The following is a 111,233-nucleotide window of genomic DNA, read 5'->3' on the forward strand; positions in this document are numbered from 1 at the left end:
AACATTCATCAAACCCTGAAAATAAAATCAAATAACTTTGAGAACTGTTAACTTCCGAACTAACATTGTTTCACGTCGTGTTGAAATCGGCTCATTTACATTAGTTTAGGTTTTGATTTTGTATTATTTTTGGGTTCGGGTTGAAATCGACTAGGGATCATAGTTTGGGTTGGAAAAACCCGCCAGCAAATAGTTGAGGTTGAAAAAGGCCGTTTTCCCTATTGATATTCATCTGGTAAGAATTTTAACATGTTTAATTTATGGGCCTATTAACTCTTAATGGGCACCACTACTCGATACGATGTCGTTTTAAATGTGTCTTAATCCTTTCTTAGGTTAATTTCATTTGTATATATATAGCTTCACAAACTCTCTAAACTGTTTTCTGGTACTTGCGCCGCTGTATCTTAGAAACAAAGTATAAACATCTTTGATTACATTAGATGAGAATCTATGAGACTAAGATCGTATCGAATAAAATGCCTCTCTCTTGGAGTGAATCGGATGATCGGCCCGTGGAAAGCATATCGTCTCTTCCCCTCGAATTACGTTATTATTCATCGAAAAGGTATGTGCCAGTATTAGAACATTTACAATTTCTATTTATTTATCTAGTTGATGTTTTAATTGGATATCCTCCGGTTGACTATTTTTCTCATGTTCAATTAATTGTGTTTTAATTGTCATCTTTTGTTTTGTGTTTGTAATTGGATCCATGAAATTTATAGATAGCTAAAAAAAACCCGATAAACTAAATATGGTCAAAATATTCGGGATCCGAATTTGTTGTGCCGAGAAATAGGATATAGGTCCTAGATGGATATGGTGATTAAAGAAAGCGCAAGTACGCTCAAACTCCATTCATATGTATTTATTGATTTTAATGTTTCTGGATATGTTTCATATATAACTTAAAATTTTATATAATAAAAATAATAATATTAATAATTTCGGTTTCAATTATTTATGAAATTGATTTTGTTATCGAATGTCTTCGAAAAGACTATGAAATAGATTATTCATAACAATATTTAATAAAATCTTATTAATTATTATAAGATATTATTCTCTTTATTCATTAGAGATTGACTTCTTAATTATTTAATATATAGTTTTTAAAATATTGTTTTTGTTTGGTTATTATTTATCATAATGTTTTATTTTATTATATTTTCCAGTAATTTTACTGTTCATTCCACAAAACTTTATGTTCCATTCGTCATTGTTCATTTTTTTTTTAAAAAATAGTTATCAGTAGAAGACTTGGACATAAACATTTTTATTTAAATATTCCTTATAGGATAAGGAATGTATCAAAACAAATTACTCCTAAATGTTAAAACAATTGAGGAATAAATTTACTTTGTTAGTCACACTTTTCTCTCAAATTAGAACATTTAAGAGATTAATGAAAGTTGACTTGGAAATATCGTTTTGGAATTGGTGCAATTGTTATTACGCTGATACCACACGAATTCAACTTCTCATTTAATGCATGTTGTTGGCAAAATAAAATAAAATACAACAATTAAGTTTGTAAATATCCATAAAATCTAAAGTCCAAGTCTTCTTAAAATGAAAACCAAAAATGAGTCTTCATACCAAGAAAAAAAGAAGGTTTTAGAGTCTTACGTAGATGGAACAAATAGCCATGAACGCAATAGAGTTGACGATTAGGTTTCAGTTAATGGAAATAAAAGTTTACAATCCAAAAAATTATATCATAATCGAATTTCAATTTAGTTTTTAGGTGAAATAATTTTTTTTTATCTCAATGTAATTACAATGAACATAAGCAAACAAAAAACAGTAGGACGAACAGTTGGCTCGAACATTGCAAATGTGAAAGCGGATAAATTGGCTCGAACAGTTCGTACGTACGCAACCGCATCTTATCACCTATGTAAACAATATTCCTCCACATTGGCACATCTGAGTCAATCTAATATAGCTGTTGACAAAAAAAAAAAAGAACATAAGCAAACAAAACACACTAGGACGAGCGAATCTAGATTCATGAAGCAACCAAGAAAGACTGGTAAAACTTCCCAAAAAGATTCAACTAACAAAGCATCCAAGCGAGACAAGTTAGAAAATGGAGGCAACGGTTCCACCATGGAATAGCTATGGATGGCCAGTGTATAAAAGTAAAGAAAGTAATTGTACTTGTAGAGTTCGAGTAGATATGGCCACTTTGTGAATTGTGGATATATATCCCGATGAGAAAATTATGGAGCTTAGTCATTTCCAGTGGATCATCATACACGACACCAAACTCAACATCAACGTTTACCAATACTAGGTGTTATAAAGCTTTTAGGTTAGTAATCACTAATACTCACATAGTCATATACTCAAGACTTGGAGCATCAATTTCAATATCAGATCATCGCACTCGAGACGCTGAGAATCTAGATGCTTTTCAGTGATTGAGAACGAATACGTAAGACATCGAGATAATCATTGGATGCGTAATCACGGTTAAATCCTCAAGAACCGGAAAGCTTGATATGAGAGTCTCCAAAACGGAATGGCCATCAAGCTTAATTAACCCCCTCTAAATACATAGTCTTGACACAAGGTGAAGAAACTGTTTTGAATCTAGATGATCAAAGACGAAACAGTAGAGAGTCAAATCCACCAGTGTTGCACATGAATAAAGCGAGAGAGGCATTCTAACTAAGGCTCCACCGACTTAACAAAATGCTAGTGCATACCGAATCTTTGGTGGAGAGTTCAGAGAGGATCCGACATCACAAATGACACAGTAAATCGCATAACCTATCTTTCCCAGAGAATTTCGTTTTGATACGATCCTTATGCTTAAAAAGGTGTTTAGAGAGGTTCTAACCATGGGAGAACCGCTTAACCCATCTTAACCGTGTCATTTGTTATGTCGGATCCTCTTTGAACTCTCTACCAAGGATTTGGTTCACACTAGCGTTTTGTCGAGTCTTTGGAGCCTTAGTTAGGATGCTTCTCTCGCTCTATTCATGAGCAACTTTGGTGGATTTCACTGTCTACTGTGTTGTCTTTGTTCATCAAGAATCATAATTAGTTTCTTTACCTTATTTCAAGACTATATATATAGAGCGGATCAAGTTTGATGGCGATTCTGTTTGGGAGACTCTCTAATCGAGCTGTCGATTCTTAAGGATTTAACCGTGATCACTCATCCGGATGATTATCTCAAAGTTATAAGAGTTTTTTCTCAATCACTGGAAAGCTTCACACTAGAGTCTCAGCGTCTCGAGAGTGACAATCCCGGTGTTGAAATCGATGCTTTGAATCTTGAGTATATGAGTATAAATGATTACTAACCTAAACGCTTAGTAATACATAGTATTGGTCCCTCTGCAGAGGTAATCGTTGATGTTGTGTTTGATGTCTAGTATGATGATCCATTTGAGATAACTTAGATCCGTAATTTTCTCATCAGTATATCCACATATCACGAAGTGGCCATCTGTTCTTGAACTCTAGAGGTACACATGATTGATTGATCCATTAACAATAAGTGTATACAATTTTGTATATGGCGTTTACTTCCCTTTATTGATATACAGAGGTCATCGATGGCTATTCCAAGGTGGAACCCTTGCCTCCATTTACTAACTTGTATCACTTGGATGCTTCATTAGTCGAATCTTCTTGAGAAGTCTTACCAGCCTTTCATGGTTCCTGCATGAATCTACTTTCGCTCGTCTTGGTGCGTTTAATTTGCGTATGTTTTATGTAATTAGATTGAGATTCATATCCCAAGAAAACTTTTTAAATTTGTATTATGTTACTAGGAACTTGACAACCTTCCATAGATAGAAGAAATTAAACTTTCACTAGTGCCTTAATGTATTCCTCTATCGACTCTCTTCAGCTGAAGACACCAAACACCAACAAAAATGAAACTAGCACATATTTTTGGAAGAATTGTACAGCCTTGACGAAACTGCTTTTAAGTGGGAGGTAACATCATAAACAAAATCAAAAAGATTCCAAAGATATGCTAAAACCAACTTACAAGGTTGTCTCTCATGAATCCAGTTGACCTACCCAGTGCCGGTCCGAAGTTTACTAAGGCCCTACGCAAGAATTTTTTTTTCCCCCTTTTTAAAATGCTATTTTAAATTCTTACATAATAGTATAATACCAACTGTTTTTTCTTCAACTCAAACGAAAGATATAGACGTTCAAAAATATAAGAAAAACATAAAGCATCAAAACCAAGCAAAACAGAAGTTCAAAAACCAAGAAACCCTAACTCAGTATCGCAAACTGTCAGTAAGATCAAAGTTTTTGCTTTACCTTGTTTAATAACTAAATATAAATCAAAATTGTAAAAAGAAATGTTAAACTTAATGGGCTATAAAAATTTTGGGCCCTGGGCCCTAAGCCATGGTTTATGTTGCTTATGTCACGGGCCGGCCCTGAACCTACCAATAAATCTATAGAATACCAAACTGTATATTAACCTTAAACTTTAAATCTTTCGTTCACAAGATGAGAGAAGTGTTCTTGAGTCAAAAGAGCAGTTTCTCACCTCCTTGATCCAGTGAACAAAAATACTCCAACATCATCATCATGTGATGCAACAAACAAATTCATAACAACATAATCGCTATCTTTTTTCATTAGATGTTAGAGGTACAAGGCTAAAATATATGATCAATAATGTTGATGAGATCATCAATTCTGAAAAAAGTTTTAAGGTCGTTACTTTAGGTCCTAAAAGACCTTCCAAATAATTTTTTTCCCCAAATCTTTTGTTCACTTTCATTTTCGTCTCTCTTTTTGTTACATATTAAAGACGTCAAGTCTATTTTCTTTTCTCATTTTAGTACCTGAGTTAAAAAAAAATTGGTTTTCCATCATATGATGCAGAAAAGTAAGGCATGTAGACATGATCATCTGATGATATAGATATATGACGTTGATCGGGTCAGTAAACTTTTGAACGATTTATTTCATATGATCCTCATGAAACTACGTACTGTTCAGTGATGAAGCCGTGAGGACTGAGGACAAGCGTTCTCTTAAAACAAATGGGTGGATTTTTGGAGGCAGAGGCCCTATGAGAACCCTTGTCCTTGCAGCTTCTTTAGTGGACATGTTTGAAAGGATCACATGCAATCGATCGTTCAAATGTTTCCTCACACGATCAACGTTATATACTATCAAGATGATCTTGATGATGATTATGATCACATGACTTTGCCTTTTGCATCATACGACGAGAGACCATTTTTTTAACTTAAGAGACTAAAGCGACAAAAAGAAGAATAGACTTGACGTTCGTAAGATCATCTCCAATAGGGAACTCTCACCATAAGATTCTCTCAATTTGTTTAATATAAATTTTTTGAAAAAATGAGATGAAAACTTTTGTTTTTTTTTAAAATTTTTCATAGTCCAATGGTAGATTTTCTAGTGGGGTTTTTTTAGGAAAAAAAATTATTGAAAATTTTATTTCACAAAACTTAATAATTATTGTAATTCATAAAAATATCAAACATACATGTACTTAGCATATAATTAAAAATATTAAACAAAAAGTTCAATGGTTGGGTCAGGCATATACTTAGCATATAATTATAACAATGCTACAAAAATCTAATGGATGATGACAAAATAAAATGGTTTAGCCTAAAGGGTAATGTGCTTATTTTAAATGATCTTCTAAGTTGTGGTAATTTTATAAGCACAAGGATCGAAACCCGCACTACGTCGCATGATACTTTTTTGATCTTTTTTGTTCTTGTGGATTAGTGAAAAATACAGCTTATATTATACATTGTGGGTTGTATTATTATTATACTACAAGCAAAAAACTTCAAAAGGGTGTAATCTTTTTGGAGTTGGATGTTGTTCTTCATTTCTTGGCCATCAATTTCTTTGGGAGCTTATCAAGTGGTGTTGATTTAAGTAAAAATAGCCTCGTAGCTAGCTCTCGCAATGTCCCCCGGCATTTCAGACTGAGTGACTGAAGCTCTGTCTTCAATCTCTCCATCCCCAAAACCTGAAACCAAACCACCGATGGATTCAATATAGGTTTAGTAGTGTAATTGGTGAAATACATGAACTATATTATATGACACACCGCTAAGTTGGTTTTTAACTTACGTATAAAAATTCTATACGTACCTCCATATCTGTTGCTGAATTGAAGTTATCAAAGTTAAGCAGTTCAGCAGGTTTGCAACACACTGCATCAACAAAGACCGTTTCTTTCGTAGTTCTTCCTTTCTTTACGACAAAATCATTGCCTTGATTCTTAACAGTTGCAGATGTGATTAACGTTTCACAAGCTAATCGACCAGATTTCTTCCATGCGTCTCCACTTGATTTCTCCAAATTTTTAGGTTGATTCATTGCATCAGCAACATCAATAGGTTAATCATCCATCTTCTCTTCATTAATCCCTTGAACATCAATGATCTTTCCCTTAACCACGTCTAGTCTTTGGTGCACTACAAAGTCGTTCTCTTCCTCTGAACCACTATTGCATGAACATTTACCAGAAGAATCACCATCATGGGATCCATCCGCAACAGAGCTTGACCATTCATTAGTATCCTTATCTCAAACAACTTGGCCATCATTATTTATAACAACAAATTTCTTATCATCATCATCATCGCTGCTATCATCACTATCACTATCTTCAACAACTCTCTTCCCTTTCCTGAAAAAATAAACACATCATCAATAAGCAAAACAAAGATATGTAAGAAGTAAGAACCCAACCAACAAAATTACATCACCAAATATGGGATTACTGAACCTACATACCCACCCACCATTAGCATCACAATTTCAGAAAAAATAACTTAATCATGGAAAGATAAAAGAGATTCCATACCATCTCTTGAGTCGCTTCTTCTTTTCAGAGTCTGCACCCATCTTCCCTTTTCTCTTCCTATTTTTGAAAGATTATTTCAAAGCCAAATCCACCGACATAATACACTTATGAGATTCTTCCTTATACTTGTTGACATATACTTCTGCGTAGCTCCATTTCCAACACCTTGTTTCACTTTTTATTAGCTTGCTTCTCAGAAATTCAAGAGCCAATTTATCAAGTTTCCTCTCTTTTTCAAATTTGAAGTCATGAACCCTAAATTGGTGAATTTTTTTTTTTTTTTTTTTTTTTTTTTTTTTTTTTAAATTCGTGAAACTTAGCTTCAGCTCAATAACAAAAATACCGTAAGATGTTAATTTTTCTATAAGTCCTAATATCAATAAATCTGAAGTCATGAACACTAATTCAGGTGATTCGTTACTTCTCGGTCTCGTTAATCTTAACGACTGCGTCATCAGTGACAGTTTCTAAGTAGCAGAAAAGATTAAACTCGTGAGGGCGAATACCAGAGATCATGTCGTCGGCACTAATCTCATCAATCAAGATAGGTGTTGAAGAAAGTGTCGAAAAAAGCAACCTTTGTTTCAAGCTTTGGCTTCCCTTCATCTTCCCCGTCTTCCCCATTTTTTTTTTTCGTCACCCTCGATTTTTTTCTTTCTCAATTTTCGATTTTAAGAAGAAAATAATAAGCCCAGCATTTTAATGTAATCTGGATAATTAATAAGCCCATTTTTTTCGTTTTTAATGATGTGTCACATCCAAGAAAGCTAAAAAAGCTGATGTGTCAGATCATGAGAGAAACCTAGTGTTTATTCCTAACCGTGTACCTTTTGAAACGAGCATTTGAGCTTAATTTATTAGAGTTGATTTTCTAATGTATTAGGCCCATATTTGTGAACTGAAAGGCCCAATCGAGAAAACTAGCAAAATGAATTTTTTTTTCATTGTAATAGATCCTCCAATCACATTGTGACACATGTATGCCTCTCTCAATTTTTCAAAACTCTCTTTAGAGAGTCGATTCTCTGTTGTATTGTCAGTTTTGATTTTTTTTTTTTGGCAATTAAACATGAGAACCCATCAAATTTTTGAAGAGAACCTCTCTTTGGAGATGCTCTAACATGTAATATTGGAAAAAGAGATAGAGAGAGAAAGAAAGAGATGAGAGTGAAAATATACAAAAGATTAGAGGAAAAAAATAAAGATTTTGTTTGGAGAAAAAACCCGAAAAACCCGCCATTTATTTTTTTGGCCGTTTAATACTTGTAGTTTTAAAATTGGAATGAAAATACCTCGTTTAATTGTTGTTGTCTTTTAAATTTTTTGTTTTTTAAAATTTGATAGATTCGTACTTCCGTGTTAACGGCTGTTAACGATGGTAAAAAATGCATTTAAATCATCAGTTTACCATTTTCGTTGGTTTAAAGCATGAACTGTGGAGCTGGTGATTTAAATCCTTATTTTATGTAGATCTGATGATTTAAATCCTCAATTTTATGTTGACTTTCAATTTAATCACGAATTCTCGTTGACTAAGCCAATTAGGCCACATTGTTAACTGGCTAAACGGAGCAATCGAACGAAGAGAAATATAGAAACCATGTTGGTGTAAAAGAAAAATTATGTGATGGCTTCAAAGTGCCAGTTATGCGATGACATTGTCTTATTAATCCGTTTAGCCAGTTGGCGATGTGACTCAATTGACTTTGTTAATGAGAATTCATGATTAAAATGAAAATCAACATAAAATTAAGGATCTAAATCACCATGTCTAGAATTCATGATTTAAACCAACGAAAATGGTAAAATGGTGATTTAAATGACATTTTTCCCATATTTTTTTATACATTTATTAATGTGGTTCGGTGGTGAGAGGTGTGTTTCTCTACCCAGAGAACTACGGGTTCAATGCCCACATTTGTAGCTTTTTTATTTTATTTTTTCTCCTTGTTGTTACTCCGCCGGCAAATCCACCGGAACCACCACCATACTGTGTTAAGCTAAAACATGGAGTGGACACCAAAAAGACACACAAGAAGACAAGTCCAACCATCACTAATGAAAGCCAATACTATCTCAACAATTTTGGAACCAAAATCTGAACAGATTTCTTCTTCTGCAACAACGAAGAAATCAAAAAGAAGAGAATGGGAAAATCCGCCACTAAGCTTTGCGATTCATGCTCGGAATCACGAAATTGAAGTTAATCCAAGCGAAATCAGAAGCTAATCTAGGATCTGAAGACATCGATAAGCAAAATCCTCCTCTTCCTCATCGGAATCGTTAACCGGATCTGAGTAACGGCAATTGCCAAAAAAAAAAAAAAAAATTTAAACGCCTAAAAATGGAGGTAAGATTCGAACTCTGGCCTAAGGGGGTATACAACCCACATTTAACTACTAGACTAAGATAATATATTCATGTAATTTTGAAAAGAGATTGTATTTATATACGTTAACGAGGAAGAACGAATCTACCAAAATTTTAAAAACAAAAAATTCAAAAGACAACAATAATTAAACGAGATATTTTCATTCAAATTTTAAAACTACATGTATTAAATGGCCAAAAAAATAGATAACAGTTTTTTTGGTTTTTTTCCCTTTTGTTAGGACCTAAAATTAAGACTTTTTAGTCTTATTTTGATAAATGTTATTTATTTTTCTGATCGTACCATTTTCAATGTCTGCCTCTCACATGCCTCTCACCATTTTCAAGGTCTGCCTCTCACTGTTGTGTCATTCTATAGGAAAAATAACATATATCTTCCTATATATTGACGATATCAATGTTTATATGCAACATTTTGTCTGATCTAATATCATCTCCTTACTTATATTCCCAAAATAGAAAATAAGGAGACAAGGTCTCAACAGGCTGATGGATTAAAGTTTTTATGCAACAACCTAGAAGCGGATGAGCTAGGTGTATGCATCAGAATCATTCAAGTCATTTACGCTCATTAGTTTTATTGCACATCAGTTATACACCTAAGCATCCAAATATGATATGGAAGGCGAAGGAGATAATGGAAATAGAGAGATAATGGCGAAAAATGCATCCGAAGGTGTAAGCACCATTGTCCATTGATGAAGCTGTTAGAAGCAAAGGCTCCTTGTTCTCACAAAGAACACAACAAGTGTTTACTTGTTATTCTGAGACACACAATCGAAAAGAACAAAAGAGAGTAACAGAGAACTGAATTTTATTGAATCACAAACTTATATGTTTACATCATAGTTACGATGTTTAAATAGATAAACAACAGACACAATAAGAGTTGCATCTCTTCTACTTGTGACTTTTGGACAATAGGACATAACTTTTTTACCAAAAAAAAAATAAATAAATAAAAAATAAAAAATAAAAAATAGGACATAACTTAACATACACGACTCTAACACATACACCCTTTGACTTAACATATATTACTTGTATAATTAAATATACTAGGATATGACCCGCGGTACACCGCGGGTTAATTATTTGATTTGTTTTATCCTTTTATAAATTGATGAATTTGTTGTATATAGTATTTTTTGTTGTACACCACGAGTCATATGCGTTGTAACTAAGAAATAAAATTTTTAAGTTGTATTTGTTTTGTTTAGTGTTTAAAATTGTATAATTGTATTTTGATTTGTTAATCCTAGGATTTCACATGTAGTATATTATTCTGTATTAATGTCGATCCAAATCTCTTCGCTATTGCGTCTATCAAGTGCAATCATCGCACACCAAATCATCCTATTCTCATAGCCACGAACACCACCAGAAGCCACAAACTTGTCCCAAAAAAGTGCCATTTTTCCTCCATAATCCGCCAACCTAACATTGGCATGACGAGCAAACTTAGGCAACTTTTTCGTACCATTTAAATTTCTCCAAGATCTTGCCTTAGTGTCATACCATTTGATCTCTTCTCCGTAATAATAATAGTAAAGCACGTTCTCTATCACACAAGAAGAAGACCATATCAAACCCAATTCCATCTCCGATTCTAAGCTATTCCATGTATCATCCTTGGGGTTGTAAGCCACACCCTTATCCCCAATAATGTATAGCTTTCCATCAACCACTACGTTATGAGTTTCATCATGACATCTATATAACGTCAATCTCTTGTATATCCCTGCACGGCTCAACACAGGCTCCCAAGTTTTTGTTTTTAGATCGAAAACCTCCATCCAGTTTGATGGATTGTAGTGTTTATAACAGCCTCCTGTTACGTATATCTTTTCATCAAGGAAATTGGCTGATGGGTAATCCCGCTCCACATGCATGCTTGGAGCTTTGAGCCATGTGTGAGACCAGCAATCTAGGATTGAAGCATTTGATGAGGGCGAATCGTAGATGGATCCTCCAATGTTGTAGATATTAGAACCAACCGCCACGAGACCTGAACCGTGCGCAGGAGGAGAATGGTGAATTGGGATTGTTGCCAAAACATACCCGCTTGACTTCTTCTTCTTCTTCTTCTTAGTGTCACTGGTTAGGATTTGATTTGGTCTCCGACACAGCATGAACCAGCGAGGGATTCGGTCAGTACGAGAGAACCGTAAGCATACATAGAGAAAATTATCGCTACGACCTAATAGTGACCGGGTTTGGTAAAGCTCCGGTGAAGTAAGGAGCGAGCGGAAGCGCTTGGAGACTAAGGAGAGAGTTGGATAATACAATCTCGAGACACGGGCTAAGATACTCACTATCAAATCTTCTGGAAGTGAAAGATTCAAGGTTGGTGGTTCTATTGGCAGTTTATTCTTCTTCTGTGGTGGCTCTTCATCGTTCATGGCTCAAACTTTAGGGTTTTGAATTGAATTTGCTTGCACCTTACTTCACGAAAGTTGTATAAATATGGATTTGGACTACATATTGATGGGCCTAATCAAATGACCTGGCCCAGTAAGTCCACATATTGTTTTATGTTTATTTGCATTATTTTGACACAAAATCAAATACTCTCCCGTTTCAGTTTAGTTGTCATTTTAGGATTTAAATTTTGTTTCATAATAGTTGTCGTTTTAGGTTTTCAATGCAAATATTTAGTGAAAATTCCAGTTTTATCCCTACTGTTTTAATGTTTTGGCCAATGAAATTTTTTATAAAATATATTAGTAAAAAGTAAAACAGAAAATTTAATGCTTTTCTTAATTTGTGTGAAAAAACTTTAAACGACAACTAAAACGAAACGGAGGAAGTACGTTTTTTCTTTGTTTATATCACGGAATCCAGTGGTTACTATTGTATAAGGCATTACTGAGATGGATCCATGATTTGTTTGACGAGGATAAACTATTCCCTAAATACAAGGGAAACGGCAAAAATTGTTAGTGTCCGTCTGGCATATTGATATTGCTATCTCTCACGTCTTGTACTTGCCATCTCTGTGAACTGTAACAAAGACCTCTCGATATCAGCCTTTCCGATACCTAAAATGGACAGCCATATTTTTCTTACAATAAAAAATGAAAAATATATTATTTTTAATTAACAATGAATACTAATTGCAGGCATATCATAAAGAAATATGAAAACATATAATAATGAATAATAACTATATATATATGTTTTTACACGAAAAATCGTTACATTGGAAAATAATAGGAACACTGATAACAAACTCTAGACAAATGGAAAAATATGAAAAATCGCCAAATCTTTCCCATTTGTTTGAACCAGATTCAGTCAAATACACTAATCCATCACTAACAATGACTTTTTTCCGTGAATAGTCAAAAGTCTAAACTTATATAAAACACATTTATACATTTTGAGAAAAATCACATTTATAATATTCTCATATTTATAAAATATTAAAAATACAATAAATTTTCTCTTTTAATAATATAAAAATTTAATAAAATTCTAAGAAACAAAAAATATAAAAGTAATAAGTTATAAATATTCATTTAAACTTGAAGTATAAAAAAAATCAAGTTGCCTTAATAATAGGTTATATACTCATGTAATTTATTTTATATTTTAGAAATTGGGAAACAGAATATCCTCATTCTATGAATATTATATATTATATAAATATATAAAATTGATGTAGAAAAAAGCTTAATATTATTTCATTTTTAACAAAATGGTCAACAAAAGCATTTAATACTATAATTGTTTTTGGAAAACAAGAACCATGTGCATAGTATTGATATTCATCTAGTAAGAATTTTAAGATATTTAATTTATGGGCCTATTAACTCTTAATGGGCACCACTACTCCATACGATGTCGTTTTAAATGTGTCTTAATCCTTTCTTAGGTTAATTTCATTTGTATATATATAGGTTCACAAACTCTCTAAACTGTTTTCTTGTACTTGTGCCGCCGTATCGTAGAAAACAAATTATACAAATCTTTGATTATATTAGATGAGAATTTATGAGACTAATATCGTATCGAATAAAATACCTCTCTCTGGAGCTAATCGGATGATCGGCCCGTGGAAAGCATATCGTCTCTTCCCCTCGAATTACGTTATTATTCATCAAAAGGTATGTGCCGATATTAGAACATTTACATTTCTATTCATTTGTGTAGTTGATGTTTTAATTGGATATCCTCCGGTTGACTATTTTTCTCATGTTCAATTAATTTGTTAATTTTAATTGTCATCTTTTGTTTTGTATCTGTAATTGGATCCATGAAATTTATAGATAGCTAAAAAGAACCCGATAAACTAATTATGGTCAAATTATTCAGGATCTGAATTTGTTGTGTCGAGAAATAGAATATAGGTCCTAGATTTGGATATGGTGGTTAAAGAAAGCGCAAGTACGCTCAAACTCCATTCATATATGTATTTCTTGATTTTAATGTTTGATTATATGTTTCTGGATATGTTTCATATATAACTTGAAATTCTATGTAAAGTAGTAGTAATAATAATAATAATAATAATAATAATAATAATAATAATAATAATAATAATAATAATAATAATAATAATAATAATTTCGGTTTCAATTATTTATCAAAATGATTTTGTTATCGAATGTCTTCGAAAAGTCTATGAAATAAATTCTTCATATCAATATTTAAAAAATCTTATTAATTATTGTAAGATATCATTCACTTTATTCCTTATAGATTGACTTGTTAATTATTTCATATATATTTTTAAAATTTATTTCTGTTTGGTTATTATTTATCGTAATGGTATATTTTACTATATTTTCCAGCAATTTTACTGTTCATTCCACAAAACTTTATGTTCCATTCCTCAATGTTCATGTTGTTCATTTCTTTTTTTTGTTTTTTTTAGTAGTTATCGGTAGAAGAAGCTTGGACATAAATATTCTGGTTTTAATATTCCTTAGGGGGCTTTTGCAAAAATACCCCTTTTTCAATGCAATTTTCTCCCAAATTAGATCATTTAAGAGATTAATGAAAGTTGACTTGGAATTGTTGTTTTGGAAGTTGTGCAATTGTTATTACGCTGATACCACACGAGTTCAACTTCTCATATAATGCAAAATAAAAATGAGTCTTCATACCAAGAAAAAAAAAAGATTTTAGAGTCTTTACGTAGATGGAACAAATAGCCATGATATAAATCACGTGAACGCAATATAGTTGATGATTAGGTTTCGTTTAACGGAAATAAAAGTTTAGAATCCAATAAATTATATCATAGTCGAATTTCAATATAGTTTTTAAGTGAAATAAATTTTTTAAACTATATAACATCCATATAAAACTAGGAAATATATAGCCATATATGTCAACAAACAAACAAACAAAAAACGAGAAAAGTCTTACTTTTGAAAAGTTTTTTGGGATTTAAATCTCAATGTAAGTACAATTAACATAAGCAAATAAAACACACTAGAAAGAGCAAATCTAGATTCATGCATCAACCAAGAAAGGCTGGTAATACTTCCCACGAAGATTCAACTAACAAAGCATCCAAGCGAGACAAGTTAGAAAATGGAGGCAACAGGTTCCACCATGGAATGGATGACCTGTGTATAGAACTAAAGAAAGTAATTGTACCTCTATAGTTCCAACAGATATGGTCACTTTTTCAAACACAACATCAACGTTTACCTCTGTAGATGAACCACTACTATGTATTATAAAGCTTTTAGGTTGGTAATCATTAATACTTATATATGCAAGACTGGGAGCATCAATTTCAACAACCTGATCATCACACTCGCTGAGAATCTAGTATGATGCTTTTCAGTGATTGAGAACGAACACGTAGGACTTTGAGATAATCATTCAGATGCGTAATCATAATTAAATCGTCAAGAACCGGACAGCTTGATATGAGAGTCTCCAAACCGGAATCGCCACCAAACTGAACCCCCGCTAAATACATGGTATTGACACAAGGTAAAGAAACCAATTTTGATTCTGGATGATCAAAGACAACAAATAGAGAGTCAAATCCACCAAAATCGCACAAGAATAGAGCGAGAGAGGCATCCTAACTAAGGCTCTAACGTTTATTCGTGTCGTTGGAGCCTTAGTTATGATGCCTCTCTTTCTCTATACATGTTCAACTTTGGTGGATTTGACTCTCTAATGTGTTGTCTTTGATCATCCAGAATCAAAATCAGTTTCTGTACTTTGTTTCAAGACTTTGTATTTAGAGGAGGTAAAGTTTGATGGCGATTCCGTTTTGGAGACTCTCTAATCAAGTTTTCCAGTTCTTGAGGATTTAACCGTGATCACTCATCCGAAAATTATCTCAAAGTTTTGCGATTTCGTTCACAACCACTGGAAAGCTTCACACTAGAGTCTCAGCGTCCCGAGTGTGACGATCCCGATGTTGAAATCGATGCTCCGAGTCTTGAGTATATGTGTATCAGTGATTACCAACCTTTAAGCCTTGTAATACTTAGTATTGGTCCCTTTGCAGAGGTAAACGTTGATGTTATGTTTGATGTCGAATATGATGATCCATTGGAGATAACTAATATCCATAATTTTACCATTAGGATATCCATATTTTACTAAGTGACAATATCTGCTCGAACTCTAGAGGTACACATGAATGATTGATTCATTAACAATAAGGTTATACAAGTTTGTAGATGGTGCTTACTTCCCTTTATTGCTATACTTATGTCATCTATGGCTATTCCAAGGTGGAACCGTTGCCTCCATGTTCTAACTTGTATAGCTTGGATGCTTCATTAGTCGAATCGTCTTGGGACGTTTTACCAGCCTTTCATGGTTGCAGCTGCATGAATCTACATTTGCTCGTCCTGGTGCGTTTCATTTGTCTATGTTTTTGTAATTACATTGAGATTCGTATCCCAAGAATAAATTTCAAATTTGTTCTATGTTACTAGGAACTTGACCACCTTCCAGAGATAGATGGGATTAAACTTTCACTAGTGCCTCAATGTATCTTATCCTCTATGGACTTTCTTTGAAACTCTCTTTAGTTACATTTTTGATCTATCATGGCTTCTTCTCCTCTTCTTCTTATTCTTCTCAGAGTTGGAGATACAACGTCTTCCCGAACTTCCATGGGCTAGATGTCCATGTAACATTTCTAAGTCATTTACAAAAACAGTTTTAACACAATGGAAGTTATCCCTAATACGCCCTTCGAGATGATGGTTTTCTAGCTCTTGATCTCGTATATCTGGCAAGGATCGACATACCAAATTGGGTTGGGCCGATTGTGTATCGGGCTGTGGATCGGGCTCTGATATCATATCAAAATATAGGCTTCCAAATCAAAACCAATTGACAATTAATGAGTGGATTAACCATATCTCTTATATACTGTCAGGATCCTTGTCCAACTTGTGATATGGCATATCGATATCCCTAATAAAAACAACAAGTGTAAGTTACTTGTTTCTTTAAGTAGTCGGAGAAACTTATTGCTATCTCTCACCTCTTGTACTTCCCCTGCGCATTTACTAGCCATCTCTGTGAACTGTACAAGGACCTCTTAATAAGTGTAAAAGGTCTTAAAATGAAAACAAGAAAGAAACACTTTTCTCTTTGACGTTTTCTCCTCTCATAACGCGTTAAATAATACACTGCCTTGTTATTAATACATAGAGCTTTAACTATCTGATTGTAACTGTCTTTGAAATTCTCTTTAATTACACATTCGATCTCTCATGGCTTCCTCTTCTTCTTCTTCCTCTCGGAGTTGGAGATACAACGTCTTCCCTAGCTTCCACGGGCCAGACGTCCGTGTAACATTTCTAAGTCATTTACAAAAACAGTTTCAACACAATGGGATCATAACTTTCAATGATGAAGGGATCGAGAGAAGCCAAACCATTAGTTCTGAACTCACACGGGCGATAAGAGAATCGAGAATCTCGATCGTGGTGCTCTCGGAGAACTATGCTTCTTCAAGTTGGTGTTTGAACGAGCTGTTGGAAATTTCGAAGTGTCAAGAATCTGCGGGACAAATAGTGATGACCGTTTTCTACAAAGTGGATCCAAGTGATGTGAGGAAACAGATGGGAGAGTTTGGGAAGGCTTTCAAGAAAACTTGCCAAGGTAAAACAGAGGCTAAGATACATAGATGGACCCAATCTTTGACCCATGTCGCCAACATAGCCGGAGAACACTCCCTGAATTGGTTAGTTCTTTAAAAAATTACAAGTAAGATTTTATTAGGTGGTCATTAGTATCTTGTTTAAGGATGAGTTGTTCAAGCCGATGATTCATTACAATGAAAAAAGGTTTTAATCTCTTAGATTTTTTTTTTCTTGTAGGGACAATGAAGCAAACATGATTGAGAAGATTGCTAGAGATGTGTCAGACAAACTAAATGCTACATTGTCTAAGGATTTTGATGGTATGGTAGGACTTGAAGCTCATTTGCGGAAAATTCAATATTTGTTACAATCAGAAACTGATGAAGCTATGACCTTAGGAATCTCTGGTCCTGGGGGCATTGGTAAAACTACCATTGCGAGAGCTTTATATAACCAAATTTCTCGCAATTTTCCGCTTAGATATTTCATGGAAAATGTTAAGGGAAGTTATAGGAATATTGATTGTGATGAGCATGGTTCAAAGCTGCGTTTACAAGAACAACTTCTTTCGCAGATTTTGAACCACAACGGAGTGAAGATATGTAACTTAGATGTTATATATGAAAGGTTACGCTGCCAAAAGGTTCTCATCATTCTTGATGATGTGGATAGCCTTGAGCAATTAGATGCTTTGGCTAAGGATATCTATCGTTTTGGTCATGGAAGTAGGATTATTGTAACTACGAAAGATCAAGAGCTTTTGCAACGGTATGGCATCAACAATACATACCATGTGGGATTTCCATCTAATGAAGAAGCTCTTGAGATCTTTTGTAGATATGCTTTTAGGAGAAGCTCTCCACTTTATGGTTTTGAAAAGCTTGCAATAAGAGTAACAGAGCTTTGCAGTAATCTTCCATTAGGACTCCGTGTTGTGGGTTCATCTTTACGCGGGAAATGTGAGGATGAATGGAAAGTTATAATGAATAGGCTAGAAACTAGTCTTGATGGAGATCTCGAGAGAGTGTTAAGAGTCGGATACGATAGTTTACATGAGAAAGATCAAGCTCTGTTTCTTCACATCGCAATCTTCTTCAACTACAAAGACGAAGATTATGTAAAAGCCATACTCGGTGAGGATAATTTGGATGTCGAACATGGGTTGAGAAACCTAGTCAATAGATCTCTCATAGACATCTCTACCAATGGAGATATAGTAATGCACAAATTACTACAACAAATGGGTAGACAAGCCATTCATAGACAAGAACCTTGGAAACGCCAAATCTTAATTGATGCTCATGAGATTTGTGATGTCCTTGAATATGATACAGTGAGTTCTTTAACACTTTCTTTTTCTCGTATTGTTATAATCTTTCTTCTGGTATCGTGCTAACAGTTTCTTCTGTTTGGAATTTGGTTTAGGGTACTAGAACCGTGGCTGGCATATCATTTGATGCATCCAATATCAGCAAAGTGTTTGTAAGCGAAGGAGCTTTCAAGAGAATGCGTAACCTTCAATTCCTCAGTGTAAGCGATGAAAATGACAGAATTTGCATACCAGAGGACTTGCAGTTCCCACCTCGTCTAAAGTTACTACATTGGGAGGCATACCCGAGAAAGAGTCTTCCTATTAGATTTTATCTGGAAAATCTCGTTGAACTCGATATGCAGAATAGCCAACTCGAGAAGCTCTGGAAAGGACCCCAGGTTTGTTTTTCAATTGGTTTAGTTTGAATTGATGATTCTGTACTTTCTCTTCATGTTTTGATGGTCTTTACTCTGTTATTTGGTTTTACATTCAGCTGCTTACAAATCTCAAGAAGATGGATTTGTCGATGTCCCGTCATTTGAAAGAACTCCCAGATCTTTCCAATGCCACAAATCTCAAGAGATTGAATTTAGATGATTGCGAGAGTTTGGTAGAGATTCCCTCCTCTTTTTCAAATCTTCACAAACTAAAAGTGTTGAGCATGTTTGCCTGCACGAAGTTAGAAGTCATTCCAACTCGCATGAACTTGGCATCTCTTGAATCAGTCAATATGACGGCATGCCAAAGATTGAAAAACTTTCCAGACATCTCTAGGAACATCTTACAACTCTCTATCTCACTCACAGCGGTAGAACAAGTGCCTGCATCAATTAGGCTTTGGTCTCGTCTTCGTGTTCTCAACATAATCATAACCAGTAATGGAAAGCTAAAGGCATTAACACATGTTCCCCAAAGTGTAAGGCATCTAATCCTAAGCTACACTGGTGTTGAGAGGATTCCATATTGCAAGAAAAGTCTCCATCGATTACAACTTTATCTAAACGGCAGCAGAAAACTCGCAGATTCGCTTAGAAACGATTGTGAACCAATGGAGCAACTTATTTGTCCTTACGACACTCCATATACACAACTCAATTACACAAACTGCTTCAAACTGGACAGTAAAGTGCAACGAGCAATCATAACACAATCGTTTGTTCAGGGATGGGCTTGCTTACCCGGGAGAGAAGTGCCTGAAGAGTTCGAGCACCGAGCCAGAGGAAATTCCTTGACCATACGTCTGATGGGTGACATGCCTCTCACCATTCTCAAGGTTTGCGTCGTGATTTCCCCTAACCAGAAGACCAGAGAATTCGAACAACTATTGTGTCGTCGTATGGGCAAAGGAAATGCATACCTTCCCATTGACGAGATCAGTGTCTACACAATCCCCAGAATCCAAAGAAAACATTTGTTTCTGTTTCACTCCTACTTGTTTGAAGAAGAACGATTCTGCGAAGTAACGAGCAGAGAGCTAGTGTTCGAATTCAGTAGCGAACTCGAGATTGTTGAATGCGGTACCCAGATCTGGAAGGATGAATCCGAAATAAACAACAATTGTGGATACCAAACTGCAAATGGTAAACCAGGATTCAGTGAGGAAGAAGATGGCGGCAATAACCAGCAGGATACATATGAATTCAGCAAAGCTTCTGAAGAAGACGAAGTTGACAGTACTGTGGACAGAGAATGTGAATCTGAATCCGTCGAAGCATACGAAGAGATGAATCCGGCAAAACGCGCAAAGAGATAAACCTGGCAAAGCATAAGAAACCATAGACCACTTTTTATTAGATGTTGATAATCCCTAGAGATTATTACTGAAACATATATATCGTTTCTCGAACATAGCTATGTGCCTGAAAAAAACTCAAGATTTCAGTACTCTCGTCAGTTTTTTTTCTTGTCTTGCCTAAGCTGAATGTTGTACCATTTCTTCTTCTTCACTCCATCTTCTTCCCTAACTGCGACTTCTCCTTCTTCTCTAGGTTCCATTAAAAGACTGCTCTTCTTCTTGCTCTTTCCCTTGCTCCAGCTTCTGTTCTTGCTTGAACCTTGCTTCGATGGTGGGAAGATTGTGTACGCCGCACATATCTCATTCCTCCTCTTAAGAAGCTCATCAATCTGCAAACAAAACAAATCTTAATTACTTGTTTCTTATGTAATCAAGAAAACAGGAGACAACGGGGTGATATTGTAAGCTATCTCTCACCTCTTGCACTTCCCCTGTGCATTTACTAGCCATCTCTGTGAATTGTGCAAAGACCTCGTGATATTCAGATTCAAACTTCAATAGCTCGGATCTTTTTGAGACTATCTGCGCTTCAGTGGACCGAAGACTCTCTTTCTCATTAGCAAATGGAGCAGATGAGAATATTTCTAGAGTGTAGCTCACACTTTTGAAAAAATTATCACCTAGAGTAATATGACACCAAGTGAGGCTACTTTACTTCTAATAGAGTTGACTACCAATTCCTTGAAACTGTAAGTGAATAAAACAAACATTACCATAAACAGCAAAGACATGAGAACCAGCTTTAAGTTCAGTGATCTCAAACGGTTGGAATGTATCAAGCCTTTTGAAAAATCCGGTTTCTGGATCCCTTGAGAGAGCCCTCTGTGAACAGAAGAGTGAAAACTGAGTACATGGTGATCGAAAGAAGAAAATCAAGGTGTTTAACTTGAGAGGGTAGAGAAGAAAATTAACTGAATTAACCCTGTGATCGAAACGATAAACAGGGAAGCCGAAGAAATACAACCCTGCAGTCGAGAGCTTTCCTGTTTTCCTGCTGTCTTCCTTTTGCAGAATGAAAGAAAATAAAACAAAATTTAGAAACCAAAAGAAACTTAAGAGCCATGAAAGTTCAACTAGATGCATAATTTTGACGTTACAGGTTAATGAGAAGAGCAAATTATAAAAACAAATTCTGATCAAACCACACACTGCGATTCCGGAGATGTGACAATAAATTAGTTACTCAACAAACTAAGAGTATAAAACTTCATACCTGTAGGGCCAAGCTCAGTCCTCCATTCTCTACTTGTTCAAAGTAAAGCAACTGGAAAGCAAAAGGAGTATCAGAGGTAAAATACAGAATACGAAAAACAACTATGAGATTCTTGAGCACGAAAGGCAAGAGTTTGAGCAAACGAACCTTGAATTTGTTTTTTGCAGATGACTGCACCTTACATATCAATCCAGCCTGGGCTTCTTCCTCTGTTAACGTTACAGAATAAAAGTGAGCCGATTGCTTTTCAACCTGTTAGAAAAGAAAATATGTTACAGGTGACAAATCCACATTAGTGCAAAGAAAGCAAATGCTAGCCTACTAAAACTCTCATTCTCATACCTTCCTGGACACGACTTGCCCAACCATGAGAGGCAAAGTAGTAACCGTACCATTCAACGCCTCCCCCAATAAATTTGCAGAGACGGTTGTCTTAATCTGCACACCAAGCTTACTGTGGTGGACAAAATTGTCAAGTTCTTAGTTATCTATCTCCCAAACAAAAGTAAGAAACTTGATAACATTCTCTTTCAAAGCCAAGGGGATTTATGAGAAAAGAAAAAACAGAGAATAGAACAAGTCTACAAAACTCACTTGAACAGCGCGGCAAATATAGTATTAACAGCTCCTAAGCTCGAAAGATCAAGCTCAAGATCTTCATTTTCCGGACCCACAGCCTACATCCCATGTAAAATCAATACAATTTAGATGATTTTGGACAAAGGGTCATCTAAAGAAGAATTCGAAACTATAGCCTTAGGTGATTTAAGGTTATCTAAGAAACTGCAAAAGTGGAGAATTCTTGTTCCAACTCTAATAAAACCAGTAGCAAAATTCAGGACTTGTATGAATCTCACCTCAGAGCCAGTAGTATCATATAGACGCCGATTCTCAGGATCAGACAAGACCTCATAGGCAAATGTAACTTCCTTAAACATATCCGCTGCAACGGGATCGTTTGGATTCTTATCAGGATGGTACCTAAATAAACAAACTTTAAGTACAGGTAACAAGTTGTATCCACCAAGTAATCAACTTTAACACAGAGACAACACTTGCACAAAACCTAAACCTCTTAAATCACTTCTAAACCTAAATTGCATCCCAAAAACATGTTAATCACGCAAAGTTTTTCAAGACCTGAGAGCCATTCTTCGATAAGCACTTTTGATCTCTTGATCAGTCGAATTGCTAGGGATGCCAAGGACTTCATAAGGGTTTCGTCGTCGGAGCTCATCTTCTTCTCCGGCGTCTTTATTCTCCGATCTCGATGAATGTGTGGCCATTTTTCAATATCAGAGTTTGAAAATCGTTGTCCAGTTAAATTCCCAAAGCCGATGATATAGTAAAATCTGGGGATCTTCGCGAGAGAATTAGCAAGTGGGGAGAATAATGATTCATGCCTCGTGAATTGTGGATTGTTGTTACACCAAAACCCTAGGAGGAGAGACAAAGAGAGAAGAAGCTCCATGGGGAAAACCCCACAAGCACTGATCTGGAGAAGACAAGAGAGAAGAGACGAGACATTAATTCGTTTATTTTTGCTAATTTCTTTTTATTATCTAATTTAAATTTTTAGTCACTGTTAGTTAGTTAACTAGAAACGGCCAAAAACAGATCAGAAAAATGCCCCATAAAGAATACTGTAAATGGCACGTGCCTCACATGTGAGGTGCCAACTATCTATCGGGGTCGGGGATGACTGTAGCTATTCCAACAATGTGTGTGAGGGGTCTAACCTGGGAAAATGGTGAATTTCAATCCTAATAAATTTCAAAGTACGTTTTTATACTTCAATAAAATTATAGTGCATTTTTCAACCTCAACACTAAAATAATTTAAATATATTATTCAAACTATTAGATTTAAGCGTAAAATTACATTTACTTAAAGAAAATTAGTCAACTGTTTGTTTTCGCGCAGTTAGACGATACGATGGCGACAAAGTATCATTTTATCTTAATCAAATTATGTCGTTTTGGTCATTGAGTTCATAAACTCAACCGAAAGACGCCATTCTGGTCATTTGAATCCGTAAACTCAACAAAACAATGATGTTTAGTTAAGACAAAATAACATTGGTAAAGATAAAATGACACTTCGTTGTCACCGAATTAAGTTTATAGACTCAAATGACCAAACAAATGTTACACTTCGACACTATCATATCGTCTAAGTGAGCGAAAACAAACAGTTGACTAAGTTTGTTTTAAGTCAATGTAGTATTTTGCTCAAATATAATAGTCTGACTAGTTTATTTGAATTATTTTAGTGTTGAGGTTGAAAAAGACATTGTGACTTTGTTGAGGTATAGAAACGCACTATGCAATTTGTTCGGGTTGAAATTCACCATTTTCCCATCTTCCCTGAGTAATAATGATCCAGTATTTTTTTTTCCCAAAAGTCAAAAAACACAGTCTGACCTTGACCAATGGTGCAATTTAATTGTGCAATGAAGTTGTTGAATTGTTTGAAAAGTATATGTAGATTTAATTTAGTTCGAATATATTCAACATCTATTGAATTAAAAGAAAATGGTAACACTAACTAAATATTCAGCCGAATTCAACCAGATTCAGCAATTCCGCAGTCACCATTTGCATATAAAACTAAATTCAGCTAGATTTAACAGTTTTTTCAACACCAACAGATACGTAGATATGTTTATTTCTAGTTAATTTGGATAACAAAGAGTACACTATTCGAATTAAAATATTTTGGACATCAAAAATTACACATCAAATTTATATTTTAAAATAAGTCAGATTATAGAGATACAATATATGAATGATTCATACACAAAAATATTACTACCAGAATAGACAAGAGACGATTCATGTTCAGATAACTGTAGAAAATTTTAATAACTTAAATCAAATTTTAAAATTTTGCAAAAACAACTCATAACTATGCTAAAATATTTTAGTAATTTTATTAATCATCCTGATCATATTATTGATTAACCTACTAGAGAACAATAAAAAAAACAAGTAGATAATCTATATTATATTATCATGTTATTTTTTGAAATGAATTTTTCAATAACGCTTTGACACATCTTTTCGTTAATTATTTACATATTTTTAATAGTTCAAAATTAAATACGGAAGAATAACTCAATTTTGCTATACAAACATATTATTATATTAGTGTTAATTTTAGATTATTATCTATTTTATTTAGATATTTTTAATTATTCTATCAATATTTATAATTTTTTTACGATACTTTTCAGTAAAAGTCTTAATTATTTTAACAGATTTTACCTAATATCACAAAAAGAATTCACGTAGATTCAGCGGTTACTATTTGAAGATGTAAAAATTCAGCAAGATTCAACTGAAAATCACTAAAAATTCATCCAGATTCAACAATTCAGCCGGATTCAGTCAGAATATGGTAATTCTTGATCAGAATATGTAAACCGCGATCCGAACGGAGTATATCCATCTAGGCCTGGGCGAAAAAACCGTACCCGAGTACCCGAACCGAAACCGACCCGAAAAAACCGGTTCGGGGCGGGTACGGGTATTATCTATTTACCCTATTGGGTCTTGTATTGTCGTACCCGTGGGTATAGGGTAAAACCCGATCCGAACCCGATACCCGAACGGGTACCCGATTACCCGAAATTACTTATATTTATACATATAAAAACTTTATATATATGTAATATTTGAGCTAAATACATTTATATCCAAATATCCGAGAGTAATTACCAAAAATTAAATGCACTTATATTTATATATTTAAGACTAAATATATTTATACGCGAGATGCTTGTAAATTTTTTAAATATTTGAACAAAATTCCGGTTATTCGGATAAATTTTTGGGTGAAACTCGGATATTTGAGTAAAATTGCGGATAAAATTCGGATATTAGAGTGAAATTTCGGGTAAAATTCGGGTATTTGGTAAAATTTTGGGTATTTGGGTATAAAATATCCGAACCCGATGGGTGCCCGATTTTTTCGGGTATTTAGCGGTTCTAAAAATCTAAACCCGAACCGACCCGAACCCGATTAGACCCGAACCGAAACCGAACCGATATTTTAGATTTACCCTATTGGGTCCTAAACTCCTCTACCCGAAAGACCCGTACCCGATCGGGTTTTACCCGAACCCGACCCGCATACCCAAATGCCCACCCCTATATCCATCCCCAAACATAACCCGATTAATCTCTAGTTATAAAAAAATTAGAAAGAGATTAAGTCTGTTTGGCAACACCCTCTATAGTAATGGCAAATGTGGAACTTTTTTTATAAACCATATGTTAAAATCCCGTTTGTGCTGCCGCTTTAATATAAATTATATAATAGATTATTTCCTTTGATAAACATATCCTAAAGGCTATTATTGGAGAAAAATTATGAATTATAGATAGTTTACTACATAGAACTCTCCTTGGCCCATTCGTTGAATAATGGTTAATTAATGCTTTTACACCGTCTGGGGTTTGAGTCCCAGACTCTGCGATTTACAATGCTATTGATTCAAGCCGCTTTAAGTTAATTTCTCAATGTGCATCAGCTCAAAAAGCATGGAAGACATTGGAGAATATGTTTGAGGGCACTACAATCGTTAAGAAAACGAAACTGGATATGTTAGCTTCACAATTTGAGAATCTAAGGATGGAAGAAGAAGAAACTGTTGCTGATTTCAGTGCCAAGTTATGTGACATATCTAATGAGTCGTTTGCTCTTGGAAAGCTTTACAAGGACAAAAAGCTGGTGAAAAAGTTGAAGAGATCATTACCTGCAAAATTTGAGTCAAAAATTTCTGCAGATGAAGAAGCTCATAATCTAAATGAGATGGCTTTTGATGAGTTTGTTGGGATTCTTCAAGCTTTTGAGTTAAGTAAAGCATATGAAGCTAAAGGAAAGATGAAGAAGGTAGATGAAGTGAAGAAGGAAATTGACATTGGAGTTGCTCTTAAGGGATTATCAACTGAAGATTCAATGGCTATGTTGTCAAGAAAGTTTACTAAATATCTGAAGCGAAAGAGAAAAGAGAAGAAGGATAGAATTGATGAAGAGTTGAGAAGTTCATCAAAGAATGTGTAGTGTTTTGAATGCAAAGGTTATGGACATGTTCGTTCGGAATGCGCCAATCTACAAAAGCATAAGAAGAAGGCCATGAATGTTGTGACTAGTGATTCTGAAACTAATTCAGATGATGAAGAAGAACTGAAGAATTTTGTGGCTTTTACTAATTTTCTGCCAGAAACTGCAACATAGACTGCATCAGCGTCTGCAACAGAGTCTGCATCAGCATCTGCAACAAAGTCTGCATCAGCGTTTGCAACAGGATCTGCATCAGCGTTTGCAGCAGGATCTGCATCAGTGTCTGCAACAGGACCTGCAATTAAAAGTGAAAACGATGAATGTGATAGTGATGCAGAGAGTGTTGATGATGAAGAATTTGCTGAGAATTACAGCCTTATATGAGCATTGGCTTAAAATGGTTGAGGAGAATTCAGTGTTAACTAAGAGCATCTCCAACCCACCTCTATATTTGCCTTTAAACTCTATTTTAGAGGCAAATTTGCTCCAACCCACCTCTATTCTCACCTCTAAAATAGAGATATCTATTTTTTTCTATATATATAGAGGTGAGAATAGAGAATCTCTATTTTTTCCTCTATAAATAGAGTTAAACTTTTTAGAGGAAAAAATAGAGGAACACATTGAAGTAAAAATAAAGAAAACTTACCTCTATTATAGAGATAGATCTAAAAATAGGAAAATACATTGGAGATGGTCTAAGGAGAAACTCAAGTTAGAGGCTAAAGTCATTGAAGCACAGAAATATACTGCAGAAAAAGAAGAAGAAGCATCACAAGCTAAAGTACAACTTGAAGAAACTCAAAAGAATTTGAGGATGCTTAATAATGGCACAAAGAAGTTGGATCATATTCTGAATATAGGCAAGACGAATAAGTGTGGCCTTGGATTTAAAAGAAATCTTTCAAAATCGGATCCAGTGTTTGTTTATGGTGGTAAAATCACGTATGCTTCAGGAACTGACACAAAAACTACAGCATGGACTGCAATAAATGCAAAGACAGTATCTGATACGAGAACTGATACAGAGTCTGATTCAGGAAAAGTTAAAGAACTGCAGAGTGTACCTCGACGAGTTTTTCGACCTGTTTGCCATCATTGTGGTGTTGTTGGGCATATTAGGCCAAGGTGTTTCAGATTGTTGAGGGAGAAAAATCGAATGGAGAATGCTTATGATATGAGATTTCATGGTCCTACATGTTATCATTGTGGAGTTCAAGGGCATATTAAGAGGAATTGTTTCAGATTCATTCCAGAATCCAGTCATGTAGGCTTGAGGCGCCGGAAGATTTGGGTTAGGAAAGATGATTTCTATGGAGGTTGTGTACTAGGCTATCAACCTTGTATTCCAAAGCGGAGAGAATTTTCTAAGTAGTTTTGACCATGTTGTGACTCATTCAGGGGGAGAATGATGATGTGTTTCGTGATAGTGTTTTGGAGTTAGAACTGTTGAGTTCACAAACATTGTCAAAAAGGGGGAGAATGAAGATGTAGCTGCTGTATGATGAAGTTGTTGAAGGAGTCAAGAAGTAATACAAGATTTTGTCTGATGGAGTTGCTGAATTATTCAAGAAGTAATTCAAGATACGACTGTTTTTGTGTGAGTGTCGGTTTCTAGAAGGTTTGAGAAGATATGTTTGGAGCGTGTTTAGAGGATGAATCACAAAGAAAAAAGGACTGAAAGAGATTTGGATGACTTGATGAAAGTGGAGTTTGATGAGAAAAATGAAAAGTATAACAGGAAATTTACTTTTTCTTATGCAAATTAGAAATCTTCTCCTATGGTGACTAAGAAATTGTTTTGGCTATATAAGAAGGAGCTGAGGACATCTTGGAGAAGCAAGAGAGCTGAGACATAAAGAAGAAATCTTTGAGAGCTTTCTGTGAGATTGTGTGCAACTTAGTTTTGTGGGTTTGTGCTTGTGTGATCAAGTGGTTTGTTTTGAAGCTAGGCTCAAGGGGAGTTTAGCTCAGGTATAGGTTATCCTGATTAAATCTAGACTCAAGGAGAGTTTAGTTAAAGGTAGAGATTATCCTTAAGATTTCACGTTATAGAAGGGAGCGGTAAATCAAGAGGGTTGGGCTTCTTTTACGAGTTTGCGAATTGATTGTAATTTGCTTTCTTGTTCTAGTAAAATCGAATCTGGACTTGGTCACGGGAGTAGGAAAAACCGAACCTCGTTAACAAATTTCTTGTCTCTTTTACTTTCTACAATTTATCTTACCTCATCCGCACTTACAAACTGCACTTACCTTTCTTTTCGATATGTGAGCTGGTGGGCTACTTGTTGCCGTATCTTCATCTGCGTTGTGGTTCCTATGCTTCAAGCTTTTGCTTACTAGTTTGTATGGGGTATATATGTGGCTTTGGGGAGAGGGAAAACGGAAGTGTTCCACGAATATTGTGGGACTTGGAATAGTTTTTATTCTTTTGCCCATCCAAATTTGAAGACATCAAGAAATGAGATGGTTCAGATTGTATTAAGGGTTCTTAATCTGTTTTTGGCTTCCTCTAACTATTCTCTGTATTTGTTTCAAGGCGTCAGCGGGAAGCGGAACTGAAGCTAATAGAGGAAGAAACTACGAAACAGGTGGAAGAAGCTATTACAAAAAAGGTTGATGAAAGCTTATAGACTGTGGAAGTCAAGATAGAAATTCAAAGACGGTTGGAGGAAGGACGGAAGAGACTTCATGAAGAAGTTTTAGAAACAGAGATGATAGGACAGAGGTAATACTACACTATTAGAAACAGATGTGTCGAACATAGAACAAAAAACAGAGAACAAAAAACTGTTTAGCTGAATGACTTTCAGACTTTTGTGATAACTTTTATTTCTCTGATATTTTTTTATTTGTCTCTGATAATTTTCTTAGAATGAGACTATATGCTTATATAGAAAAGAAATGTAACTGCACCCATTAAACCCATGGACTCATTATGTCCTACATTAAATATAAAATTAAAACCCCCAAATTGATTATAAAACCAAAACAGACAAATGTTCTATTTATAGAGAAACATTTGTTCTTTTATATTTGTTTTTGGGTCAAAAAATTGGGCTAAAATGGAGTCAAAATCGATTAACTTTGGTCAAAATTTTGGGTAAGTCAAATCGGATTAAATATTATCGGATAACTGATCGGTTCAATTGGAGGCGAAGTTTTAAGAACAAATCCGAAAGTACGTGTAGTTTTATTGAGATTTAAGTTTTTTTGGTGTTTTTTTCAGAGGCAAAAAATTTGGGTTGAAAAGCTGAGATTGCAACTAGTATAGGGCTGAAAAATCAGGCAACCCTAAAATAAAATGGTACTTATTCGAATTACTTATGGTGGGCTTTGAATATGGTTGAGCAAAATTTCTATACCTTGCCAAAAAATTTGAACCCGAACCAAAAATTTCCAAACTCGAACCCAAGCTAAACTAGAAGATAACCGGAATAGTATAATTATTTCTATACTGAATTATCTGATTCCGACCGAACCCAAATTATGTAAAATCGAACAAATATAACCAAAATTCATTAAAGACCTAATATTTCATATAAAATATTTAAATAACTTAAAAATCTAAAAAAACTGAAACCCTGAAAAAAAAATTGGAACCATTTTATATTTTGATCCCGAATGGGACCTATTTTCTGGAATCTAAAAAGTTCAAACCAAAACCAAACTCCGATGTTTACCCCTAGCTGTCAATATAAGTAAACCAAACAGCACAACTTAAATGCACATAACATGTTGTTTAATTTAAAATAAGCTCAAATCCCAAAATTCTTAATTGAGTGTACCACCAATGTCATAAACAGCTAAAAGGCATTTGAATTATTTGATTCGTTTTCTTCAATGTCATAAACATGTTGCAACCCAAATGACGCCTTTTCTCTATGGCGATTCTCTTGGTGATTGGAGAATCCTCTATCGTTGTCTCTCTTCTCCTTTCCGGAGCAATTTTCGACATATTCAATGTATTTGTTTTCGGTTTTCTCAACTTGTTTTAAGTAACCGTCTCTCAGAACCGCCATGAATGAAAACCTATATATCTGTCGGACTCCTCCGATTCCTCTGTGTTTTACTCCTGTTAACAATTTCAAACAAGTATTAACCAAAAATGAGCGATTACTTCCGCAAGTCGATCCAAAGTGTGGACCTCGGAATTAACGAGGCTCATGTTTCGTTGCCAACAGAATTATGTGCGAGAGCGGTGACTGAAAACCGCTACTTTCTGATGGTTACTACTAACAATCCCCAGAAGCGAAATTCTCAGAGTCATGATTGGTCAAATGCTTCGTGTGTGGGGTTCTGCTAATTCATGTGTGGGACGGATCCTGGGACACAGTTGTGTTCAATTTGTGTTTCAAAGTGAAGAGGCACTCAATTTGGTGTTGTGTTTCAAAGTGAAAGCCATCAGATCATATTTCATAGATTTGCAAGTATGTTCCACTTTCTTCTTCATGTTGTACTCTTGGAAGATGTCAACGATACCCATGTACACAACCACATCATATATTTCAAAGAGCTTGACAATTCCTGGTTCCTGAAAACACTAAAAAAGTATCAAAAACTATATGTTTTCCGCAAAAAGACTCGATAAAACATACTCCCTCCGTTTCAAAATATAAGTCGTTTTAGCTAAAAGCACGCCGATTAAGAAGACTTTAACACTGCTAAACCTAATGTGTCTACTATAAATAGCCAATGTATAAGAGAGTGAAAAGAAATAAAAGAACAAAGATGTCTTCATTTCTAGCGTATTTCAAATGCGATGTTTCTCTCATGTGTTTTGCAACTGTTTCAAGTTTCAACATAGCTGGTGCCGAGTCCAAATATACCAAGCATGCTCAAGATAGAATCAAATTGATTATGTTATACCATATCTTTTCCCAAGGATGTAATATAAACCATGCTTGGATGGGCATTTCTCCTTGTCTCCTTACTACAAACCTCGGGCAATATATAGGAATTATAGTAAGTTAAACCTTCCTATCAGTGGTATTTAATACAGCAACTTTACCTTACTCTTGCTGGTCAACTCTTTGGCAAACTGAATTTATGTGTTCTTCACATAGTTGATGTGAGGAGTTGAATTGGTTACTTGAAACTAGCCGATTTCTTTGCACCTTTTCAAATGTTAGTTAGTTATGTAGCTTAATCAATGTCACATTTGAATATCTCACGCCTTACATGGAGGTTTTCTTTTCCTATAGTTCTTCTATATTGTGATAGTTCCGGAGACTACGTGGCAAGATTCAAAGGAGCTATCGAAGAGAATATGCATTAGTTGTTGCGTACATGCGAAAGAAGATGAGAAGAATTCGTCATAGATGAGAATAAACAGTAGCTGCCTAGCTAGGCCAGTAAGCTTTAGTTGCTCAGGTCCAAACTTAATTAAAAGGCGCACCTACAGCAGATGTTTGACCTTTGAGCTAGGGTCACTAGAGTGAGAAAGTGGTCAGCAAGTCCTGATCTCGACCTTCCTGTTTAAAATGTGTTTTGCTTATTCTGTAAGAGAGAATAAGTTTCACACCGTTCTCTCATTTTAATGTTGGAATCAGATGCTGAATGCGAAAAATAGAAGACGACTACAGCAGATATTTAGCTAGAAACTATGGATCACCGGACTGAAGAACCAAAGCACTTGCGGAACAACCAAATTTGGAAGCCAATGAAGTGAATGCCAGGTTATGAAGATAAAACAAATGGTACCATATATTTTATATGATTCGTAGACTGTCAATTATAGCGAAGTCAATATCGATTATCAAACCCGGTCTTTAGATTAGGAATAACTTGTCACACACAGTGTGTTTGCAATGGGCTCTGCACCAGCTAATTCACTTTTGACTGCAGAAATCTCTCCTTGGCATTTCTCCGTTAACTATAACGACACCTTCAAAGGGAACAAAGTGTCTTTCAAGACTTGGATCAGAAGTACATTCTCTTGACAATAAGAGAACCAAGGTTCCTCACAGAAATCTCCCGCTTCAGTCATGTGTCCTAGAGTTAGTTGTACGAGAGTAGTTGTTTTATGTTTAAATAATTTATTTGGCTAAGTGAGATTACTAAATATTTTTATTTGGCTAAATGAGATCGCTAATTTTAAAAACTAAAGAACGTAAACACAATTAAAATATGCATCCCATGTCAAAATAACGCAGGAGACAAAGAAACAGAGCATATCGTCCAAACATAATTCCATCAATATTCAATAACCACAAACTTTTACAAACAACAGTACGATCTAAAAACATAAAATATGATGCAATTTATCAGGAAGTCAAAGTAACGGCACAAACGCCTGGAAATCTAGTTATATCCCTCGGACTTATCTAGCAAACCTAGATGCAAAATTATTGATATTATGGTGCAAATAAATTCAGAGACTATCAGTTACCCCCCTGTGACTTATTCAGAGATGCATATTATGATGCAAATAAACCTGGATGCAAATTATTGATATTCTCAAGCAGCTAATCAGAAACTAGGAGGAGGAGGGACGGGAACGGTGGTTCCAGCCTCAATCTGACCACGACCAATCAAGCGCCAATGCCTGTCGACACGGCGGCTTAGAGCCACCTTCTCTCCTATGTTGGTGCAGACAGGCACCGTCAGTTGCACTTTCATCATATCTTTCTTCACTCCTAGAACCTTAGCTCCCGCCGACATCGACCCGATGTTCACCATCAGTATCTCTCCCTTGCTTAGCTTTGCCACTTTCATCTGCTTCTCTTTTTCCTTTGTCCTCACCCCAATAAGACGGGTCAGAAGCTGGAAACTCACCTCAAGCTCAACATAGACATCAGGGAGAGAACCCATTTCACCAAGCACTTGACCAACCAACCTATCAGCACGCGTGAGCGTAGGGTCCATCGTTGTCCCAACTCCGATCAGACCTCCCGGCACAGCAAACTGAAGCTCGTTCTGTTCTGCGTACAATGAAGTGATACGGGAGTAAATGGGAGAGCACCTTGGGTTTCCAAGCTCATCTTTGCTAACGATACCAGGTCGGATCTCAATCAATTGGTTTACTTTCAAAACACCCTGCAAAGAAAGCAAAGATCAAATTGGACCATGCAATACAAACAAAGGGATGGCAATTATATACTAAATTGTTTAAGCAGAAGCTACCCAAGCATGATAAAAGTCGTTTAGTTTGTTTTCCTAATGTTTTGCCCATTGATAACAATTCAATGGAGGACTGCAGAAATGAAACTACACAAAATTCCAGCGAGATGGCAAGATAATTTGAACACAGTCCAAGGTAAATGAAGAGAAGAGGATCAATACCCGGAAGATACTTCCACCTGCCACTCCACCTTAAATATCAGCAACCTCATAGCCAGGTTTATTGACATCAAAAGAACGAATGATTATCATCTTTGGCGGTGACACAAAATCCCTTTTAGGGATTGGAATCTTCTTGACAATGTACTCGCACACAGCATCAATGTTGTATTTCAGTTGTGCTGAGACAGGAACTATAGGGGCACCCTCGGCATTTGTGTTCTGTAACAGGTTTGTAGCTTAACCAACTGATGAAGAAAATATGCAACAAGAGATCTTTTAGAGATGGGAAAATTCAAACCGTTATAAATCTCTGAATTGCTGTGTGCTGTTCGATGGCGGCTTTTTCTTGAATGAGATCAATCTTGTTCTGAAGGATTATAATATGCTTAAGGTGCATCATATCGACGGAAGCAAGATGTTCAGCTGTCTGTGGTTGAGGACAGACCTCATTCGCAGCAATTAAAAGTAGAGCACCATCCATGATGGCGGCCCCATTGAGCATTGTGGCCATGAGAATATCATGTCCCTGTTGAGAAAACAGAAAACACCTCAATGGTTATAGGAGAAGTAAGAGTTTCTATTTTTTTTTTGAAATATGCATCTGAGAAGTGTAAAACTCATCATACCGGGCAATCCACAAAGGAGACATGCCTCAGTAGCTTCATCTTGCAGTTCTCAAATCCAGGGACATCGCAATTTGGGTTGTCTTCTTTCCCACTCCCATAAGACCTAGAAAATAACAGATAAGTTGCTAGCTAACCTCATACACATCAAAAGAAGATTAAAAGCAATCGAGAACAGAACTCACTTGTAGCACATTGGTCTAGGGCACTTGTTATCCTCACATTGGTAAATCTTGGCATTTGCATATCCAAGTTTAATGGTAATGTTACGCTCCAATTCATTCTTAAAACGGACAGTCTGCAGAAACAATTGATATGAAGTTAGAAGAACCTCTAGTGACAGTTCATTAGAAAAAGACTCAATAGTCCACTACCTGCACACCAGAAATAGCTTTCACAACCGTAGACTTTCCGTGTGCAACATGTCCAATGGTTCCTGAGATATAGACCACAGTTAACATTTTAGCTTCGGTGCACTCTCAGCTTATATAGACCCAGAGCCTCGACTGAAACATAAATAAAGCAAAAATTACCTATGTTTATGGTTGCCTGGCGAGATATGACCTCGGGAGACAGAGGATGTAGCTCATTTACATCAAGCTTACTTAGATCTTGTTCAGCTAAACCCTTGTTCCGCCCCATTATGACAAAAAGGAACCGCCTTTATCCTGCTAAAAGCAGAATCAATCAAAATTTCAGAATCGTCGCCACCGGTAAGCTAAAGACGATTCTAAGGTGCCCCGAAACCTTAGGGCTTCTACACAGCAATAGTACTGAAAATCCAACTGATTTACTTTGAGATCGACAAACCTGATGGATGGTTGGAGGCTTGAAGCGGATTGGCGAAAATAATCAAGTTCGCTTGGAGGAGATGTCGAAGAAATATAAGTCGGCGTTGAAGGTCTTTTATACGGTCAAAGTTAGGGTTTTTTTACTATTTCTTTTTTCCTTTTCCAAACCTTCCTCCATTTATTTATTGAAACTAGGTGAGTGTGGGTTTTTTTTATCTTCTTCTTATTTTTTAATACTTTGTCTATTTCTTCTACCCCTAGTATTAGGCCTGGAAGAAATATCCGGAATCCGCAGATATCTGTTATCCGATCTGTAAAACAGGATATTTGGGTGATTCGGATCCAGATCTGGATAATGCAAAAATTTTGAAACGGATAATGGATATCCGAAGTTATAGTAAACGGGCTTTAAAAAGCTTAATGCCCATATATGTGGAATAAATTGTGATTATTCCATTCCATATCCCTATCATAATCTACTGGTTTCACATAATCCTAGGATCAATACGTAAAATTCCATTCATTCCAACTGTGAAATTGATATCTAGGTTCAATAAGTAAAGTGTAGATCACAATAACCACTTAAAGTGAGAAGTGAACGATAAGCCAGAAAAGTATTTGATGTTGATCTTTCTCTGACGACTATGGACTGCTGCCTGCTGGCATATGTATTATCTCGATCGAACATGTTGTCTTATGTTGTTCTAAGATAATAATTATTTTTATACTATATGTGAATTATTGAGCATCACGTTGGATTTGTAACAAAGTTTTTGTTGAATATGAGTTTGTGGCTATCGTATTGCAACAATGTCACAACTCCGATCCGTATTATATAAAATCATTTTTTGGTAGAATGAGAATGTATCAGCTAAAAACTGATAATTGATTGATATCGAGATTATTTCTGAAGATAAAAGACGAAGTTGAGTCTGATAAAAGAAATAGTGATCTCTTAATTCTATATCACAATCCAAAGTAATTAATATATGTATCGTTGATTGTAAGACTTTAACGGCTATTAAATTGTAAATGCACTGTGATACCGCATGTTCTAAAATGTCGGATCACAGAAATTAGGGCTGTAAACGGAGCGGATATCCGGTTTTTTTAAAATATCCGTATCCGCATTATTCGCCAATTTAGTATCCGTATCCGGATCCGGAATTCCGGATATCCGGTATCCGGATATTCGTTGAAAATCCGGATATCCGCGGATATCTGCGAATATCCGGAAATAGTGTTTTTTTTTTTTTTGGACAAACCGGAAATAGTATTTTAAAATCCTAAATTCATTAATATCATACATAAAAAGCTTTAAAAAATCACAAAATAGCTAGAAGTTGATTATACATACAAAACATTAACAAAGAATTTATTAAAGTAGCAAAAAATTTAAAAGATTTAAGTGATGTTCTTAAAAAAAAAAAGATATTAATCAACTTCTTAAATCCTTCTTAAAAATTTCTTTTTATTTTTTGTCATATGATTTATTTATTAACATTAAGAAAAAAAAATTAAAAAGTTGGCTTCCAAACTTTTTTGGGCTTTAACATTTGAAAATGGACTCATAAGGCATTTAAAGTTTTTTTTTTTTTTTTTGCCGGATATCCGTTATCCGGCCCAAATTTTTGGATTATCCGTATCCGGAATATCCGTCATTTTACTATCCGTATCCGTATCCGTTTTGCCGGATATCCGTTTTTTCGGATCAAAAACCGGATACGGATACGGATATCCGCGGATAGCGGATATAAATCTCAGGCTTAACAGAAATTGATAAATCATAAGAATCAAAGTAATGGTGATTTGTTTCAGCTATCTAAATATATATGCATCAGAGTAATTAAAAAACATGATAAAACACTTATTAGATGATTGTTATGGACCCATTTATATGTTACAACATACAATTGGTTCGAACAAATTATTGCTCTTGATAAGTAATTTGAGAGACAAGGCACCTAAAACACTTATTAGATGATTGTTATGGACCCATTTATATGTTACAACATACAATTGGTTCGAACAAATTATTGCTCTTGATAAGTGATTTGAGAGACAAGGCACCTAACGTTGTTTTTTTGTTTTTTTTGTTTCCTACAGCCTTTGTAGCGCAACTTAACTTTTTCAAAAAAAAAACAAAAAAAACTTAACTTTTTCATATGACCCAATCCAAAAAATACCCACGGGTGACCTAGGTGTGCTTTTTGGAGTATATATACACATGCACATACTATGGGCAAATTTTTTTGCTCCTCTTATGTAATAAATTTTACCTATTACAGTCTATATCATAATCTACTGGTTTCAGAGCCGACCAAGAACACAAGGAAAGCTTGTGCTTGCGGCCTTAAAATCGGTTTATAATTAATCGACCTCAGAATTAAAGTTTTCTCTTGTAGTCTAGTGGTAATGACCAGTCTCTCTTGCTTGGAAGGTTATGGGGGTTCAAGTCCCACAATCCCCAAAATTTCCTATTCTTACTTTTATTTTTACTTTTACTAGGCTTTTATATTTGTTTTTGCTTTTAGCCTTTAAATTCTCGGAGACTGCTCTGACATTAAATTTCTTTACTTTGTACAATTGTTATCTTTAAAATTTTTCGCTTTTTTTGTGCAAACATATAATTGTTTTCATTTATTCAACCCAAAATGGGAAAACACAAGGTGCAAAGGCTTCCAAACTAATGGTTGGGAACAATAAGAGTAAGGAGAAAAAGCTTACAACATAGATAAGATAGATAAGGTAAGAAATAAGATTCAAGGATAGACCCATAGAAATTCAGAGACAAGAGCGAGATAGCAACATGGCACATGCGAGATAGCAACATGGCACATGCGAGATTATGGTGTGTCAAAAACAATTGCGCCAACAGTTCGTAAAATTCACGTTTGTAACTAAGTATTATTTCTTAACGTCACAATTTAGGATAATTACTACTACAAAATAATTATTGAACATCACGTTTGTAACTAGATTGATTCATAACAAAGTTTGTGATTTTTTCCTATGGGATGAGGCTATCGTATTGCAACAGTATCACATGTACTCCGTCAATTTCTCTATTGTGACGAAATTCTCTTTATTGTGATGAATTGTTTTTCAATTTTTTTTTTTTTTAGTTTCTATATATGGTAAAGCTTTATCTTTGCGTATTTTGTTGAATTTCTATTTGAAAGTCATGCATTTGGTTAATCACTCTTTTTCTTTTCTGGTTTTTGCAAAGTTTTCTAATTACTGATAACTCAAAATTATTTTAGGAAGATGGCTTAGTGACTATAGTAGGGTTTTTGTTTTGGTAAAATGAGAAGTTTCCATCAGCTACAAATTGATTATTGATTGAAGTCAAAATTCTTTTCGAAGATATAGAAGACGAGGTTTAGTCACAATACCCAATCCGAGAGATCCTATAACCATTAGAAAATAGAAATGATGATCTCGTAATTATATATCACAATGATAAGAAAAATCAAATAGAACATTTTTTTTTTTTTTTAAATAGAACATATTTAAATATGCATAGAAACAAAAAAAAACCCCCCACTGTTATTATCTGATTTTTATGGACCCATTTACATGTTACAAGGTACAATATATTAAAGCTAATTATTGATTTGAGAGACAAGGCACCTAACGGTGTATTTTGTTTTTTCCCGGTACAGCCATTTTGTCCAAAATGTCCAAACTAAACTTTTTCAGATGATATATAAAAAGTAAAAACAAATAATATATCCCAATCCAAAGAACACCCACGAATGATTTTTATGGTTTTTTGGAGTTTATGTATTGTACAATTTCCATATTTTGAGGGGCATAAAAATCCTACCTCAAGAAGATACATATGCATGGTCGCATGGATATAAACTTAGCAAACGTTGCCCACAAAGCAACACTAAAAAATTAAGTCAAACAACACTATATATTTAGGGCTTCATTGACTCACATCCTCAATGTAATACGCTATTAACTCGAGCCCAAAAGAAAGATATACACCGTAGATGTTATGTTTTTACATATAAACATATATATATATGAATCATTTATGCAACGATTGTTAAAAAGAAAGTTTTGAACTCGCTCCTCAAATCTCATTATACGCATTCGTAAGTTCATACCCCATATGTATAAAACAAAATTCGTATATATAACACATATGTAACGTAGGTAGAGTAAATAGTTGTGATTCTTTTGACAATTTACTTCTCTTTTTATAATTATTTTCAATCTTTGTACCAATCAGTAATCATCATGTCTCTTCTTCTTTTTTATCAGCCATGATTTCCTCGCTCTCTCTCATCATCATCAGCACCACCAAACTTCCACCAAACAAGTCTCATCAAAAACTACAATAAAAAGTTAAGAGGGATTTTGAGACATAGGAAACACACGATGAAGATCTTGGCCTTGCAAGGTATAAGAAGAAACAAACAACTGTTCCTATTCAAGAAAGTAAGAGGAAAAAAACAAAGCAAGCATATCCCTAAATGGTTTATCGATCTCATGCATGAAGTGGGAATTTGATGTGTTTTGTGGGGGAACGAAAAAGGTTACATCGAGAAGTATTATTTTCGATCTGAATCTGAATCTCATCTCATCTCTTCTTGGGGAATGGAAGCATTACGGTCCGATCTTCATCTCTCTTAATTATGAATTTTTGTTTCTAAGAAAGGTTTCTTTCTTTGCAAGATTGATAAATATATCGTATGATTGAAAATTTCGATTTGCATGACTATATGAATTGGTTGTGTTAGTTTTTATAGTTAAGATCTGGTTATTTTGTATAATAAATAATGTTATGTTTGCGACTGAATTAAGTTTCCATTTTCTTACTTCATTAATTTCAGCTTCGACTATATGTTGTTTCCGCATTCATATGTCAATTATATTATTGTGCAGTACTAATATTGATCTATATATATACACATGTGTTAGTATACTTTAATATATATCTATCCTATAAATCCCTTGTTACACATAGTTGGTCATCTCAATCTTCAAATTTTGTAGGATATGCTAGTATCCTTGAGCGAAAATAAACCATTGTTCGTGAGAATATAGTTCAGTTTACTTTCTCGAATAGAACAGTATCCATAGAAGCTATTCGATTATCAGGGGCGGCCCAAGGTAAAATGATGCCTAAAGCAAAAAAAAAATTTGGCCCATCATTAAAAATGTTCGAACTCGGCAGCTATGTAGAGAGAGTAAAGGTGAAAACCACTCTACAACAATAAATATCTGTAAAATGATGCCCCTAAATTGTTTTATAGACATCTGCTGGCTTTAGCCTTGGGCCGACCCTGCCGATTATCATAAAGAGAGTTAGTGTTCATAATTTTTTTCCTCCATGGATTCATAATTTTAAAAGTAATCTTTTAGATGGAAATTTTCTTTTACTAATTAATTACAAAAAATGCAAAATATAATTTAAAAAACTATTGCCTCAAAATAGATTATTGTTGGTTGGAACTTGGCAAGCAATTTTAAGTAATTCTAATTTTGATATATAATATATTAAATGATAATCAAACGATATTTAAGATTTCTTAACATGAGAGTTCCTCGAAAACATATATATAATGTCTCTCAAGAAAAATAGTGAGAAAGACAAAAGCCCTACCTTTGGATGCAATTCCTGAAAACCCCATAGCAGTAAAACCAATCCGATATTAAAAACATTGTAACAAACTCTGAGAGTTTTGCATTTTAGTGTGACAATGAATGTTTGTATATCTTGTTGTTCTTAGTGTATCAAATAAAGGTAAAAATGCCATGCCTACATTTTTCTCATTGATCGCTATTAGTTGCAAGAATTGTAGAAGCAGTCATTGTAACATGCTCAGATGCCAAAACATGGTTGCACCGAGAAGTTCTCTTATGGCAAAGAGTTGGTTCATGAGAAAAAAATTTGGTTTTTGCTTTGTGCTATTGAAATTGTAACTACACCAACATGTACAAAACTTTATTGTCACTACAATGCTAACCATAATGGTTTGTTTGCTAAATAGACACCTATTGAAAAGAAATTAAAAGAATAGATATTTAAAAAAAATATTTTGAGAGATAAACACGTTTTGCTTTTTGTGAGATATAGTAGTGTGTAATAAACTAAAAGACAAAATAACATCAAATACAAAATTAACCTTGTGTAATAAAGATATATTTGTGTGAGTCCTTTTCTTTTAAAATTTTTTTTATTCTTCTAAAAGAGTGAACTATTTTTGTCTATGTACATGATGGTGTACATTATTAAATTGAACATGATGGTGGACAAGTGTGATGTATACCAATAAATTGAAGTGATGGTTTATATATTCTCTCGTAGTGTACATCAAGGTTTGTACATGTAGTATATCAATCTCGTATGATTTGAACATCGTTTTGTACACTAACGCTCGTACACCTCGTCATTTCGTACATTGATGTCTGTACACTATCTCATATACCATCAAGTACATCGACGAAAATAGTTCTCTCTTTTATAGACGTGGTGTACAATATGTGTGAAAGTAGACGGTACACGATGTGGTGGTTTTATGTACTACTATCAATATCATGTACACCACTTTTTACTTATTTCCGTACACCATCGTATTTTGTAGTTGTACACCGCTATAGATTATCGTTTGTACACCACTTTGTACACGGTCATCTCTGGTATACCACTTCTTACATCAATATCATACATTACCTTTTACATTATTGTCGTAAACTATCGTATGTATACCACTTTTAACATTATCACGTACAACATCAAGATGAGATTAAATAAAATAAAACGTTATATAACTACGAAATATAACAAATTTAGACTTTTTAGATGCATATTAAAAAATTAATGATTAATATGTCATTGTGATTAAAAAATTTCATAAATTTTTTTAACAAATCAAACTAAAATGGTTTAAGTGGAAAAAAAAAAGAGAGAATATATGTATAAAATAACAAAAAGGTAACTATGTCATTACTCAAAGCCTCTCTAATAGAACTCTCTATTAGAGGAAGAGAGAGAAAAGTGTTTACTTTGCCAATTATTTGTAAAAGGTGTTTATTCTTCAAATTAATGTTCTTAAAGTGTCTACTTTTCCAATTTTCTCAAACCATAAGGCCAATGACTCATGGTTCAGGTGTCGCCATTAGGGCGTGTTCTTTTATGTGTCGCGCGATCGACGTTAGCGACAACAAAATTCATTGTTTTTCTGAACTTTTATCTCCTTTAGTGTCACCGTCATAAGAAGTCGAGAGTACAACGACTAAAAATATCAAAGAAAGTTGGTGTCGTCGTTGCCGCTGGAAAAGCAGCGACACCTGTCTTCTCTTTATTGGCCTTTTCAGCGACTGATATCGTGAGATCTAGAATTTGGTGGTGTTAATTCCTCATTTTCTTTGTAAATTACAGTCGCTGACTACTAATCGCATGACACGCAAAAGAACACGCCCCATGATGACGCATGGGTATGCATTAGGGAAGAGATTTTCTTCATTCAGGAATATGAAAATGGTCAACTAGTTGTAGTTTAAAGGAGCCATGAGAATTGTTTGTCCTAGGCCTGGGCACTCGGTTTAAACGGTTTAATTGGTTTTCCGGTTTTTTCGGTTTTCTAAAATTCTGCCGAATTGACCCGAATAAAAGTTCGGTTCGGTTCGATTCGGAACTCGGTTTTTTTCGGTTCGGTTATACGATTTAAAATCAATTCCGAAATAAACCGAAGTTTTTTTTTATTCGGTTAATTCGAACCGAATTAGACCAAAATAAATATAATGGGCTCAATTAACACCTTAACAATTACAAATCAATTAAAAAAATGGGCCAAACCTAATAACAAACTCAAACCCATAAAAATTTAAGGTGTTTGACAAAGACCAAAATTGCTTAACCACAACGACGATGACCGACGACCGTTCCTAGCTTGCTCGCCGCGTGAACTGTCGTAACAAATGGACTTAGCTTGACGTTGGCAGCGAGATGAAATGTGAAAGATGATTAAGTATTGAAGGTTGCTAGAAAAGAGTTAGTAAAGTCGATCTGTTAAAATAAGAGTAGAGACAAAATAAAGATAAAAGAACCCAAAGATCTGTGAGATTAAGAGGAGAGAAAAAAAAAAGAGAGATGTGAAGCAAAAGCAGCAAAAGGAAAAGGGAAAATGTTTGCGAGATACACGAAAGAGACGTCATTACATAGTCACACATGCAGACTTTAAAAATGTTTTGTTAGCTACACGAAGTATTGACATTACATACGGACATCCCTGAACTAACATAAGTCATGTTGCAAACACCATAACCATCCAATTCTAGTGATTTGGTTGCCGGAATCCGGCATTGACCGGCGTTGACCGATGTTGACCGGCGTTGACCAAAAATAATTTCAAAAAAATAATTTTTTTTTAATTTTTTTTATATTATTACATAATTTTACTTAAAAATATAACAAAATATACCAAAGTTAAATATAACAAAATAGACCACAAAAAAAATACAACAAAATTTTGGTATATATTTTTGTAATATCACTAAATATACCACAAAATAGTCCATAAAATTTATTTTGTCTTATATTTATTTATAAAATTTTGGTAATATAACAAAATACACTTTTTTTTTTTGAAAATCATTTTTTGTGGTATTCAACATCGAACAACCGAGAAGGAAAAAATATTATTTTATGGTAAAAAAATGATTGTCAAAAAGAAAATGTATATTTTGCTATATTACCAAAATTTTATCAACAAAATATACATTTTTCAATTACATATTATATATTTATATATGGTATATACTTTCAATTACATATTATATATTTATATCAAAGATAGATTTTGTTTTTTAAAAGAAAACAGACCATTGAATTTATAAAAAAATTAATTGCTAAAAAGAAAAGGTATATTTTGTTATATGACCAAAATTTTATAAGAAAATATAGCACAAATTTTTTTTGTGTTTTATTTTGTTAATAAACTTTTGGTAATATAACAAAATATACATTTTTCTTTTGTCAATCATTTTTTTTACCAAAATATAATATTTTTCTTCTCGGTTGTTCGTCGTTGAATACCACAAAAAATAAATTCCAAAAGAAAAATGTATATTTTGTTAATAAAATTTTGGTAATATAGCAAAATATACATTTTCTTTTTGACAATCATTTTTTTACCATAAAATATTTTTTTTTCCTTCTCGGTTGTTCGATGTTGAATACCACAAAAAATGATTTTCAAAAAAAAAGAAGTGAATTTTGTTATATTACCAAAATTTTATAAATAAATATAAGACAAAATAAAATTTCTGGACTATTTTGTGGTATATTTAGTTATATTACAAAAATATATACCAAAATTTTGTTGTATTTTTTTTGTGGTATATTTTGTTATATTTAACTTTGGTATATTTTGTTATATTTTTTAGTAAAATTATGTAATAATTGTTTTAATTTTTTTATCAAAAAAAATTAAAAAAAAAATTATTTTTTTGAAAATATTTTTGGTCAACGCCGGTCAATGCCGGATTTCGGCAACCAAATCACTAGAATTAGATGGTTATGATGTTTGCAACATAACTTATGTTAGTTCAGGGATGTCCGTATGTAATGTCAATACTTCGTGTAGCTAACGAAACATTTTTAAAGTCTGCATGTGTGACTATGTGATGACGTCTCTTTCGTGTAGCCGACAAACATTTCCCAAAGGAAAATCACAATGTTTCGCTACAATATCAAAAAGAGGAAGAAAGATAGGCGGCTGGGAGAAGCTGAATGGATGAAAAAGATTGTTGTAGGGTTTTTTTTTTGTTTTATGAAATAATCGTGGGTTTTACTTTTACCTAATTTTGGGCCATTTGCTACATATAAAAATAGGCCTCCAATTATTCTAGGCCTGTTAAAATCGATGCCCACAATTTCATATTTAAAAGTCACGAGCTTTTCACGTGTTTATCTTCTTCTTCCTTCTAATACTAAAATTAATTTTTTCCACATCTTCTACGGCCGCCGCTGCAAACCTGCAACTCACTAAAAACTTGAGAAAAATTCGAGTATAGGTGATGCTTAGAAGAAAACCGAATAACCGTTCGGTTATGGCTTGCCGAACCGAACCGAAGTGATAAACGAATTTCCAAAATACTAGGATCGGACCTGCGGTCCACCGCGGGAGAATATTGGTTTATATACATTGCGTTTAATATTGTGTGTGTTTTTAGTAGAACGAATCGTGTAGTATACTTATAAATATTCATAATAACGAATTATAGAGAAAATGTAAAATTGTTTATAAATATACCCATCGTATTAATTATGATTTACAAAATAGAATTTTGTGTTTTAAAATTCTAAAATTAGACGATTCATGGGAATTAGAGCAGTCAAAATAGGTCAAAAACCGCGGGTCGAACCCACATCATCTCACTATGGGGAAGATTTGGGAAAATATATTAAACCCGCAAATAAGCGGGCCACATGGATTAATTCGCAGTGGGTCATAGGTTTAATCGGTTTTCATCCGCGGATTGGCGGATCAGCCCGCATATTAGTATTTATCAGTGTTCTAAAAAGCGGTCTAGGCGGTCGCCTAGGCCCCGACTAGGCTCTAGGCTCTCCAGCGACACCTAGATAACCGCCTTGACCGCCTAAAATTACATACATCTTGTTTAATATATACTTTTTAATTTTAATTAGAGTTTTATTTATATATATAGTTATAAATATTCTTATATTATTTAATATATATATAAATAAATATTTTATCTAGTTTTTGTTTATAATTTCATAATTTTAGTTTTATATAGATATTTTATATAACTTTTATATATAATATCATATTTATAATGTTTTATGTTATAAACGTCTAAACCGCCTAAAAAATCGCCTAGGCTCCGATTAAGCGTTCTAGGCGCTAGGCACTGGGTCACCGCCCGCTTAGCGTCTAGCGCTTTCTTGAACACTGGTATTTATTGATAAAATTATAATTTATTCAACATGTGGTAATTTAAACAAACTTTTAATAGTATTTTTATTTATTTTAGTAGTATTTTAAATTTTGGTTACTTTAAAATTATTTAAACAAAATCCATGGACAATCCCGCAAATTCGCATACATTCGTGGGACGGTTTGTATTTCATATATGCTATCCGCGGGTCGTGCGGACCGACTAACACAAGTCAAAATATTTTTTGTCTATCGCAAAACGGACTTAACGGGATGAATCAACTCGCTTTGACAGTTCTAATTGGAATATTATTTAGTCATACAACAAAATGAAGTTTGGACATAGTAATAATAGAATATGTATCTTATTTGTTAGATGAGAGATTGAAAGATGAAGTATAATGATTAAAAATTAATTATTATTTTTCATGATTCACAAAATTTAATAAATACTTATCATCTTGTTGAATAATTCTAAAATCATATTCAAAAAATCTTTATAAATTGAAAATTAAACTTCTTTGGTAAGCTATAGGTATGAAAATATCATAAATTCATAATTTCGATTTAATCTAATTAAATTAAAATTAGTTACATGAATTTCATATGTATTTAATTTACAGGACAAAAATAAAAATATATATTTAATTTACACAACCAAAATAAAAATATCAATTTAATTTATAAAACAGATGGGTTAATTTACACGACCAAAATAAAAATATCAATTTAATTTATCAAAAACGTTGATTGTTATGGAATTAGTCCCAAAAATATATGAACAAATTTATTATACGTAATTAATGTATATTATTGTTCGGAATATGCTTTTATTATTAGTTACCATAAGTACAATCAGATTTTATTTGATTTCCATAAATATGTGATTTTATTTCGATTTTTCATTATTAATTCGAATTTATATTCCAAAAAAAATTCAAAGATCCGATTTCAGAATTTCGGGTCAATTTTCTGATTTTAACCTGACCCATTTTCATTTGTACTTCTCTTTTAATAGTATAGAGATTTTTCCCGATCGATTCGCTGTCCCTCTCAAACTCAGCGCCGAAAACCGAAAAACTCGGTTCTTTCGGTTCGGTTTTCTCGGTTATTACCGAATGCCCAGGCCTAGTTTGTCCACTATAAACTATATAAACTATATAGAACCGAAGAAAATAAATTTCATAAAGTGAGGTTCCAAATTCCAGAGAATGCTAATACCTTATTACAGTATTTCAGGGAATAAAAGTATAATAAAATCTTTACTTTTAGAAATGACATAATCGATGACCCCAAAATAAAGGGAATAAAGGTATAATATAACCTGCATAACATCTAAACACAAATCAACCATAGACACGTGGCAATCGATGATAGGATAAACACCAACCCACTCCACCGACGAACGCTATCACCAGCGCCACCGGTGGATTCATTCTCCCGGCTAGGCTTCGAAACACCACCGTCTCCGTTCGGATTTCCTCCGTACAAATGCTGAATCCCTTCAATATCATCCTTCGCTAACTCCACTTTCCGATCTCCACCAGATATCGCCGGAAACATAATCGCATCTTCCACCGACGAGTGACCTAACCCTAAAAGATGTCCGATCTCATGTACCGCCACCGATTCAAGATCCACCACCGACGTCACCGGTAAAACCCGACGGCTAATTTCACCGTCAGAGATCAACCAATCCTCATCACCGTCTAAATGTAACATCCCCGTTGGAGGAGACGAAGCGTGCGCTAATGTTCCCATAGCTCCATCAAACGGCTCTCCATCACCATGTTCACCGGAGAAGAATCCGATCACTATATCAGCTCCGAGGAGAGACTCAGAGCGCGTGAAATTCAACGGAGTCACCTCCGCCCAACGCGTGAAGGCGCGTGCAAACACGCGTTTAACCTCGTCGGTTAGATTATTCTGCGGCACATACGCGTAAGTCAGATCGCGTTTCCGTTTCGGCCACCGTGGCTTCCCGGGGAAAAACGAGTACCGCTCCGTCGCACGAAGCTTTTTTCCACCGTTCATCTCCGAAACTCCGTCGATCATATCCGGATTCCCGCATCTCGGTTTAACGATTTGCCGGAGAGTCGACGAATCGAGTTTTCCGGTGACTTTGAGATTGAAATTTTTCTGGTAAGTATTGATCGCCGATTGAAGTACGTCATCAAAATCGTCTGTGCAATTATTGGTACCGGTGATATAACCGAAACGGCGAAAGTATTGTTTGAGTTTTGAGAGACCGTTGATATTTTCTCCGATGTGACAACCGGCGAGTTTGGAGAATGTTTCCCATGCGTTTTGTGTTGCGTTTAGGAATTGTAACGGTGGAATTGAAGAGACGTTGGAGTAGAATTTGGCTGAGATTGGATTCACTGTGAAGAAGAAGAAGAAGAAGAAGAAGAAGCTTAAAGTCGTTAGATGGAGAAGAAATCTCATTTTTTTATATATTTTTGGGAAGAAAAAAATGGGACAAGTTACAGAAAAAATGAAGATGAAGAGTTGAAACGACGTCGGTGTATGTTATGAAGCTAAAAGGTTAGCTCACTTGGTACCATTTTCCACACGGTGTTAATGCTCCCTACGTGACATGCTTTTGAAAAAAAAAATAATAATAGAAAAAGCCGAACTTATATTAATTCATTAATTAATGATTTAAATATTATAATTTTGAAATTATGCACAAATTACAGAACATAACATTCTTTCAAAGTTTTCCAAAAAAAAAAAATATTGTTAACAATTTAAGTACCAAACTTATAAAAAATAATTCAAATTTCTATTTTGTTAATTCAAACTTCGGTTTTGTTTTATAAATTAAACTCAAAATTGAACCAAACCATACCTAGATCAATTGCTGTCAAGAATCATGTTTGTTCCATTGTAAGCTTTTATTTTTCTTTTTTGTATTCTAATTTGACTTATTTTGAATTATATTCTATGATTCCATATATGTATGATTTTACAGTATCCAAATATTAATGTAATTTTACTAAATGGATTTTGAGTTTTGATTGGGGATTTTGGGATCAAATGAAAACGGAATTTGTTTTAATGTCGTTATAACATTTCCAATTTATCTCTGTTTATATTAAATTTTGAAAATCTTTATTTTTTATTCGAGAATAAATTCGGATTGGAAAAAGACTCTAAACTAGAATTACTCTTTGAATGAGAAAATGGAAAAATGGATTGAAGATGTTCTTAGTGAAGATCTAATTACTCTTTAGAAAGTTTTTAATTTAAATTATTAATAAATAGTATGAGTATTATATTTGGCGAATATTTAAAGTTCAATATATTCTTTTCTTTTCCCGTAAAAAAATATAGCACTATGGTCGAATATGGTCGAATATAGCACTATGTAATTTTTTAATTTTCGAAAGTAATATTAATATAGTATTAGCATTAGCGTTATAGCATCACTCATGTGGCTACTGACTATAGGTTTGGGCCACCGAGAAACCATTACACATCCGTTGACTTTTTGGCTCTTCTGTTGAACCAATGTCTTTCACTTCAGTCCCCACGCTCGCCATCAGATCCGGACCATCCGGTCATCACTCGATGCCGGTTCTTGGTTTTGGAACAGCCGCTTCTCCGATACCGGAACCAACGATGCTGAAAGAGACGGTGATTGAGGCCATCAAGCTCGGTTATCGCCATTTCGACACGTCGCCGAGGTACCAAACGGAAGAGCCAATCGGTGAAGCTTTGGCGGAGGCGGTTTCTCTTGGCTTAGTTCGATCTCGATCTGAATTCTTTGTCACTACCAAGCTTTGGTGTGCTGATGCTCATGGTGGTCTCGTCGTACCGGCGATCAAACGGAGTTTGAAGTAAGATAAAATAAAATTGTCACATAAAAAAATTACAAACTGATTTTTAGGAATATTTTAGATTATATTCATCAGTGATATTCTAAAAATTACTCCACTTTTCAAAACACTTTATACGTAAGATTATATAGTGGATCCGCATTTCTTAATCTTTAACTCAAATTATTATGGTACTATGAACACCTTATTTTCAAAGCGGGTCGGGTCTTATATAAGATCTCGAATATTTTGGTTCAAGCCTATGTATATCAATGAACTGTTTCAAGCTCTAAGAGTAGGTGTCAATAATGTTTCATGATTGAATATTATTATTGGAGTAACATAACTTAATGTAAATCATCTATGTAACAAATATGGTTTTGCAGAAACCTTAAACTGGACTATCTTGATCTTTATCTAATTCATTGGCCGGTTAGCTCGAAACCTGGTAAATACAAGTTTCCCATTGATGAAGATGATTTTTTGCCAATGGATTTCGAAGTAGTGTGGTCTGAAATGGAGGAGTGCCAAAGACTCGGGCTTGCAAAGTGTATAGGAGTAAGCAACTTTTCTTGTAAGAAGCTTCAACACATCCTCTCTCTCGCGAAAATCCCGCCTAGCGTCAATCAGGTAAAAACTGTTTTTTTTACTCTTTGATTTATTTTTTAGCAAACAGTTGAATTGAACACAACAATTCACCTTTTATTTTTATTTGTTTATGGATGAATATCAACAAGGTCGAGATGAGTCCAATATGGCAACAACGAAAACTAAGGGAGCTTTGTAGTTCGAACGACATTGTTGTCACAGCTTATTCGGTGTTGGGATCTAGAGGGGCTTTTTGGGGAACTCCCAAAATTATGGAATCTGACGTTCTCAAAGAAATAGCAGAAGCAAAGGAAAAAACTGTGGCCCAGGTACCAAACAAGAAAAATACAAAACTTTTTGTGATACTTATATTTCTCTTGTTATAAAATATATGATTATTTATCACACAAACCTATCTGTTAAAGAACTAAAAATTATGGAGATAAATATGTATATAAATGTTATATGATTTTGGAAACTAAGATAGAGATAGGAAGTAGAGTTTAGAGAGAGTTTAGAGAGTAGATTTGTTTCTCTTATTACTTCTTCAATTTTTTTCTCCCAATACAACATATAATGATGCATTAGTGGGATAGCTAATGATGGCTAATATTAGGGGGTGGCTAATGGGATAATTATTTATATCACAAGGTAAAAAGGATTCAACAAAGATGAGTTGGTAGGTTTGTGTGATGAATAATCATATATTTTATAACACTCCCCTTTGAGTATTCATCACCATAGATGTATGACATACTGTCTCGTTTAAAACATTTTCATGGAAAAATCCATTGGGATAAAATCCATGACAAGGAAAAAAGAGTACAGTAACACATACTCTCCCTGGAAAAGACAGATATAATTTTTTCCTCAAAGATCTCGTAAATGTCGCATTCCAATACTCTGAATATGCTTTTTTGAATGATGTGGTAGGAAGCGCCTTTGTAAAGAGATTTGCTGCATTGTCACTTGAGTAGATGTACTGAATATCAATTTCTTTGTTCTTCTCGAGTTCTTGAGTATATGAGAAGAATCTTGGAGGAATATGTTTTGTTCTGTCGCTTTTGATATAACCTTCTTTTGTCTGGGCAACTCATGCAGCGTTATCTTCATACAAGATTGTTGGTTCTTTGCTGGTGATTATTCCAGTGGTTTCTTGAATGTGTTGAGTCATGGATCTGAGCCATACACACTCTCTACATGCTTCATGTAGTGCAATGATCTCTGCATGATTTGAGGAAGTGCGACTAAAGTCTATTTTTGTGAACGCCATGATATTGCAGTTCCTCCAAATGTGAAAACATATCCAGTTTGGGATCTAGCTTTATGAGGATCCGATAAATATCCTGCATCTGCAAAACCAACTAGACCACACGCAGAGTTTCTAGAATAATATAAACCCAAATCAATTGTACTAGGCCTGGGCAAAATACCCGGAACCGAATACCCGAACCGAAAAACCCGAACAATACCCGAACCGAACCCGAACCCGATTTTTAAAAATACCCGAATGGGTCCTAACCTCCTACCCGTAAAAAACCCGAACCGAACCCGAACCGAATCCAATACCCGAATGTACCCGAATACAAATATACACCTAAAAATATTAGTTATATTTATATTTATAATACCCGAAATACCTAAAATTATAATCATAAATCCGAATATATTAGGTATTTTAGATATTTTTGGTTATATTTGGGTACAGAGTAACCAATGTATTTTCGAAAAATCGGGTATTTCGGTTAGATTTGGGTATATATGAGTTAAAAACCCGAACCCGACCCGAACCCAAAAATATTTCGGGTATTTTTGATTATTTTCGGGTATTTTACTTTTTTTTTATTAAAATACCCGAACCGACCCGAACCCAAACCGAACCCGAACCGAATTTTTAGAATACCCGAATGGGTCTTGACCCCCTACCCGAATAGACCCGATACCCGAAAAAAAAGAACCGAACCCGAATGCCCAGGCCTAAATTGTACCTTAAAGATAGCGGAATATGTGTTTTATCCCATTCCAATGTCTTCGAGTAGGGGATGAGCTGTATCTTGCAAGCAAATTAGTAGCAAAAGCAATATCTGGTCTAGTACACTTTGCAAGACACATAAGTCCACCGATAGCACTCATATAAGGTACTTCGGGGCCAAGAACTTCCTCATTATCTTCACAAGGTCTGAATGGATCATTATCAACATTCAAGTTCTATTAACCATTGGAGTACTCAAAGGATTTTCTTTATCCATATTAAAGTGTTTTAAAACCCTTTTGGTATAATTTGATTGATGCACAAATATTCCATCTTTAAGATGCTCTATTTGAAGACCGAGACAAAACTTAGTCTTTCCAAGGTCTTTCATTTCAAATTCTTCTTTCATATGAGTTCTTGCATCATCAATTTCCTTTTGAGTCCCAATTATATTAAGGTCATCAACATATACAGCAATGATCACAAATCCCGATGGAGATTTCTTGATAAAGACGCAAGGGCAAATTTTATCATTTACATACCCCTTTTTCAACAAATATTCGCTTAGGCGATTATACCACATGCGTCCGGATTGTTTTAATCCGTAAAGTGATCGCTGTAATTTGATTGCACATATATCCTTAGACATTGAGTCAAGGGCCTCGGGAATTTTAAATCCTTCAGGGATTTTCATGTAAATGTCATTATCAAGTGATCCATATAAATATGCTGTCACTAGATCCATAAGGTACATTTCCAAACTTTTAGATGCCGATAGGCTCATTAAGTACCTGCATGTAATTGCATTCATGACCGGAGAGTATGTTTCCTCATAATCAACTCCAGGTCTTTGAGAAAATCCTTGTGCAACAAGGCGGGCTTTATATCGTGTAATCTCATCTTTCTCATTTCTTTTCCGCACGAAAACCCATTTACACCCGACAAGTTTTATATTTTCAGATGTAGTGACAATAGGTCCAAAAAAGTTTCTTTTATTGAGAGAGAGCAATTCTACTTTCATAGCACTTTTCCATTTTTCCCAATCCGGTCTTTTCTGACATTCTGATACGGACCTTGGATCTGGATCATCATATTCATAATCGATCTCTTTAGATACAGAAAAAGAGAATATTCCATTATCATCATCGATTTCATTTCTATCCCATATTTTTCTATCTTGGGCATAATTGATAGAAATCTCATATTTTTCTGTATCGTCCTGAGGAATTTTCTCTTGACTTAGTTCTTCTTGAACTTTTTCATTCTTCTCTTCCATTTTCTTTTTCTTTCGGGGATTTTTATCTTTAGAGCCCATTGGCCTCCCGCGTTTCAATTGAACATTGGATTCATTAGCTTTGCTCCCATCGAACTCCTTTCTGGGAATTTCAATTCTTGATGGTGCATTTGCAGCGGGGATATATGATTTTGTCACCTTTTTGGTATCTGTGAACGCATCTGGTAATTGATTTGCCATATTTTGTAAATGTACAATTTTCTGCACTTCCAGTTCACGTTGTTTTGTGGGGGGGATCAAGAGATATCAAAGATGGTGTAGACCATGTAATATCTTTAGCAATTTGCTTAATTGCTCCCCCTAATGCTGGAAATTCACTTTCATTAAAATGACAATCGGCAAAACGTGCCATAAACATATCACCAGTTTGTGGTTCAAGATATCGAATTATACTTGGTGACGTATAACCAACGTATATTCCCAATCTCCGTTGTGGCCCCATTTTTGTTCTTTGCGGTGGGGCTATAGGAACATAAACCGCACATCCAAAAACTCAGAGATGAGATACATTTGGTTCCTGACCAGATGTTAAATTGTAAAGGGGAATGTTTATCATATGCGCTCGGTCTTATCTGGATTAATGACGCAGCATGCAATATAGCATGACCCCATACAGAAATTGGAAGGTTTGTTCTCAGTATTAACGGTCTTGCAATGAGTTGCAGCCGTTTAATCAAAGACTCAGCCATGCCATTTTGTGTATGAACATGAGGGACCGGATGCTCATTGACATACAATAGTCATTAAAAGCCTTTGAAGTGAATTCACCAGCATTATCAAGTCTAACTTTCTTTATGGCATGATCAGGGAATTGTGCTTTCAACCTGATCATTTGGGTAATAAATTTTGCGAAAGCCGTATTTCGTGTTGTCAATAGACATACATGTGACCATTCATACCTTGTGAAGATAATGAGGAAGTTTTTGGTCCCGAAGTACCTTATATGAGTGCTATCGGTGGACTTATGTATCTTGCAAATTGTAGTAGACCAGATATTGATTTTGCTACTAATTTGCTTGCAAGATACAGCTCATCCCCTACTCGAAGACATTGGAATGGGATAAAACACATATTCCGCTATCTTCAAGGTACAATTGATTTGGGTTTATATTATTCTAGAAACTCTGCGTATGGTCTAGTTGGTTTTGCAGATGCATGATATTTATCGGATCCTCATAAAGCTAGATCCCAAACTGGATATGTTTTCACATTTGGAGGAACTGCAATATCATGGTGTTCACAAAAATAGACTTTAGTCAGCACTTCCTCAAATCATGCAGAGATCATTGCACTACATGAAGCATGTAGAGAGTGTGTATGGCTCAGATCCATGACTCAACACATTCAAGAAACCACTGGAATAAACAAAAGCAAAGAACCAATAATCTTGTATGAAGATAACGTTGCATGCATTGCCCAAACAAAAGAAGGTTATATCAAAAGCGACAGAACAAAACATATTCCTCCAAGATTCTTCTCATATACTCAAGAACTCGAGAAGAATAAAGAAATTGATATTCAATACATCCACTCAAGTGACAATGCAGCAGATCTCTTTACAAAGGCGCTTCCTACCACATCATTCAAAAAACATATTCAGAGTATTGGAATGCGTCATTTACGAGATCTTTGAGGAAAAAATTATATCTGTCTTTTCCAGGGGGAGTATGTGTTACTGTACTATTTTTTCCTTGTCATGGTTTTTATCCCAATGGGTTTTTCTATGAGAAAGTTTTTAACGAGGCAGTACGTCATACATCTATGGTGATGAATACTCAAGGGGGAGTGTTATAAAATATATGATTATTCATCACACAAACCTACCCACTCATCTTTGTTGAATCCTTTTTACCTAGTGTTATAAATAATTATCCCATTAGCCACCCCCTAATATTAGTCATCCTTAGCTATTCCACTAATGCATCATTATGTGTATATATATAGATGCTATTGTATGTTGTATTGGGTGAAAATATTGAAGAAGTAATAAGAGAAACAAATCTACTCTCTAAACACTCTCTAAACTCTACTTCCTATCTCTCTCTTAGTTTCCAAAATCATATAACATTTATATACATATTTATCTCCATAATTTTTAGTTCTTTAACATCTCTTTTTTTTTTTGCTGGATGATATTTTAACAAGCTTAACTTAATTTTACCAATGAATTATTTATTTTACGGTTCATTTGTTTACAAACAGTCGAATTACATAATCGATTTTTATATCAAAACAGTTGAATTATTTACTTTTTTTCTATGATATTGAGCATAAATTTATTTATATTATTGACTTTATATATATATATATATATATATATATATATATATATATATATATATTGTTTATGGTTAGAGGTAGTGCTTCTATTAAAAGAGGTTATATGCAATTTAAATATTAAAAAAATTCAAAAAAAGTATAACTTTACAGAAGTCTTTTTTTTTTTTTTAATCAGAGTTGGCTTGTCATTTCTAAATAGAACTAGTTTTCAGGTTGTGAATTTTTTTTGGTGTTGTTTACCAATTTCACACAATCTTTGAGTTAGCCACACAAATTACCCATAATTTCAAAGTGGTGCGTTTATGACCATCGGTAATCAGTCATTATCTTGGTAACATGAATCCCCACAGACAAATTTGAGATGTATTACATTAGCAAAATCCATGGAGTTCAATATTAAAACTTGACAATTTCGGTTTGGGGATTAGAAGGATTTAAAGCTCATACTTTGGAGTTGTAATTACAGGTGAGCATGAGATGGGCTTATGAACAAGGAGTGAACATGGTGGTAAAGAGCTTTACCAAAGAGAGATTGGAAGAGAATCTGAACATATTTGATTGGTCTTTGACAGAAGAGGAGACACAGAGAATCTCGACAGAGATTCCACAGTTCAGGAACCTCGGCGGAGAGGTTTATATCTCCAAGAAAGGTCCCATAAAATCCGTCGCCGAAATGTGGGATGGCGAGATCTGATCACTTCTCGTGAAAATAGCATAGTGAAATTGCACAATCATCATTTGTCATATTGATTTACTTGTCACTCTCTTATAATGAATAATGAATAAGTAAGATCTCCAACATAAACGATTTATCATTTAGACACAACGTAATCAATCAAAAAGAATGTTGGGGCAGTTGCCAAATTAGTCTTGGTTATTTAAATTGTTATAAACTAGCATTTTCCAATTATCTATAAACAAAATACCCTCTACTGGTTGTTGTCGCTTGTGCTTTTCTTGTCATGTTTTCTGTTGTAATCGTAATTCTTTTAATTTTGGTCTTCCTGCCTTTCTCGTTTCCTCTATAATCGATGTCTCAAATCGAGATTAGTTTAAATACTTAACATTGATACCAACAAAAAAATAACCATTGAAACTATCGACTTTTTTTAGACGTTTCTTGAAAGTTTCCCACATGGCGTTCAGGAACTGTAACAGTAGTACGGAGTTGTATTTGAACTTGGCTAAGATTGGATTCACGACAAGAGGAGGCTCACAATACTTATTGAGAAATCCTAAATTTGAAACGGGGGAAATCTAAGCGAATTCGCTCCTTATTAATCAATTTGAAATTATAATCACAATACACATATGGCCTGTTCGTTTTCTTGTCGCGCGAGGAACCACCAAAATATTTAACAGCGGGAGCGGGAAGAAATTTCAACGTCATGCTTTCAACAATCTTGTGTTCCAACTTCCAAGGAACATGTTGCTCTATTGTCCATAGCAACAACGTTCCGAACAAAGCCATAAAACACTAATAGTCTGTTGATGCACGAATCACACAAGTACGAATAGAGTTTCTCTAGGGAAGTAAAAAGAATCTCCTAAATAATGTGAGCCGAGAGTGCAAATGGCTATAGACGAGCTACAAAGAATGATCTTGCACAAAGGAAAAAGAGGACGTTTGCGTGACGAGTTGAGTGAAGAATGTCGAGCTGAAAGAGTTGACGAACTGACAAGAGGTTGGCCTCAGGTCTTTCCGTCGGCTTCGTTGAGGTCGCGGGCGCTCTCCTTGATTCCCTGACGATCTCCGTGTGTATTTGTCGTGTCAGCGCGAGTTTCCGATGGATGTGACAGGACTGATCGTTCTGTATTTATAACCGGTGGGGTAGGGCATACTTTGATGTTAGTTACCTATTTTACCCTTCATCCTGATGATGTGGCAGAGCTCGTCTGGCGGCGAGATTTTTTTGGACTTTATGGGCTCGGTCGAAGGCTTTAGGCATAGCAGGCTTTAAGATTGGGCTTGGGCTTCTATACTTGAATTGGGCTTTTCCTTCGAGAGCCAATTCTTCCCTCAACATAGTCCAATACCGTTGGATAAATTCAGAGCCACTGGTGACTTGGACCCAATACCGAAATTAGACCAATGATTGGAGGTGCGTTTTACCTCTTGTAGCAAGGTTATGGGTCACACGTGACATCACTGACATGCTCCTTTTATTTTCGTTTTGTTTTTTTGATGGCCACTCGTGATATCTTTTTTTTCTTTGCTTTTTTTTGGTGGCCATGGTGGCTAGTGGCTACTAAGTAGTGAGTAAACTTTTTGAGCCAATGAGAGCGAGTTTTTCGTAGCAAACTTTTTTTTTTGACTTTTTGGCGCTTCTTTTCACCAATGTCAGCTTTTACACCATTGAAAGTGTATAGGTGAGAGATAATTTCCAATAAAACAGAATAAAAATTAAAAAAAGGAGGATAGAGGACAGAAACGTTTCTCATTTGAAAAATTGTGAGACACCCATTTTTACAATTGTATTCTTCTGATTGGTTTAAATAAACAATTATATAATAAAATATTTAAATAATAAAAAATTAATATTATTTTATTTGTTAGACACTCAACAGAATTTTTGACCGATGGAGATGCTCTTATGTTCTCAATCGGATCTGCCCATCACTTGATGCCGGTTCTAGCTCTAGGAACGGCTGCGTCTCCTCCGCCGGAACCGATAGTGTTGAGAAAAACGGTGTTGGAGGCCATCAAGCTCGGTTATCGTCACTTCGACACGTCTCCGAGGTACCAGACAGAGGAGCCGCTCGGCGAAGCTCTGGCGGAAGCAGTTTCTCTAGGCTTAGTCCAATCTCGATCGGAACTCTTTGTCACTTCTAAGCTATGTTGTGTTGATGTTCATGTTGTACGCCGTATGCCTACTTTTTTTGAAACCCACCTTTTCTAATAAGTTTTTTAGAATAAATTAGAAAAAGTGAATGGTGGCCTTGTTGTACCGGCGATTCAACAGAGTTTGGAGTAAGATTTTAAGTTCCGTTTTATTTAGAAATGATATCACATTAGATTTATGGATTACATGAAAGATATATATATATATATATATATATATATATATACATTTTTGATTCTAGATGATTAAACTCGAATATGTACCTAGGGGTGTGCATGGAATGGATATTCTAAAATTTCATAATATTCGAATTTGGATCCGTTGATAACCTTTGGTATCCAAACTGACGGAAATTTATTATAGGAACTAAAACATTATTGTAAAATAAAGAACAAATTAAAACATTAAATATATAAAACAAATAAAATAACAAATATCATCTAAATTTTAAATTTTATATTCATGAAGATTCCAGGATATTCAAAAATAAACCAAATGTTAGCTGCATATACATGGGCATTTACATATGAATTATACAGTGTATATTATTTTGTAAAAAAATAATGTTATGATGAAATTGATGTAAGAGAAATTTGAAATGGATACGAGATAAATAAATAATTATAAGTAAGAAAGAAAGAAAGATGTCGTCACATCGTATATATGAATGCTTGGGCCGTATTTTAGAACAATGCTTAATTTTAATCATCATTTTCATATCATGTATTGTAGAACTCTTAAACTGGACTATCTCGATCTCTACCTAATTCATTGGCCGGTTAGCTCGAAACCTGGTAAATACAAGTTTCCTATTGAAGAAGATGATTTTTTGCCAATGGATTATGAAGCAGTATGGTCTGAGATGGAAGAGTGTCAGAGACTCGGAGTTGCAAAGTGTATAGGAGTAAGCAACTTCTCGTGCAAGAAGCTCCAACACATCCTCTCTGCCAAAATCCCACCTAGTGTCAATCAAGTAAATCTACTTTCTCTCTTGTTTAACTTATCAATTATAAGTTCAACGTTTTTTTGCTAGGATAAATTGGATACGTGAAATAATTTGATATATTTGTTTGTGGATAATATGAAAAAGGTGGAATAAGTCCAGTCTGGCAACAGAGAAAACTGAGGGAACTTTGTAAGTCTAAAGGCATTGTTGTGACAGCTTATTCGGTGTTGGGATCTAGAGGAGCTTTTTGGGGAACTCACAAAATCATGGAGTCTGATGTTCTCAAAGAAATTGCTGTGGCAAAGGGAAAAACAGTAGCACAGGTACTTTCCAAAGACAATTTAAAAATTATTGATGAAAATATTTTTAACTTTTTGTTAACATTTACGAGAAAACAGGTGATCTATTATTCAAGTTGTTTGGAGAATATAGATCACCCGTTTATATTGTACATTCACCTACTTACCTAAACGGGTGATCTATCGTAAATGTTGTATTATTTTTAATAATTTTATGTACATATTATGCATTAGGTGAATCCGTAGAGTCCAAATGTTAGAGTGAGTACATTTTGAGGATAGGAAGTATTTGAAGCTCATTTGTAGAGTTGTAAATGACAATTGACAGATGAGTATGAGATGGGCTTATGAGCAAGGAGTGAGCATGGTGGTGAAGAGCTTTAAGAAAGAGAGGCCGGAAGAGAATCTGAAGATATTTGATTGGTCTTTGACAGAGGAGGAGAAACAGAGAATTTCGACGGAGATTTCTCAGAGCAGGATCGTTGACGGAGAGGTTTATATCTCAGAGAACGGTTCTATAAAATCTGTCACCGAGATGTGGGACGGTGAGATATGATATAACTTCATGTGAATTAAGGGGCAGTTGTAAAATAATGTCTTGATTATTTAGTTTGTAAAGTAGCATTTCCAATTAATAACCATCATAAATGTTTTCTTTTGTCCCTAATTTTGTGAATATGCAATTCTTTTCAGTTTGTAAAGTACCATTTCCATTTAAGTTATGTGTTTTAAATGTTTTTTTTTTTTTTTCTCCTCTTTCTGGACTGTTTGTTCAAAAGATATTTCAGCTTCTTTCAAAGAATAGTAAATGTGAGAATCAAAAAGACTAATTTTTGTTGTAAGTGTTGTGGTTTTGTTCATCATCATTTAGCTTTTATGATGATCTAAAAGTTTGTATTTATAGGTAGAGAGAGAACCTAGCTAGTTCTGCACTAGTGTTTTCTTAAAAGATTAATTTCAACCGTCCATCAAAATATAAATAAAAAAAATCAAAATCAATTTCTGAACATAGTAAATGTGTCCAAGAAAAAAAAAAAAAAAAAAAACCATAGTAAATGTGAGAATCGAAAAGAAGGATTTTCACATTAATCAGTAACATACCCCTAGTTATGTGTTTAGTTGGTAATCCAAGTATATCCATTTAATTGTTACCTATCACAACAGTAGGAAGAAGCAAAAGCGGTACGTCTATTTAATTCTTAAAAGACACCTATAAAAAGATTTGACATATAGAGAGAGTAACAAAGAAAGTAGAGAGGAAGAAGCATTTCCTACTCTCTTTTCACTATGGCTAAAGACGGTGGCTTTTCTTGTCTACGAAGATCAGAGATGATCGGTATAGGAATCGGAGAACTTGAATCTCCACCGTTAGATTCTGATCAGGTCCACGTTCTCGCCGTTGATGACAGCCTCCTTGATAGAATCGTCATCGAAAGATTGCTTCGAATCACATCCTGCAAAGGTTTGTTTACTAAGTAATTCTTCCTCTCTCTTCTTAGCAGAAAAAAATTTCAAAAAAAAAAAAAAAACTCATTCTACGGCGGTGATTCTATGCAGTCACGGCGGTTGATAGCGGATGGCGTGCTCTCGAATTCTTAGGATTGGACGACAAGAAAGCCGCCGTCGAATTCGATGTAATCTCTAAAAATTCTGTTTTACAAACAGTTAAGACCATTTTAGAGATTCTAGATTTTGATTATGATTTTGATCTTGATTTTTGCCAGAGATTGAAGGTTGATTTGATCATCACTGATTATTGTATGCCTGGAATGACTGGATACGAACTTTTGAAGAAGATTAAGGTTCTTCATTTTCCCGCCATAAAAAAAATCTGTTAAATTTTTTTTTTTTCAATTCTTGATCTTTTTCTGAAACAGGAATCGACAAGTTTTAAGGAAGTTCCTGTTGTAATTATGTCGTCGGAGAATGTAATCACTCGTATCGACAGGTCAAATCTCTCGCCGGATTTTTTTTCAGATTTCGGTGATCAGAAATTAATCAATAAATCTGTTGTAGATGTCTCGAAGAAGGTGCGGAGGATTTTTTACTAAAACCGGTGAAGCTCGCCGACGTGAAACGTCTGAGGAATTACTTGACTAAAGACGTTAAAGTTGCCGCCGACGGAAACAAACGGAAGCTCACTACTCCTCCTCCGCCGCCGCTCTCATCCACATCCTCGATGGAATCTTTGGACTCAACGGTGGAATCGTCTCTATCTTTGGTTGTTGACGATGATTCGTTGATAATGTCGCCGGAATCTTCAACGTCGCCGGTGAACTCGCCGATGAAACGGTTGGACAGTTAGATTAGGATGATCTCCGTTACCTTTTTACTTTGAAGCAGTGTTCTAAAAAGCGGTCTAGGCGGTCGCCTAGGCCCCGACTAGGCACTAGGTTCTCATGCGACGCCTAGATAACCGCCTTGACCGCCTAAAATTACATAGAACTTGTTTAATGTATTTTTTCAATTTCAATTAGAGTTTTATTTATATATATAGTTATAAATATTCATATATTGTTTAATATAAATATAAATAAATGTTTTATTTAGTTTTTGTTTATAATTTCATAATTTTTAGTTTTATATAAATATTTTATATAACTTTTATATATAATATCATATTTATAATGTTTTATGTTATAAACGTCTAAACCGCCTAAAAAATCGCGTAGGCTCCGATTAGGCGTTCTAGACGCTAGGCACTGGGTCACCGCCTTAGCGCCTAGCGCTTTCTTAAACACTGCTTTGAAGGTTTTAACGACTGCAACGTTGACTTGACGCCGTCAGTTTATAGATCTCTCTCTTTTATTTCGTTGCACGTGCGGGATCATTTACCCACGAAGGAACATTTTTAAAAACCAATTATTGTATTTAATTTTACACATATTTCGATGGTTTCAAAATTAAGTAATTTGCTGCTCCCTCCGTTTTCGAATAGTTGTCGTTTTAACTATATGCACATAAATTAAAAAATTATTAATGTTATTAGTTTTTCAATATAAAAATATCATTAATTATCTATCTAATCATAATTTAACCAATAGTAAATCAAGTTGCATAATAAAAATAAGTATAAAAAATAAAAAAGTAATAAATTTTGCATCGAAAACGGAGGGAGTATTTCTTTAATCAGATAATACTAATAAATAATATTGTGTGACTATTACCTCTGTTTCTAGGTGTATTCATATTCGTCTGCTAATCACTTAATTTTGAGATTATGCCAGCGATTAGCGTTTATTTGATAGTATCCAATAATGTACGCCTTGCGGATACTTTTCTTTAATCTAGTTTTTTCATAGCAATCAACCAAATCTTGTATTATTATGAGTTTTTTTTTTTAAATGTACTCTCAAATATTCTGCATGGCTTTTATAAATATTTTCAACTACATCTACTATACTATTTTTTTTTTTAACAATGTAACTGTCTATTAGTGAAGACTACACAAAATAGTATAAATCATTCGCAAACTACACGTACTATTGAAACTTGGCTTGTAACATTTACACCTTTAATTAAAAACTAACAATTTATGTTGAACATGTTGGCTATTTATATGTGGTCTTCTTAATTATTGAATAGGTAGTGGCTAATTGGTGACTACGAACACATATTTCACATGCAAGTCGCTAAACCATGGCCATGTGGTAAAAAAAAAGTCCATATATATGAAAACGATGTATGAAGCATATGTACGTGTATATGTGCAAGTAAAAGAGGATGAAGAAAACATATAATCATGGTGATATGTTATTTTATTTTGTGTATTGATTATTTCTTGGTGAGAAATTTCCTTTATTTGTTTTTTAGTTAGGTTTGTGGAGAAAAGAAGTGTTGTCCAAATACATAAAATTATGAGGATTCATATCTAAACCGAGGTTTACTAAAATCATTTAGTATACATTTTAGCTCCTAATCACACATACTTATATCTTTGATTCACACCACGAACACAATATCAATATCTACTTATAAAGATGAAGTATAGTATTTTGAACTCTCTTTAATTAGAATGAAGAATCAAATCGAATAATATAATAACGCACGGCATTATTTTATTAGCTAGCAAGACCCTCCTTACATTGCCCATTGGAACTTGGAAGGAGGCACTGAATACTGAAGAAAATTGAGAGGCAAATGCAATGAATCAAAATCAAATAATCATTGTAGACAACAGAATCAGCTCAAAGATACTCCCCACGTTTGGGGGTTCTAAACATGTGATTATTCAACTTTTATCTTCTTCCCATTTTGATTTCTGTTTTTGTCCCCTTAAGGCGGTACGGCCAATTATTCTTCTACAATTCCTTAATTGGTTTTCTATGCAGACCATGCGAAAAGAACAGTGAATCACATTTCGTAACAACTTGTAAAAGTTCTTTAAACAAGATTTATGCAAAGCTTCTCTTTATTATTTAGAATGTCGCAAATGATGCTTTTAATACAAAATTTCCCAACTTTTTGGATTCTTACTTTTCTTGTTTTGGATTTTGAGTTTTGACTGAAAAGACAGAAAAATGTGGTATGTTCCACTTGCGTTTGAAATCTCCATTCAACTTTTTCTTTGTTCAACTTCAATTTGTGCTTTCTAGATTTTTTTTTTTTTTAGTTTTTCTTATTGCACATGGCATATGATAGTGATTTGTTTGAACGTACATAAACGAAAACAAAACAAATAACAAGGCCTGTTTAGTCAATCTAAGTGTGATTTCACTTTTCATTTTATCTAAATCAAAATTTTGGTTATAAATGTTTATAATAAACCATAACATATAGTCTAACGGTTTGTATAAGTATTGTCGATGTATCACCATCAAAGCTCAAAAAAACCAATGCATGTTCTGAAAATTACTGCAGTCACTCTTAGTTTCGATATTTTATGATTGTATCCATATTTTAATTTATAGCTATATAATTCTGTTAGTATATATTGTTATGTATGTAAGAAGAATATCTACAAGGTATTTATAAGATATATTTAAAAGATAGAATAAAGGTTCTTCCTTTTTTATGTGGTATTGAATTGCCATTGCAGGTCTGCATTTTTTTTTATCTTCAGAATGCTTTTAAAGACTATGTTCATTGGTTTCATCAAGTTTGGAAAAAAATGAGTACAAAAAAACTATATTTCCCTTCAAAACTGTACACACTAAGCACATGGATAGATACATTGACAAGTGTATCAAAGTTTTCTTCTAAGAAAGATGTCTTCAAGGTAGCCAGCAGCTCCGTCTCAGTAATGGAGCCTTTGGCAAATTGTTTTTAAGAATCTTTTTGAAATTAACAGTAGATCCATGATATTTGCCTAAACTGCCATGGGGTAGAGACTTGTGCAGTAGTCAGGAATGCACTAAAGTCTCATGAGTACAAGAAATTGAAGGAATTATTCTTGTGTACGATTATTGACTATGAACCGCAAAGGAACTATTTTTTAAGCCATTTCGTACATCATCTACTCCAAAGAAGTATACAGTCCAACAACGAAGAATTATGGTTTGTATTCGCTAACCAGCCTCTGCGATTCTCTCTGATAAAGTTTAGCATAACAACGAGACTTCCCTTGTTATAGCATACCAGATTTTAGACTAAAAACACAGAAAATGGTATATGCTCCACTTGCGTTTGATAGATCAAACATCTATTCTCATTAAACTTTTTGTTTTTTTTCTTTATTTCTGTTTTTTAAGATATATTTGTAAAGTTATGATTGCGCCAAGGGCCGGCCCAAACCTAAAGCCCATCAAACATGTGCTTTAGGCAGCAAAACATATTTTAAGTTTTAGGAGCATCAATTATAAAAAAATTCTAGTGGTACAGTCGTATTTGTCTCTTCATAAGCTCGAATGTAGCGAGTTTGAATCCGGATCTATGCAAATTTTAGAATTTTTTGTTTTTTTTTTTAGTAAAACGGGCATCAAATTTTAGTAGGTGTTTAGCATCACAAAATGTTGGGTCGGCTGTACATATCATGATAGAGTAAGTGATTTGTTTGAGTGTACACAAAAGAAATAACAAGATATGCTTAGTCATGTTATTTCACTTTTCATTATTTCTAAATCAAAATTTTGGCTGTAAATCTTTATAATAAACCATAACATATAATCTAACAGTTTGTACATGTTATTTACATTAAAAATGCTCTCTAATAAATGGTTTACCTATCTGGCAATGAATTTAGTGTTCCGGGGTTTAAAAATTTTAATCAGTATGAAATGCAATTGAAGAAATGTCACCGAAAGAGTCGAAAAAGTTGTAATATCTACAAGTGATGATAATTGATAAAGGACGAGGAAACCATGAGTTAATATAAACGTTTATCATTGGTTTTGGGAGACAGTAGGCGGCCTAGCAGTTGCGGTTGTCTCTGAGAAAGCTCTACTACCCAAATGAAACATCTTTCAATCTTGCATAAGAAAAATCAAAGATAAACAGCATTTTAAACAATGACAGCAATGGACCTTTTGTAGAAAGTAGAAACACACATACACTTATCGTTTGCTCGGCCCATCAAGGCACAATATTTGTAAGGTGTCAAATTTTGTGGGTCTAGTAGACATATTGACTTTTGTCTAGGCCCACTAATTCACAACATACTTCTCAAATCTCGAGCTGAGTGGTGGATACTTGTTTCTTTGTGTGTCAAAAACTTAAATATTAACTTTTTTTGTGTTATTTCTTCAATTTTTCTTGAGGTAAAAGAAGAGATTCAGACAACACAAGTTTTCAAGAAAATATTACTAGAGGTGCATTAGATGAATTATCATATCTCGTATGAATCTTAGAATAATGTTTTGAGTATAAGAAACCGATATTATAAAGTGTAAATTGTGAAGTACACTTGGGACGAAACTAATATTATATGATGTAGTTTCAGGATTGAAAAAAAAAAAGTTGTGAAGTACAAATTATCAAAGTTCTTTTGATGGTGCTATGTCCACGTATCGTCGCTTCGTATTTCACTTTTTTCTACAGACGAAAATCACACCCAAAAGAATGATATTCATTTCATGTTTTCTTTGTTAAATTAGCACTAGCATATTATAGATTTAATGGACTTTATACAAATTTGTATATTTTATATAATTTAATGAGGACTGATGAGGCTGATGATGAAAAGACTACACCTATCTAGTTGGTCGACGAACAAGTTTATTTTATTTTTACATTATTATGTCGTTTATCAAATTATACATAACATCCATTAAAGTTGTTCATATGCATGGATATTATTTACAGAAATGTACATGTGTATACATACATACACACATCAATTTGAACATATAGTATTACATTACTTGTCACATAGTATGTGACATTTCACATGTATTGATAATTTGATATGAAGCTACTGTAGCACAACTAATCCATAAATTTTACCATTTTCTTACACGTGAGCGTCTTAATCAACTAAGAGCATGATTATTGGTAGTATCTTAGAAATACCTCTTAACAATATTTGAGTAATATATTTGTAAAAGTGATTGTTAAGAGATAGTATTTTTTAGTTAAGATTTTTGTGTGATTAATGGTAGACTCTTAGAATTTTTAGGAAGAAAATGATTTGTGTTACAACAAAAAGTTGAAGTGAAAAGAAATTGAAGATGATACTTGTTTATGGAGTAAAGTATGGTTCAATGACTTGGATTTTTTGGTTGTGAGTTTGTAAGAAAAAATAGACTTAAGACAAGAGATAATTCATCGTATATAAACTTTGTGATATTTATAGGCAATGTTCTGAAATAATACCTGACAATTTTATACATGTTTAATAAAAAAAATCTCAGGAATTCTAAATTATAAGAAGAGAGCTTGATAATATGTGAGAGCATGCTTTACATGAAGGATGAGCAAGAAGGCCAAGATTCTGCGAGTGCTTCCATGAACTCCACTGCTTCTTTAAACCGACATTCATGTTGAAGAACATGACACAACTACAACAAATAAGTAAGTGTTCAATGGAACTTGAGAATAAATGATGCAAATGCTCAATGTCATGTAAAATTGTTTGAGAAACTCACACAGTGATGTGCCCAGGCGTCTTCTTTGTTTATCTCATAGCCTTTTTTGGAAGCTACTGCAGCTTCTTCCATTCGACCAAGTTCTAACAATGAGAACGCAAGTATATTCAGACCAAAGCAGATTCTAGGCAATGATTTTGCCCAAATTAGGAATCCCCTTGTTCACTTCTAACTAGTCAAACCCATCATCAACCAAAACATGAAAGACTCAAACATGAAAGTGCACTAGCTTAAAACCACAAGAATTCGTCAATGGAATATACATTAGAACTTCTAATCAACTAGAGAAACACCACATGAATTTCAACGTCTCCACTGCTCCTAATTCCGACCAGATTACGTCCACCAAAACACTAAATCCAAAATCAAGACTTTCTACATCTGAAAGCTTCATTGCCTAATTGTTCCAGTGAAGCATCAATCACCACAAAATAGATTACTGTTTTTGTTCTTCCCTAGTAATAAGAGCAGTTTCACATAATACAAAAAACCTAAAACCAAAACCAAACCTCTTTACATATAAATTCATCATTCCCCAATTGTTCAAATCAACCATGAATCTAGCATCTCATAAACCCTAAGATTAGATTATTTTGGGTTCTTCTCTTTGATTTCAAAAAGACAAATGAATCGGAACAGAATTATTATTAATATACCTCATGATAATCAATGGTTCCAGCCGAATCAATGATGAAATTGGAATCGAGACCTCTCTTCTTCATGATATTCCGCCGGAGGTCATAAACATCGGAGACTCCTCCGATTGCTTCTGATTTGAGACAAATCGCCTTCGGTTTCGTTATGGTAGAGAAACGCGTGAGAGAGAGAGGAGGAAGAGAGAAAAATATGGGGCAAAAAGAGAGAGGAGGAAGCCACGTATGCGTCTCTTAGCATGTTATTTGGCTCTTAACTAAGGAACGATTCTTAAGATTTTAGTCAATTAATGATTTAATTTTATTAACAATTATTGCTAAGAATACACTAAGAGACTTGCGATAATCATGCTCTATGCTATCTGAGAGACAAGTACATTTAATATTTTACTAACAACATTCCAAAACTGGCTATATTCTTAAACATAATTATCAAAATTTTGATGTCATCCATTAAATACACCCTTTAAAATAATTAAAGATCATCGCATCAGTGTCAAATACTCTCTCTGTTTTGTTTTAGTTGTCGTTTAAGGTTTTCTCACACAAATTAAGAAAAATATTAAATTTTATATTTTACTCTTTAATAATATATTTTATAAAAAAATTCATTGGCCGAAACATTAAAACAGTAGGGATAAAACTAGAATTTTCACCAAACATCTGCATCGAAAACTTAAAACGATAACTATTATGAAACAAAATTTTAACTCTAAAACGACAAGTAAAACGAAACAGAAAGAATACTAAAGATTTCGAAATCTTTTACAGAAAAAGGCATCGAGAAGTCTTCTTCGACTTTTATAACAGATGAAGATGGGACCAAATGGTTTTTAATAACTCTACTTCTCAACTACCGATAAGCAACAAGGATTCACAAAAGTCAAACATTCCAACATTACATTTACACTTCAACTTCTATATATCTTCCAGATTATTTTCGGTTTCTTCTAGAATATTTACACTTTTTTTAATACCTAGAGATTCTAGGCCAAAGCACATAAACTTTCCAGAACCAAAACTACATCATGTAATAATAGTTTTGTCCCAAACGTCACTCGAACCGACAACCTCTAAGTTTCGTCTAGGATCTTTACCAGTTGAGCTAACGACACTTGGTCTAACTACTATACCAAATTAATATTTTTTTAATAGAATCCGAATATCCACATTACTAAAACTAATACAATTCTCATTTATTCTCATTTGCATAAAATTACAAAAAGGTCACAGGTTGGTTAGCAGGATTGGGCGTTCGGATATCGATTAGGGTTTGATTCGGGTTTATATATCTAAGACTCATTCATATATTTTATATGTTTGGGTCGGGTTTGGGTTCTATTTGACTTCGAATATCCAAAATATTTAAAATATTAGCTAGATTTGAAATTCTTTTGTTAAATTTTGATAAACATAACTAAAAATCCTGATATTTTGGTCATTTTGAGTATTTTAATTATTTTGATTTTAAATTAGTTAACATTTTCAAATTTATAGTTATATTTCAGGTTCAGTTAAAACTAGCTAAAAATATCTCCAACTATTCAAAATTATTCGAGTTACTCCAAAACCCCGATAAAAAAAAAAAACTCAAACTATTTAAAAGTATCTAAATTAACCGAAATGTCAGCAATAGAACTATCCAAACTATATAAAATACTTAAAATTTAATGAAATACATAAAACTAGGTAAAAAGAATTAATAGGTTAGTTAGGTTCGAGTTTTTTCGGATATCCGTTCAGATCAATTTTTTTCGGATACCCAAATTTCTGGTCTCTAAAACCCGTTCGGATATTTTGAGCTAAGTTTGGTTCGGATCTTTGGATCCAAATATTTTGCCCAACCCTAAATAGTTAGAACACTATAAAAAAAATATATTGCCACGTTTAAAAGATGTATGGATTTTTTAACAGAAAAAATGTATGAATGTATAACTTACTTTTAACATAAATCATTACTTGATTTTGCCTTCACATTAACGAAAAAGACATAAAAGTCAACGCGTAGCCGAAGATTTGGATCAAAGAAGTCAAACATGAAGACATCTTCCATTCCAAATTCGGACACTACCCCCCAAAATTCACGACCTGGTCAACGCGTCTACAAATGACAAAAATGCCCTTGCCTAGACCCGTGAAAAAACCGAGTAAATGGAGGTTGTTTTCGTAACATTAGCCACGCTTTTGACATTGGACCATATCTCACGTAAAAAAAAGCTTAATTTTTATTTTGTTGCTTTACCAAAAAAAAATCATAAAAATCAAATCATTAATGGTTGTCATGTTCATCAAAAATCATTCCCAACACATTTCTTCATTATCAAAAAATACATCAGAACCTTCTGATTTCGCCGCGTGAATCTTATCTCCGTCAACGCCGATAAAGTCTCCGGTAAAGAAACCACCGCGATGTCTTTTCTTTTCCGTAAGAACGGAAGTAGTTCACGGAGGAAGATCAAAGAAAAACTTCGTGGTCGGCACTCAGATCGCGGTGGAAAAAGAGAAGAAGATGAGAGAGTCTACGGCGGCTCCGGCTCCGATTCGTTACCACCACCACCGTCTCCTTGGGGTTTTCTCTTCCCGGATGATTTTGTTCGAATTGACGGAAATCTCAAAGCTGTTATTGTAGATGATGAAGGATTAGATGTAATTTACTGGAAAAAGCTTCTAGAGTTGGAAAATAGCGGGAAAATTAGAAAAAACCCTAAACCTAGAAGAAGAGGAGATAAATCCGGTGACGGATTTAGAAGAACTGGAGTAGATCAAGACGACGACGACGATGATGATGAATCTATCGAAGAGACGTTTTCGTTTCATACGAAAAAATCTCAATCTCCTTCAGGTGGTGAAATTAGAGATCAGAGTAATAATGGTGGTGGAGGTGGAGGTGGAGGTGGAGGAGGAGGAAGATATTATACTTCTTCTTCTGCTTCACCGTCACGACCTTCTTCTTCTTCTACATCTGCTGCTTCGCCGTCACGAACTTCTTATGCTACAAGCGCTGGTAGTGATTATGGTGGTGTTGGGAAACAATCTCAATCTAAATTTCAAGCTCCTGGCGGCGGTTCATTTCCTTCTTCTCCGTCGCAGATCCATAGTGGTGGCGGCCGTTCTCCGCCACATCCGCTTCCTCCGGGGCAATTCACGGGGGTAAATGCGTCATTGTCTACATCGACACCGCTTCCTCCGGGTCAATACACGGCGGTAAATGCGTCATTGTCTGCATCGACACCGCTTCCTCCGGGTCAATTCACGGCGGTAACAGCGTCATTGTCTGCATCGACACCGCTTCCTCCGGGTCAATTCACGGCGGTAAATGCGTCATTGTCTACATCAACACCGTCTGTTCAGCTTCCTCCGGGTCAATACATGGCGGTAAATGCGCCATTGTCTACATCAACACCGTCTGTTCCGCTTCCTCCGGGCCAATACATGGCGGTAAATGCGCCATTGTCTACATTGACACCGGGTCAATTCACCACAGCAAATGCTCCACCGCCACCGCCTGTTCCAGCAAACCAAACTTCACCACCACCACCGCCTCCGGCGTCTGCTGGGGCACCACCTCCACCTCCACCGCCTAAAAAAGGACCTGCTGCGCCACCACCACCTCCTCCACCGGGTAAGAAAGGAGCTGGACCGCCACCACCGCCTCCAATGTCGAAGAAGGGCCCACCTAAACCGCCTGGTAATACTAAAGGTCCGACAAAGTCAGGTGAGACTTCATTGGCCGTAGGCAAAGCTGAGGATCCGACGCAGCCAAAGCTCAAGCCGCTACATTGGGATAAGATGAACCCTGATGCGAGTCGTTCTATGGTGTGGCACCGGATTGATGGTGGCTCCTTCAAGTAAGTATATGGTTACATTTCACTAAAGTCTATATAATGTGGGATGTGATATTCTTAAGTAATGGATGATTTTGAGTTCTTATGCGTTTTATATTTGTTTCTTGTATAGCTTTGATGGTGATCTCATGGAGGCTCTGTTTGGATACGTTGCTCGAAAACCAAGTGAATCAAACAGTGTACCGCAGAATCCGAATGTCTCAAACAGTGTTCCGCAGAATCAGACTTATATCCTCGATCCTCGGAAATCCCAGAACAAAGCAATTGTGCTTAAATCTTTGGGGATGAATAAGGAGGAGATCATTGACTTGTTAACAGAAGGTCATGATGCTGAGTCTGATACCCTTGAGAAGCTTGCAGGAATAGCTCCAACGCCAGAAGAACAGACAGAAATCATAGATTTCGATGGTGAACCGACGACATTGGCTTATGCAGACTCTCTACTGTTTCACATCTTACGAGCAGTTCCTTCTGCGTTTAACCGGTTCAACGTCATGCTCTTCAAGATTAACTACGGCTCTGAGGTTGTTCAACAAAAGGGATCTTTACAAACACTTGAATCCGCGTGCAACGAGCTCCGTGCTCGCGGGCTATTCATGAAGCTGCTAGAAGCAATCTTGAAAGCAGGTAATAGAATGAACGCTGGAACCGCGAGGGGAAATGCTCAGGCTTTCAATCTGACAGCTCTAAGAAAATTGTCTGATGTGAAGAGTGTTGATGGGAAAACTACTTTACTTCATTTTGTTGTTGAAGAAGTTGTAAGGTCTGAGGGAAAGCGAGCTGCGATGAATAAGAACATGATGTCTAATGATAATGCTAGTGCCGAGAATGCAAATGTATCTAGAGAAGAACAAGAGATTGAATTTATTAAGCAGGGTTTACCCATTATAGGTGGCCTAAGTTCAGAGTTCACTAATGTGAAGAAAGCAGCTGGAATCGATTACGACTCGTTTGTAGCCACGACCTTGGCTTTAGGCACCCGAGTGAAAGAAACGAAACGCCTTTTAGACCAAAGCAAAGGGAAGGAAGATGGTTGTTTGACAAAGCTGAGATCTTTCTTTGAATCTGCAGAGGAAGAACTGAAAGTTATTACCGAGGAACAGCTCAGGATAATGGAGTTAGTGAAGAAAACCACAAATTATTACCAAGCTGGAACCTTAAAAGAGAGGAACCTATTTCAGCTTTTTGTTATAATCCGTGATTTCTTAGGGATGGTTGATAATGCCTGTAGTGAGATCGCAAGGAATCAACGGAAACAACAACAACAACAACGACCTGCAACAACAGTAGCAGCTGGAGCATCAAGTTCAACAGCAGAAACTCCGAGCGTTGCTGCTGCACCGCAAAGGAATGCGGTTAGATTTCCAATTCTACCTCCAAATTTCATGTCAGAGAGTTCAAGGTACAGTTCATCAAGTGACTCAGACTCAGAATCTTGATATAACCAAAAAAAGAAGAAGATCATTTACTTTTGTTATTATGTATATAGAATGATAGGTGAGCTTGTTGGTAAAAAAATTCTTTAGGTTCTTTTAATTTTTACTTGTTTTGTTGATTTTGTTTTGGGTTCATGGATTAGTTAATCCAAAGTTGAATTCTATTTTTTTTTTTTTTTGGAAAGACGAAGAATACAAACAGAAAAAAAACCCATTAACATTGATTGGTCTTTTTTTGTAATTCAATTTGTTATATTTGGAGTGCAGCAAAAATGACATCAACTCTCAATTGCTTGAATATTAAACACGAGACTCTATTAAAAGCAAATGTAGACACAACGACAAAAGCTTAACAATAATAACATGTTTCTCCTTATGTATATAAAGAAAGATACAGAGAGATTAAAACTCAGAAGAGGAGAGACAGAGAGAGTAATAGTATACAATAAGATCTTTATTCATAGCTTCCTATCATCAGCCAACTGTCTCATGACACGTGGCAGTTTAACGAACAAGCGATTCATGATCATGGAAGCGAAGCTTTGACTTCTTTTCTGTCAGGTCCAAATGACTGCCAACAGAAAACAAAAGGGTCAATAGGGAAGATTAACTATAGTTTAAGAGGCATGTTGCAAAATGCAAATGGCAGAATTTGTAATTAGTAAATACCTCGGTGCCATATCCTTTCACATACACATTGGTAAAAAGCTCAGAAGGCTCTGGCATTGGGCAATCCTGAAACAGTACAGAGACTTGCGAATAAGGGTCTCGAGTTTTATGCTTAGAAAGTAGCTATGTAACTGTTGTTTTACCTTAGCTTTGGCAATGGCGTCATCTACTTCTTTTCTAATTTCCTTCTCCATATCCTTAAGCTCTTTCTCGGTTGCTAGGTCATGAGATAGTACCAACTTTTTTATTCTCTCAATTGGATCCCGTTCCTGAGTCATATAGAGTAGCACATAAATGTTTTGAGATTCACAATAACCGAGTTCTCAACCAAGAAATAGTTTGTTCAGGTAAAGAGACTAACGAACCTGCCTCACACCAGATATCTCATCTCGTGTACGGTATGTGCTCCCAGGATCAGACATGGAGTGACCGTGGTACCTGTATGTGTCCATCTCAAGAATCTGTATAGAAGAAATGATGTTTCAATGGTTCTGTAATTTCTATGATAGGAAAAGAAGAAACACCAGGAAATAAATTGGAAACCAAAGCTACTTCTTTGATATACATTGATAGAGTGTAATTTGTACTGCATATAAAAAGTTAAAAACAGCACAGAAAGAACCAGCCGCCCACCCCATCAATATTCAGCTGCTGGAATGCAATGTCCAAGAAGAGGAACTGAAGGAAAGTAAATATCAACTAAAAAATGCAACAAGAAAGAAAAACACTTCGAGTCCGACAGGATCGCTAGATACTATTCATAGCAAATTCTCAAATGCGCCGAGTCATGACCAAAGGGGAAAAAAAAATAACATATGATAATACTAAAATACAAACTTACTATTGGTCCCTTCTCCAACGCATGCTGCTTAGCAAATTTGCAAGCTTGTTTGACAGCAAATGCATCCATACCATCTACCTGTTTATCCATACAAACCACCAACCGGTCAAACTCGAAAGAAACTTGATAACTTAATGCAGGTTACAAGAAACCCAATCAGAACAAGGTAAATGATGCTCCATGGCTCTATCAACAATACAGGACTCATGACATCATTATCCATAAGACATTCACATTCCATCTCTAAACTGAAAGAGTTATAAATAAAAGCTGTGTAGTAGCACTTTACTTATACTTGCATTCTACCTGTTACTATATGGAAACTAAGAAACTTCTATCATTCATGAAATGACACTAATCCATCTAGCCAATCAAAACTTCCCTTTCTCATTTTAACAAGCCTCACGCATCAATCCTAGTTACAAATAAGATTCAAAAGCTGACCTTGAGTCCAGGAACATAATCACCACGCTTGTAGTAAGATGAACTCTTAGAGGCTCTCCATTCAGCAGTTCCCATTCCATCTACACAAATCAAATCCAATCGGATACTCCTACCACATGAGAAACCTAAAAACAAAGAAAGAATAAGCAAAAAATGCTTACAGTGATTGTTCTCGCAGACCAAAATAGCAGGTAAATCCCAAAGAGCAGATATATTCAAAGCTTCAAACAACTGTCCTTGATTTGCAGCACCATCACCATACAAAGCAAACGTCACAGCCTCTTCCTTATTATACTTCTGAGCAAAAGCAATACCACAACCTAATGGAACCTGAGCACCAACAATCCCATGACCACCATAAAACGACGATTCCTTCTTATAGAAATGCATAGATCCACCTTTCCCTTTAGAACAACCAGCTTGTCTTCCCATAAGCTCTGAGAAAATCTCATAAAGCGAACCACCACGACCTAAGAAAATACAGTGATCACGATAAGCAGTAATGATCGCGTCTTTCTTTGTAATCGCAGCTTCCATGCCTATAGCTACAGCTTCTTGGCCGTCGTAGAGATGGCAAAACCCTCGGATTAGCTTCGCTTTGTAAAGCGAATCCGCTGCGATTTCCATACGTCGCATCAACGCCATGGTTCGGAAGAAATCGAGAAGCTCTTGACTCGATGATTCGACGGAGCGTGACGGTGGATCACATAAGTGAGCTGTGAAAGGAAGCGAAGTCTCGATTGTGATCGGAGTTGTGTCCGTTGAGAGCAATCGGCTGAAGGCGGCGGAGAAGGGACGAGTGATGATGTTGGATCGTGATGTGAGGCGTGATAAAGCCATCCTCCACCGTTGATTTTTCCGGCGAATCTGTTGAAAACTTCGCGAAGGAACTGAGAGGACAATTTCAGTGAAGAAGCGAGAGCGATCCGAATATTATAGACTCTGAAAGGATAAGAAGGTTTTCCCGTACACATCCTCACGTGGGTCACGTGACACCTGTGATAAAATTTATTAAAAGCTAAATACAAAATCAATCTATATTCATTTCTCTTAAAATGTGATTATAAGATAGAGAAAATTAACATCTATGCCAGGTTTGGTCCAATTCTTTTTTTTTTTCTACCACATTGCAGGCTCATTTATCACTTATACCACAATTGTCGTGTGTAATGATCATTTTGCCATTTATTTTGTGTGCTCAAATTTCGGAGACAAAATTTATTGTTTGAGCACACAAAAAGAAGTTTACATACAATTGTCCCCGAAGTTTGAATCCTCCAAAATTTCATCTTATTTTGGCATGTTAGCTAGTTTTTGTCTCTCGATTTTAATTCATTGTTATTCGATTTTAGTTCTCCTAAATTCTAATTGCGGTCTTTTCATTTTGTTTAATTATTGTCCCCGAATAGGTTTATTGTCCCCCAGATATTTGTCCCTAAATGTTACATTTTATCTGCCACATCAGCTGAGGGCAAAACCGTCTTTTTATACCACAATACCACATATGTGGCATGAATGGAAAAAAATTATCAAATGTGGTAGAAATGGAAAGGCTTTGGTCAAATAGAGTTGACCAAATATAAATAATCAAATGGATAAACCAAAATAAATAAACAAACATGTGATTAAAGAGATTATTAAAATAGAAAGAAATATTCAACAATTGTTCAATGAATGAACTAAAAATATCCGATTTTAGCATCACCCTTATATATATATAAAATATTATCTAACATTACACAGCAAAACTGGCGGCTCCAGATGCAGTTTAGAAGATAGAAACTATGGTTGCTGCTATGTGAATCTCTGGCCAAAAATGATGCAAGAATCTTTGTCAAAGACAGTTTGTCTCTCTAGTCTCTCTACTACTACTGATTCTTGCATATCTCAGCAAAGAACTTCACACCTGCACAATATATCGTGAATTAGATGATTTGCAATATTGATCACCACATGCAAATAAAGGCTAATCTGCAAGAGGGTTACTTACGACGTTCTTGCATTAAGGCAAAGCAACAAGTCTGCGGTTAAGACTCTTGTGAAAGCGCGATATTCTTTCCTTTCTCGAGAGTTCAATACTATCAGAAGTTTTAACATTTTCAGGCCCAGTTGGATTCAGTATTGCTTTCTTCTGCTTTCTTCTATATAAAATATCTGTTGTGTTTGGTTCATACTGGACCTAATGACAGTTGTAAATTCTCATCAATCGTATACACATGAAAAGAAAAAATATTATCAGTGCAAGAGATTCTCAAGCAAGTATTTACCTTGAAAGAACTGCAATCTATCTTACATTCGACCTCATTAATAATTTTTAGTCCTTCCATTGCACGCGACGTCCCTGAAGATTCATCACCCGGACCGCTTAATTTCGCCTTGTTCCTGTAAAGAGTATGCTAAGATGATTACTAACTGTGCTTGCAAAACTGAAGACAATAAATATTTATGCGCTTATCATTGCTTTATTCACCTCTTCAGAAATAGTCCGGGTTTCTCTTCATCACTGACAAACGAGAGAAAGTCATTCTGTAGATAATTAGCAAAACCTGGTTCCACTGTTACAGCTGTAACTTCAGGCTTATCATTCCCTCTGTTCATAAGTTGAATCGAGAGACGGGTTTGGGCAGATGACTGCATAGAAATTTGCAAGGATAGATTAGTAGGTGAGAACATATACACAGGTGTCCAAACATATCAAAAGAAACATACATATTCAATTCTGTATATGTTCTGATCATGGAGAAGGGCTCGAGCATTCTCATGGTACACCATATCAAAGAATCTTCCAGGTTTTCTATAGTTCTCGTATGCATATAGTTGCAGAAGCTTGGTGTCTGTCTCATCCGCTGCCACTGCATGAAGCTGAAGCATGTCCAAGCCACTTCAATGATTAGTGCAGAACAAAGCAGAGTCAAGACAATAACAAAATAAAAACGAAGCTTACATGCTTAACAAACTTTTGAACTAGCTTGTCCAATGTGAAGAGAACATATGATTGTGCTCCAATAATAGCTCGGCATTCATCTTCAAACTTTGTATTGTCGCTAGAGCCATCAAGTAAATTATAAAGGGCATCCATGAACCTATGCTTCCAAATATTAGTTAGGAAAAAAACTGTTTTCAATTAAAAAGTAGTAATAATGCTTAGAAGATAAACCACCTGGTATAAGAATCAGTAGATGTGCTATCTGGAGCTTTCGATTTCCTCTCTGAATGTATCTTTGCTAATTGTATTCTCTCGTACAAGATCTGGAAAATCAGCAGAATTAACAGTTTGAACCGAGACAATTGACATTTGAGGAACAAGAGAAGGTTGTGTTTCGTAGCCCTTACTTGATGAAGCCTAAAAAGCATATAAAATGAGTCATTCCCATAGAAAACTCGAGAATCATTCCGGGAGTCACATTCACTTGCTTGCAGTGTCCCAGGCACATGCTTTGCAAGGGGCTTTACACGTTGCAGATCCCGTTCTGAAAATGTGACAAAAGATCCATCTCCACCCGCGTTAGAGTTAACCATCCCTCCAGCCTCGTTTTCACTCTCAGCCACACTATCACGCCGGTCACAGTTCATAGCTCCTTTATGCTCTTCATCGGAAGAAACTTGGCCACCAAACTTGCTTGTTGAGACAATAATTTTAGAGGCATTTTCTTCCCCTTCTGATAACTTTTGAGTAATTTTATTTTCATCATCTTCAGGTTTGATATTGCTTCTTGCTCCAGCTTCAGTACCATATGCACCCTCTTTGTATTCTCGATCTTTATTACTTATTTCATTGTCTGGCAGTTTCTGTACAGGCTCGAGCCCATTCTCTTTATAAACCTCAATATTTTCGTGCTCGAAAATTTCAGTGGGAGATAATTCACCCTCTTCACGCTCGACCTTATGCTCTCCCATTGATACATCACTAACCTTACTACAATTCTCTACACCCTTCATTATCATATCATTTCTGGGTGACACCAGTTTGGAAGGCTGGCTATCCTGCAGAACCTAAAAAAAAAAAGGGAAATATCTTAACCACCAGTTCGAATTTATGAGAACCTTTGACTACATTTACTCAATGAAAAGTGAATACGGCCTCAGGTCAAGGACAAAGGTAATATAAGGAAGAAACAACACGATTACCTCATTAGTTATAGTTGCACCATCATGCAGTTTATCTTGCTGAATGCTTTCTAGTGTATTGAGTGGGATATCTTGCGGAAAAGAGCTTCCTTGTAATATTGGGTTTTCTTTGTTAGGCGATTTTGGAGGTGTTAACGGTTTAAGGTTTAAGGCCAAAGAACCGTCACATGTGTTTTCCTTCACTGCCTCACATGCATCATGGTGCGCTTGGTTGTCTTCGATATTTGCAACATCCTTCATTGTCTCATTAGTTTGAGACCTAGAAGGAACACCAAGCATTGGTTCCAAAAAAGTTACCCACAGCTCCATGACTTTATCCGCCTGTTCAGTAGCATATATTTCTTCACAATAATACTTGATTAGTTGATATAGGTCAGTATGAACTTGTGTATCAGTATAACTAAACTCCATATCTGGGGTGAAAGCGGGTTTATTTCCAACAGCAACGGCACGAATAAGGTCTTCTTTATGCTTCCTCTCGCTGATATCTTTAATTTCCGCCACTAAACCTGCATTTTGGACATAACAACCAACTTTAGTCGATGCAAACTTGCACTTAAACGATACAAGATATTCTCTTCGTTTCAACATTTTTTTCTTCTAACAATCATGACGCCTTTATACTAAGAACTTTCCGTATAGAGAAAGAAATTGCTAATATGGAATATCCAAAAAATCTTCTATTTTAGATTCAAGTGCAGCCAAATGAAATAAATGGGCTATAAACATCCAAACCAAAAAGAACTTTTAGTCTTGAAATAAAACATACCTTTTGTGCTCAAATTCTTGGAGTCCTGCTGCTTGAAATAGAAACTACGATGATCGAGTGATTTTTGATGATTCTTAGCATATACTTCAGCCCATACTTTCCTGAAATCAGAGCGACACCTAGCCCATTCTTTTTGTTTTTGCTTCAAGCGTGTTAGTATCACCGGTAAGGCAGTATGAGAACTCTTCTTCAAAAAATCCACGACATCAAGCCCATAATCCCCGTATAACCGCTCAATGCATCTTAGGTTCAGCACTATTAAATAGTCACAAATAAATTCATTAGCCCAAGTAAAAGATTAATAAACATACATATCAACATATATCACATCCAGATTTTACAGATAACTGCTTGCCTGATAAGTGTTCTCTAATACAAATTGGTGTCTCTATAGAGATTGTGTTGTTATTTATCTTTTCCAGAAGAATTTCCACACGCTTAATGGTTGCACTCACAGACTCAAGTAACATGTCCAACTCAAACCTGAAACCATATAAGTTAGTTGATAGATCAGATGGAAGTACAATTTTTATGGAAGACTGAACCTAGTAGAAAACAATCATGAACTCACCAATGTTATCGAAAGACGACTCATAATCTAAATATAGAAAGAAATACAGGAACCTAATGTATAGTATATACGTCTTACCTATCATCCTCACATCGAAACAAGCTTTCTTCATACTGGTTTTTGCGCATGTGTTTGAATGAGTAATCCTCACTCCCCGATGTCACAGATACCCAATGATCATTAAGTACCTTTTCACCAAGTGAATTTCTGTAGCTTGGAATATGAATGGGATACTACGCAGGAGAAAGATAACGATGTGATCATAGAGCACAAAATCGACGCTATATTGAAGTATTGTAGATAATATCATTAAGGTTCAAGAAGGGCTCACATCATCTGGCAGGCGACGATAACTTGGTGTACATTGTGCGCAGCCAGCAAGATCCAATTCATTTATTGCCTTGGCCATATGGTTGGTAGACAGCAGATTTTTTGAATCCCCGTTATTTTCATAATTTTGAATCCCCTCGGTGTCCTCTACCTTAGGATATCCTGGCCATTGACCATGATTAGCAAGGGATTCTGCAAATATTAACATAGTTGGACCTTAGCACCAGGTAACTACTGACCAATCCATAAACAGAGACAAGATTGACAATGACCACAGTATAGAAGATGGCAATATATCAGATATATACTAATTTCCCTTTTATATCAAAACCACTGAAAATAAATAATGCTACATGTGATTCAAATACTCACTTCCCAGAGAATTACCAGCAGAGTAGGCCACAAGGTTCTCATCACCATCTTCTCGTTGATCAGAGAGTTCAGTATACTCATCATGCTTACTCCGTTTTATTTTCTGTGGCATGAAAGAGTCCATATAAACATCTCACCCAAACTTTGAACCATCAAGTTCTTAAACATATATTTTCTGTAAACTGTCTTAAATCCTATATTTATCTTGCTTTTAATTTATCACTCTTACAACAATAAGGGAAAGGGTGTTATTACTTTCCATACCAAGCATGCATGGCCACAATGAAGGCTTTCTACCACGCACGGACATCAATTAGGAACATCATAAACTACGTTGTGAAATCTTTTAGAAAGAATGAATTAAGACAAACCTTCTCATAATGCTTTGGATGCATGGCATGAAATGGTGAATTTCTATCATGCGGTACTGTATTCCTTCTGAAAAGAGGGTTATTAACAGAAACTGATCCTCGAAAATCAGGTAAGAAATGAAAAAACTCTCCGAGCAGATCTTCATGGTCCTGGAACAACAGAGTAACCTGTAGAATAGATGATCATCAGAAAAAAAAATCACAAGAAAATCTGGCTATATAAAAGAAAAGTGAGGCAAAATCGTAGGCAAATAACCACTATGCCCATTTACTACAATATACCTCTTGATAGACCTCGTTGATGGACTTGGTTTGCTTTCTATACATGTTCAAGATGTCTAGGAATTTTTTATATGCACGTTCATCACCTCCAAATCGCGCCTAGAGGAATAAATCTCGAGTAATGTTAACTGGTTATATCACGACTAAATTTGATTTATTATATCAGATACATACCTTAATCTTATTGACAAATTCGATAGCTACTTGGAAATCCACTGGCTTCTTAGGTTTCTCATCCTCGGGCTGAAGGGTAATTTTGTACCCCTTCGGTAAGAAGGTATTAAAACCCAAAAGCAAGTCGTCATAGCCCTTGAACAAATCTTTGATTCTTGTTATGACGCCATTAGTGTCAACTCTACAACCAACATGAGACGCAAAGAAATTAGAACATTTCCATCTATGAGAAGGCACACACTAAATGGAAGAGAGAAGAAGGCATTTTACCTCTGAGCTTTGAAGTCCTTCATGACTCCAAGGAAAGTCTCATATTTTTCTTTATTGTCGTGAAACATATCCTTCACAGCTTTGAGATATGTCAAAGCAGCATCTGTTGTTAGCGCTCCCGTAGTTCCTCCTCCACCAATCGTTAAAGGCCTTCCATTTCTGCATTACACAGCCATACATTTAAAAGCATCTACGTCGAAAAATCAAATTCATTTTCCACTTCGAAGCTACAATAATTTTTCATAAGCCTATAGGGGTAACTAACACAAGAACAATCATAGACCTCAAAGAGAAAACTCAACTCAACCTAGAAAAGAAGAATAATTTCGTTAAAAGCCTACCATTTCTGCATTACACAAACATATCTCTAAACGCATCTACGTCGAAAAATCAAATTCATATTCCCCTTCAAAACTGCGGTAACTTTGATTATCCTACAAGCAATAAGAATATCTATCAACCTACACAATTATGAGTTCCGTACAAAACAACATAGTCAAAAAGAAATCAAAACAACAGAGAGAAAGAGAGAGCTTACGTTTCTCCTCGAGAGGAAACAGTAGGTCCTCGTATCTGTCCGTCAACGTAAACCTCATCTCTAACCCTCTTCATCTCTTTGTAATATCAATTACAAAACACAAAAGCTTCACCAAACTCAAGTACCTTGAAAAACAATCCAAGTTTAAATTCACAAATTCAAAATGTCCCCCTCTCTTCACAACAAACACATAACATATCTATTGCCAAAAATCGAAACAACAACCAAAAGAGAAACAAAAATCAAAAACGAGTTTTTGATTCTATATTCAAACCTTATATAGACCGGATCACATTCATGAAAGCAAAAAAACCAAACTTCTTCTCTCCTTCCGAAGAAGAAGATAAAACCAATAGAGAAGCAACAGAGAAGGAAGAGTGGATCACCGCTGTGAGTTTGCCGGAGAAAAAAAAGATACGAATCTTCACAGAGAGACAAAAAGATTGCTTCTGGTTTGGATCTCTCTCTTCATCTCTTTCTCTCTCTTATATCTCTCTGTCTCTTAGATACGAATAGTTTTGAGAAGAGATTAGCCGTAAGAAAACCAAAAAGGCCAAAGCTTTGGAGCAACAGAGGGAAGAGAGCGAGAGAAGGAGGAACCTGAGATTGTGTCTTAAGTATATATTGGATTATATATAGGAGAAAAATAATCAAGTGTGTTTGTGTTGTTAATAACAAATCTTGGCATGTACGTTCATGCATTTATAAGTAATGAAACCTTTTGGATTTTTTTCTAATTTCTACAGTCAAACTAGGGCATAATCCTATCAACAATACTCTCCGGATTAAAACATATGAGATTTCTTACCACTTTCTGTTTTTTCATACCCTTTTTTTCGTAAACAAAAATTAAATTCCCTATTTTTAGTAGATTATGTTTTAATTGAAGATTTTTTCTTTATAATAATAACCTATATATTAAGGTTTTTTTTTTTAATTGATTATTAAACAAAGTTGTTGTTTTTTTTTTCTTTGTTTTTGGTACAAAATATCTTAATGAATCTAAAAACATTTGGTTTAATTCGAGATTTTTAAATGATACAAATAATCTTAATGTTTACCATAGTTTTTGATATTTTCAAATCGACATATCATGGTCATTTTTTCGGAAGCTTCTGCTATGTCAATAGGATATATCGTGTTCTTTAAAATGTTTTAAAGATAAAAACAAAGTTTATTATAATATGAAGCTTTAATTTCTATTAGCAATTCTTGAGAGTTATACTAAATGGGGAGCTCACATCGTTCTGGTATGATAGCTGGTCATCTTTAAGCAGATTTGTGGACATCGCAGGTGCTAGGGGAGTTATTGATATGGGGATAAGTAATACAAGTACACTAGCGGCTGCCTGGGTTAACCGGAGAAGAAGAAAACACCGAGCAGACCACTTAAACGCAATGGAGGAAGCAATGCACTTGCAGTGGCAGCAGCGGAGTGACAAAAAGGATACTGCTCTATGGCGTGGGAAGAATGATGTTTTCAGGCCGCAATTCTCATCAAAAGATACTTGGAACCATATACGTACAACATCGAACACAGTTGCATGGCATAGAGGAGTTTGGTTTGCACATGCTACACCAAAGTACTCTTTTTGTATGTGGCTGGCCATTCAGAACAGGTTGTCGACAGGAGATCGCATGTTAAAATGGAGAGGGGGAGCAATGGGGATGTGTGTGCTGTGCCAAAACTGTATTGAATCTCGAAATCATCTTTTCTTTGAGTGTGATTTCAGTTCAACAGTTTGGGCAGCCCTTGCACACGGCCTTCTCAAATCACGGTACACAACCGATTGGCAGCTTCTTATAGACATCATATCTACCAACCAATTCACCAAAGTGGAGGCCTTTCTCACTCGATATGTAATCCAAGCAGTCGTTTATGCTATATGGAGAGAACGAAATGGAAGAAGGCATGGAGAAAGTGCACAAACGGCTGCACGCATTACGGCATGGGTTGACAAACAGATAAGGAATCGAATCTCAGCCATCCGCCTGATGGGAGACAAGAGATATGAGAAGGCCTATCAATTCTGGATTCAAACCCGAGACTAAGCTATATGTGATCTTTTAATTGTCTTTTCAGCTACTTATTCAAACAAACGAATCACTAGTTGTACAAACGTTTATTTTTTCTTTTGAGTATAATTTAACATTACATTCAAAAAAAAAAAAAAAGAGTTATACTAAATTGTCACCCAACCTTTTTTACTACATAATGTTTACTTCTACGGTCATTTTTTACAGTTTCCTTACTCGACATGTTTGCTAATTAATGCGAGCCTATCAAATGGTCATGATGAATGAATCACTACCACGTATCCATCGGCTTTTCGTTAGATGATACACAAAAGAGTGAAGTTGTAGTATTATAATTTTGAAGATCATGATGAGTTTTAAAATAGTTAGTTCTGTTGATTATATTTTGTATATAATAAAGATCCATGCTAGTATGAGATTTTTAACAACTAACAATGAGAAGTCCAAGTGCATGTTCAAATCCAATCTTTAACATTTTTTTTACATATCAATGACGATTAATATATATGTTAGTAAGTGTTCCAACAACATTTTTATCATATAGTTGGAATTTTATTGATGATGTATGAAAGGTCTCAATCTATTTTTTTTATATTATATGAAAGCTCGCGTCTTTTCCTATATAGGTCTTTCAAAATAAAATATGACCGTATGTTTACATATATTGATTAAGTTATTACGTATACATAATGGGTAATGAATGAGACTTTATTTAAAAATTAACTTCTTTTGACTATATTTTGTAACAAAGATTCATACAATATAGAAGAGATACAATATAGAAGAGATTTTAAAGCATTGAGCTTTAAAAAACATATGGTCGTATGTTTTCATATATAGCTTCAGCTAATTTGTATACCTAATGGATAATGAATTAAACTTCTATCTAAATATTGAATTAATTTGACGATATTTTGTAACAAAGATTCATATAATTAAGTATGGATGAGAATTTTAAATACTAACAATAAGACGTTCATTTATATGTTTAAGTCAAATATTTAACAATATTTTTATAGATCAATGACGATTTAATATACTAGTAAGTGTTCTCAAAAGATTTTTTTTTTATCGTATAACTATAGTTGTTATCCTATTGGTGATGTACTCAATCTCACATCGTTTTCCCTTTAAGTCGACTTAAAAAAAACATTTTCATCATATACTTCTATATCTAAATTAAGTTATTTGATATATATATATATATTTGCCATGACTATCGACAAGAGCCCAAAATAATCACTCAGTGAAGTTGGACTATATTTGCCAAGGTTCGTTTTCTCGCATGAACAACTTTATGTTGTTTTCTCAAAGGTAACTTCAAAAAAAATGACTACAAGTGCTAATTATGAGACAAACCATGAATGTAGTGTTCAAAGAGGTGAAATAACTTCTCTTTAATTTAAAAATTATGAAGAGCGTCAATCTATTTTTACGTTTTACACAATCTCATGTCCTTTTCTATATAGGTCGACTTTTAACAAAAACTTGGTCACGTAGTTCCATGTAGTTTAAGTTATTTAATATATTTAGGGGATAACGAGGTGAACATTTATCTAAAAATTGAATCATTTTGAAAATATTTTACATATAACAAAGATTCATGCTAAGTATGGATGAAATTTTTAACTACTAACAATAACAAGTCCATGTGTACGTCAAAATCAGATTTTCTACTTTGTTTTTACATATGAATGACGATTTAATATGCTAGTAGTTGGTCTGATAATAGTTTTATTAAATAGTTGGTATCCTAGTGGTAATTGTAGAAGTCGAAACTTGCACGATCGAAATTTGTATTAGGTTCGTGTTTAGGGATACAGTTTGCGAGAATCTCAAAGAGCAACAGAAAGACTTGATAACCGAAGATGGTGTTCTTGATATTATTGATGAAAAGAATTGTTTTGATTGTACAAAAGCTTAGATCTTTAGAAAAAAAAGTGTTTGTTTTTGCGGTGATTGCCTTCTAATACAGAGCTCTTGCGTTGTCTGAAGTCGAGAGCGTTTTTCTTGTCTCCTCCTTTTGCGAAGTCCTTGAGTCGCATTATATAGAGATGGTAAATCGCCTCTCCAGTGATATATTCGGAAAATTTCCATTTTTCTCAGAGTCGGCTTAGAATATCTCGGATTAGGATACTTTTCTTATTCTTCGGGAACGTTTGGAAGATTTCTTGATTTGACATGATCATTCAAGATTCTTCCTTATCATTTCCGAGTATCCTAGAAATGATCCTACATTTTTGGAAATGATCCTTTTATTCGGAAATGATCTTTTAGAATGAATATTCACCAAGTCTTTGCCTCGGGTTCTTCTGAAGACTTTTCCTCGGGTGACTCTGAAGACTTCTCCTCGGGTTTCCTCTCTCGGCTTGGTGACCCCTTCAAGAAGTGGCCTCGGGACACTTGGTGTGATCGGCTCGGGACGCGGTGACAGTGTGACCGGTACCCCGAGGTGATGTAAACTGTATCCCGAAACGATTTAGACTGTACCCGAGGCGAGGTGAGATGTATCCCGAGACGAGGTGAGATGTACCCCGAGGCGATTTGAGACAAAGGACCTCAAGGTGTTTTCATTGTCGATGTTTGTCTCTGTCTCAAGAGATGGGTGAAATCCGACTCCAACAGTAATGTACGAATGAGACTCTCAATCTATGCATTATCTTCAATTTTTGTCTTTTCCTATATATGTCAATTTTAAAAATATTTTGTCATAAGGGAAAAGACAAATGAAGTTCTCGTACATTAAAAATATTTTCCTATATATGTCTATTTTAAAAATGTCGACTATATTTTGTTAAAAAGAGTCATACTAGACTAGTATGAAATTGTTAACTACTCATAATGAGAAGTCCAAGTGTATATTCAAATAAAATATCAATTTAACTCTAATTTTTACATATCAAATAATGGTTTTATGGGGGTCAATTGACACCCATGGAATTTTAGAAACTAGTTTATTTTTTTATTAATTATTCGAAATTGACTCTATTACAGACCTCTATCAAATTTTAATTTAATAGCAAACCACTAAATATGTATATACACTAGAAAATGCTAGTTCAATAAAAACTCAGTACAACTAAATGCCCATATATATATAAAGTTAAAAACATGTCCATTAAAATGAATTCAATCTAATTATCTCTATTCTCTAGTTATTTATGACCTTGTTTTTTTAGTTCACCATTATCCATTGAAAATCACATTAAAAATAAAGTTCAAGATAAAAATTTATACACACTTTATTTCAAGTAAATGTTTTGATGATTTTGTTGGTGTATTGATGGAATACAAAAAAATAATTCTCATCTTTTGGTTTATCGATTTTTGATTCTTTGCATTGGGACTACAATAGGTGAAATATGTTTCTTTACAATAAATATTGTGAAAACGATCTCATGTAATCGTATAGTTGATATCTTTTTTAAGTGATTGTCTATTTTTTTTTTCAAAAAAATATATTTAACATTGTGGCAAGCGAAACAATAATAAACCGATTACAAAATATGTCTATGATACAACTTTAGAAATATACTTTTGTTGATATTTTTATGTTTTCTAATAAAGTTAATATAATTTTAAAAAAAAAAAACTTTGACCCTAATAAACAATTTTTCTGCCTCCGCCGTTGTATGCTATCTCCAAAATGAAATCAAAGCTCATTCTCTTTCAATGTGGTTAATCTTCTAGTCATCAAACAATGAATCATCTTCCTAGATAAGTTAACCCTCTTGATATAGCTTTCAAAACAGGTCGTAAAAATAACTCTTTGATCATCGGAGAGGATGCCTTTGACTTTGACTTTTCTGCATCGGAGAGAATTATTTATGTGATATATTATATTAATTTTAACGAAAAGAATAGCAACATCGGGCGTTTGGTCTAGTGGTATGATTCTCGCTTAGGGTGCGAGAGGTCCCGAGTTCAATTCTCGGAACGCCCCTATTTCCTCTACCTTTTTTTATATATTAAAACTCCTAATGGGCCAGGTATTATCTATATGTCATAGAGGCCCAGTAAGAAGCAAGGGTTATCTCATGTATAAGATCTTTAAGGCTTGGCTTTGGAAAATGTTCGGTCTAAATATTTTGAACGATCAATTTAGAAATCGTAAGAACCATATTAGGCAATAATCAAGATTTGATCATAAAAGAACATCAAATAATCCTCCGTTAATTTTGTCTCATATACATTTTTTTGTCTTCTTCCTCTTATTGGAACTATCGTAAAATAAAAATTCTCAAGAAACAAACAAAATTGGACTTTAAAGAATTTTGGATAAACACACAAAAGTGGAATTATATTACATCTGATTCGTCATCATCTATAAGACAATAAATAAAAATATTTTTAAAAAATTCCGTTATGAGACACTACAATACATATTTAGAACAGAGAGAGAGCTTATATAAACAACACAGAGGAATGGATACAAAAAAGAAAGAGACTTTGTTTGAGAGATGGTTTTATCTGGTCTGGAAGTTGAGAGTTCTGATGCAGAATGCGAATATGAAGGCGAAGAAGACGGTGAAAGCGATGAGTACAGCCGCTACTGGTCCCATAAAGTCAGATTGGAAACCATAATGGTCCTCAATGTATTGCTTAACGGTTAAGCCAGGAGCACCACCAAGGACTTGGATAGGTGTCTCAACATCACCGTACTGCGACACGATCAATCCATACACGGTCCAAGCAACAGGGCAGATCCAGTAGTACCAAATCCACCATTTTGGGATTTTGGGTCTTGGAATGAAGAAGCCAGAGAAGAGGTTGAAAATGCCGTAAAACGCTGAGGCGAAAATCGAAGCAACTTGTTGGTTTGGTGTGAGGGAAACAGTCATCATGCCGTAGTATGTCCAGTAGAGGAATGAGAAGTAGCTAACAAAGAGGAACCAGAAGAACTTTTCGGCTTTCCACTCGAAACCAACCATGGCATAGACGATGAGTGAGTAGTAAACGGTCTGAATAAGGACATAGGGAAGCTCACAAGTGACTTGAGAGATGGCATATGGCATGGCTGAGTACATTCCTGCTGCTCTTTCTCTGTAGAACACAGTTCTTTCCACTGCAACCATCGGTTGTACTGTTGAACAGTTGTTGATTCCCACGAAAATAACTGCGGCGTACAATGCTCCTATAACCATTGTTAAGTCCCCTGCGTTCGACCTGTTACCTCCGATTTGCCAGAAGACGGTACCAATCAAGAGAGATGTTGCCAATGTGAAGATGAACCGGACAAGATTGTAGTCTGGAGATCTCCAATACGTCCACCATTGCTTCCATAAGCATGATTTGAACTGTCCCCATGTGTTTTGTGAGAATTGTGTAGCAAAGTAAAGATCTGATGCTCCTGCTGGTGGTACACTTAGTTCTTTTACCAACGCTTTGTTTCGCCTGCACAGTTATGTATTCATTAGTACTATTACTTAATCAATCAATCAGATGCAATGAGCCTTGGAAAAGAAGGAACTTAAACTTACTGGTGTAATGCGGATTGATTGTATAACTCAGCAAAGTCAACACCTAGCTTAAGCTCAGCGGCGAGTGAGCTAGCTTCGAGCATCCAAGTGGCCGGGTTATACTTTGCTGGAATCTTGGGCACTCCGGGGAAAGATTCGAAGTACTCAACCACCTTGTGAGAGTTTTGACCCAATGGACCAGCGTAAATCACTTGTCCTCCTCTCTTCATCAGCATCAATTCATCAAATGCTTCAAAGATATCAATGCTAGGCTGATGAATGGTGCAGACCACGGTTCTTCCAGTGTCCACTGTGTTCCTTACCGCCCTCATCACAATAGCCGCTGCTCTAGCGTCTAGCCCTGAAGTTGGCTCATCCATAAAGATGATGGAAGGGTTGGCTACAAGCTCCACCGCGATTGTCAGTCTCTTTCTCTGCTCCGTGGAAAGCCCCGTGACACCCGGTAAACCAACAATGGAGTCCCTAAGACTGTCCAGCTCTACCAATTCCATCACTTGATCCACAAACATCATTTTTTCATCTTTGCCGACTTCTTTAGGAAGACGAAGGAAAGCAGAGAAAATCAGAGATTCTCTGACTGTGACTTGCGGGGAGTGAATATCGGTCTGCTCACAATATCCTGAGATTCTAGCAAATGTCTCTTGAACCTTTGGGAATCCTGATATTCTCACATCTCCTTCAATGTATCCTCCTGTTTTCCTTCCGGCCAAAACGTCCATAAGCGTAGTCTTACCAGCACCACTCACTCCCATAAGTGCAGTCAAAACTCCGGGCCTAAATGCACCAGTCACACCTTTAAGCAGTTGCAGTCTGGTTTCTGTAACTCCTTGGTCTCTCATTTCCTATACCATCAAAACATTTATATTTAGTTCATGTGTTTCTCATTTGGTTTGGTGTAAAGATTCAAGTGAAGATAGTTACTTACCGCTGGCATGTCAACAAAGTATTTGACGTCGTCAAAGGACATAGCTAAAGGAGAGAAAGGAAGAACCATTCCTTTCTTATTGCCAGCACCACCTGATGCTTCAGCCGCAGAGTCCCTACTCATTCTCCCCATTGCGACCTCTCCTCCTGATAGCAGGGACCAGAATGAGACAAAAGAATACATGACAAGCAAAACATCTAAGCAGATTAAGATATGTGTTTACTTACTTCTGTTCCCATCTGCAGTAGACAAAGATCTACGCATTGGATCTTTTCCCTGATCAGCGTCTTCATTTTCTTCTTCTGGAAGTAAACCTGCCTTCTTTCCAAGAGCTGTAGTTTCAAAGGTACATTATTAGTAGTCTATTGTTTTAGCTTTTGTAAAACGGGTGATGCAACACGAGAACTTACGGTTGAGATAGGTAAGTGCCACGGTGAATAGAAGGTTGAAGAGGGCTGTGAAACCAAGCAAGGCTCCAACTGCAATCCAGTACCAGTTTTTTTGATGGTAGACATCCCACGTATTAAGCACCATAGTTCCAAGCCTTATTGTACTGTTAGAAGAAGCCTGTAGTTTTGAAAAAATATGACTCAGAGACGCTTAACTAGGATATATGTTTGTAAAATGCAGAATAAAGAAGTAAGCCACTTACCATTTTGTTCATCCATCTGGGAGCAAACATCTCATTGACGACTAGACCGTTGAAAGCATAGGTGAGAGGAGATACCCAGTAAGCCCAACCCCACCAGTCAGGAATCTCTTTTTTCGGAAGAAGGAAGCCTCCGAGCAAGAACACAAGAAGTAGAGTAAGAGCACCACCAGTATTAGCAATCATCATGGTTCTGCACACAGAAGCAATCAATCTAAAGAGGGATGCAGCCATTTGTTGAATCAGAAACACCAGGAGAAACTGCTTGAAGAAGCGGCCGGCGTCAGGTGCAAAACCGATGGAGTAATAAGTGACCACCATCCATGCCGTCGATTCTATTATTGAGCTCGGAATCCCAAGCAAGAAAGTGGGAAGTGTGAAGGTCCAGGATGGATAAAACAAGAGATCCCTCTGTTTGTAGAACACAGGGAGTCTCGAAACCATCATAGCCATCTCTGCAAACCCATTAAACATGTTGATGATCATTCCAAAAAGCAATGCTCCGATGTAGAGGTTAGCATCACCCTCGTTTCTTGTGTTCATTTCGGTTCTGAGGAAGAGTGTAGACGTGATTGCAGCGATGATGACGATCTGGACAGTCTTGAAAATGTAGAAGAACGCGTTTCGCTGCATAAGCAGCCACTCTTTGTCCCAACAGCTCTTGAGAAGCTCCCTCTTTGAGATAGAGTACTTATCGAACACAAGAGCCGCTTTGTGGCCGCGAGACTTATCGAACGGTACCGCAAGTTCGTTAGAAATCTGCGTCCCAACATGGAAACTCTTGTATCTACTGGCAAACTCTGAAACCGGAATGTAGCGATAAGGTCTGTTCGGGTTCACCCAGTACTGTTCTTGATCTTTCTTGGAAGTGACCTCTTGCAAGAAATCAGCCGTTCCTTTTCTCTCAGGACACTTGAACCCAAAGCTCTCAAAGAACTCAAGAATGTTGTCCCTCGGTCCTTGGTACACGATCTGACCTTCCGACAACAAAATGATGTCATCGAATAAATCAAATGTCTCAGGAGCAGGCTGGAGAAGAGACATGAGCACCGTGGCTTCATTGAGGTGAACAATTTGTTGCAGACACTTGACGATTTGAAAAGTGGTGGAACTGTCAAGACCAGTGGATATTTCGTCCATGAAGAGTGTCTTAGTAGGTCCAACAATCATCTCACCAGTTGTGACACGTTTCTTCTGACCTCCGGAGATACCTCTCATCATGTCATCTCCAACTATTGTGTCTTTGCAAATGTCAAGCCCCAAAATCTGTTACACGGCCAAAGTTAGTGTTATACAATAAAGTCTTAAAAGACTAGAACTTGATGAACTTGACAAAAGATTGTCTAAAAGACTAAAACATTTAGAATATGGAAAATTATATAAATTACATTTTTACTACATATATAACTCTTTTTTTTTTTTTTTTATCAAAATTCTACATATATAACTAAAAATGTAAATTTATATGAAACACACAAAAAAGTATCGGTTCGGTTCTGGATTTTAAAATAATGAAACCAAACGGTTTATAAATAAATTTTGGCTCGGCTTCGGTTCGGTTTAATCCGATTCGATTTTATGGTTGCCTACTACTAACACTCTTGAAACAAAAACTACAAGTTGAGCAAAGTTATAAAAAGAGAGATGAGACTCACTTTGAGAGTATAATCAGTGACGATACTGCTCTTAACACCTTGAGCAGCCGAAGCTTTCATGAAGAGATCAACATCGGCTTCCGGGAATATCCCAGCGTCCTTTTCTCTCCTTGCAAGCTCATTCAACAGATCTACAACAAGAAGAATCAAACCATTCAACAAAACTGAATCTTGACAATTAAAAATGATTAAAGATTGAATCTTTTACTTACCATAACGAGTACCAACACCTTGACACCTAGCAGAGAAATCAAGAGTCTCCTTAACAGTCATGATACCAACATGAAGATCGTTCTGACTAATGTAAGCAGAGGTCTTTCTTGGCACAAACTCGTCGAGACGGTAACCATTGTAAGTAATATCACCACTAACTTGAAGGGCCTTATCGAGTTTACCAGCTAAAGCCAACAGAAGCGTGGTCTTACCAGAAGAAGGAGGACCCAACAAAAGTGTCATCCTTCCAGGTTTAAGAACCCCAGAGATATCTTTAAGAATCGTAAGCTGAGCTTTCTTAGCAAATTGAATACCAATCAGACCTAAAGCTGATTCTCCCATATTCCTCACAACATTCAAAAGTGTAGGAAGAGATCTATTACCAGTGTAACAATCAGCTTTAATCGTCAAATGCTCGTACCTGACTTCAACTGTTGGTAGTTTGATACCAACTCTATCGATTCTGTTTCTTAACTTAGTCAAGATCCTTTCATTATCTTGCTCAGCTACTTTGAAAACCATGTCAATGAACTTCTGACGATCTTCACCATCAAGCTTGGTTACATCAACCTCCTTACTCATGAGCTGGTTACCGTAAACATCGTCTTCAACAACAGCGTTCATGAGAGTGGTACGAAGACGACTGTAAGTTGGTAGCTTCTCAATGGCTGCCCATTTAAGAGCTTCTTCATCGTCGTTGACTGATTGTGTTCTTCTTGAACCTGATGAGAAGATATCTTCAATGTTTCTACTTGCTCTGCTTACACTTCTACTTATGCTTCTTCTCATACTACCACCACCTCCTCCTAATGGAGGAAGATTTGGATTGTAATCCATCCCTCTTCAAAAGTTTGTGTCTTTGTATCAAAGTTTGAGACTTTTGATCTAATCTTGTGAGTATTTTAGTTGGGAGATACAGAGAAGAGAGAGAGGAGAGGATTGATGATGAATGAAGAGAAGAGGGAGAGGTTAGAAAAAGGATAAATAGGGAGTGAGGAAGGAACATCAAGGAGGACTTTTCTTTGTGTTGACTATTCTTTACTTAGTTGAAATAATCAAAAAATAATAAAAAGTCTTGTTTTTTATGTGCAAGATGGCTTATATTATTCAAATGCGACGGCTGTTTTACGTTGTTTTTTTAATGACAAAAAGATATTTTTTTGATAATAATGCGACGGCTCTTTAACGTTGGTTATTTTATTACAAAGATATTAGGTAATAATTGAAGTGTTTTGAACATTTCATATTCAAAGTCAATAACGATGACCCCATTTAGTTATCGTCGCTACTACTAGTGGAGATATGGTTAAATGAAAAGTCTTTCTTGTGTACTTTAACATTTTATTGGTAGGAAAAGAAAGAAAGACCGTCGTTGGGTGTTTTAAGTCATTGTGTTTTGGAAAGTGAGAAGTTGTTGTTGATCAAGTCACATTCACATTTCAATTCAACACATACGTGAAGGATGGTTCGTTTATAAGTCTTTGTGTTCTGGAATATGAGAAGTTGCGGAGGAAGAAGCCAATTCACATACCCGGAATTAAGTTTATAGTGACAACTCCCCAATGTTGTTATGATAAGTTGTTGAAGACTCCATTGACTTCCTTTTCAACTCTGCGTTTGGCTTCTTTCTCAACTAATCTTGATTAGTGATCTTTAATTTGGTATTAACCCATCTCTAATTCATTGCTTCAGCAAGCAATTTCCCTTTCTCTGAGCTATTCTTAGCTTCTTGAACAATGTTCCACAGGTTGGTTTCTTTGTCAATTAAGCTCTCATTTTCCGAAAACTCTTTAATCTTCTTGAGATAGGTTGTCTCCTTCAGTCTTCAGTTTATCCACCAAGCTTTCATTTACATTTGACGACTCACCGATTTTTTCAAGAGGACAAACCTCCATTGCTCTGAGGCTTTTTGTTTTCTAGAGCAACATTCTTTGGCTCGACCTTTTTGTCCAACAAGTTTTATGCTTTCAGTTTCCATTTCTCCAACTCTTTCCTACAGATCCTTACGTTTGATATTTTATACGGGCTGCTTCTTCTCATTTTGCTTAAGATTAAGAAAATTCACCTTGCCAAGTTCTTCCTGCATAGAGAAAAGTTTTCTTCACCCGATTTCTTCACACAAACGATCAAATGAAGTTCTTGCTCTTCCCACTCAGGCTATCAATTTCGTTGCTTGCACTTTCAAGCCTTTTTCCATACTTCTCATTTGTATCTATTGCAGCCCAAACTTCTAATCTGGGCTGCACAATGTGCTAGCAAAGATTGACATCTCAAGAAGATACTACTTGCAAATCCAAAGTTAAGCTTACCAAAGATTTGTTGCTTTTCCCTTCTTCTTCTTACAGTTTTCCAACTCAGTTGCAAGTTCCATCTTTTTCATTCAATAGGTTCCAAAAATGAGATGTTGAAGTCTTTTTATTGATCTAACCTTTCCCTCCTTGGCCGGTTTCAATGTTATTGACGCAACATGCTTTTCTAGCTTGGAAGTTTCTTCATTTAATATGCAAACTTGGCCTGGTAGAGAGAAGAACTGAAATGTCCCAAGGCATTCTGGCTTCTAATAGACTCAACCTCTTTCTACCAAAAGTTTTCATTTTTGTGAAACACTTTAGTTCCCAACTGTTCTCAATACTCTCCTCAACACGATTCTAAGCTGCCAACGCATGTCTGAGTTTGGCATTGCTTTACTTTGTCAATTTTTCAGTAGATAATGAAGAGCTCTAGCTTCATCATTCTTAAGCATTGCTACTTGCTCATTAGCTCTCCTAAAATCCTCCTGAATCTGATTCAGTTGAGCTGGTAACTCAGATTCCTTCCTTCACCGTTATCGCGCTTTCTGAAAATGCCAAAAACAAATATGATGATCAATAATAGTCTACCAAATTGGCATCATATTAGCTCGCATCGGTGTTGGCAAAAGCAGTTTGCTACAAGAAGTCTTCTCCATCGAACCAGATGAACCACAATGTCACAGTCAAAGCAATGAACAATAATTAAACAAACAAACCATCATCTCCATTTAATCGAATCTTTGGTCGATTAACTTCAAACACAAGCTTAAAAGTTAAAACTCACTAACTTAATCCACTATTCAAACAATTTATAGCCTTAGCTTACAATGAAATTCATGATCCAACTACTTGAAATAAGATCCATCTCAATTTAAAGCTCTAATTATCAATAACAAGATCATTAAACAGATAATAAGCATCTAAATGAACATAGGTACTTATATTATAATCCAAAAACACATTTTTTCCACCATACATCTGCTGATCACACAAGTTATAACATGCTATTAGCTTTCACTGATTCTTAGCTTAAAACTACATATTCAACAGAGACACACACACAAAGTCAAGACCCAAAGAATTCAGTTCAAACTAAATTGGCTTAACCAGAGATGTCAATAGACTTAACTTGAATATGAAGTGTTTGAACATTTCATATTCAAAGTCAATAACAATGACCCCATTTAGTTATACTAGTGGAGATATGGTTAAATGAAAAGTCTTTCTAGTGTACTTTGTTCTTTTCTACATTTTGTTGGGTTTAAGTCATTGTGTTCTGGAAAGTGAGAAGTTGTTGATGAAGTCACATTCACACACATTCAATTCAACACATTCGTGGAAGATGGTTCGTTTTAAGTCATTGAGTTCTGGAACATGAGAAATTGCGGATGAAGAAGCCATGAACATACCTGGAATTAAGAAGTTATAGTGACAACTCCTCAATTTTGTTATGTTAAGAAGACTCCATTGACTTGGTTTTAAACTCTGCGTTTGGCTTCTTTCTCAACTAATCTTGATTAGTGCTCTGCAGTCTGGTATTAACAATCTCTAATTCATACAGACAGCAAAATCCCTTTTTCGGAGCTCTTCTCAGCATCTTGAACAATGTTCCACAGGTTGGTTGGTTAGTTTCTTTGTCAATTAAGCTCTCATTTTCCGATAACAACTCTTCATTCTTCTTGAGATAGGCTATATCCTTCAGTCTGCAGTTTATCCACCAAGCTTTCATTTACCTTTGATGACTCATCGAGTTTTTCAAAAGAACAAACCTCCATTGCTCTGAGCTTTCTGTTTTCTAACTTAACCTTCTTTAGCTTGACTTTTTTGTCCAACAGGCTTTCTTTAAGTTTCTGCTTCTCCAACTCTTTCCTACAGATCCTCATTCTTCTTTTCAAGTTCCTTCAGTTTAGTTTTCATACAAGCATCTTCTTCTTCCCATTTTCCTCAAGGTTAAACAAATTTACCTTACCAAATTCCCGATTTTTCCACACAAATGGAGTTTTCGCTGTTCCCCACATAGTCATAGAATTGACAAACTCATTTTGGGTGTCTTCTTCTCTCAGTCTTCAAGAATTTTTTCATAGTTTTCATTTGTATCTTTTGCAGCCACGTTATAACTTTTAATCTGGGCTCCATAATGTTCAAGCTATGGTTGACATATCAAGAGCTTCTCCTTTGCTTCCCTTGCTTTAAAAATACTTGCTTGCAAATCCAAAGTTAATCTTTCCATAGCTTTGTTGCTTTTATCTTCTTCTTCTTCTTCTTTCAGTTTTTGCAACTCAGTTGCAAGTTCCATATGGCTTTTCTTCCAAGAGTTTTCGTTTTTGTGAACTGCCTTAATTCCCCATTGTTCTCACTACTCTTCTCGACACGATGCTAAGCTGACAATCCCTGTCTGAGTTTGTCATTGGCTTACTTTGTCAAGAGCTCTACCTTTATCTTTCTTAAGCATTGCTACTTGCTCATTAGCTCTCCTAAAATCCTCCTGTATCTGATTCACTTGAGCAGGTACCTCAGATTCCTTCCTTCACGCTTTCTGAAAATGCCAAAAACAATATGATGATCAATCAATAAACCAAATTGGCATCAGATTTGTTCATGTTGGTATTGGCGAATGCAGTTTGCTATAAGGAGTCTCCATCAAACAAGATAAATCACAATGTCACAATCAAATCAATGAACAATAATAATTAAACAAACAAACCATCATCTCCATTTAATCGAATCTTTGGATCTAACTCCAAATACAAGCTTAAAAGTTAAAAACTCACTAAAGTGAAACCACTATTCAAACAATCTAGCCTTAATTTACAATGAAATTCATGATCAAACTGCTTGAAATAAGAACCATCTCAATTTAGAGCTCTAATTATCAATAACTATATCGTTAATTAGATCATAAGCATCAAAATGAAAATATAGGTACACTTCTATTATAATCCAAGAACACATTTTTCCACCATACATCTACTGATCACACACGTTATTAGCTTCCATTGATTATTAGTTTAGAACAACATTCAAACGAAGAACCATATTCATCAGAGACACACACACAAAGTCAAGACACAGAGAACTCAATTCAAGCTAAATTGGCTTTAGCCAGAGATTTCAATAGACTTAACTTGAGCCTTCTTCTTAGTCTCAACCTTAGGCACAGTCACAGTCAAAACTCCATTCTCCATAGAAGCCTTAACTTGATCCATCTTCACATTCTCCGGTAACCTAAACTTCCTCGAGAATCCCCCACTCGATCTCTCTACACGATGCCACGTGTCCTGCTTCTCCTCTTTCTCAACGTGTCTCTCTCCGCTGATCTTAAGCACAGTATCATCCTCTATCTCTACTTTAACCTCTTCTTTCTTCATCCCTGGCAAATCCGCCTTGAACACGTGCGCCTCCTCCGTCTCTTTCCAGTCCACACGTGCGTTCGCTATCGCCGATGACGATGAAGAAGACGGGAATTGAAGTTCCTTGAATGGATGATCCCAAACGTCGAGTGAGAATGGATCGAAGATGGTGTTGTTGATTCGTCTGTTGCTGCCGAAGAAGCTTGGAATTAGCGACATTTTCTTTGAGTGATTTCGAAATTTGAACAATTTTCCGACGATTCGATTTCGATTTCGATTTTTTGATGAAAGTTGGTGAGTCTGATGAATCTATATATGGTGGTGAAGAAGAAATCTCCAGAGCTTCTAGATTTTTTCGGATTCCAAGTTCTTCACGAGCATATTGGAGAGAAAAAGATGAAGATGAGGCAAATCCAGAAAACTCTAGAAGCATTTCAAGTTTTATTTGTGTGTTTCTGGGCCAAAATGGGCTTTAAAGGCCCAATATTCAGATATGAGCCTTAGAAAGAGTTAAAGATTTTGATTTTTCCATAAACGGTTGGGGGATTCGAAACAAACATGTTTCCCATAAACGTTGTGGGGGTTTCCTAAGAGAAAACATTACATGCATTCCTCTCTGAAAATAGAGAACTTTTTTCTTTGTCCTGGATGTATTCATAAATATTTATAATTAAGAACTTATCAATGCAATCTTTTGTTGAGAAAAGTATGATTCGAAGATTTCTTTTGGATCAGATATAGATGTTAAATAACACAGTATATTACATCCTAATAATATTGAGTAAAATAGAAAGAATAGTTCATTTCACGTTTTCTTACGTGTTAAGAAGAAACCGTGTTTTCTTGACTTGCTCATCAGCTAATGTGTAACAACATTGTGGATATAGTTTCATTCTTTTGCTTGTAATAAAATAACATCTTACGGAATCCTAGCTTTTTTTCCCTTGTAGATATATTCTTGGTTCTTCTAAGTGGCCACCAAGTTACATAAATATTTTATTATCTTCCTAATCCTAACTTTGATATATACCATTGAATACCTTATTATACACGAGTCTCTGATACTTACTTCAAAGTCCTAACATTTTCCATTACTACAATATAGAGGATTTACTTAACTATTCCTTGCGTACGTTAGAATCCTTCTTGGTATATTGAATCTATTTTTGATGTACAAAAACGTTAAAAAAACGACAAACAAGTGAGATAATATTTTGACCAAAAACAAAACAAAACAAGATAAATAAATTTGACATATTCGATGTTTTTAAAAAATTTGACATGTTCTTACCAAAATTGTGGAGTTAAAAACTAAAAAAGGAAACATTGGGATATAAATTAAAAGTAAATGTAAATTTTGTGGCAGGTGGTGAAATATGACAAGTTTAAAAGGCAAGCCAAAGACGAGTCTTGTTTAAAAAAGCCAAGTACCAACCGTAGCAGTCATCTTCATTGCCTTTTTTCTGCCGCCAAATCTTAATTTCTCCACAAAGCTTCTCTTCTCTCCTTCCATGGCGTATTTCTGAAAAAGTCTCCGGTGATTTCATAATGCCTTCCGTTCAAATCCGTTCTTCTCCGTCTCATTCTTCACAGCCGGCGCCGATGACGGTTACTGATCTCAAGCAACGAGTCATCGCCTGTCTCAATCGTCTCTCTGATCGTGACACTTTATCTCTCGCCGCCGCAGAGCTTGATTCAATTGCTCTTAATCTCTCACCGGAGAATTTCTCTCTGTTTATAAACTGTCTTCAGAGTACAGACTCTTCGGCGAAATCTCCGGTGAGAAAACATTGCGTTTCGCTTGTCTCTGTTCTTTCTCGTTCTCATGGTGATTCTCTCGCTCCTCATCTCTCAAAAATGGTCTCCACCGTCATCCGCCGCCTCCGTGATCCCGACTCCTCCGTCCGCGCTGCTTGTGCTGCTGCTTCCGTAGATATGACTACCAACATCACCGGACAGCCATTCTCCATCCTCTTGGGGCCGATGATTGAAGCACTTATCCACGACTGCGATCCCAATGCACAGATTGGCGCTGCCATGTGCCTTGCGGCTGCAGTAGATGCCGCGGATGAGCTGGATGTTGAGCAACTGCAGAAGGCACTTCCTAAAATCGGGAAATTGCTAAAATCTGATGGTTTCAAGGCGAAAGCGGAACTTCTTGGAGCCATAGGGAGCGTAATTGGCACCGTTGGCGGCCGAAACAGCGAAAAGGCGGTGCTAGATTGGCTTTTACCAAACGTCTCAGAGTTTCTAAGCAGCGATGATTGGCGTGCGAGAAAAGCTGCCGCAGAGGCGATGGCTAGAGTGGCTTTGGCGGAAGAAGAACTAGCTCCTTTGTATAAGAAGACATGTGTAGCTATTCTTGAGAGCAGAAAATTTGATAAGGTAAAATTTGGAAACAATTTATGGTAAATTTCATAAGAATGTGCAATCAATTTACTGTGTTTTGACTTAGTTGTTCATATCTTATTTGTGCAGGTCAAAATTGTTAGAGAGACGATGACTCGTACATTGAGTTTATGGAAGCAACTTGAAGGTGATTCAACAGAGGTCTCAGAGTCATCTTCCTCCTCCAAAACAGCTTCTTCTGGTTTCTCTGCGACTTCAGGAAAGAGAAGCAATACATTGAGAGGCAAAGATAGGAATTTAAACGCACCACTAAGCTCAAAGTCAAATGATGTTGAGCCTTTAGATCGTGGTGACACTCCTAAGGATGTGGAGCAGGAAGCTGTTGTATCGAAAGAGAAGCGGAAAACACTGGAAGTTAAACGGGCTCTGTTCCCGGCAAAGACGTATAAGGTCAAAGAGAATGCGTCGAACAAGTCACAAGTTGTTCAGAGTAGTGATGAGGAGAGTCCTAAAACTGAAAGTGGTAGTAGCAGTTCTCAGGCAAAGAATAATGCAGAAGAGTTGTCTCTGATAAGAAACCAGATCACTCAGATCGAAAAACAACAGTCCAGTCTGTTAGATCTCTTTCAGGTTACCTTTTTCTCTAAAACTCACTGATTATTATTTAACTTTTAAACATCCAACAGTGTTGTGCTGACTTTTGAATGTTTTCTTGGACTTAATATTGCAGAAGTTTATGGAGAGCTCGCAGAACGGTATGCAATCTCTGGAGAGACGAGTACGTGGTCTAGAAACATCCTTCAGCGTAATCTCCACTGATTTGCTGGTCTCTCGCAGCATAACACAAAATGGAAACCCCAAACGAAACGCCTGTCGACAGAACTGAAAAATCTGAAAGCTCATTTTACCTAACACAACACTTCAACATTAAGCATGTGAAGAAGATTCTTACCTTGGAATGCATAAATTCCAAGCTGATGGTTTTCTGAAGCTATTTTTACAATTCATTTCGACTTTATGTAACCACATAATCACACAATGAATTCATTTCAACTTTATATAACCACATGATCACAATGAACAATTACCTTTAGTGATCGATCCTTGTAATGTGTTTTCGAAAGATGATTACATCCTTTTCCGTTTTTCCGGTGTGGTTGCTTTCAAACTGTTACTCTGGAAATCTCATCAGAATCAATAAAATATCTCCCCAATGTCGCATCTAGCTTCTCCCCAATTGAAGAAATCCAGGCCTAGATATGATGAACAAACTTACACTTTGACTTGTCTTATTAACTTTTCTAAGTCACAACCAACATAGAGAAGTTAAAGATTTCCTAACCTGGTCTGCTGACGTGAAGCCTCTAATCGTATTTCCACCAATGACTGCGATTCCTTTATCTCCAAGCGGCTGCAAAATCACCGCCTGTAGAGAAAAAACAAGTATTCGTCACATGGATTCATGATCATTCCCTCACTCAAAAGAGTAACACTCAAATTCTCAACAAACCTGTGTATTTGCAGGTAGAAATGGTAACTCTGATCTCCCAGGATAAAGAGAAAGATTGGCCAAGTAACTCTCTGACATACAATCATTGTTCTTCTCTAAGATAAATGCATAATTCCACACAAAATATTATAAACAAAAATCCGTACTACTTACGTGCTTTAGATTTCATTACACCTCGGTAAACCGATCCTTGCATCAGCTTATCGGTGTTTACTACAACTGCTTTCTTGTCTTCAGGAGATTCAGCAACCATCCCAATTTGAATAAGGCAAATTCCATTGTAGACAATAACTAGAGACTTACAACACGTTGCTACCTTAAAAGATTCCCAAGCCCTGAGAAAATATACAAAAGTCAGATTCTATTTCTACATATCTCATGATAACATTCATCTTATATCAAACTTTAATAAGAGCTACTAAGCAGAGGATTACCATAACAATTCGGAAACTACCGATGCAGGAAGACCGGATTCTACAACTTTCCACTCGACACCGTCAGGTTGTACCTGATAACAAACAAAACCAAGAATCACATTGCATAGTCAAATCCTCCAAAGTTTCAATTCATAAACTTACAGGTGTTATGGACTTAGGTCGAATCGATAACCAGACTAAACCAGTCAATAAATTGGTGACAGCCAAGCCAAGCGCCAATAGATCTGCTCTAGACTGAGAGCTATACGAATTACAAAATCCACCAAATGAGCAACGATACAAAAATAAAAACAAAGGAATCGAAACTCGATTGGAGCCATTGTTTACCGATTATTTTTACCTGCTAGCATCGGCAACAGGAGCGATACCGGAAACAGTCCGATTGAAGAGAACAGCTAAAAGAGAAGCGCCTCCGACGTAGATCGGTAAGCTCCGAACCAAGTCATCGTTTTTGGAAATGAAATCAGCTACCAAATTCTTGCTCGGTTTCGGACCTCTGTAACTTCTCGGCTTCTGGTGAACCGAAAAGAAAATTTTTAAAAGGCAAAAAGAGAGAAAAGAAAAAAATAAAGAGACGAGGAATGAGAGAGAACCTGTGAGGTTGAAGAAGAAGAAGAATAAGCTCTGATAAAGCGCGGGAAATCTGAAGGAGTACGAGAGAATTTGCGATTAGGGTTCCAAGGGATTTGAATTTGGAGGATGATTCTCGCTTCCATTGAAGATGTTGTAGCAAGTGAGGTTAGAGATAGAAGATGAAACAATTGGCCGTTAAGGAGAAAGAAAGAACCTATTTCCATACGACGACGTTTCTTTCAAGGCAATTCTAATTGAATTTTAAGTACCGAGCTAAGAACCGGTTTCGAATTGAAAACCGACCAAATTTTGTTAAAACAAGTTTTACTGTTCGTTACCAACATCCGGTAAATAATAACTTTTGATAATTTGAATCAAAATTCAATATAATCTTTTATTTATTGCTAATCTAATCTTTTATTATTTATTGCTAATCTATATATAATGGGAGAGTTTTCTCTCCATCTAGGGTGTCCACATCAGCATCCATGTCATCATAATTTATTTTTTTGTTGGCTCCACCTATTTCATTTATTAAAATAAAAACAATTAAACTAAAACTAATTCACACATTAAATAAAAATAATAATTGACAAAAATTAATGAAATATTATGAAAAAACGAAAAAAATTGTATATTAGATCATATACAATATGAAAATTTTGAATAGAGATTGAATAAATATTAGATCATTATATTTTAACATATAATGAGTAAATATTTTTAAATAGTTAGAGATACGAAAAAAGAAACTTATCATATATTTTAATGGTAGAAAATTTATTTTTTAAGAGTTACAATTATTTAGTAGAGTAAAGAAAATAAGAGTTAAAAAACCAAATTTAAAGGTTTTTACTTAAAATAGAAAGCAATTCATTTCTGGAAAATAGACATTTAAAATTTGAGTACCGATTTTTAAATGTCTATTTTCCAGATATGTAGATGATAAGTCCACTGATGGACAGGCACCATCACACCAGGGATCGAGTCCCTCTCCTTACAATTTGTAGGGATTAGGCTAATGGGCCGGCCAGTTGTGGCCCAAGGTTGACAAAAAAAAAAAAAAAATTTGAGTACCGATTAAAAAATAAAAAGAATTTAGAACATATTATTATTTATAATTATAATATAATATATATTAGTATATTTTCTATATTATTAATTTTTTCTAAATTAAAAAGTGAATACCTAAAAAAGAAAAACTAAATATTAATTAGTGTTTAGAAAATTAACATAGATTGAAAAAAATTAAGGTGATTTGCAATAATAAAAAAAACTATCCTGAACTTCAAAAATAAAAATAAAATAATCTTATCGAGTATTAAAACTGTGTAATAATAATATTTGAGAATGCTATTTGGAAATTAGAATAGTAATGGTAGATAGAAGAGTTTTTCATTAGAAATAAGAGAAATTGTTAAAAATACCCCTTTTGGTTTGCCTCTTTTCAAAAATGCTCATTTTAGATGTCCATTTTAAAAAATGCCCCTTTTTAAATCTGAAATTTTTATAAAGTTTTATTAGGTTTATAAGGTACTTATGGATTGTAACTACTACTTGAAGACTCGATCCAAGTATTTATAAAATTTTATAAGGTGTTTTTAAAGGTTTTACAAGTTATTTTAAAGATTTTTTAAGGTTTTTCAAAGGTTTTACAAGATATTTTAAAGGTTTTTAAAAGTATTTAAAATGCATTTATAAGGTATTTATAAAGTATTTATAAGATTTTAGATACATAGAAATGTAGTTTGTGTATGTTTTAATAATATTACATACATATTTGGGTAAATCTTATATTTTTAAGAGCATTTTTTATAAGGTTTTTTAAAAGGGGTATTTTTGAAAAGTGGCATTGAAAAAGTGGCATTTTTGCAAAAGCCCCTAGAAATAAAAAGGATTTTTTTTAAAAAAAATAAATGTATTTTAAAATTAGAATAATTTTTATGAGTTCGTAAGTGTCACATTAAGAATACTTTCTAGAATCATAATATACGTTAAATTATATATGTAGAAAGAGATTTTTGTATTTTTCAAATGGTCAAGATAAAGTGTAAAATTTCACGTTGAAATCCTATGTTTACGAATAGGAATGAGTCTATGAAATCTATTTTCTATAAAGCAATTTTAGATGCACCAAAACATGGTAAAAAAAAGCTTTATGATAAACATCTCCTCAGATTTCTGTTCAATTTAATAAAAAGATCATGAAACTTATAAAAAAAAAAATTGAGTATCGAATGATATGAAGGAGAAAATAGAAATGATCTAAGGAAAAAAGAGAGTAGATGTTGGGAGACGACGAGTGAATCATAGAAGATAACGAAAAATATTGTAGTGAAAAATGTGAGAAACGTTTTACTACGTTGGAGAAACTTTATATCTTACTCATATTTAAACATGAAACTTTTGAATTGAGATTAGAGAAATATAAAATTAGATAATTATATCTTAACATATAATGCGTAATTATTTTTAAATAGTTAGAGATAAGAAAACGGAAACTTATCATATATTTTAATGGAACAACAATCACTTTTAAGAATTACAATTATTTAGTAGAATAAAGAAAGTAAGAATTAATAAATACCAAATCTATATATATAATGGGAGAGTTTTCTCTCCATCTAGGGTATCCACATCAGCATCCATGTCATCATAATTTATTTTTTTTGTGGGCTCCACCTATTTCATTTATTAAAACAAAAACAATTAAACTAAAACTAATTCACACATTAAATAAAAATAATAATTGACAAAAATTAATGAAATATTATGAAAAAACGAAAAAAATTGTATATTAGATCATATACAATATGAAAATTTTGAATAGAGATTGAATAAATATTAGATCATTATATTTTAACATATAATGAGTAAATATTTTTAAATAGTTAGAGATACGAAAAAAGAAACTTATCATATATTTTAATGGTACAAAATTTATTTTTTAAGAGTTACAATTATTTAGTAGAGTAAAGAAAATAAGAGTTAAAAAACCAAATTTAAAGGTTTTTACTTAAAATAGAAAGCAATTCATTTCTGGAAAATAGACATTTAAAATTTGAGTACCGATTAAAAAATAAAAAGAATTTAGAACATATTATTATTTATAATTATAATATAATATATATTAGTATATTTTCTATATTATTAATTTTTTCTAAATTAAAAAGTGAATACCTAAAAAAGAAAAACTAAATATTAATTAGTGTTTAGAAAATTAACATAGATTGAAAAAAATTAAGGTGATTTGCAATAATAAAAAAAAACTATCCTGAACTTCAAAAATAAAAATAAAATAATCTTATCGAGTATTAAAACTGTGTAATAATAATATTTGAGAATGCTATTTGGAAATTAGAATAGTAATGGTAGATAGAAGAGTTTTTCATTAGAAATAAGGGAAATTGTTAAAAATACCCCTTTTGGTGTGCCTCTTTTCAAAAATGCCCCTTTTAGATGTCCATTTTAAAAAATGCCCCTTTTTAAATCTGAAATTTTTATAAAGTTTTATTAGGTTTATAAGGTACTTATGGATTGTAACTACTACTTGAAGACTCGATCCAAGTATTTATAAAATTTTATAAGGTGTTTTGAAAGGTTTTACAAGTTATTTTAAAGAATTTTTAAGGTTTTTCAAAGGTTTTACAAGATATTTTAAAGGTTTTTAAAAGTATTTAAAATGCATTTATAAGGTATTTATAAAGTATTTATAAGATTTTAGATACATAGAAATGTAGTTTGTGTATGTTTTAATAATATTACATACATATTTGGGTAAATCTTATATTTTTAAGAGCATTTTTTATAAGGTTTTTTAAAAGGGGTATTTTTGAAAAGTGGCATTGAAAAAGTGGCATTTTTGCAAAAGCCCCTAGAAATAAAAAGGATTTTTTTTTAAAAAAATAAATGTATTTTAAAATTAGAATAATTTTTATGAGTTCGTAAGTGTCACATTAAGAATACTTTCTAGAATCATAATATACGTTAAATTATATATGTAGAAAGAGATTTTTGTATTTTTCAAATGGTCAAGATAAAGTGCAAAATTTCACGTTGAAATCCTATGTTTACGAATAGGAATGAGTCTATGAAATCTATTTTCTATAAAGCAATTTTAGATGCACCAAAACATGGTAAAAAAAAGCTTTATGATAAACATCTTCTCAGATTTCTGTTCAATTTAATAAAAAGATCATGAAACTTATAAAAAAAAAATTGAGTATCGAATGATATGAAGGAGAAAATAGAAATGATCTAAGGAAAAAAGAGAGTAGATGTTGGGAGACGACGAGTGAATCATAGAAGATAACGAAAAATATTGTAGTGAAAAATGTGAGAAACGTTTTACTACGTTGGAGAAACTTTATATCTTACTCATATTTAAACATGAAACTTTTGAATTGAGATTAGAGAAATATAAAATTAGATAATTATATCTTAACATATAATGCGTAATTATTTTTAAATAGTTAGAGATAAGAAAACGGAAACTTATCATATATTTTAATGGAACAACAATCACTTTTAAGAATTACAATTATTTAGTAGAATAAAGAAAGTAAGAATTAATAAATACCAAATCTATATATATAATGGGAGAGTTTTCTCTCCATCTAGGGTATCCACATCAGCATCCATGTCATCATAATTTATTTTTTTTGTGGGCTCCACCTATTTCATTTATTAAAACAAAAACAATTAAACTAAAACTAATTCACACATTAAATAAAAATAATAATTGACAAAAATTAATGAAATATTATGAAAAAACGAAAAAAATTGTATATTAGATCATATACAATATGAAAATTTTGAATAGAGATTGGATAAATATTAGATCATTATATTTTAACATATAATGAGTAAATATTTTTAAATAGTTAGAGATACGAAAAAAGAAACTTATCATATATTTTAATGGTACAAAATTTATTTTTTAAGAGTTACAATTATTTAGTAGAGGAAAGAAAATAAGAGTTAAAAAACCAAATTTAAAGGTTTTTACTTAAAATAGAAAGCAATTCATTTCTGGAAAATAGAACATATTATTATTTATAATTATAATATATTATATATTAGTATATTTTCTATATTATTAATTTTAATTATAATATATTATATATTAGTATATTTTCTATATTATTAATTTTTTCTAAATTAAAAAGTGAATACCTAAAAAAGAAAAACTAAATATTAATTAGTGTTTAGAAAATTAACATAGATTGAAAAAAATTAAGGTGATTTGCAATAATAAAAAAAACTATCCTGAACTTCAAAAATAAAAATAAAATAATCTTATCGAGTATTAAAACTGTGTAATAATAATATTTGAGAATGCTATTTGGAAATTAGAATAGTAATGGTAGATAGAAGAGTTTTTCATTAGAAATAAGGGAAATTGTTAAAAATACCCCTTTTGGTGTGCTTCTTTTCAAAAATGCCCCTTTTAGATGTCCATTTTAAAAAATGCCCATTTTTAAATCCGAAATTTTTATAAAGTTTTATTAGGTTTATAAGGTACTTATGGATTGTAACTACTACTTGAAGACTCGATCCAAGTATTTATAAAATTTTATAAGGTGTTTTGAAAGTGTTTTACAAGTTATTTTAAAGAATTTTTAAGGTTTTTCAAGAGGTTTTACAAGATATTTAAAGGTTTTAAAAATATTAAA

The 111,233-nt window shown here is 34.8% G+C and overlaps 14 protein-coding genes, 1 long non-coding RNA gene, 1 other non-coding gene and 6 pseudogenes across 27 annotated transcripts; 10 read left to right on the top strand and 12 right to left on the bottom strand.

Moving 5' to 3' along the window:
* Positions 1–1,263: 1,263 nt before the first annotated feature.
* On the bottom strand, positions 1,264–2,854 carry LOC110230873 (annotated as a pseudogene).
* On the top strand, positions 2,854–3,839 carry LOC110230874 (annotated as a pseudogene).
* Positions 3,840–5,759: 1,920 nt separating this feature from the next.
* On the bottom strand, positions 5,760–7,580 carry LOC9322710 (annotated as a pseudogene).
* Positions 7,581–10,551: 2,971 nt separating this feature from the next.
* On the bottom strand, positions 10,552–11,814 carry LOC9324222 (putative F-box/kelch-repeat protein At1g19930; the record flags this gene model as incomplete). The annotated part of the gene is made up of 1 exon (XM_021035075.1): positions 10,552–11,814. A coding segment is annotated over exon 1 (1,098 nt), but the record flags the coding sequence as incomplete, so codon positions are not given.
* Positions 11,815–14,791: 2,977 nt separating this feature from the next.
* On the top strand, positions 14,792–15,874 carry LOC110230875 (annotated as a pseudogene).
* A 1,076-nt stretch (positions 15,875–16,950) lies between these two features.
* On the top strand, positions 16,951–20,537 carry LOC9322711 (disease resistance protein RML1A). Its single transcript, XM_002886599.2, has 4 exons — positions 16,951–17,429; positions 17,566–18,661; positions 18,754–19,038; positions 19,134–20,537. Exons 1-4 carry the CDS (start codon positions 16,957–16,959, stop codon positions 20,391–20,393), a joined length of 3,114 nt encoding a protein of 1,037 aa, XP_002886645.1. The 5' UTR covers positions 16,951–16,956; the 3' UTR covers positions 20,394–20,537.
* On the bottom strand, positions 20,405–23,309 carry LOC9322712 (chaperone protein dnaJ 39). Of its 3 annotated transcripts, none has more exons than XM_021035954.1 (10): positions 22,789–23,309; positions 22,506–22,629; positions 22,243–22,325; positions 21,991–22,102; positions 21,796–21,900; positions 21,649–21,699; positions 21,348–21,437; positions 21,149–21,257; positions 20,853–21,055; positions 20,405–20,764 (listed from the first exon to the last, which is right to left on the bottom strand). In XM_021035954.1, the coding sequence occupies exons 1-10, from the start codon at positions 22,932–22,934 to the stop codon at positions 20,531–20,533; spliced, it is 1,257 nt and encodes a 418-aa protein (XP_020891613.1). In that variant the 5' UTR covers positions 22,935–23,309; the 3' UTR covers positions 20,405–20,530. The 3 variants fall into 3 exon arrangements, with proteins under 3 accessions (XP_020891613.1, XP_020891611.1, XP_020891612.1); XM_021035952.1 differs by having other exon boundaries at positions 20,407–20,764; positions 22,506–22,591; positions 22,789–23,173; XM_021035953.1 differs by lacking the exon at positions 22,243–22,325 and having other exon boundaries at positions 20,407–20,764; positions 22,789–23,175.
* A 3,226-nt stretch (positions 23,310–26,535) lies between these two features.
* LOC110230876 lies at positions 26,536–28,209 on the top strand (annotated as a pseudogene).
* Positions 28,210–32,854: 4,645 nt separating this feature from the next.
* Positions 32,855–35,539, bottom strand: LOC9324224 (annotated as a pseudogene).
* An 11,973-nt stretch (positions 35,540–47,512) lies between these two features.
* Positions 47,513–48,870, bottom strand: LOC9324225 (metalloendoproteinase 5-MMP). The gene has a single exon (XM_021034989.1). It carries the CDS (start codon positions 48,775–48,777, stop codon positions 47,668–47,670), a length of 1,110 nt encoding a protein of 369 aa, XP_020890648.1. The 5' UTR covers positions 48,778–48,870; the 3' UTR covers positions 47,513–47,667.
* On the top strand, positions 48,794–57,154 carry LOC9324226 (non-functional NADPH-dependent codeinone reductase 2). Of its 3 annotated transcripts, none has more exons than XM_021034991.1 (5): positions 48,794–48,876; positions 49,786–50,174; positions 50,540–50,783; positions 50,891–51,070; positions 56,754–57,154. In XM_021034991.1, exons 2-5 carry the CDS (start codon positions 49,846–49,848, stop codon positions 56,979–56,981), a joined length of 981 nt encoding a protein of 326 aa, XP_020890650.1. In that variant the 5' UTR covers positions 48,794–48,876; positions 49,786–49,845; the 3' UTR covers positions 56,982–57,154. The 3 variants fall into 3 exon arrangements, with proteins under 3 accessions (XP_020890650.1, XP_020890651.1, XP_020890652.1); XM_021034992.1 differs by lacking the exon at positions 56,754–57,154 and adding an exon at positions 51,830–52,096; XM_021034993.1 differs by lacking the exon at positions 56,754–57,154 and adding an exon at positions 51,675–51,817.
* A 1,685-nt stretch (positions 57,155–58,839) lies between these two features.
* On the top strand, positions 58,840–61,368 carry LOC9322713 (non-functional NADPH-dependent codeinone reductase 2). The gene is made up of 5 exons (XM_021036000.1): positions 58,840–59,152; positions 59,216–59,258; positions 59,863–60,123; positions 60,231–60,399; positions 60,704–61,368. Exons 1-5 carry the CDS (start codon positions 58,882–58,884, stop codon positions 60,929–60,931), a joined length of 972 nt encoding a protein of 323 aa, XP_020891659.1. The 5' UTR covers positions 58,840–58,881; the 3' UTR covers positions 60,932–61,368.
* A 36-nt stretch (positions 61,369–61,404) lies between these two features.
* Positions 61,405–62,790, top strand: LOC9322714 (two-component response regulator ARR3). The gene is made up of 5 exons (XM_002886602.2): positions 61,405–61,837; positions 61,933–62,009; positions 62,100–62,177; positions 62,253–62,323; positions 62,392–62,790. Exons 1-5 carry the CDS (start codon positions 61,663–61,665, stop codon positions 62,678–62,680), a joined length of 690 nt encoding a protein of 229 aa, XP_002886648.1. The 5' UTR covers positions 61,405–61,662; the 3' UTR covers positions 62,681–62,790.
* A 5,266-nt stretch (positions 62,791–68,056) lies between these two features.
* On the bottom strand, positions 68,057–69,253 carry LOC9322715. The gene is made up of 3 exons (XR_002333941.1): positions 69,053–69,253; positions 68,397–68,479; positions 68,057–68,309 (listed from the first exon to the last, which is right to left on the bottom strand). It is a non-coding gene; the product is annotated as an uncharacterized LOC9322715 (long non-coding RNA).
* A 2,022-nt stretch (positions 69,254–71,275) lies between these two features.
* LOC9324227 (formin-like protein 7) lies at positions 71,276–74,546 on the top strand. The gene is made up of 2 exons (XM_002886603.2): positions 71,276–72,897; positions 73,007–74,546. The coding sequence occupies exons 1-2, from the start codon at positions 71,459–71,461 to the stop codon at positions 74,331–74,333; spliced, it is 2,766 nt and encodes a 921-aa protein (XP_002886649.1). The 5' UTR covers positions 71,276–71,458; the 3' UTR covers positions 74,334–74,546.
* An 82-nt stretch (positions 74,547–74,628) lies between these two features.
* LOC9322716 (pyruvate dehydrogenase E1 component subunit alpha-1, mitochondrial) lies at positions 74,629–77,208 on the bottom strand. Its single transcript, XM_021034649.1, has 7 exons — positions 76,446–77,208; positions 76,285–76,364; positions 75,841–75,918; positions 75,365–75,460; positions 75,143–75,268; positions 75,000–75,065; positions 74,629–74,901 (listed from the first exon to the last, which is right to left on the bottom strand). Exons 1-7 carry the CDS (start codon positions 77,122–77,124, stop codon positions 74,857–74,859), a joined length of 1,170 nt encoding a protein of 389 aa, XP_020890308.1. The 5' UTR covers positions 77,125–77,208; the 3' UTR covers positions 74,629–74,856.
* A 684-nt stretch (positions 77,209–77,892) lies between these two features.
* Positions 77,893–84,935, bottom strand: LOC9324228 (paired amphipathic helix protein Sin3-like 5). Of its 2 annotated transcripts, none has more exons than XM_021034619.1 (19): positions 84,090–84,935; positions 83,552–83,710; positions 83,282–83,462; positions 83,108–83,206; positions 82,826–82,993; positions 82,470–82,557; positions 82,084–82,274; positions 81,831–81,985; positions 81,537–81,664; positions 81,182–81,436; positions 80,413–80,921; positions 79,618–80,277; positions 79,445–79,533; positions 79,229–79,367; positions 78,994–79,146; positions 78,755–78,915; positions 78,552–78,666; positions 78,275–78,463; positions 77,893–78,190 (listed from the first exon to the last, which is right to left on the bottom strand). In XM_021034619.1, exons 1-18 carry the CDS (start codon positions 84,161–84,163, stop codon positions 78,287–78,289), a joined length of 3,501 nt encoding a protein of 1,166 aa, XP_020890278.1. In that variant the 5' UTR covers positions 84,164–84,935; the 3' UTR covers positions 77,893–78,190; positions 78,275–78,286. The 2 variants fall into 2 exon arrangements, with proteins under 2 accessions (XP_020890278.1, XP_020890277.1); XM_021034618.1 differs by having other exon boundaries at positions 82,455–82,557.
* Positions 84,936–89,997: 5,062 nt separating this feature from the next.
* TRNAP-AGG lies at positions 89,998–90,069 on the top strand. Its single transcript has one exon. It is a non-coding gene; the product is annotated as a tRNA-Pro (tRNA).
* A 314-nt stretch (positions 90,070–90,383) lies between these two features.
* LOC9324229 (ABC transporter G family member 36) lies at positions 90,384–96,004 on the bottom strand. The gene is made up of 8 exons (XM_021034615.1): positions 95,048–96,004; positions 94,836–94,966; positions 93,184–94,446; positions 92,942–93,098; positions 92,759–92,863; positions 92,532–92,677; positions 91,607–92,448; positions 90,384–91,520 (listed from the first exon to the last, which is right to left on the bottom strand). Exons 1-8 carry the CDS (start codon positions 95,883–95,885, stop codon positions 90,593–90,595), a joined length of 4,410 nt encoding a protein of 1,469 aa, XP_020890274.1. The 5' UTR covers positions 95,886–96,004; the 3' UTR covers positions 90,384–90,592.
* Positions 96,005–96,354: 350 nt separating this feature from the next.
* On the bottom strand, positions 96,355–101,093 carry LOC9322717 (17.6 kDa class I heat shock protein 1). Of its 2 annotated transcripts, XR_002333938.1 has the most exons (3): positions 100,465–101,093; positions 98,749–99,875; positions 96,355–97,884 (listed from the first exon to the last, which is right to left on the bottom strand). XR_002333938.1 is itself a non-coding variant. In XM_002888121.2 (1 exon), exon 1 carries the CDS (start codon positions 100,906–100,908, stop codon positions 100,438–100,440), a length of 471 nt encoding a protein of 156 aa, XP_002888167.1. In that variant the 5' UTR covers positions 100,909–101,090; the 3' UTR covers positions 100,209–100,437. The 2 variants fall into 2 exon arrangements, 1 of the variants encoding a protein (XP_002888167.1); XM_002888121.2 differs by lacking the exons at positions 96,355–97,884; positions 98,749–99,875 and having other exon boundaries at positions 100,209–101,090.
* A 1,095-nt stretch (positions 101,094–102,188) lies between these two features.
* On the top strand, positions 102,189–103,924 carry LOC9324231 (TORTIFOLIA1-like protein 5). The gene is made up of 3 exons (XM_002886605.2): positions 102,189–103,074; positions 103,168–103,668; positions 103,769–103,924. The coding sequence occupies exons 1-3, from the start codon at positions 102,238–102,240 to the stop codon at positions 103,922–103,924; spliced, it is 1,494 nt and encodes a 497-aa protein (XP_002886651.1). The 5' UTR covers positions 102,189–102,237.
* LOC9322718 (protein COFACTOR ASSEMBLY OF COMPLEX C SUBUNIT B CCB4, chloroplastic) lies at positions 103,545–105,884 on the bottom strand. 6 transcript variants are annotated; one of them, XR_002333935.1, is made up of 10 exons: positions 105,579–105,884; positions 105,326–105,498; positions 105,127–105,226; positions 104,983–105,056; positions 104,702–104,883; positions 104,549–104,619; positions 104,381–104,464; positions 104,127–104,291; positions 103,991–104,029; positions 103,545–103,908 (listed from the first exon to the last, which is right to left on the bottom strand). XR_002333935.1 is itself a non-coding variant. In XM_002888122.2 (8 exons), the coding sequence occupies exons 1-8, from the start codon at positions 105,780–105,782 to the stop codon at positions 104,202–104,204; spliced, it is 978 nt and encodes a 325-aa protein (XP_002888168.2). In that variant the 5' UTR covers positions 105,783–105,883; the 3' UTR covers positions 103,548–104,201. The 6 variants fall into 6 exon arrangements, 1 of the variants encoding a protein (XP_002888168.2); XR_002333936.1 differs by lacking the exon at positions 103,991–104,029; XR_002333937.1 differs by lacking the exon at positions 103,991–104,029 and having other exon boundaries at positions 103,545–103,920.
* Positions 105,885–111,233: the final 5,349 nt, after the last annotated feature.

The sequence above is a fragment of the Arabidopsis lyrata genome (genome assembly GCF_000004255.2).
Source record: "Arabidopsis lyrata subsp. lyrata unplaced genomic scaffold ARALYscaffold_2, whole genome shotgun sequence".
Classification (NCBI taxonomy): Eukaryota; Viridiplantae; Streptophyta; class Magnoliopsida; order Brassicales; family Brassicaceae; genus Arabidopsis; species Arabidopsis lyrata.

What these genes read in the sequence shown, in the direction of transcription:
- LOC9322713 (XM_021036000.1), top strand. Translation starts at nt 58,882, where the DNA reads ATGTTCTCAATCGGATCTGCCCATCACTTGATGCCGGTTCTAGCTCTA. An exon ending in GTAAATCTACTTTCTCTCTT is followed by an intron (nt 60,124 to 60,230) that starts GTTTAACTTATC and finishes AGGTGGAATAAG; the next exon opens with TCCAGTCTGGCAACAGAGAA. An exon ending in AGGGAAAAACAGTAGCACAG is followed by an intron (nt 60,400 to 60,703) that starts GTACTTTCCAAA and finishes GACAATTGACAG; the next exon opens with ATGAGTATGAGATGGGCTTA.
- LOC9324227 (XM_002886603.2), top strand. Translation starts at nt 71,459, where the DNA reads ATGTCTTTTCTTTTCCGTAAGAACGGAAGTAGTTCACGGAGGAAGATC. An exon ending in ATTGATGGTGGCTCCTTCAA is followed by an intron (nt 72,898 to 73,006) that starts GTAAGTATATGG and finishes TTTCTTGTATAG; the next exon opens with CTTTGATGGTGATCTCATGG.
- LOC9322714 (XM_002886602.2), top strand. Translation starts at nt 61,663, where the DNA reads ATGGCTAAAGACGGTGGCTTTTCTTGTCTACGAAGATCAGAGATGATC. An exon ending in AACTTTTGAAGAAGATTAAG is followed by an intron (nt 62,178 to 62,252) that starts GTTCTTCATTTT and finishes TTTCTGAAACAG; the next exon opens with GAATCGACAAGTTTTAAGGA. An exon ending in GTAATCACTCGTATCGACAG is followed by an intron (nt 62,324 to 62,391) that starts GTCAAATCTCTC and finishes AATCTGTTGTAG; the next exon opens with ATGTCTCGAAGAAGGTGCGG.
- LOC9322718 (XM_002888122.2), bottom strand. Translation starts at nt 105,782, where the DNA reads ATGGAAATAGGTTCTTTCTTTCTCCTTAACGGCCAATTGTTTCATCTT. An exon ending in GTAGTTTCCGAATTGTTATG is followed by an intron (nt 104,884 to 104,982) that starts GTAATCCTCTGC and finishes ATATTTTCTCAG; the next exon opens with GGCTTGGGAATCTTTTAAGG. An exon ending in TTCTACCTGCAAATACACAG is followed by an intron (nt 104,465 to 104,548) that starts GTTTGTTGAGAA and finishes TTTTCTCTACAG; the next exon opens with GCGGTGATTTTGCAGCCGCT.
- LOC9324225 (XM_021034989.1), bottom strand. Translation starts at nt 48,777, where the DNA reads ATGAGATTTCTTCTCCATCTAACGACTTTAAGCTTCTTCTTCTTCTTC.
- LOC9322712 (XM_021035952.1), bottom strand. Translation starts at nt 23,119, where the DNA reads ATGGAGCTTCTTCTCTCTTTGTCTCTCCTCCTAGGGTTTTGGTGTAAC. An exon ending in CTGCAAAAAACAAATTCAAG is followed by an intron (nt 21,700 to 21,795) that starts GTTCGTTTGCTC and finishes TTTGCTTTCCAG; the next exon opens with TTGCTTTACTTTGAACAAGT. An exon ending in GACTGAGCTTGGCCCTACAG is followed by an intron (nt 21,438 to 21,648) that starts GTATGAAGTTTT and finishes ATTCTGCAAAAG; the next exon opens with GAAGACAGCAGGAAAACAGG.
- LOC9322717 (XM_002888121.2), bottom strand. Translation starts at nt 100,908, where the DNA reads ATGTCGCTAATTCCAAGCTTCTTCGGCAGCAACAGACGAATCAACAAC.
- LOC9322716 (XM_021034649.1), bottom strand. Translation starts at nt 77,124, where the DNA reads ATGGCTTTATCACGCCTCACATCACGATCCAACATCATCACTCGTCCC. An exon ending in ATTATGTTCCTGGACTCAAG is followed by an intron (nt 75,919 to 76,284) that starts GTCAGCTTTTGA and finishes ATGGATAAACAG; the next exon opens with GTAGATGGTATGGATGCATT. An exon ending in TGAAAGGATATGGCACCGAG is followed by an intron (nt 74,902 to 74,999) that starts GTATTTACTAAT and finishes TTCTGTTGGCAG; the next exon opens with TCATTTGGACCTGACAGAAA.
- LOC9324226 (XM_021034991.1), top strand. Translation starts at nt 49,846, where the DNA reads ATGTCTTTCACTTCAGTCCCCACGCTCGCCATCAGATCCGGACCATCC. An exon ending in GCGATCAAACGGAGTTTGAA is followed by an intron (nt 50,175 to 50,539) that starts GTAAGATAAAAT and finishes ATGGTTTTGCAG; the next exon opens with AAACCTTAAACTGGACTATC. An exon ending in TCCCGCCTAGCGTCAATCAG is followed by an intron (nt 50,784 to 50,890) that starts GTAAAAACTGTT and finishes AATATCAACAAG; the next exon opens with GTCGAGATGAGTCCAATATG.
- LOC9324228 (XM_021034618.1), bottom strand. Translation starts at nt 84,163, where the DNA reads ATGAAGAGGGTTAGAGATGAGGTTTACGTTGACGGACAGATACGAGGA. An exon ending in ATCCAAAGCATTATGAGAAG is followed by an intron (nt 82,558 to 82,825) that starts GTTTGTCTTAAT and finishes TTCATGCCACAG; the next exon opens with AAAATAAAACGGAGTAAGCA. An exon ending in TTCAAAAGTTTGTTAAGCAT is followed by an intron (nt 79,147 to 79,228) that starts GTAAGCTTCGTT and finishes GACATGCTTCAG; the next exon opens with CTTCATGCAGTGGCAGCGGA.
- LOC9322711 (XM_002886599.2), top strand. Translation starts at nt 16,957, where the DNA reads ATGGCTTCCTCTTCTTCTTCTTCCTCTCGGAGTTGGAGATACAACGTC. An exon ending in GGAGAACACTCCCTGAATTG is followed by an intron (nt 17,430 to 17,565) that starts GTTAGTTCTTTA and finishes TTTTTCTTGTAG; the next exon opens with GGACAATGAAGCAAACATGA. An exon ending in ATGTCCTTGAATATGATACA is followed by an intron (nt 18,662 to 18,753) that starts GTGAGTTCTTTA and finishes AATTTGGTTTAG; the next exon opens with GGTACTAGAACCGTGGCTGG.
- LOC9324231 (XM_002886605.2), top strand. Translation starts at nt 102,238, where the DNA reads ATGCCTTCCGTTCAAATCCGTTCTTCTCCGTCTCATTCTTCACAGCCG. An exon ending in AGAGCAGAAAATTTGATAAG is followed by an intron (nt 103,075 to 103,167) that starts GTAAAATTTGGA and finishes TTATTTGTGCAG; the next exon opens with GTCAAAATTGTTAGAGAGAC. An exon ending in GTCTGTTAGATCTCTTTCAG is followed by an intron (nt 103,669 to 103,768) that starts GTTACCTTTTTC and finishes TTAATATTGCAG; the next exon opens with AAGTTTATGGAGAGCTCGCA.
- LOC9324229 (XM_021034615.1), bottom strand. Translation starts at nt 95,885, where the DNA reads ATGGATTACAATCCAAATCTTCCTCCATTAGGAGGAGGTGGTGGTAGT. An exon ending in CCAGATGGATGAACAAAATG is followed by an intron (nt 93,099 to 93,183) that starts GTAAGTGGCTTA and finishes TCAAAACTACAG; the next exon opens with GCTTCTTCTAACAGTACAAT. An exon ending in GGCACTTACCTATCTCAACC is followed by an intron (nt 92,864 to 92,941) that starts GTAAGTTCTCGT and finishes TTGAAACTACAG; the next exon opens with CTCTTGGAAAGAAGGCAGGT.